Below are 138,922 nucleotides of genomic sequence, written 5' to 3' on the forward strand. Positions count from 1 at the left end.
GAGTCCCAGGGAGCCTGTCAGGGGATGGGGGTGTAGATTGGAGTTGAGGCAGTCAGAGGAGAGGGAGCAGGGGGGCTTGGATAGGGAGTGGAGACCCAGGGGAATGGTTAGGTGTGGGGGGGTCCCAGGTGTGGGCAGTAAAGGAGCAGGGGGCTTGGATGGGTCGGGAGTTCTAAGGGGGGCAGTCAGGGGGTGGATAGGGGGTTGGGGCCAGGCTGTTTGGGGTGGCACAGCCTTCCCTACCCAGGTGTAGTGTATTAAATTGCTATCCGTAGGAATGTGCTACTTAGCATGTACAGTAACTCCTCACTTAATGTAGTTATGTTCCTGAAAAATGCGACTTGAAGCAAAATGATGTTAAGTGAATCCAATTTCTCCATAAGAATTAATGTAAATGAGGGGGTTAGATTCCAGGGAATCTTTTTCACCAGACAAAAGACCATATATATACACACACACAGAGTATAAGTTTTAAACATACAATTTAATACTGGTACACAGTGATGATGATTGTGAAGCTTGGTTGAGGTGGAGGAGTCAGAGAGTGGGATTGTCATAAACAGATAGTTAAGGGTTAATGTCTCTTTCACCTGTAAAGGGTTAACAAACAGTGGACCTGGAACACCTGACCAGAGGACCAATCAGAAGACAAAATACTTTCAAATCTCAGTGGAGGGAAGCCTTTGTTTGTTTTTTGGGGGGAGGGTTGCGTTGTTCTCTCTGGGTTCTGACAGTGACTAGACGTGCAACCAGGTTTCTTTCCAATCTCTCTAATGCAGTCTCTTATATGTTCAAAATAATAAGTACTAGGTAGATAGGGCAGTTTTAGTCTTTTGATTGTTTTCTTTGTTTGCAAATGTGTATTTTGTTGGAAGGATTTTAATTTGTATTTGGGCTGGGAGGAGGCTTCTCTCTAGTGTCTATAAGCTGAAAGACCCTGTAACATTTTCCAACTTGATTTTACAGAGACAATTTTTATTTTTCCTTTCTTTTATTAAAAGCTTTTCTTTTTTAAAAGACCTGATTGATTTTTCCCCTTGTTAGGCTCAAGGGAATTGAGTCTGTATTCACCAGGGAATTGGTGGGAGAAAGGAGGGAAGGGAAGGGGGAAGGTGAAATTCCTCTGTGTTTTAGATTCACGGAGCTTGAATCTGTATTACCTCTTGGTGAGGGGAAAAGAGGAGGGGGGAAGGTGACATTCCTCTCTATTTTTAGATTCAAGGAGTTTGAATCACAGTGATCTCCTAGTGTACCCAGGGAGGGTAGGATCTGGGAGGAAGAAAGGAAGGGAGGGGGAACGGTTTATTTCCCTTTGTTGTGAGACCCAAGGAGTTTGGGAACTTGGGGTCCCCAGAGAAGGTTTTGGGGGGACCAGAGTGTACCAGGCACTGCAAGTCCTGGTTGGTGGCAGCACTACAAAATCTAAGCCAGTAATTAAGCTTAGAGGAATTCATGCTGGTACCCCATCTTTTGGACGCTAAGGTTCAGAGTGGGGGTTATACCATGACAGGGATATTTTCCAGGGAATGCCTTACTGCTAAATGATGAACTAGCAATTGGCTGAACCCTCTAGGGTTAACTCTCACAGTCTACAAGGCAGCAGGAATGGAGGGAGGGAGGGGAGAGTGCATCACAGACAGAGACAGAGACACACACTGTGTGTGTGAGAGAGATGCACATTTCTCCTTTAAGTACACTGCCTTGTTAATTAGATCAGCTTATTGAGACCGCAGCTTCTACTGCCAGCAAGCTTCCTCTGTCCTGAGCCTTGTCATGTGTCCACCCTGCTCAGGGCTGGCTCCAGGGCCCAGCACGCCAAACGCGTGCTTGGGGCAGCATGCTGCGGGGGGCACTCTACCGGTTGTCAGGAGGGCGGCGGGCAGCTCTGGTGGACCTCCCGCAGGCGTCCCTGCGGAGGGTCCACTGGTCCCACAGTTTCGGTGGAGCATCCGCAGGCACGCCTGCGGGAGGTCCACCGGAGCCAGAGGACCAGCAGACCCTCCGTAGTCACGTCTGCGGGAGGTCCACCGGAGCCGCGGGACCGGCAAGCGGCAGAGCGCCCCCTGCGGCGTGCCGCTGTGCTTGGGGTGGCGAAATGGCTGGAGTTGGCCCTGCCCCTGCTCTATGGAAATGGGGTAAGCGGGGTGCAGGAGCGGGGGGAAGAGGACACCCTGACATTAGACCCCTCTTCCTCCCCTCCCCCCCACACAGCAAGCAGGAGTCTCAGGGAGCAGCTTCAAGGCAGAGGGCAGGACCAGCATATGGCAGTAGGGGGAGGGACAGCTGCAATTGCTAGCCTGCTGGGCAGCTGCTGCACAGGGAACTTAGGGGTGCAGGGAGCTGATAGGGGGAGCTGATGGAGGGCTGCCAGTCCCCCTCGGTTCCAAGCCCCCACCAGCCAGCTGCAACGGGCTGCTCTTCCTGCAAGCAGTGGATAAAGCAGGCGGCTGCCAAACAATGTTAGAAGGGAGCATTGCACAACTTTAAACGAGCATGTTCCCTAATTGATCAGCAACATAATGAAACAACTTTAACTGGGACGACTTTAAGTGAGGAGTTACTGTACTACTTTACAGCTGCCAGTCCTGGTATTTCATACGTAAGTAACACATTCCTACGGGGAGCAATTTAATACACTACACCTGGTGGCTCTCACAGCCATGCTACACAGCAGGAGCCCACAGCCCCACCACCCAGAACGCTGACAACACAGAGAGCTGAGGCTGCAGAGGAGGGGGGACAGCAGGGGTGGGGCCGGGGGCTAGCCTTCCTGGCCGGGAGCTCAAGGGCTGGGCAGGACAGTCCCGCAGGCCATAGTTTGACCAGCTCTGATATATTTCATGGTTCATGAAAGTTTCAGCTAATAAATTAAAATGTAGACAGTTGATTGGAGCTGCATTAAATTATTCACTGAGGAAAAAAATCTGAAATTGATATGGGTTTCTGAGCATATGAGGTTTTGGACTTGAGCAAAGTTCTTCCGTTGCTACCAAAAAGTCCAGTTGCTTTTTGGCTCAACACCACTATCATTTTTACTACAAAAAAGGTGGTCACCTGCTAAGATGTATGATTTTGAGAAAAAGCATGCGGTGTTGTGGGGGTGGGTGGTAAAACAGTGAAATGTTTTTACAAAACCAGTGAATTATCATTAACTTCGTCATTGCAGCAAATGTTTCCCTGCCTGCTATCATAAACACACCAAAATGGTCTGATTGTTTTTTACAAAGCTATATAAAACCCAGTCCTGCACCCATTGAAGTCCATGAGAAGCTCCTATTGGCAAGAGCTAAGCAGGAAATGCCAATTATTTTTCTTGGGAAATATTGTTTAAATAATGTATTTCCTGTGCAATGTTTCTATTTTATCACTGAAAAAACAAAACTTAAAATTTTGGGGGGAGGGTTGAAAGCCAAATGCAAAAAACATATATAAACAGCCCAACATATATGTATATATACAAACATATATAAACAGAAAATATCAACCAAAATGAAAAATTCCCACCAAATTTTTCAATTTGGCCAAAAAGCCATTTTTAATCTGGAAAAAAAAATTCAGACTAATATCTTTCAAGCAGCTCTGCTGTGGATGTGGATGGTGCAAGATTGATTCTGTGATCCAATAAAACTCTGTATAAAGAAAACTGTTTACAAGTCTGTCAACGTGATCCCACCACCTCTCATTCTTACTGTTGGATAACATGTTTCTGGGATTTTGTCATTTTCTGCCAGAGGGCAACTGTTTTCTAACAGAGGCAGCTTGTCTAGTCAGTTAAAGAGACTGGGAGTTGGAACTCTCTGGTTCTGTGCCCACTTCTCTTCTGTTGCTGTCTCTGTATGTGATGCTGGACAAGTAACAATTTCTGTGTAGCTCAATTGAACACAGCAGGACTGGTCCTGGGCAGCAGCATGGGGAGATTAGTTTATTTGCTGAATATTGAAAATGCAGCTTCCTAAAATGGCACGTCCTCTGTGATTTTTTTTTGGCCTTGTACCTAATGCGACTGACTGTGAGGGATATTTTTCTCCTGAAAGATGAGCCTTGAAAAGGGCAAGAACTATATTGTCCCCTGACACCACAATGTCCGTTCTAACTGCCCCTCATGTTTGTCATTTGCTTTGGAAATACATTTTGACATGTGCAGAGCCCGGGATTGGAACCTTTTGAGCAGTAGCACAAGGGAGAAATGGAAACTTGTCACTGATGTCAACAGTGGGATGAGAACAAAACATAGGGAGTGTCCCTTTGCCACCAACAATCTACAATGTGACATCCCTTGCAAGAGACAACATTTCTGCAAGCTGAGCTTTGTCTTATCAAAGATAATAACATTTCACTGACAAACTACACAAGCTTGGGCCTGGGCCTGAAACTGAGCAGCGGGTCACTGACCTATGAACCTCTGTGATCGTTTTACTCCAGGACCCAAAAGGACGATTGCAGATAGGCCCATTGCCCCAGAAAGGCCTTTTCACCGCTATCTGTATCATAGCCTCTGTGGGCTTGACTTCAATGGGACTTGTGTTTTAAATTAAGCATATACTTAAGTGCTTCACTGGAAGAGGCCAGAGCATTCGGCAGCTTGCAGGATCTAATTCTGTGTGAGCAGGGAGTGCTCTGAGCAACTGTTCTATGTCTCCCACATGGAGCTGCTGAGAAGAACCCTCCCATCTACTCACTTACCTCCCTACGTGGGGGAAGCGAGAGCCACTCTGGCTTCTCCTTCTCAGTCAGTGAGCAGTACTGCCAACCCCAAGCACTTAGAATTCATGAGCCAACCAGGCCCCCCAAACTACGAGATCAGCTTTAAAAGATACGCTGTTCTTTTAAGAGCTGCTTTTTATTCCCCTTGGTTTTCTTAATGAAAACTGAGGATCTAATATAGTCACCTGAGCCCAGGAGTTGGGGCATCAAGAAAAATACCAACTATCATGAGACTCACAGTAAAATTGCAAGAGTTGTCAATACTGAATAAAAGTGGGATAGGCACACCACTGGCTTTGTCTGAGCCCAGCTAGTGGAGACTTACTTGGCTGCTGAGCCTCTTTGTAGTCAGGAGAGAGAACAAGGGTTTTGGCCCATTCCAGAAAACAGGGGAAATAACTATAACTACCCCACAGGGGGTTAATTAGACAAGTTTTCCAGGACAGTGTACAGACTTGAAGTTCTGGGTGTTATTACTGACCTGCGTGGCAGTCACAGAAAGGAACTGAGGGACACTGTCAAAAATGCCTTCCTCTACTACGCACACCTACACCAAACAAGAGGACCATTGCACTCCCATATAAAGTAGTGGCCTCTACTAAATGACCTAACCACCACTAGCCTGCAGGCAGAGGAGTTTTAAACAGGTACTATAGATATTAAAGAACATTGTTTATACGTTCATATATTTTGACCAGCCTAGCTCATCCTGCTTTGCAGCAACAATGAACGAATGCAGAGATCTTTGCATTACATTAAATTAGAAGCTCTATATGCTTTGGAGCATGTTAAACCTTTCAGAGTTTTCTTTAGAGATTATTACATATTTTACTAAGTAAACAGATTACTTAGCATCTTGTGGTATGAAAACAAAACCTTGAAAGATGCCTTATATATACATTAAAAAACTAAACATGTCAATATGTGATAAATGCAATCTCCATGATGCTAGGCTTTACAAAAATAATAGAAAGACTGCAACATTTTTGCTTATTTTTCCTATGAAGAAGGGACTTAAAAGTAACTGAATTGATTATTTTTAATTATGAAAAAAGATGTTTAACTTGGATTCTCGAGTCTTCTGAAAAAAAAATTTAAAACATTTTGATTATTTAAAGCACTATATATGAATACTAAGTGTTGTTATTTATTATTGGAAAATAAAGGGGGAAGTACATTTAGTATTATTCACCACTAGAGACAGGATGTTTGACTAGTTAAACAAATGGCCAGGTCTGGTATAACAACTCCTATGTAGTCTTTACATGCAAGCAAATTAAGTAACAGAATATGTTGCAAATTATTGCAACGGTGTTAGGAAGGAGGCAGCAAAAGGAGCAAAATCAATAAGTCCAGGTGACAGTTTAATGATCTTTAATGCCTGTACTTCTCCTGTCTCACACTGAGCAACAGCCCTTCCTCCTATTCTCACAGTTACAATCACCAGCAGTGTCACAATTTTATTTGGGTAGCTTTGTGCTTAAGACTAACAGCAGGGCTCTGAAACATTTGGCAGGCTTCAAAGTCCTCAGATACTCTTTCAGGCACTAAGTGCAGTCAAGGTATCCACTGAATGTACATGTAATTCTCTGTGCTGAACAGCAACAACGTTGGTTAGTGATTTTCCCCTTTATTCATTGTTGTGACGTCTTCCATGCTTTGCATAGCACTGAGCACTCTTTTGATACTATGAAGAATAAAAAACGATTAACTGCAGATTTCAGTTGCTGGTGAATTCATACAAGCAGCAATTTCTATTCTTCTATTAAGAAAGGTAAACGCAAAGCAAGTATGGTTGCATTTTTTTTCAGTCTCATGGCAAGTAACCAGTGCTGCCCTTGGTGTCACAAAGTATTGTGGCCCCTGCCATGAGCTAATTAAAGACCTGAGCCAAAGCCAATGGAAAGACTCCCATTGACCTCGGAGAGTTTTGAATGAGGCCTCATAACTATAAAGATCAACATTAATGCAATCATGGTAACAATGAGAGGGGAATGTGAAACTAAATGCTAGTATTATCACCTTATGAGTTATTTAATAGACAGCAGTTCAAAGATATCTATTTTATACATGCGGGCTATTTTAATTCTTCCCACTAGGTGTGCTCCTGTGAAAAGGGTGCATGGTGTACTCCCTGATGTATGCATCTTAAGCCTCTGGTACCACTCACTGACTGATAAAGAGGTCAAAGGGGAAGTCTGGGTGATGACAGTGGAAAGAAATGTTCCAGAAGAGGTCTTACAAAAGGCCATGAACTGTGGAAATTCACTCTCCACTGTCACCAGCTATTAATGGGATCATCAATAAAACATAATCTAGTTATAGCAGACTTAGTCTGTAGGTTACATTAACCATTGTCTTGCATCAGTAATGACTCTACTAGAGGCAGGAATGGTAAGCACCTTGTGCTATTGGATGGGAATATCCCTGCAGAGCATTACCTTCACTCTGTCTTGCAAGGGATAGAGAGAAGAGAGAGATGACAGATACCCTTCTACAGCTTTCACTCCTCAGGAACTTCCCCCGCCCCCCTTCCGTTCCATTAAGTGCTGTACCCAAATGTTTTGACTCTCCTGCCTCTGGAAGCAAAGTTCAAAACAAAGTAGGTGGGAGGGGAGATCATTCTGCATACAGAAAATTTGCAGATATTCTCTATATGACCTCTGCTGGGTAAAACTCAAGTCACCTGCTGTTGTTGCCATTCTCTGATTGGATAGCTTTTATAACTAGCACAGCATGGATTTTTAATTGCAAGTTCATTTGTACAATCTGCACTTCTCAATTTGTACCATGTTGCTTATAAAACTATCCAACACATTTTGAACAGTCAATTTTAGATTTTACAACTGAATTTGCCAGTTTCAAAATTTACTCTCAGTGAACATGTAAATTAAAAAATTTCAAGTTTTATCAAACTCACAGGTCAGTGAAAAAGCCAAAGACAAAAGGGCCATTAAATGACTGACTGAAATTTGCTTTCAGATTCAAATGAATATTTGAAGATATTTGTTCCTCTATTTGCCTGGGTCTAAAATTGATAATACACCAAGCCACCAAATGATAGTCATGTCTCTGAACTGCAGATATTTTAAGGTTCATTTTTCTTTGGATTATTTTTAAAAGTCTTTATGGGAGAAGTGTGGTTTCCTTAAGAAATTATTTGGGGACTGGAGGGGAAAACCCAGATCACTGAGTCCAATCGCCTGCTATCACAGGCAACCCTGTCGTATAATTTGAATGAAGACAGGATTGCCATTTGCCAAACAAGGAAAAACAAGTATATGGTGGATGGTCCAAAGACAAGATGTAGGACAAGGCTACAGAAAGGACACCATCGGAGAAGCATAGAGATTAAGAGTGAGAAACTCTCTGTGGTTGTAATAGAGATATTTGGCCACTTTTATACATTACAGAAATCCACTGAATTCAATCATGTAACGATCCCTGTATCTCACACCCACAGTTACTTTTTTAGTCCTGACTCATTGACTCCAACATTAATGAGCTGGATGAAAGTGTAAAAACTGGAAAAGGTTTGTGAGAAAATTACGTTTGGAACTTGTTTGACCAGCTACAACTGGATTCTCTTTTGGTGGGTATAAAAAGCCCTGTTAATATGTTTAAAATGACAGAACATAAGAGCTGGAAGAATAATGCAAAAATCTTCTATAACTGATGTGAAATGCACTCACCTTGGCTATGCTTCTGCATTCCCCTTAAACATTGCAAGCCTTTCCTTAAACATTCAAAGGATCAAGTTTCACTGGCATGAATATGGAGAGAAAGTGAATTTTAAAGTTGTCTGTGTGAGTATTCTCACACTGGCTGAATTATAAATGTGTACATGCAACAATTCACCCAGGAAGTGTGAATCAGGGAACTGAACTAATACCATGTGACTTAAGTGACCAGTAACAATTAGGCAACACAGCTCAAATTTTGAATAGAAACAATCAAGCCATAGAATAAAACATTCAAAAAGATATTTTGCAAATAATATTTATCACTGAGGAACCTGTGGTCATCTTGTGGTAATTCTGGAAATAGAAAAAAAAGGTTAAATACATCAAATAAATTAGTTGGTGTGAAATATTAGCTCAGTTCTACAAACAATTAGAGCTGGTCAAAAATAGCAGAGAAAACTAAGTAAAACTGTTTTCAAGACCCCTTTCCCCCCGCCCCTGTATTTTGATTGTAGTGTCAAAACTCAAACTTTAATAAAAAATGAGGGTCCACCCACTGCAGGAGGTGGGGTGTAGCACCCAGATCAATTACGTCAGGGAGCTGTGCCACAAACCAGGTATGCTCTCTGACTCCCCCTTCCCCCTCCCATATAATGCACCTCAACAGGAAGAACCACTGGGCAGCTCTTGAATAGGGGAAAACAGAGGACAATCCAAATGGCAAATGATGCATCTGACAGATAGTGGAGACTCCTGTGTATTTTACCAGAGAGGGAGAATTGGAATTGAATGGGAAGAACTGGAACTGGTTATAGCATGTGGCATTGCTCTTTGCATGTCTCGTTAGCTTATCAACACCATTCCTTCTAGACCCCCCTCTCCCACTCTCCCACCCCTTTGGCACACTAGGATAAGGACAAGGTCTCACAATAAACTTGCTCTGTGTCAATGTCACCAATCTTTGGCAAAAGAGATTAAAATAGATCAAAATAGAAAGGTGAAAGTGACTAGTTTTGGTGGTTGTCCTGGATGTTATCATGGTCGTTGAGGTCCTGACCTGAATATCATTGCATTGTCTTGTGCAATGGCAAGTGGTATGGGATAGAGAATGGAGATGAGGAAATGTGGCTGAAGGGAGGCAGCGTCCTTCAAAAGGCCCATAGCCAGCCAAACAAAAGTATGGACGTGCTTGTGAACACAGACCATAGTGCTGCATGGGGGACAACTCTGGAGTTCTCACCCACAGAGCCAGAACAGGAGACAGAACTAATATTGCCTTTCTGCCATTGAGATTCTAGTTCAGGTTTGCAAAATTAAGAGCAGGGTCCCCATTTTCCCCAGGAAAGAAGGGGAGTTGGAGGTAACAATTTTACTTCTTTCCCACCCAGAGGAGAAGCCAGCAGGGAAATAGAAAAATGAACGTAAATAGGGAACTCCGCCTTGGACAATTCTTCTCCATCTGCTGCTTCACCTGCTAGTGGAAAGGCTTTGGGCCTACTAAGGTAAACTCCCCAGGGGTGTGTTGAGCATGATAAGGCATGGAGTGGCCCTTAACATGGAAATGAAAGAGAACATACTTCCAGGAATGACTCTATGACAGCTGCTCCACACATCCAGCCACCAGCTCCCACTTCTGCTCCCAGTTCTGATTCTCCCATCTCACAATTTGTCATTTCACCAGCCATTGCAGTGACAGAAGGTAAGGGAGCTCTCCTGAGCTCACCCAAGCAGTAGAGAAGAGGAGGGGAACTCCCTTACTCGAAATCTAGAACCGGGGGAGCTGTCAGGCTGCCCTTCCATGTGCTCCCTTTTGCTTTAATCTTTGCTCAGCGCCTTTTGTTCATTGCGTATTGTAAAAGCACAGGCCTATGTGAGGTCACTGGCTCAGCTCCTCTATCTGATTGGGCTGATATCAAGGGAGAGGTCTCTGTGACACTGGGTCAACATCTCTGTTGCTGTAGCTGTAGCTGGCTGGACTGAAACTAAAGCAAGACACAGGCTTTTCTGAAGTTACGCTTGCTGGGCTAGTGTCAAGCAACAACAAGAAAAGGTTGCTGGTCCAGCATCAGTGGTTCAAATAGATCAAAATAGGATAGCCACCATTCTTGTGTTTGTGTGTCTCGTCACAGTTGTTGATGTCATGTTGGGGTTGTTGAGTGGCACCTATGTTGTGCTGTTAACTCCTGCTTGGCACTCAGAATGAGCTGTTGGGAATAGGACTGGCCAGAAGTGGACTGTGTTAGTGTTTTAGTGTGTGCTTAAACAAGACACTAAACATTACAGGAGGTGGTCTAGGAGCAGGCAGATTTATGCTGGGATGGAGAAGAAAAGGTGGGAGAAAAAATGAAGGTAGTCAGATAAAGGTAGAGGGGGACAGAGAGAAAACAACAAGATGAGAACAAAGAAAGAAGAGGAGAAAGAGGAAAGGCAAAAGGAGTGATGGTGGCAAGCATGCCAACAGTGAGGGGACATGAACATGCTTGGGAGGTCCATATGTCAGTCAGTCACCAGGGAACAATTTAACAAAAATGTTTGGTAACCATTGCCATATGGGGAGTGCAGGAAAACGGTCTGCTGTGCATTGTTTGTGATTTATTCAACTCAGGCAGGAGTAATATAACCCTGAACAAAGGTCTTGACAGGTAGGTAAAAGAGGAAAATATGTTTTACAATGTGGTTAAAATAAATCAGAGTGCACCACATGCTCTCCTCCACTTGTGCTCATACACAGTTCTTAAACCCTTTTTTTAAAAAAAATCTTTCCAATTCACCTCAGCTCACCTTTAAATGAACATTTTTTTTCTCAAAATGTCAACATGTAAAAGCTGTCACCGAACATTAGCTGTATACCCAACATTTTGCTATTCATGGCTTATGAATAATTGCTTGTCATATGCCAGTTTGCCTTAATTATGGTTTGAATACATTCCAAGTTGATGGATTGTTCTGTTGGGAGCTAATACGATAAATATCACAGCATCTCTTTTGGCTTGATCAGGCAGAGCTACAGCTATCACAGCTCTGTTACCTGCTAGCAACCACTCATTGTGGGCTAAATTCTGTAAGTGGGTTCAAGTCAATAGAGTTAACCTAATATTGAATAAGGGCCAAAGTATTTTGGCCATCGTGCAACCACTCTTGGGGCCTGAGTCTCCTCTCACACTGCTTTTGTACTAGCATAACTCCATTGATGGAACTGGAGTTTCTCCTGTCACTTACCCAGGTGTAAATCAGGAAAATTGGCACCCAATATTTCTCTCTTTTCTCTGTCAGCTTGGCTCATGGGATCCTAGGAGTTAGAAATGGAAAAGACCTTCTAGATCATCATAGTCTTTGTCCCACGAGCACATAGTGGATGGCCAGATATTTCAGGCCTTCCTTATGTAAGTAATCTTTACTCCTGTAAATAATCCCTCAGTTTCAATAGAATTATTCCTGTGAGTACAGGTTTGCAGGACTGGACCTTTAACCCCCCCTACTGACAGAAAATATATCCGATATTAAACTGCCTGAAGTCAAGACCACCTCTCTCTTTCTTTCCACAAGCTCAGTTGGATCACTTTTGCCAACAATCCTTAGTTTTGAAGATTTTAGGTGGCAGGGAGTTATCAGTGGAGAACTCTCTGCTGTGAAATTTTGCTTCCTCCCTTGATCTGATAGAATGCACATCTATTGACCTTCTGGACAGGGAGCGTGGCTCACCTATTTACTAAGGCCTTCTTTGCCTGCAGTGGGAAATGTGTCTAGTTTATTCTGGATGCGATTCTACATAGAGCTGACATAGATCAACAAGCTACTTGGTTTTCAAATTTGTACAGCCAAAAGCTGTTTGGACACATTTAATAAATACAAAAGGAAATACAAAATACTACATTTCACCTGAGCTCCACTGGCACAGCAAGAGCTCCCTAAAGCATGCACGTAAGGCCTTATGGGGGTGACTGACAGAAAACCAGTATTTGTTAAAAGAAAGCAAAAAAAAAAAAGATCAAATTTTGCTTTTCATCCTTCCTGCCTGTCTCCATTATAAACTGGCAAATTAAAAAATCTAGACATTAAATACTGTCCAAATAAGTCATGATTCTGTCCATTCATTTGTTTTGTGTGCAAAGAAGTTATGGTTCATAGTTGTCACACTCATTTTTCCATGTTGCCAACGTTCCCGCTCACCTTTGAGCACACACAAAACTATACTGGATTGTGGGAAAGAGAAGGGAAGGAAATTAAGGAGCAGGGAACAAGGTTAGCCAGGGTCATTGTAAAAAAGATGGGAAAAGAAGGGAAATGTGGGGTGATGTAGAGGCGTGCACCCTTTCCCCCAAACACACATCAACTTCTATGCCATATTACATGCTGGAGCACCATGGTCCTGTGTACCCCCTTGACCTTAGGCTGCATGGTGCTTGTACACTGGGTTTTTTTTAAAATACAGTTTAATGAAATAATATGTTAACTGATGGATGTAAAACAAGCAACCCTTGTTGATGCAAGCAGTCTCAATGAAGCTGAGGGTTGCAAAATCAAGGAGAGAAAATTTTATAAATGCCTGTCAAAAAAAGTGATCCTAGAATAGATAGAGATCTGCAATGTTAATTATTCGTGATCCTTTTGAATAGAAGATGCAGTCTAGTGTTTCTCAACCTTTTTGATACTAGGGACAGGCTTGCTGCCTTCCTAAACTGTCAGGATGATCTCAGGGATCAGTGCCGGTTCACGAACTGGTGGTTGAGAAACATTGAGTAGTCTATAAAAAAACAAATGGAAATCAATATCATTAGAATGAAGTGCTTATTTTTTCTTTCTTCTTTTCTGTACCATAACCAAAAACATATTTTAATTTTTTTATTTCCAGTTTATTTTTAAATGAGAATTGACTTCTCCCATGAAAGTGAACACAACTAATGCAATTCTTCTCAGAATTAGTCTTAATAATATGCAGATCTTTACCTTAGCTCGTAGTGCCATCTAGTGATTGTTCCTTTAAAAGAGCAATAGTTTGTATGGTCTCATTTATTTTGTTTCTTCACTATTGTGCCATGCAAACGTGCAATGCTATGAAAATTACTAACATTAGAAGACAACACTACATGCACAGCAATTTGGGAACCGTGGAGTCCATATGCAGGGCATCATACTGCAAACACTCATACAAATGTAGTAAGTGGTAGTCCCTGTTTGGGCGCCATTTGTGTTACAGATATTTGGGGTAAAATATGTACAGTTCTAGGACACTCTCTTTTCCTGCACTTCAGCTTAACTCTTTTCTGAAGCACAGGCCAGAGTTCTGCCTTTTCAAGACTTTTTGGAAAGAATTACACAGAGTTAAACCTCAGGGCTACTGTTTGAAAAACCCTGCATGTAGGTGCTTGTGACAGCTTCCAAGCTGGCACCCCACACTAAAATAATTATGCTGGATTCTTTAAAAAACAGTCATTAAGGACCAAATTTTCTAACATAGGAACCTGATATGTGCCCTTAAAAATTGTGTGTGCATGTACAAACTTGTAATTGCATATAAAACCAGGCAATAATGTGCCCAAAGATCTACTGGCATATGTACGTGCATGCTTTGTCCACTCAGTTCTCTGTTTGCATGGGCATATGATGTGCCTGTGTTTAAGGCCTTGTCTATGTAAGAAAGTTGCACTGGTCTAATTTTGTCACTTATGCAAATGATGCTCCGATTTACTTCCATCTTTCCAATGATTCATTTTCAGCCACAGAGAATGTCATCCAGTGTCAGCTGTGAAATTAAGGATGTCAAAGAAGTTCCTATAATGAAACACTGGTTAAAACAGAAATGTCTCTTATTGGGGCTAAGCAGCTGCTCCATGTCCCACCTCCTGTTATTGTCACCCAATGAGGGTCACATCAAAACGTCTCTTCCCACATGCAAACATACATGTATTCCCTCAGATCTTTTTTTAGAGAAGAAATTCTCCACAGTGTGGCCTTAAAATGTATCTGTCACCTGGGTCCTCTTGAGAGCTTAAGAAGACTGACAATGGTCTCAATTCTTTTTTCTTGAATACTGTAGTCTTGTCAGCAAACAAAAGTCTGGGGATTCTCACAGCTAGCAGTGCTTCAATCTTTGGTCTAATAGTTGACTTGGCTTCTCAGTAGCTGGTAAAAGAGGCAATCTGCAGCCTGTATCACCAGTGGGACAAGTATTGGGATCAGCATATAAAATTACAGTTTCCTGTGGATATCTGAAAGTCTGTCAATCTAGACCATTGGGCTCTGTTGTGTCCAGAGAGCAACTAAGTCAGAGATGGATCTACAGACCCTCACCACTCTGAGCTCTAATTCTTTTCTCTTTACCCGAGACACAATCTTAGTAGGAAGTAGTCAGCTAAAAGCCAAATGTTATTTCAATAGACTCTGTAGCCTCAGGATGTGACAAACGCTCGGGCTCCCCTCCAACTCTCCCTCTGGGTCCATAAAATACACTGTGGTAGACCTTTCATTACTTCAACTGAGGGTGTCCCTTTTATGTAAAGTCGGAATAACTCTGTATTGTATAGCAATTGGGTAATATCCCTTGAAGTAGGCTGTAATCCCTCTAGTAGGCCTCCCTGTCTCCTATTGCACTAACCACCAGAACTTAATATAGCAGCAGTGTATATAAGTAGCTAGACCAGGTATGTTTATATATAGTTAATAAAAGTGGTTATTTGGAGCCCAACTGTGTCCAGCTGGTTTCCTCATTTCTTAACATTGTGTGCAGAGCAGACACAACAAACACCTGTATCCAAAGTGGTATTGGGACCCAAGTCTTACAACAGACATATCTCTTGGTCCTGCATCGATCAGCCACTGAGTCCACAGGGCTGTCTTTACCTCCTGTGTTTACAACCTTCCCCTCTCTAAAGTCTGATTGGCTCTGCTCTCAGATGGGTGAATATGTGTGGGCCCTGCAAGATGGTTTGTCCTTAATGGAAACTGTCCATGCAGCTTCCGAAACAGTTACTGAACTTGTCTAATAACTGCTGTAGAACTGATGTGAATGAAATTGTTTCTAGTAATTCACTGTATCATTGTAACTCCTTTCACCATTTCATTACACTTGCCATTTTGCCTACATTGTAACTTCTGTGCACTATTGTAATTCAAAACTCATTTTAAAATGCTTACTCCATTTTGTGGAAGGCTTGTGCTGCAGCCTTCATTTTTGCGAGCCATGCTGTAATTTTATTAGTTTAGTTGAGATGTGTGAATGAGGTATGTATGGGTGATAGAATCAACCTCCAGCGCCAGCCTGTCCTGATGAGATAAAATTCAAATACCAATGGCTGAAGAGGCAGACAACAGCTCTAAACAAAGTAAGAAGCATCCACCCTAAAAAGAAAAGGACAAAAGAAACAACAGAAGGAAGATCAAAGCCAGGTTCAAGGCTGAAAGTCACGCCTGCAATTGACGGGTGATCAGTCCAAACCTGGAGGCAGCGTGACACAGCAAGACCTATAGACTTTGAATCCAAACTAACAGCCTATAAAAAAGAAGGGTGAGATGAGAGACTTTGGGTAATGTTCTGCTATCAACATCGAAGGGCATCGGTGCATGCCCGACAGAGACCCAGCTCCTCCTCGTGCTCAGCTTTCCTGGCCAGTTAGCTGCCATGAGCTATGATCCCCAGCTGCGAACTCAAGCCACTAACTCAAGCTACAATCGGGACTGGTAACTATCCAGCAGCTGCAGAACATTTGGGGTGTGTGTGTGTGCATGTGAGTGTATGGTGTATGTGTATAAGTATTAAGGTATTTGCTAGTAGTTATAGATCATAATAAATGTGGCATCTTTGCCTTGACCCCTAAAATGATCCTATGTTGTTTTGTCTGTACAACACTGCTACATCCTATATCTAGATGTTTCTGGGTCCTTCTAGCTGAGTTGCGCTGCCCTGGATTCAGACAAAAATCCATGTCTCCTCTCCACTGCTTCTCTCCCTGCCTTTGGACTTAAAACCAAATGTTCCTGTATAAAGCATGAGGATTACACAAACTTAAGTTCGTGAGTAGTGCCAATCACTTCGGTGGGACTACTCACATGCATGAAGTTAAAGAGAATGAATGTTTACAGGTTTGTGACCTTATTGTTTCTCAGTGGCCCCAAATCAAATTTGCAATGTTTTTAAGTAAAAAGATGGGGTGAAGGGTGTTAAACAGATGACAAGCTCAGCCTGTGTTCTGAATGCCAAACAGTGTTCTTTCTGGTTTGTCACATCACCTACCTAAAGATTCTGCAGGCCAAATGCTGCTCTCATTTCAACATGTACAACTCAATTGGCCAAGACTTATGCCCTGTGTCCCACCTGCGTAATTCTGCCCTTCCATAGGATTGCACAGGTGTGACTGAGCACATAATTTGAGAATGGTGGGCTTGCACAGATAGCCCTTCTAATGAAACTTAGTTACTATTTCTGTTAATGATCCATGAGCCAGAAAAGGATCCAGTTCTTGCTCTCTTCTGCGTTATTTCCCACGGACTGACAGTAGTAAAATGAGACTCTTTGTACAAAAAGGAGGGGTGACACTGCACTGTGTTGCCAACTCTTGTGATTTTATTGTGAGTCTCACAATATTTTCTTAAAGCCCCAGCTCCCTCAGTCAAGTGATTGTGTGAATTTCATCTTGCATTTTTAAAAAACAAACATATTTCTAGCCCTCATGGTTGTAGACAAAAGCTGGAAAATGTGCCCCAAGTGAGTTTAAACACTAGGAAGCCAGAAGGCAAACAAAAAGAGTCACAAACTTATTGTTTGGCTTAAAATCATGCGATTAAAAAAATCTGATGATTTCTTAAGGCCTGGCTCATGATTTTGGAAGGCTTTGGATTGATAATACTATTGCATACTTAGCGCACGTCCAGACTAACCCGCGGCATCGGCGGGTTAAAATCGATTGCTTGGGGATCGATATATCGCGTCTAGTCTGGACGCGATGTATCGATCCCCGAGCGCGCTTACATCGATTCCGGAACTCCATCAACCCGAACGGAGTTCCGGAATCGACACGGAGAGCCGCGGACATCGATGCCGCGCCGTCCAGACGGGTGAGTACCTCGATTTTAGAAATTCGACTTCAGCTACGTTATTCCCGTAGCTGAAGTTGCGTATCTAAAATCGATTTTAATACCTAGTCTGGACGTGGCCTTAGAGGGAGATCTGTTGAGCAAGAAGATTTCATTTTCACATTGGCACTTTTCTTGGCAGACGTACTCTATAAGGAAAACCCTTTATTTTCAGACTGAATACTCCATCCAAAATGGAGACAGTAGTTCCACAAAGTGGTATTTAGGGAAACAAAAGATGGTCTAGTGTTTAAAGCACAGATCTACTGGTCGGGGAGACGGCCTGTTAGTCTGGCTGTGCCACAAGCTTTCTTTGTCATGTTGGGCAGGTTATTTAACTGTTTTGTGCTTTATCTGTAAACTGGAGATAATACTACTTAACTTCACAACAGCCATGAGTGTAACTACTGATATTTAGAAAGTTCTCTGAGATCTTCAGAGAGTGCCTTTTGGAGTACAAAGCAGTATAAAACTAAATAAACATAGTCACATGAAGAATCAAATAATTCAGCAGAGTTCCCTTTGATTGTCAGACTTTGTCTCAGAGATATTCAGGATCACGTCCTAAGGACTATGTACTTGTGGCAAGGACTATTTATTTGAGCCATGGAGAGCCAAATCTCATGGGGAGTATGCGGGGAGTGAAAAACTTCTCTGATGCGCCTTTCTGTACCTAGCCATAGGACAAGCAGCAAGTTCCAGTTAGTGGGTGACAGTTGTCAGCCATCAGGAGTAACCTCTGATTTTGAAAGGAATATATTCAGTCTTATTAAAGTCCCAGTTTTGTGTACTTTGATTTTTAAAATAACGAAGGTCTGAGGGTGAGCTAAGAGGCAGAAAAAATAAAGCATTACATTTTCTATCATCTAATGTTACACAGCACAAGCTAATGGGTTGTGGTCAAGAATTTTTTCTTTCTTCCAGCTTGTAATGCACAAATGCAAAATTAGGTGCATTGTAGCTGGGATTTTCCACTCATTCATCCAAGACTGGCCGTTGTTGGCAACATGATAACTGACAAGATGGTTCTTGGATCTATTCTTGTATGGAAAATCTTGTTTTCCTGAGTTTCTTTGTTTTCCAGAAAACAATGAGACAATGCCTTCAAGAGCCACTCTGAGCAATCAGTTTGCAAATTACCAAACATGGTGACTATGTTCTACTTTCTGCTGACAGCTGATATAAAAAAAAAATCAAAGTTTTAAAAAGAAACAGTAAACACTAAACACACGCAAAGTAGTGTAGATCTCTAATTACTATGTTTGACAAAAAATGTAATGAAAAATATACCCCTTAATTTTTTCCAGTAAAGACATCGTCTGATGACTTGTTACCATGATCTCTTTGAGAAAGCCTTTCCCATAGCCATGCGATTGATTCCATTGCTGTGGAATCGCAGTTATCATCTAACTTTTGTATTTTGAATTTCTAACATTTCGTCTAGATTATTCTTTCGCTAAATAAAGACAGAAGCATTTGTTCACTTTGAGAGGTACCATCTGGTTTGAGTTTAACTGGGGGTAGAGGCTGAGGTGGGGGAGAGAAGTAGTTTTCAATCTGACAATACAAAAGGAGCCTGGAGCAATAGATTGGGGAAAGCATGCTTACGCAGCTATCCCCAGCATTCTATTTCAATATAATCCAAAACACCTGTTCCAGGGCTCACACCTTGGTAAGGCACATGGCTGGGCCAGGGCCAGACTCCTCCTTTTTCCAACTCTGCAAATTAATAGATGATGTTTGCCCTCTGTGGCTGTTTGGGGCTACAGCAGTGAACAAGGATACCTATAAGGATGATGATGAAATATGGGCCTTGAAAACATTGAACTTTGTTGTACTTCTGAGTCAAGAGGAAGGTCAAATCTGCTGATTAGTCAGAGGTTAAAGAGATATTGTCTGAAATATTTTAAAAACTATGCTGAAAATAAGTTACCTCACTCTTTCTGGCACATGGGATGGGGGACAGAGAGAAGCAGCTCTGGATACAAATAAAGCAGCTCTGGATTACTGCTTCCTTCTACTCACACGTGTGGGTTTTACACAAACTGCTAGTAGAGAGAGGGGATGTCATGATCCATCTCGTATTTGTGTCTGAGTGTGGGTTGGAGAGGAAATCATACTCTAACTCATTTGTGTGATGGTTGCAGGGACAAGGATCATACCCCATGTCCTTGCGGGGGCAAAGGCCGAGGCCTCTGCACTCCCACTCTCTTTTGCCAAGGGTGAGTTGTAGTGAAGCTCTTTGCTAGGATCTGAACAATAAAACACTCAGCCACACCTAGAGACTGAGCCCAACCTCATCAAAGGTCATGGGGGCTTTGTTATGTACTTCAGTGGCAACAGGGCAGGCCTTACCATGAGGCAAACTGAGTTGGCCACCTCAGGTGCCAGACTGTAGTGGGGCGCCACAAGGACCTAGAGTGCAGAAAATTTTGTCTGCTGCTGGTGATATGTATTCTCTCTGCTCTAGATGCACAGAGATGGTGGAGTGCTGTGCTGGAGGAAGGAGGCACAAGAGACATAACAGGCAGGCAGGAGAAAAGGTGAGCAGGAATAACAGAAGGCAGCAGGAGCTGCAGGGAGAGAGAGGAGGAGGAGCCTCTTATGTACCTCTCTAGCACTCCCAGGAGCCTGGACTGATTAACACCAGCTTCTCAGGGAGCTTCCTGTTTTCTGCTGCTTCCCTGAACCCACTTGAGGAGAACAGGCAGTCAGCTGAAGTAGTGGGAGCCAGTTAGGCCCTTAAGACGCTGATATCTTCCCTCACACAGGCCCTGCTATCAGCCTGCTTATTTGTGCCCTTCAACTGAGTGTTGAGAGCCACTATAGCTGGCACAGAACAGCAGTCACGAGCGACAGAAGAAAACGCCCCTCTGGGGCAGCATTCAGAAAAAGAAAGCAAGCAAAGGAAGCTTTTCTATCTAAGCAGGAAGGAGCTCTCTGGAGATACATAGACACAAATGTTCACGGTGAGCCTTCCGGCCCCATTGAGGATGTGAGTGGTGAGGAGATGCCTGATATTCCATTTAGTCAGAGTGCAGGTAACCTGGCACTATGCAGCATCCATATCTCCATCTCTAATGAATGTAACCATGCACATTCCTGAAGAAAAGTGTAGATCAGAGAAGAGTGTGGTGGACGTGAAAGAAACAGCTGCTGCTGAGTTTAGTTCCTTAAGTCTAGATGATCCAGGACTGTGGACCCGGTAGCCTAAGGGACTTCCTTGTACTGCGTAGGCCAAAGCAAGTGAAAAACTTTGTGTTCCCCAAAGACAATGAAAATAGAAGTTTCCATCCAACGCATTACTGGCGTGAAATCCCCAATGGTGACAAAGTGGAGAGGCCATGGCTTATGTACTCAAAAACCCAGAATACTGCATACTGTTTTTGTTGCAAACTGTACCAGTCTAAGCTTCCAGCCACATTGGGTTCTACAGGAACAAAGGACTGGAAGAATCTGGCTAGAAATCTGTCATGCCATGAGAAGGCAGCAAATCACCAGAGAGCATTCCATAGGTGGAAAGAGCTTGAGATGAGACTAAGTTTGAAGGCCATCATAGCTGATCAGCATCAAGAGAAAATTGCATCAGAGTCTCTTTACTGGCAAAATGTTCTGAAAAGGCCCATTGCAATTGTGAGAGTGCTTGCTACTCAAAACCTAGCACTGCGTGACACTTCAGATCAGCTGTATGTGCCAAACAATGAAAACTTCCTTAAAATTGTGGAGCTGATGGCTGAGTTTGATGCAGTATTACAGGAGCATCTAAGAAGAGTCACCATCCAAAGAATGTACACACATCACTACCTTGGAAAAACAATTCAAAATGATCTTTAAATAGAAGATTGTGGCAGATCTGAAGTCAGCACGATATTACTTTGTTATTCTGGACTGCACATCTGACATCAGATTCTTCCTAACTTGCATGACACCATCGGCTTCAGCATAGCACATCCCTGATTGGTTGTGAATGAGAAGAGAATCCAGCTCAATGGTTCTATGAAAGACTATTAGGATATGTCTACTATTCAGCTGGGAGTGTGTTTCCAAGCCTGGGTTGTTATATCTGTGTTGGTCCCAGGATATTAGAGAGACAGCATGACCAACAAAAGTTGGCCAATAAAAGATATTAACTCATTCACCTTGTCTCTCCCAGCTCCGATGGACAGATACAGACTAGCTCTGCTTCATCTAGCATGCTAAAAATAGCAGGGAGGATGCTGTGGCATGTGCAACAGCCTGGGGTAACTAACTTAGCTCAAACCCCGGAGGTCAGGCAGGCTTGAACTCAGTCAGCTAGCCTGAGTCATTGACCCTGCCCCAAGGTCCACACTGCTATGTTTAGCTCAATAGGTTGGTCTACCCGTTCCAGGAGGCACACTCCCAGCTGCAGTGTCATTATGACATTATGGGCCTGATTCTAAAGGCACTTTATGTGTGGAACTCCCCATTGTCCATAGCGAGTTCCAAAGAAGGAACAGCTGCAGGACTGTGCTCATAATATGCATACCATGTATTCCTCCCACCCTCAATTAATAATGGCATCTTTTTGGTCTGTAAATAAAGCTTCCCTAGGAGGTCCATTTTCAAAATGAAATGAGATTGTGGGGGAAGGGAGCTGCTGGTTTCAATATCTTTAGATTCCACAAAGAGCCCAAATAATTATGCTATGTTAAAGCAGCCAACATACATGTTGTTTTGCATGCCATTATGCCACAAATACTCTTTCATCAGTCCATTGGTCTTTCACCAGCTCCAGCACCAGAAACCTCTGCTTCTCCTCAGAGCCTTGCCAAGGCTTTGGAGCTGCGTTGCAGCTAGAAAGCTGTCTAAAGCCATCTAGTCTGCATGTAATTTTGATATGAAGAAAACAGCATCCAACAGTGACAGACTTGGGCTAAAAATAGGATTATAATAAAACCAGGTTTGTTGCTCTGGGCTCATAGAGGCACCAGTATTAAAATTTTTTGTTATATTGAGCACTGCTCTGAGAAATCAACACTATTTGGAATGAAATATATGCACATGCATACATACTGTGGCCCAAGTTTTGAAAACTAGTGGTTTTAGGTTGCCTCATTTTTTGGGTGCCCGGTTTGAAACTCCTTAAAGGGCCTGATTTTTAGAACGCGCTGAGCATCTGTCCTCTGAAAAGCAGGCTCCTTTATGGTGTCTTGGGTTGGGCACTGAAAATCACTAGCCAGTTCTGACAATCTTGGCCTGTATCTACATCTACACATAGAAATTAGGGTTGGTCTGGAATTTTCTGGCAATGTGTGTTTTGGCAGAAAATGCAGTTTCTGGAAAATTTCAGTCCTGCTGAAATTTTTTGATTTTCCTAATGGAAAATCAAAATGAAATATATTTAGTCTGGGGTCTGGTTGCCTAAGTAGAAATATCTACTTTCCAGGCAAGTTTGATGAACGATGCATCATGGGCGTGTAATCTGGCCTGGAATCCTGGTTGATAGCAGAAAATGGGAGTCTAAGCCACCTAAACTACAACTCCTACAAGGCACCACAGCAGCTCAGAAGGACACAGACTACAATGCTGAACCACGCCAAAATGAAAAGTTTCAATTTGGGAATGTCAAAACATTTTGTTTCAGTTGAAAATGCAGAAATGAAACACATCATTTCTGAATTGAAATATTTCAGAACTTGCCATTCAGTGAAAAATTTCAGTATCTTGACTTTTTGTCCTGATATTTTGAGTGAAAATAAATGTAGAAATATCAGAATTTCTCAGGAGGAAAATTCTGCTTTTCAACCAGAAATCTCTATATATTATAGCTAGACAGACACAGACAAGAAGACTGCATGATACCTGCAACTGACACTATTTTTGAGAACAAGTAACCAAAAAAATAGGAATGGGAGAACTTATTTTTCTAAATTTGGAATACACACTAACATCATGGTTTCAAAATTGGGTGAAGGGAGAGAAGAAATGTATGAGTCTGATGGGAGGGAAAAAACACCCAACCTCTTGGGCGAATACAAAGGAGTAGATTAAAAGGGGTCATTCACAAAAGCTCAGAAAGCACAATGATACCAGCAGCTATATCAGATACATGTATCTTGGTTTTCCCCAGGATGGGTCAGATGTGCCGTGAGAAAACTCCTCACTGGTCTCCACACTTTTTGCTTTATTTTGATTTTGTATCCTCAAGATATTCTCAGGGAAGTGGTGTCCTATATTTTGGCAATAGCCTGGTTATGCTAAGAGTACAATAGATAAACCAAGAGTTTCAAAGCCAACTAGGAGAATTAACCACTAATTAATTAATTTCCCATTAATTTCAGTGCAGTTGCCCTAGCTTTGAAAATCTCAGCCACAGCTTCCAGAGTAGACCAGTTAGTTTGCTGCAATGATACAAACATTTGCTACTCTGTATAGAGTTTATGACCATGAATAATTCAAGCCTCAAGGATCCTCTATCTTTTACCAGGCCTAGGGTTGCTGACCCTCCAGAATTATCCTGGAGACTTTAATTAAAGATTATATCATGTGATGAAACCTCCAGGAATATGTCCAAACAAAACTGGCAACCCTAGCCAAGCTTCCAACATGCCCCCTCTGATTGAAACAAGATGAACCAATTAATAACATTTTTAAGGCACTTATCAAATCAAAGATTTAAAAGGTCACAGACAAATAATGAATGCAAGCAGAAAAACAGAAATAGAAAAGCTGATTGGATAACAATTATCCTGGAGGGAATCAGCCTGTTCCACCAGAAGATAGCCACATTCAAGTCATTGTTAATGTTAACAGCAAAAACTAATCTATTTAGTGGAATTTCTATCGCTTTCGGACATCTGGATCATCTGGACACTCTAAGCCTAATTCTGCACTGACTTACATCAAATGCAACCCTCATGAATTTCAAGGGATTTCTCAGTGCAGAATTGGCTCACCGATTACATTGTTTTTGACAGAGTGGTTAAATAGCTGATAGTGCTTCTGGCTGATACCTCCTAAGAATAGTGTATATGATATTGAAGTCTACAGCTCCTTTCTAAGGCAATGCCATACAATGGGCATATGCATATATAAAAGATCTATTAAGCATGGTGAGGTATCAAATTTAAAGCACACATCTGACATAAATTGCTGGTATTACAGACTAAAATATAATTTATAATTGGATACACACAAGTCTGGATGATTTTTCCAGTGTGCAAAAACAAGTGAACAGATCATACTAAAGGGAACAGTTGTATTAGGTTTTGCTGTTTTGCTCTTTAGGCCTTGCAATACACGCCATATTTCATCTTTTCTCCCAGTTTAGTTTCTTCTAAACACTCCTCAAATTTTCTGTCCATTTCTTTACTCTGAGCTTCATAGAAATGGTCCTTCCAGTCACCAACAATTCCTGCAAACATTAAAAATATATATAATCATTTGTTAGAGAGACAGGATCATCACTCCTTGGTTGACGTTGTAACTAGCTTTCCATTCAAGTCTGATTTTTGCACATCACAACCTTCACTCCCCCATCTATATCCCAAAAAATTGATCCTTTCTTCTTTTGACTCTACATTTAGGGTTTTTGGCCACAGGAGAATTTTTTCAGCAATGTATGAGGTGAATTGGAGAAGCCATCTCTAAGATGTAGGATTTTTTAAAAATACAGGTAGAGTTCTTGGTATATCTTTTTTATGGACATAACATATCTCAGAAATAATTGGCCCCAGAAACATCCATTTTGTTATATTCAAGAGACATTACACTCATTTACACCCAGTCAGATTTGGCCCCAAGTCTGTGGCGTTTTTTTTGATAAGATGGTCTTCAAACTGCAAACTAAGCATGTGTGTTGTTAGGTGTGGTGCTTATTCTTAAATAAATGTAGGGGAAGACATCAGATTCTCCATGCACACTCCACCATTAGCAGCTCTGTTCTTGTGTGCCACCCTCAGCCTGTGGCAGCCAGAGATCCTAACTAAGGGCCGGATAATGCCCCCTGTGATTCATGACCCACAGAGGGGAATCACCACACACAAATCTGATGTATTCTTTGTGTAGGTGGGGTGAACCGCCTTCAGAACATCTTCCACTTTCTCTGGAGCCCCTGTGACCCACACATCAGGAGAGGTGGGCCAGTGGTGAGGCTGAGGGAGAGATAGACATGGTGCCCCCCCAATGGATGGGATGCAATGAAATCTCAATGAAAGATAGAGCCCCAGGTTAATGTGAGCTACAGGTAACTCCACTGTATCTTGGAGTACACCTCTACCCCGATATAACACTGTCCTTGGGGGCCAAAAAATCTTATTGCATTATGGGTGAAACCGCATTATATCGAACTTGCTTTGATCCACGGGAGTGCGCAACCCTGCCCCCTCGGAGTGCTGCTTTACTGTGTTATATCTGAATTCATGTTATATCATGTCACGTTATATTGGGGTAGAGGTGTACTTCCTGAGCTAACCAGTGGAAGTGCCAGAGTCACTGCAGCAATTGTATTAGGCGATTTCAACTTCTCTACTGATTGTGGTGCTTCTGTGTTAGCCCAAGATTCCACAGCCACCAATAACAGCCATAATACTAGCCTAGGGACAGTCTGGCTCAACACCTATAGTTGGATGCACTCTGGATTTTGTCTTTGGCCTGGGATTGGAGATGGATGTTACATGCTCGTTACAGTAGGGGTTATCAGTGCTACACTAGTGGCATCAGAGAGGCCTTTCCCTGGTCATCCACCCAGCAATAAAAGGTTCCTGGATACTATCCCAGCAAGACACAGGTCCTGAGCCATTAACCCTTGCAGAGGCCTGTGCCTTCACATCACACCAGCAAGCTAGAGTTGCCAAGGCTAAGATGTCACAGAGGGCCAGGCTTTCACAACAGCCCTAAAAGATAGGAATGCTGGAGCCAAGACCTCATCAGAACCTGTGCCTTCAGTTCACCCAGCCAGCTAGAGGTGCTGTGCTAGTGACTGGTGATCATTTATAGAGAATTTTCAGAAATGTACCTTTACCGAAGAGAATTTTCCCAAATGTTCCATGGGTTTTGAAGGAGTTCTCTTTCATAGCTTCGAAGCTGCTCTTCTCCGCAACAGTCTGAATCTCTTCCTCATTCAGAGAGAACCCAAAGAAGTCAGCTATTTTTTTCAGTCCTATTATCTGATTCTGAAAACAAGGAAGATAAGAGTGAATATTATTGAAACACATTCCATTTGGATCACACCTGTGGAGTGATAATAACAGTATCTCTATACTTTCCTAGAGCAGAATTACTGTGAAAAATCTGCAACTACTTCATTTTGCATTGCCAAGGAATTCTAACAGGTGTAACTTTCAAGCAGCTTCTGTCCTGAACTCCTTACTCATGCAAGTAGGATACTTTGGCTAAATGGAGAGTGGGCTCTATACTTGTTATATGTGGCTGTGCATAGGAGTGAGTAATAATAATACCACCTAGAGCTTTTCAGTACACAATTGAATCCAGAGAGCATGTACCTGTTAATATTCATACACTTCAGGTGTGCTGAAGCAAAAGGCATTGCTAAGAAGTGTGCAGATAATGACATACCTGAATAAGGAATTCTGTACTCTTCGCACACCAAGTGACGGTGCATTTTGACAGATACAATAGTGAGCAGAAAGAGCTGTTCTAAGGGGATTTGACAATTGTGGACATAAAGATAAGAGGAAAACAAGGACAATCAAATGTGGTAATCAAATAAGGCAAAAAAATTTAATTTGCAGAACTTTTCATCTATAATCAGGATGAAAGGCCAAAAATTAAAATTTTGCAATATTTTATTTCAGAAATGCTGAAATGTTCCTAAACAGCAGTGGCTCTCAACCTTTCCAGACTAGTGTACCCCTTTCAGGAGTTTGATTTGTTTTGTGTACTCCCCAATTTACACCTCACTTAAAACCTGCTTGCTTACAAAATCAGACATAAAAATTCAAAAGGGTCACAGTACACACTGATTGAAAAATTGCTTACTTTCTCATTTTACCATGTAATTATAAAATAAATCAATTGGAATTTAAATATTGTACTTACATTTCAGTGTATAGTATATAGAGCAGTATAAACAAGTTATTGTATGAAATTTTAGTTTGTACTGTACTGTTTTTTATGTAACCTGTTGTGAAACTAGGCAAATATCTAGATCAGGGATCGGCAACCTATGGCACACGTGCCAAAGATGGCACGCGAGCGATTTTTCATGGCACATGGGGTGGGCTGAGCTGCTCAGCCCGACGCCGCTCTGGAGTTCCCGCTGCTGGCCCCTTGCCAGCCGGGGTCCCCACCGCCGCTGTCCCACTCAGCACCTGCTGCTGGCCTGGGGGAAGGAATTCCAGGCTGGCAGCAGGCTGAGACCCCAGCTGGCAAGGAGCTAGTGGTAGAAACCCCTCAGTGGCGGTGGGCTGAACTGCTCAGCCTGCCGCTGCTCTGGGGTTCTGGCTGCTGGCCCCTTGCCAGCCGGGGTCCCCACAGCCCCACTCACCTTGCTTCCAGTTGGAGTTCCAGCGCAGGCCCCCTGCCAGACTGGGTCCAGGCTTCCGGCCCTGCTCAGCACTACCAGCCTCCAGCTCCACTCACCTCAGCTGCAGATCTGGAGTTCCAGCCGCTGATCCTCCTCCCAGCCGGTTAACAACTGATCACTCAGAAGCCTGTGTGCAGCTTAAAGTATCTAAATAGGTGCCACCAGACATTGGAAAACTCAGCAAGGAAAAGCAAGGGCAAGAATCACACTAAACTGATAAGATCTGCATTTTAATTTAATTTTAAATAAAGCTTCTGAAACATTTTGAAAACCTTGTTTACTTTACATATAACAGTAGTTTGGTTATATATTATAGACTTAGAGAGACCTTCTAAAAAACGTTCAAATGTATTACCGGCATACGAAGCTTTAAATTGTATACATGAAGACTTGGCATATCACTGCTGAAAGGTTGCCGACCCCTGATCTAGATGAATTAATGTACCCACTGGAAGATTTCTGTTGAGAACCACTGCTATAATGGAAATGTTGTGATGTTTCCAAAATGCAATATGATCTTTGGGATACCCAGCAGATCACTTACCAGGCAGGCGGCCTGGAAAGCTGGCCAGTCAAGGAGTCCAGTAGCTCAGGAAGCTAGGGAGTCAGGTGCTCAGGAAGCCTAAAGGCCCACTCCCCTGCCTGTCCGTTCATCAAGCAGGCATCCCTGAGAGACAGCCACCCAGACTCCTGATAGCTTAGGGAGCTGGTGAGCCTGGAAGCCCAGCTCTGCAACTGCTCATCAGATGGGCTGCCAAGGAGCCTGGCTGCTGAGGAACAAGGATCCTGAAAGCTCGGGACAACCTCAGTTCCACCACTGAGGCTGCTAAGAAGCATAGGAATAGAGAGGTGGGCAGATGGGGGAGCTAGCAGGAAAGCAGGCCGCAGGGTGGCCAATAGGTCGGCCTGCCTGGTTTCCATCAAAAGTGTTGAAGCAATTTACATGTTCCCACAGAACACGTAGAGTCCATTGAATCAGCATTTTCTGTTGGAAAGCTGACGACCCTTTAGAGAGAGAGAGAGAGAGAGAGATTGCATTAAGATTTTTCTAAATAGATTTAGTGTGGGGCCAAGGTACCATACTGCAGGCACTGAAGAAATTAGATCACCTTGTTTTTATTTTATTTTTTTAAATCATCTCCGAAATACCTTGGCAATTTTCAAAAAGCTTTCTAGGAAAAAATCTATTCTATCCTATATCACAGCTGTAAAATTTCAGGTGAATTTATTTCAGTTTAGTTGGGTGTTGGGATCATAATCACACTGCAAACGGAACACGTTTTTCCCACCTAAGCTATTATACAAGTGGTTAGTGTTTCCCCATGGTCACTCTCCATATGCTTTGTGGTAGCTGGGCATAACAGGAAGGCATGCTAAAGACAGCCTTGATTTGCAAATGGAAATTGTTATTAGATGACTTTGTGGATTCTGTCAGTGCTTGACATGCTTCATGTTGCTGTAATTTAGGTTTTAATGCAATATGTAGACTACAATTCCATCCAGCTCACTCATGTGTGAGATTTCGAGAAGTCCACATTTTAGTCCACATTGGTTACAGATCGCCATATCTTATTGTCCTCCATTTTGGCAAAATTTCCCACTAAAGACAATTAAAGTTTTGACTGAGGACTGAAAATCTTGGCCAGTTTTATTGTGAAGATGTTTGGTCTGAGTTTCAGAGATGCAGCGCACCCACACGCCCCAGCGAAACCAGTGGGAACTGTAGATGCTCAGTATTTTTTAATATTAGGCCACTGGCTCATGTTAACAGTATATGTTAAAAAAATCTTAGGGCTAAATCAAGGTCTGGTGTAAGTGGGTGCAAATCCATTGAAAGGTAACGACGTTACACCTGCTTACAGCAAGGCTGATGTTGGCTCTTGTTAATCATTTCCCCATAAAGTGGATACTATTAGAACCTTATTCGTTCCAAAGTCTGTTTGTTCCTAGATTCAAGTTTCTTGGCACATTGGTGGTCACAGAGGGTGAAATTCCACCCTACTCAGAGGTCTTGAACCAACTATATGACATTTGCATCTGACTTATTTCTTCATAGGGTTTAAGTAGAGCTGGTTAAAAAGAAATTCCACTGAAACATGAGGATTTTTTTTATAAAATGTGGCTTTTTAATTACATTTTCATGTACATTTCTGTTTTGTTAGTTTCTGTCAAAAACAAAATGAATTGTATAGACCTGGCACAGGCTTGGTAGTTGTGTTATCATTAGCCATGCACTATTTCTGTATGAAGTAAAGATTCCCTTAAACAGCATTAACCTCACCTCTTTCAGCTCTTCATAGGTTATCACCATAACATTTTCATCATCCACATGCTTGTTCCATTCAACTAAATAATCAAAATAGGAGCCCCGGCACTGGAGGAAAAAAACCCAGAAAATCAGAATGATTCAATAATAATGAGGTAAAGGTGAATTGAGACGGGGGACATGGACTTCTGGCTGACTTCATGGTGTCAGACAGGGTTTTGAGGTGAGGACTACGGTAACAGGTTCTGCCACTGCTCCTCTGAACAAAAGCAATAAGTGTTCCCTCTATCTGACGGCTAGTACTGGCCATTAATGGAAGAGCACACATTTGCTAAGTGGAAAGGACTAAACACCCTCATAACCACCTTAGGGACATAGCATACAAGCTGGAAAGCTAGCCAGCTGAACATTCCAGTGCATTCCTGTTTACCAGGGAGACATCCTGTCTGACTGCTGGCTGGGTCGGAAAGGAGTCTCTCCTTTGCACTATTCCCAACTACAGCTGAGTGAGTGATGGATTTTTTGGTTCAGACACTAAACTAAAAAATTTAAAAAACAATCTTGTTTGATTTGAACAAATAACAATTTTTATTTTTTTAATAAAAAAGTAGAAAAAAATTGGTTTAGAAGAAACCAAAATGTTTCACTTGACTCCAAACAAATTTTATTTTGACTTATTCACTTTGATTCAGACATTTTAGGTGCTTTTCACCTTTTTTTGTGGTAATTTAAAAGTGAAGTGCCATTTTGAATAGAAAAGTTGAACAAAATATTTCAAACTGAAACAGTCAAAATGAAATGATTCAGAATGATTGCAACAAAATGCAACAAAGAGTCCTGTGGCACCTTATAGACTAACAGACGTTTTGGAGCATGAGCTTTCGTGGGTGAATACCCACTTAATCAGACACATGCATCTTTGTGCTTTTTACAGATTCATATTAACACGGCTACCCTTTTGATACTTGAAACAAAATGTTTCCTCTGTTTAGAAATTTTGTTTCTAAAATTAGAAAATTTCTAAAATTACAAAATTTAAATTCTAAAATTTAGTTTCAAACAAAATTATTTATCAAATTCAACCTGAAATCAGCAAACATTTTTTGCCCTCCAAAAAACAATTAGTTGAAAACATTTTGCTCACCTCTATTCTCAATAACTTTAGCCTTCTACCCAGTATATGAATTCAGCTTATGCATTGATTAGCAGAAAGAAAAGTTATAGGGTGAAGTTGTTTTGAGTTGTTATATTGCGTTTGGATTTCTAGGCCAGCATGCTTATGTCTATTTTAATAAGTATTAGCATAGCTGGTAATATAATTCATATTTAATTTTCTAAATCTGTGTTTCAGATTATATAAGATTCAGAGTAATGGTGGCCAGGCCATAAGAGCTTATATGACTTATTCAAGATCACAGAGGGAGTCAGTGTCAGTGAACAAATTATCTCTTGATTTCAGGGGTCAGAGGCTGATTTCAATTACATCATTTATAAATCTAGATTAACTTTAAGACAAGAAGCCTTTCTTGAATTATAACAATACAACTGAGACCAGAATCTGCCCCAGGTCTTCCTGAATCCCAGTGCCCAGTTTTGCCAATGTACTAATTAATCAGAATAGCTGAAAAACAGGGTACTTTTTCCATGCATAAAAGCTGCAAAATACTCATCCCATGAGCTAAAAGAGGGAAGTGTAGGCATATTGTTGTGAAAATGGAAGTAAGATACAGCAGTGTCTTTTGGATTTCGAACCAGCAGCAGTATCTAAAAAACATATGGAAATGAATTATTTGTTTAAAGGTTGAAAGTCAATACAAAAAAGTTTGTACTTCTCCTAGCACAATGAGATCTTGGTCTATGACTAGGGCTCTTGGCACTACAGTAATATAAATAATTAAGTAAGAAAAAGTCTGTTTGTTCAACAATCACAGCATCAGTAGAATCAGTTTAATTAATTTTACCTTATTTGAAAAATAAGGAATGGCAAAGCTCATTAGCAGGATATTTTCTGCTGACATGATAGCAGAGAAACAGTCAACATTTAAATTGTCAGCATTAGATTTCAGTGTTCATGCACCATGTAGACAAATGGGGCCAGTTTACTCCCAACCTAAAGCTATTCTATTCACGATACTGTAAATGAGGACTCACCTTGGCCTTGCTTTTGAAAATAGATTTGGGCAGGACTTGAGGAGAGAGAGGTGTTACTATGATTCTTCCGAAAGGTAATTCCTTCATCCTCTTTAAATACAATTGGAAAGAAAGATAGAATTAAATAGCCTCTTTAATAGAATTTTATCATTTTAAGATTTGTTTTAAAAAAAGTAGACTTTGCAGGAAATAATATTTCTTTCCTGCCAATCCAGAGGGTGACTATTTCACTACCATTAATATACAGCAGAATTTAAGACAAATTAACATTAATTTTTCCAAGGCCTTCCTGAATCTGTCATTTCTTTCAAACTTTAACTACCATGATCCCAATTATTAATGTTCCTCTAATTCCCTCTAGTGAATGTGGCCCCATGTAAGTTGCTCCTCTAGAGGAAATACTGTGCAAGACCCTGTTCTAACAGTATTTCCAGCCTGACTAGAAATTGGAGGCCTGTTCTTTTGAGATGTTCAACTGAGTTTAGGTAGAACCAGTAGTAAACTCATTATCTAATGGCTGACAATAAGTACTTCTCCAGAACCTCTTAGACATTCAGATAAACATAACTAGCAAACCGCTCTGCAATAGCATGTCTCCCAGTAAGGGTGCATCTGCTGGCATGTCGGGGTGGCTTTGTGTCCTGGCAGACAGATAAAGCAGTACTGGTATTCAGGAGACCTGAGTGTGTGTGTGCAAGTCATTTCTCCACTCTGCCTCAGTTTTACCTTCTGTAAAATGGAGATAATGACACTTACTTCCTTAGTAGCTTTGAGAGCTACTGCTTAAAAGTGCTATATAAGAGCATGGTATTATTACACATGTCTAATCAGTATCTTTCTATAGTTCCAAAAAGACAGATCACCATGTCAAAAAAATCAGCATCATAGCTAGGGCCCTACCAAATTCATGGTCCACTTTGGTCAATTACATGGCCATACAATTTTAAAAATCATAAATTTAATGATTTCATCTATTTAAATCTGAAATTTCACTATGTTGTAATTGTAGGGAGTCGTGACCACAAAAAAAGTTGTGGGTGGGGTTGCAAGGTTATTGTAGGGTGGGCTGCAGTACTGCTACCCTTACTTCTGTGCTGCTGATGGTGGTGGCGCTGCCTTCAGATCTGGGCAGTCGAAGAGTGGCTGCAGTTGGCTGGGATTCCAGCTCTGAAAGCAGAGCCGCCGCCAGCTACAGCGCACAAGGATGGCATGATATGGTATTGCCACCCTTATTTCATCGCCACCCTTATTTCTACATTGCTGCTAGTGGGATGCTGCCATCAGAGCTGGGTGCCCGGCCAATAGCCACCACACTCTGGCCACCCAGCTCTGAAGGCAGCACAGAAGTAAGCACGACCCACCTGAAATAACCTTGGGACCCCCCTGCAACTCCCTTTTGGGTCAGGACCCACAATTTGAGAAATGCTGGTCTCCACCGTGAAATCTGTATAGTATAGGTGCATTGTTTCCCAAACTTGGGATGCCGCTTGCGTAGGGAAAGCCCCTGGTGGGCCAGGCCAGTTTGTTTACCTGCCGCGTCCACAGGTCCGTCTGATTGTGGCTCCCACTGGCCGCGGTTCGCTGCTCCAGGCTAATGGGAGCGGCGAGAAGCGGCAGCCAGCACATCCCTTGGCCTGCGCCGCTTCCTGCACCCCAAACTCATCCCAAGCTCTGCCCCACCCCAGAGCCCACACCCCCGGTCAGAGCTTTCACCCCCCCCCACTGCATCCTCAACCCTCTGCCTGAGCCCTGAGCCCTTCCCACACCCCAAACCTCCTAGCCCCAGACAGAGCCCTCACTTGTATTCTCACCCTGAGTCTCTCCCACACTCCAAACCCCTCATCTGCAGCCACAACCCTCACCCCTGCACCTCATCCTTCTGCACCCCTCCCATCCCCAAACTGCTTCCCAGAACCTGCACCCCCTCTCTCCGCACCCTCTCCCATCCCCAAACTCCTTCCCAGAGCTTGAACCCCAGTCCCCTGCCCCAGCCTAAGGCCTGCAGCCCAGACCTCCTTCCTCACCGAAACTCCCTCCCAGAGCCTTAGGCAGGTGGGAGGGCGGAGTTTGGGCTGGGTCAGGTTCTGGGCACCACCAGAATTTCTACAAACCTGCCACCCCTGATCCTGCCCTGCAAGCCTGAACTCTCAGCATTCTCAGGACACAGGCTGATCCCTAGTGGCCACTGTCCACTCTTAACCTGTGAGTCCCTCTCTGGATTGGAACTGGACTGGAACCAAAGACCATCTTGGAAGCAACATTACCAGCCCAAGTGGTCAAAAATCATGAGCTGACCCCGCAAAATCACAGGCTGTACTGCCACCACTTCATCCATTCTTCAGTGGCAGGCCCTTCCCTCCGAGAGGGACTGAGGGACCCGCTGCAGAATTGCTGCCAAACAGCGGCCCCTGGGGGAGGGTGCAATTTTATATTCTTGTCTCGGGCACAAAAATACCTAGTTACAGCTCTGCCATACAGCCCACCTTCACCCTCACAGTCTCAAGCCTCGTTGGTCCTTCGCCCCCTCCCCCCATAAATATTTCAACACCCCGCCTAATTTCAATTCCTGGGAAAACACTGTTTGCATTGCTTGTGTTATGAGAGCTTTTTGGCCAAACAGAGGGCCCTCTGAAGTCATTGATATGACCCCTTTCTCAGGCAATAAAATCAGTTACTTACAGAAATGGTAAAATAATAACACACACAAATTCTGTCTACAGGGAGTGTACATGGCATATCAACCAGCAGTTCAGCAGCTGCAGATTCCGTGAGCTTTGTACTGGTGTTAGAGGTTGTTCATCTAGAATTAATCACTTATCTCTTGAGTTTTTGCTCCTGTTGATTTTTTCTGGAACAGAGTTCTGATAGCACAGATTCGTCTCCCCATACAGCAATCAGATTCAGTACCTCCTGTTCGGTCCATGCTGGAGCTCTTTTGCGATTCTGGGACTCCATGGTCACCTGTGCTAATCAGCTCTCCACGCTGGGTAAACAGTAAATGAAATTCAAAAGTTTGCGGGGCTTTTCCTGTCTACCTGGCCAGTGCATTGGAGTTGAGAGTGTTGTCCAGCGTGGTCACAAGGCAGCGCTCTGGGATAGCTCCCAGAGGCCAATACCGTCAAATTACATCCACACTACCCCAAATTCGACCCAGCAAGGTCAATTTCAGTGCTAATCCCCTAGTCAGATAGGAGTACCAAAATCAATTTTAAGAGCCCTTTAAGTCAACAGAAATGACTGCGTCATGTGGACGGGTGCAGGGTAAAATCGATATAACGCTGCTAAATTTGATCTAAACTCGTAGTGTAGACCAAGCCTGAGTTCTCTCCCATTGCCTCCCCTAATAGCTCTGAAATAAGGGGAGGCGGGTCTTTCCAGCTGAATGAAATCCTGGGAAATCATGAAGCAGAAAATCAACCCTGGAGCTGACTGACAGTTAAAAAAGGAGCTGTTAGCAATCAGAATGGGAGACTCCTAGGCAAAAGACATCCTCTGTCATGGAAAATAAAATGGAGAGGGGTAACCGAAACTCCCCTAAACCCTTAGTCTCATTCACAATTGCCTGTTTTGTGGTGGCAGAGCTGAAATCCTTCCTCTCCACACAGTCAGCTCTTTGGGGACAGTAGTAGTGCAAAGGAGAGAGTGACAGGTCGGAATCTAAGGAAACCCTGTGGTGGGGAGGTCATTTGCATGAATTATCCACCCCTTGTCTGAACCTCAATGGTTTCCTGTCATGGACTGGCTAAGCAAATGCACTGCAACCTGAATGTACTGACCTGATCATACCTTGGGGGAGGTAAGAGTCCTCCATAGCCTGTAAAATTCAGCCATTACAGTTTATCAATTCTTAGATGTGTCAAACAGTTCATATTAACATTTCTAATATCATCCCGTGCTGACCTTAAATTTCTCTGGATCCCCAAATTCAAGACACAGAAATACAAATAATTCATTTGTAATATTCATTCTCTCATTAATTTCCTCCTTTGTATATTTTGCAGCTGTAATTTCCAAGTCATTTAAGACTTGATCAAGCCAGTTAGTACCTGAAACAAGATAGAAACTGGTTTAAAGACTACGGAAGTGAAAATTGTCACAAGTGTTGAATGTATTTAGTTGCAATACCAATGTATGATATCAATTACTGTGGAAGAAAAAACATTAACATTCAAGGATAGTAGCTAACTAAACTGAAATCTTACTTTGATACAGGAATATTTTCCTGTTGTTAATGACACAAACTATGAGTGAACAGAAGTGTCATATGATTGGGCCAAATAATGTGTCAACAAACAGGAACAGTCCTGTTTGTGAAGCACATATTTCTTTGCGGTTAACAATTTAGTTATAAATCACTACATTAAAAAACATGTTTTCTGGGTGAATTCATGTCACAGATAAGTGCAGGCACCACCATTGTCACTGACTAGGCTCCTACTTGCCAATTCAAGGCAAGCTATTAGTACTAGCTTGACCAAAAGCTAAATATACAATAATGGTTTCTAAAAAGAAGAAATCAATTTGGGGGAAATGGACAGAAACACTTGTGATCATAGTTATGTGAAATCTGGATATCCTCATATCTGTGAGTCACACTGTGTTTTTTCTCAGATTTCATCTGTGTTAATTTGGAATCATTCCATTGGCTTCAAATGAGTGTCTTAAAATTTACAGCCGTGCAACTGACAGCAGAATTTGATCCAATTTTCCATGTGAGACTTACTCAATTAATAAGTGAAGGAATTGTTTTTCAAACCACCAGCTCTTCAAACTCAGTCAAATTGACAGCCAAGCTGTTTTCTTAGCTCATGCATCATCACAATGCAAAATATTAGTAAAGGTTTGTTGGCTGTATTGAATCAGATCTAGAATGAGACACACAGGAACGTTTTACAATGTGTCTCATCTGAAGTTTGGATGCAACATTACAACCTTATATCTTTCATGCTTGTGCACACGAATTTATGTTCAATATTTAGTAGATCATGGTATCAAAGATCAAGAAATCTTTTTCTGCAAGGTACGTGTTCATAACAATGGCCATATAGTTATTTATAATGTAAATATACAAAAGGAGAAGAAAGTAACTAATGGTCATTAATGGCTAAAATTATTCTTCTCACCTCATTTATCTGAACAATCCCTAATACAATATCTTCATGATGGACAGCATTTACTATGAATTGCAGTCATGTATAATTATTGCATTACATGCTGCCTAATCATTCATAACTATAACATTTCAATTTTAATTTTTGAAACAAGCTAGCAATATTCACCATTTTTAGCGTATCCTGCTAAGATCATATCGTCACTCCTGGCTTCAAAAGAATCAAGAACTCAGAAAGTTTCCAGGTTGCAAAAAAGCAGCAGGGTACAAAATTCCTTTATAGGAAAATAGCGGGTCTTCAAGGGCTGCCTTTTCACTCAGCCAATGTCTTATCCAGATATTTAGCTACTGTCTTTCTGCTCTTACACATGTTTGAGAAACTCTCTATTCAGAGAGACTGAAGCTCAGGCTGTCTTTTAGTGAAAAAATTGTGGTAGTGATGTACAGCGCGGGGGGGGGAGTGGAGCAATTTACACCGAACTCCGCAGGGGCCCCCATAAGAACAGCCGAGGCTCCCTCGCCGGCCGGAGCCGCCCCGCCCCTCCGCTCCCCGAGCCTGAGCGCATCCAGCAGCGTCCCGGACAGCTGCAGCGTGGCTCCGGCGGGGCCACTGGGCTCTGCTCCACTCAGAGCTGCGTGATCAGGGGGAGGGGCTGCGAGCTCTACGCCGCGTGGGGGAAGCTCAGACTCCTGACCACGCGGCTCTGAGCGGGGCGGAGTTCAGGGGCCCTCCCGCAGACATGCTGCTGCTGTGGAGGGACGCTGCTGGATGCGCTGAGGCTCCGGAGGAGGGGGGAGCCGGGGGGGTTGGCTAAGGGCAAGGGATTCCCAGGGACAGGGAGGGGGCAGAGGTTGGGGGGGCGGTTGGATTGTGGGCGTTCCGGGGGGGGGGGGGGGGGTCTGTCAGGGCTCAGCGGGGGGGGTGGATAGGGGTCGGGGCAGTCAGGGGACAGGGAACAAGGGTGGGGTCTCAGGGTGGTGGTGGGGTCTCTGGGGGACGGTGAGCAGACAAGAAGCAGGATGGGTCTGGGATTCTGAGGGGGGGCAGGCAGTCGGGGGCAGGAAGTGGGTGGGGGTCACATAGGGGCAGGGCCGGGCTGTTTGAGATGCACAGCCGTCCCTACCCTAAAGCTCATTCAGCAGTTTGAGGCTTGCAGAAAAGCCAAGCTGTTAGCTTTTCCATTAGGGCTAACATCCCTTTCACTTCTCAAATGCCTAATTATAGTCTCTATTTAATTTCAGTGCCATAGGGAGATTAATGTCAGGAGAGAGTAGCTTCATTTAAAATTAACTACTAGGGGAGGGATCACATGAGAAGAGCAATATCCTTCCCAACCCTACCAAGGGAGACCCCCCCCCCTGCATTCCCTGGGGCTTCCAAGGGCTTAATTCCGTGGTTCTCAAACTTTTGTACTGGTGACCCCTTTCACATAGCAAACCTCTGAGTGCGACCCCCTCGCCTTATAAATTGAAAACACTTTTTTATATATTTCACACTATTATAAATGCTGGAGGCAAAGCAGGGTTTGAGGTAGAGACTGACAGCTCGTGACCCCCAGTTTGAGAACCCCTGGGTTAATTTAATTTTAGCACCCTGTATCCATTCACATGCATGTGCTATTTTGAGCATTTCAGTTTTCACAACATAGGCTCATCCCAGATTCTGGAACAAGCTCAGATGCTCAGTTCATGGAGTATGTACGTAAGCTATACTAAAGACAAACCCACAGTAACCATCTCCAGTTTGTGAGGGACCCCATGGAGCCAGTCTCTAGGAATCAGATAAATGCATGGAGATTAAGTCCATTAATGGCTATTAGCCAGGATGGGTAAGGAATGGTGTCCCTAGCCTCTGTTTGTCAGAGGATGGAGATGGATGGCAGGAGAGAGATCACTTGATCATTACCTGTTAGGTTCACTCCCTCTGGGGCACCTGGCATTGGCCACTGTCGGTAGCTGCTTGCTCAGCTTGCTCCACCCCCGCCTAGCCTCTGCTCCGCCCCCACTCCCCAGAGGACTACAGCAGGGATCGGGTGCCCTGCACTCACCGGCAGCAGGAAGTGGAGTGAGTTGGTCCCAGCCCACTCCGCTCCACTGGCTCCCAGCCACGCCGCGGACAAGTGCTGGGGGATGGTTCCCCCAAGTCCCAAGGCTGGGAGCCAGGGGAGCAGGGTGGACGGGGTGGGACCGAGTCTCTCCACTTCCCACCGCCCTGTGAGTGCAGGCTCAGGCCTGCCCTGCAATCACCTGGCAGCAGGAAGTGGAGCAACCTGGCCCCAACCCTTCCACTGGCTCGTTCTGGGGGGCAGTTCCCCTTAAGCATGGGGAGGAAATGGAGTGGTGGGGAAGGGACATGGGATGGGGAAGGGAAGGGGATGGGGGAAGTGGGGGCAGAGCGGAAGAGGCAGTGGGGAAGGAAGGGTGTGGGGTGCGGGGTGCGGAGGAGATGGAGTGATGGGGAAGAGAAGGGGATGGGAGAAGCAAAGGATGGGGATGAACAAGGGATGGGGATGGGGATGAGCTTGGGGAAGGGACATCATGAGATGGGGAAGAGAAGGGGATGGGGGAAGCAAGGGCAGGGGGAGAGCAGGGGATGGGGATGAGATTGAGTGGTGGGGAAGGGACATGGGATGGGGAAGAGAAGGGGATGGGGGAAGCAGGGGCAGAGGCAGTGGGGAAGGAAGGGAGTGGGATGTGGAAGAGATGGAGTGGTGGGGAAATAATATGGGATGGGGAAGAGAAGAAGATAGAGGAAGCCAGGGCCCAGCATGCAGATCCCCTTGGCAGCAGCTGGGGCTCCCCTCTTAAGCAGGCCCATCAAACCCTCACCCTGACAAGCCCCACCTCCCCTGCATCTGTACCATGCAGATGAGACACCCCACTGAGCCCCAACCACCTACATCTGGACCCCCACCCAAATGAACTTCACCTCCCCTGCACCCAGGCACCCCTCCAGCCCCGCTGAGCTCCAACCACTTTCACTTGGTCCCACCTGCAGACTTCCATTGCTCCTGCACCTGGAACCTCCCTGTGCATCCAGATCCCCCACTGTGCTGCCTGCCCCCAGACTGCCCCACACAGAACCCTCATCCCCATCTGAATCCTCCCAACACCCCATACTAATTCCCTCTGCACTTGGATCCTGCTGCCAGGCTGAGCCTCCCTTCCTACATCTGGTGTGCCTGGCGCAAAAGGGGCAGGGCCCCAGAGTGTTTCTGTGGCAGGCATGGCCCTTGTGCTGTGTAAGGATCAGGTACAGCCTCACTGCCAAGTCCTTGTCCCAGGGGCGTGGGGGAGGCTGCAGGGTATTTTCCCACCTCAGTGGCCTGTGCTCCCCATTGCCATGGTGGAGCTTCCACGTTTATTTATTGTAAAAAAAAAAAAAATTGCAGAATTTTAAAATATGCACAGAATTTGATGCAGAATTCCCTCAGGAATATGGGGTACTGTACAGCTGCGATGGTGAGGCAGTGAAGGGGGTACTGAACAGTAGAGGATCTGTGGGTTGGGGAGCTAGGCAGGGGGTATGGTGTGCAGGTTGCTGTTCAGTTGTGGGAGGTCAGTGGGAGGAGTCTTTGGGCAGGGGGTGCTGGGCATAGAGGGTCTGGAGGCATTGCGAATAGGGATCTCTCGGGAAGTTCTCTGGGCGAGGGGGTACTGGGCTAAAGGGCAGAGCACTGGACAGGGGGGCAGTGTGGAACGGGCATGCTGGCAGCACAGGGCTCGGTGGGCCAGTGTGCATCTAGCAGTTGTGTGTTTGCAAACAGTGCCCTTGTGCTGGGCTGAGTGGGGCCACTCCCGCTGTGCTGCACTTCATTGCCCCCAGCTGACCGCTTGCTCTACAGACCACCTCCCATCACATGCCTTATTTCCCCAGTGGGGGCCCACAAATATGTTTGGCACCGGGCCCACAAGAAGTTAATCTGACCCTGACTGTGGCCTTCTGTACTTAGCTTTCTAGATATCTGGAACTATAAGCATCCCAGGGAAACACGCACTGCACTTTGCATTCAGCAGTTCCCACCTGAGCCAAGGGAAGTTTTCAGATACTCAAAAATTTTGAAAATCGACCATTTATTTAAGTAGCTGTAATATGGATTCAGAAGCCTAATTGTAGGTATCTGTCTGAAAACACAAAACTTTGCTCAGTATGTTGTAGTTATGCTACTGTTTTCTTATGTTGCATATATTCTTTTACTCTGTACAGTCTAAAATGGCATTGGCTTTTTGCATGAGCCATTTTGCAGTACAAAGTGAGGTGCAATTTGCTGTCCACTCTCATGTATGTCTACACTGCAAGTGAAGGTGTGATTGTAGCACAGGTAGGCATACTCATGGTAGCTTTAATCTAGCTAGTGCTGGAAACACAGTGTAGATGTGGTGTCACAGGCTTCAGCACAGGTTAGCAACCAGCCTACATACCCACTGGGAATCCTGGATCTATACTCTGGTTGTTAGCCCATGCCAAAGCCTGTGCCGTCACATTTACACTGCTACTGTTACCTGAGCTAGCTAAATTAAAGCTAGCATGCAGGTGCCTACCTGTGCTACAACCACACCTTCACTTGCAGTGTACCCCAAAATCTCACGCCAGGATCTATATCTTGGTTTGAAACAGCAGGACACAGCAATTGTTAGTACAAGTATAGTCTGACACCTAGTGATTTGACAAAAACCACTAGGAGATAAAATTAACGATCTAAGTAAGTGATAATTGCTGAAGATCCAATTCTTACTTACCTTGGCTCATGCCCTGAAGTCGGTGGTACTACTCATCTGAATAAGGCAAGTAGGATTTGTCCCCCAAGGGGTGCTGGGTTTCTGGGGTTGTATGAAAAAACCGTGAGAATCTGTGAAATAGTGTAAATGCTGTTTCTTAACTAAAGTTTGATTGTATTATAGCTATGGCGGTTGCAATATCAATAGTTAAAGATGACACACAAATGCATACAGTGCTTGAGGCTGAGCTCACATCAGTTTTATGCTGGTGTAAGGGTAGCTGTTTGAAATGAACATAACAGGCAAATTTGAACTAATGTCGCTATTGTGTCAATATTTCAACACTGGCCCAAAACACACTTCACAGTCTGATATAGCCATATCCCAAACTGTCACCCTCAACACCAAGCATTTCTGATTAGAGTCAAGGAAAGAGCATATAGGTACTCAGCAATTTTGAATATCAGACCTAATTTCCAGTGCCTAAATTTGGATTTAAGAACCTAACTTCAGACTCCTATTTTAAAACATCTTGGAAATTTTAAACTGCAGTGCAGGGCCAGCTCCAGGGTTTTTGCTGCCCCAAGCAGCAAAAAGAAAAAAAAGCCTCTATCGCGATCTGCATCTCTGCCGCCGCCGCTCAGAATTCGACGGCTGGTCCTTTGCTCCAAGAGGGAGTGAGGGACCTATCGCTGAATTGCCACTAAAGACCCAGGCATGCTGCCCCTTCCCCTTGGCTGCCCCAAGCAGCTGCTTGCTGGGCTGGTGCCTGGAACCCGTCCTGCTGCAGTGTTTTTATACTACAGTTTGGGTGAGTTCTGTTCCACTTTGCAACCCTAACTTCAAGTTAACAAAGTTTGTTTTTGTCTGTGAATAATAAAAGAAAGCCTGTCTTTGAAAAAATGTGGTATATTAGAGGATTGAGCCAAAAGAAACCTGATGGGGTTCAACAAGGACAAGTGCAGAGTCCTGCTCTTAGGACGGAAGAATCCCATTCACTGTTACAGACTAGGGACGGCATGGCTAGGAAGCAGTTCTGCAGAAAAAGGATCTAGGGGTTACAATGGACGAACAGCTGGATATGAGTCAACAGTGTGCCCTTGTTGCCAAGAAGGCTAACGGCATTTTGGGCTGTATAAGTAGGGGCATTGCCAGCAGATAGAGGGACATGATCATTCCCCTTTATTCGACATTGGTGAGGCCTCATCTGGAGTACTGTGTCCAGTTTTGGACCCCACACTACAAGAAGGATGTGGAAAAATTGGAAAGAGTCCAGCAGAGGGCAACGAAAATGATTAGGGGGCTGGAGCACATGACTTATGAGGAGAGGCTGAGGAAACTGGGATTGTTTAGTCTGCAGAAGAGAAGAGTGAGGGGGAATTTGAAAGCTGCTTTCAACTACCTGAAAGCGGGTTCCAAAGAGGATGGATCTAGACTGTTCTCAATGGTACCTGATGTCAGAACGAGGAGTAACGGTCTCAAGTTGCAGTGGGGAAGGTTTAGGTTGGATATTAGGAAAAACTTTTTCACTAGGATTGTGGTGAAGCACTGGTATGGGTTACCTAGGGATGTGGTGGAGTCTCCTTCCTTAGAGGTTTTTAAGGTCAGGATTGACAAAGCCCTGGCTGGGATGATTTAGTTGGGAATTGGTCCTGCTTTGAGCAGGGGGTTGGACTAGATGACCTCCTGAGGTCCCTTCCAACCCTGATATTCTATGATTCTATGATTGTTTAAAAATAAAATAACTACATTTTCTAAATAGTATTAATATTTATTATTTATATTATACTAGTGCCTGTAGGCCCCAACCAAAATCAAGTCCCTGTATTACTAGGTGCAGTATAAACAAAGGAAGAGACAGTTCAGCCCCTGCCCTGAAGAGCTTACAGTGTAAATAGACAAGACAAGCAAAGGATGGATGATAAAACAGAGGCTTGGAGAAAAGAATTAACTTGCCAAAATTCACAGAGTAGACCAGTGGCTGAGCTGGCAGTAGACGCAGGTCAATTGACTCCCAGGTTAACACCCTAGCCAATAGACCTGAAGCAATAGCTAGCATTTTGTTAACAATGAGTTTCTGGCTGCAAAAATAATTGTGTTCATAGTGCAGTATTTTAAAAATTACTGCCCAGAGATAAAGGGCACATGTCAGCTTGTTAGCTTTGCTGAACTGAACAAAATACATCTGGCTTGATTATTCACTGCCTTACCCTTTGTCTAGTATATCTACAAACTGTTGTAGTTATTTTATTACCATCATTAACATTTTGGTACCAGGGCAGAGTACCGTATATTTTATTGCTTATGATGTTGACTTGCACCTTTAGCTTCTGTTCTGAAAGTCAGAGACACTTGATAGGTTGGAATTGAACCATCCAAGCAACACAGCTCAGCAACTACATTAGGTGTTTCTTCAGAAATCTCCCATTCAAATTCTTACCAGGCTTGAATCTGTTTAGCTTCTGAGAAGCTGGTGAGGTTACAACCTATAGTGAAATAGCTGCATTGATTCCCTGCTCATAGAATCATTAATGGAAAAAATCCTACTAGCTCATCCAGTCCATCTCACTACCAGTTCAGGATGCTTCCCTGCAATACATCTGGTGCTTTGTGCTTTCTAGATTTAAGTGTCCCCAGTTGATGAGGTTTCACTGTATGTTACACTTCTCTGTCAAGATTTTTTCCCATTCAGATTAAACTCCCTCTTTTTCAGAGACACACGTATAGTCTCGTACACCCAGATGTTAAAAGAAAGAATTCTTCTGCCTCTTTGATATATTCCTCTGCTTTCTGTCAAATAGGTGTCAGCTGCTATCTTGTCCCAATTTAGCTGCCATTTAGCCAATCTATACATACTGGGTGAAATTCTCCGCTAAGTTACACCATTGAAAATCCACAGAAATTCCATAGATTTTGACAAAGTTAGTCCTGACTTAAACTGGTGTAACTGAGAGCAAAATCTGGCTCACTCTATGAATCTTCTTTATAAATCAATCCCTCCACCCTGCTGATAATCTTTGTTGATCTTATCTGAACTGCACCTAATTTGTCAATATCTTTCTAGCACTGAAGTTCTCAGAACTGAACACAATATTTCAGGCATAGTCAAGTAGAGCCACACAGAGGGGAAAATCACCTCTTTGTTTCATTAGGCCCTTTGCACCCTATACTCTGGCCATTTTAAGAATTTATCTCTGACCCTCTGTATCATCTCTTCGCACTTGTTGGTATTCTTGACTCCGGTATTTGAACGACTGCCTAACCTTGCCATCAGGTCAGCATGCCTGGAATATTTTTCTTGTTAATAGATTTTCTGTTGAATTTTAGGGTTTAGGAAAGTTGCCGAATTTACAGCCATGGAATTTACAGCCACCACTCTGCCTCCATGTCAAGGCTAATTCTCCACTCTGGCACTTTGAGTGCAGAAGGTGGGGGCTCGCAAGGATTCTAAAACTTAATACTGGAATTCCTGGATTGGATTTTTGTGTCCCTACGAGGTTTGTGCACATGTTCTTTAATTAGCTGGTGGCAACAGCTGGTTTCCTTTGTTTTCTTTCTCAGCTCTTCCCTGGAAGTGAGTGGGAGGTGAAAGGTCTTGAGGCTACCTCACAGGAAAGATTTCCCAAGTACTCCTTTCTGAGTTTTCAAAGGGTTTTTTTGCACTTGGGTGATGGCAGCATCTACCCATCCAAAGTCAGAGAAAAGTTGTAACCTTGGGAGTTTAATACAAGTCTGAAGTGGCCAGTATTAAGTTTTAGAATCCTTGCGGGCCCCCACCTTCCGCACTCGAAGTGCCGGAGTGGGGAATCAGTCTGGACAACCCTAAACTTGTACTGACTATTTCAGAACAGCCCTATAGTATTATCCATAGTAGTTTGCTGACCACTTTCATCCCTAAATCCCTTTCAGCATTGCTGCTTCCTAGATACTCCCACTGAAAATGTGTATTTGAGACTATTTTTCCCTAGAGAAACAATAGGTATTTATTCAAGTTGATCGCTATTTTGCTATACTCTGGTCATTTTTATCATTTCTCTCTGACCCTCTCTATCATCTCTTTGCACTTGTTGGTGTTGTTGGCTCCAGTATTTGAACGACTGCCTTACCTTGGCATTGGGTCAGCATGCCTGGAATATTATTCTTGTTATCAAATTTTCTGTTGAATGATAGTGCTTAGGAAAGATGCCAAATTTACAGCCATGGAGATTAAAGTCTTCTCTTTATCCATACAAGTACCACATGGGCCACGGGAGCACCAGTGTCCTTACCCTCCCCTGCCAATCAGCTTTTCCCTGCCTACTGCATGGAAAGCTGAGGGTGCAGGGTATTTCAGTTTCCCTGTTCACTCAATTATTGCAAATGTTACCATATCCAGTTAGTGCCTTTTATATTCAGAACACTTCGCACCTTTTCCTGAAAGCTGCTATCCCACTAGCGACGCTAAGCATCAGGATGGGCTATCCTAAAACCTCAAGCCAAATTCTGGCTCGGAGACCAACAGAATCTGTGAAATAGCATATAAACCATTGCTAGACTATAGTTTTAATTGTATTATAGCTGCAGCAATAACAAAAGCAAGAGTTAAGAATGACACACAAGAAAATTTGTACAGGGCCTGACTCTGCTCTCCTTGACAGCAATTTTATACAGGTGTAACTTCACTGATTTCAATGGAGCTGCTGCTGATTGACACACATATAACCAAGAAGAGAATCAAGCTAATGTATTTTAGGATACTAACAGTGAAATTCTTTGTGGGTATATATGGGCACAATGCCTCTGACTCCAATAGAGTTTCCCCCATTTACACCAGTAGAGAATTTGCCCATAAATTTGCAGGCAAGTTTTCCAAATCCATTCAGACCCAGACTAAGACTCTATTTTCAGAAAGATGAAAAGCCTTAAGAAAATATTGTGCTCCCTTTATTTTAATAAATTCTCTCTCTCTCTCCCTCCATTTGAGCAATGCTTATTATGGGTCTTCTTATGGAAAGATTTGTACTGACTTGAGCTGGGGTTGAATCAGGCCCTGTGTTTGGTAGAAATCCCTTTGTGAAGAAGATTCCTCAGTTAAAACATTTTTTGAAAATGTCTCCACATACCAAATGCTGTTAAATATTTTACTGATGGAATTGGGTGAGATGGGACAACACAACTGTAACAGGGAAAGAGGGTAGTGAGTGAGAGAGGTTCTTCCAGGTGATATGTACTGGAGCAGTACTGTAGTATTGGTCTAGGTATGACTGATTACAGTAGCATTGAATAAAGGTATGCAGTCTAAGCATGCTGAGAATCTGCTGTCACTGTAAAGAGAAGCTGGAGTGTTCTGATCATTTACAAACATTCAGAGAAATTTGAATCACTTGATCTACTTTTCTAGTGCATGTAATGCAACTGATCTGATAGAATTGTGGGGAACTGTTGCTTTAACAATGTTTTCTTAGTCCTCAGGCTTTGCAGGCCACCTCATGCTTCATCTTTGCTCCCAGCTTAGTTTTTGCTAGGCTTTCTTCAAACATTCTCTCCATTTCTTGGTTCTGAACTTCATTGAAAAGATTCTTCCAGTTGCTAACACCACTTACAAAGAAGCAACATTTTTTTCTAAAGATCAGCCATTTTGATCACTTTCAGTAACTGGAGTTTGTTGCTATGTTTTTAAAACACAAGGCATGATTCAGTGTTACTTCAGTGTAATTCTACTGCTGTCAGTGGAATTACTTCAGTGTAAAACTGCTGTAATAGAGTCCATCTCGTTAAGCTTTATTGACTAATACAAGTATAGCTCATAAAAAGGAATATGCATCTCATTTAAGGAAGTAAAGTAATTACTAGGACTTTCTGCAGTACAGTTTTGTGAGGCAGCACTGAGCAAATAATGGGGAATTACTTGTCTGAATTCCCCTTAACATATGACTGTGAGACTGGTATTCACAGCAGCAGCAGCATCAGTGTAGTATGCCCTCCCAAGAGAAGGGACAGGGATCATAGAATCATGGAACAGGAAGGGGCCTTGAGAGGTCTTCTAGTCCAGACCCCTGCACTCATGGCAGGACTAAGTATTATCTAGACCATCCCTGACAGATGTTTGTCTAAGCTGGTCTTAAAACCCTCCAGTGACAAAGATTCCATAACCTCCCTAGGTTATTTATTCCAATGATTAACTACATGGGAGGAGTTTTTCCTAATGTCCAGCCTAAACCTCCATTGCTGCAATTTAAGCCCATTGCTTCTTGTCCTATCTTCGGAGGTTAATGAGAACAATTTTTCTCCCTCCTCCTTGTAACAACCTTTTATGTACTTGAAAACTGCTGTCATGTCCTCCCTCAGTCTTCTCTTCTCCAGACTAAACAAACACAGTTTTTTCAATCTTTCCTCAGAAGTCATGTTTTCTAGAGTTTTAATGATTTTTGTTTTTCTCCTCTGGACTTTCTCAAATTTGTCCACATCTTTTCTGAAATGTGGTACCCAGAACTGGACATAGAATGCCAGCTGAGGATGTATCAGCTCAGAGGAGACCAGAAGAATTACTTCTCATGTCTTGTTTACAACATTCCTGCTAATACATCCCAGAATTATGTTTGCTTTTTTTGCAACAGTGTTACACTGTTGACTCATATTTAGCTTGTGATCCACTATGACCCCCAGACTCATTTCCGCAGTACTCCTTCCTAGGCAGTCATTTCCCATTTTGTACTTCTACAACTGATTGTTCCTTCTTGAGTATTTTGAATCATAGAATATCAGGCTTGGAAGGGACTTCAGGAGGTCATCTAGTCCAACCCCCTGCTCCAAGCAGGACCAATCCCCAACTAAATCATCCCAGCCAGGAGGTCCTTATTAAATTTCATTCTATTTACTTCAGACCATTTCTCCAGTTTGTCCAGATCATTCTGAATTTTAATCCTATCCTCCCTTTACCACACACCTAGCACCTTTACGAGCAGGGTAGAGCAATCTCCCTCTCACTTCCTCCTGTGCTCTTCCTTCCTGTGCCTATTTGTGGGCTTGGGTTAATGGCTTAATTGGCTTTTCTGCCCTGCCCCATCCACAAATTAGGCACAGGTCTGCCTTGATTGCAGTGGCTCTGAACTGAGTGTTTACTCAGGGTTTCCTACCTAGCACTCTGTCACACAAGGCAATAAAAATGTATCCCACAACATTCTTTGGAGAGATCTGCCTCAAAATCCTTACTTACCAGTGAAGGGAGAGGGGAGTTCCAGTTCACTCTGTTCATAGAACTTTAGCCTTGGGCCCAAAAGCCTGGGGTTTTGGGCTTCCTTGTAAACTCTAGATTGCTCCTGTGAGACTATTTCCTCCTTCTCCTCAGTGATTTTTATTAAAATGATACATGTTCCCCAAATGAGTCACTTATTAAAGAAGATTGTCTGAAATTCTGAAGATCCTTCTATTAACCTCTGTCATTTTTGTGATAAAATAAAATGAAAAAAGCGTAATGATTCTGGGTTACAAATTCCATATTTTCAAATTTAGTCTACACATCAAAAAATTGGCATAGGTAGAAAAAGGAACAGTACTTTTTCCAGTCATGAAAGCTGTGATGAGTTCTTCACAGGTCTCATAAAAGGGAAGTGGAGACATGCCATTGGTAAAACGGTAGAAATATGTAGCTACGTCTTTGGGATTTCGATCGAACACCGGTATCTAGAAAATTAATATATATTTCTGAAGCAAAATGGCAGTATCAGAGAAATAATAATATTTAATTATAATATTGATAATTTCTTGGACCTCATATTTTAGGCACATAAATAACAATTTAATCCTAGATGCAAAGGATGCAATTATTTCATTATTCCTCCTCATTAGATTTCAAAGATTATTGGCTAAATTCACTTAAGTGTGCTTGTCCTGATCTCCTTGGAGTCTCCAGGAATTAAAGATTAATCTTCAGTTAAAGATTATATCATGTGATAAAACCTCCAGGAATATGTCCAAACAAAACTGGCAACCCTAGCCAGGCTTTCAACATGCCCCCCTCTGATTGAGACAAGATAAACCAATTAATAACATTTTTAATGCACTTATCAAATCAAAGATTTTAAAGAACACATACAAATAATGAATGGAAGCAGAAAAACAGAAACAGAAAAGTTGCTTAGCTAACAGTTATTCTGGAGGGAATCAGCCTGTTCCACCAGAAGATAGCCACATTCAAGTCACTGTTAATGTTAATGGCAAAAACTAATCTATTTGGTGGAATTTCTATCGTTTTCGGACATCTGGATCATCTGGACACTCTAAGCCTAATTCTGCACTGACTTACATCAAATCAATTTCAAGGGATTTCTGAGTGCAGAATTGGCTCACCGATTACATTGTTTTTGATAGAATGGTTAAATAACTGATGGTGCTTCTGCCTGAAACCTCCTCAGAATAGCGTAGACGATAATGAAGTCTAGGGCTCCTTTCTAAGGCAATGCCATACAATGGGCATATGCATACATAAAACATCTATTAAGCAGGGTGAGGTATCAAATTTAAAGCACACATCTGACATAAATTGCTGGCATTAAGGACTAGAACATAATTATTTACACTTGGATACACACAAGATTAGATGATTTTTCCAGTGTACAAAAACAAGTGAACAAATCATACTAAGGGAAACAGTCACATTAGGTTTTGCTTTTTAGGCTTTGCAATACACCCCATATTTCATCTTTCCTCCCACTTTAGTTCCTGCTAAATACTCTTCAAATTTTCTGTCCATTTCTTTATTCTGAGCTTCAGAGAAATGGTCCTTCCAGTCACCAACTGTTCCTGCAGACAATAAATATTATATAATCATTTGTTAGAATGAAAGGATCATCACTTCTTCACTGAAGTTGTAACTAGTTTTCCATTGCAAGTCTGATTTTTGCACATTACAACCTTCACTCCCCCATCTATATCCCTAAGAACTGGTACTTTCTTCTTGTGCCTCTACATTTGAGGTTTGTGATGACAGGAGAATTTTTCAGCAATGTATGAGTTGAAAGGAGAAGCCATTTCTAAGATGGAGGATTTTTTTAAAAACACAGGTAAAGTTCTTGGTATATTTTCTGTTTTAGTCATACCAGATCTCAGAAATAACTGGCCCCAGAAACATCCATTTTGTAATATTCAAGAGTCATTACATTCATTTATACCTGGTCTGATTTGGCCCCAAGTCTGTAGCTTTTTTTCTCTATAAGATGGTCTTCAAACTGCAAACTAAGCATGTATATTGTTAAGTGTGGTGCTTATTCTTAAATAAATGTAGGGGAAGAGATCAGATTCTCCATGCACACTCCACCATGAGCAGCTGTGTTCTTGTGTGCCACTCTCAGCCTATGGCAGCCAAAGATCCTAACTCGGCCTGATAATGCCCCCATGATTCATAACCCACAGAGGGGAACTTCCACACACAAATCTGATGTATTCTCTATAAGGTGGGGTAAATTGTCTTCAGAACATCTTCCACTTTCTCTGGAGACCATGTGATCCACACATCAGGAGAGATGGGCCAGTGGTGAGGCTGAGGGAGAGACAGATGTAGTCTCCCCCACAACGGATGGAATTCAGTGAAATCCCAATGAAAGATAATAGAGCTCCAGGTTAATGTGAGCTACAAGTAACCCCACTGTATCTCAGAGTGCTTTCCTGAGCTAACCGGTGGTAGTGCCAGAGTCACTGCAGCAATTGTATTAGGCAATTTTAACTTCTGCACTGATTGTGGTGCTTCTGTGTTAGCCCAAGATTCCACAGCCACCAATAACAGCCATAGCACTAGCCCAGGGACAATCTGGCTCAACACCTATAGTTGGATGCACTCTGGAGTTTGTCTTTGGCCTGAGACTGGAGGTGGATGTTATGTGCTCATTACAGTAGGGGTTATCAGTGCTACTCTAGTGGCATCAGAGAGCCCTTTCCCTGGCCATCCACCCAGCAATAAAAGGTTCCTGGATACAGGACCGGCGCCAGGGTTTCTCGTGCCCTAAGCGCACGGCCATTTCGCCACCCCGTGAGCCGCTCCCGCGGCTCCGGTGGAGCTGCCGCAGCCATTTCTGCGGAAGGTCCATTGGTCCACGGCTCCGGCGGAGCTGCCGCAGCCATGCATGGGACCAGCGGACCGTCCGCAGGCATGCCTGTGGCAGCTCCACCGGACTCACCTGCTGCCCCCTCCGGCAAAATGCCACCCCCTAATAATGCTGGCACCTAGGCGATTGCCTAAGTCGCCTAAATGCAAGCGCCAGCCCTGCCTGGATATTATCCCAGCAAGACAGAAGTTCCTGAGCTATGAACCCTTGCAGAAGACTGTGCCTTCACATCACACCAGCAAGCTAGAGTTGCCAAGCCTGTGATGTCACAGAACCTGTCCTTTCAGTTCACCCAGCCAGCTAGAGGTGCTGTGCTAGTGACTTCACTTCAAGGGACTGGTGATCATTTATAGAGAGTTTTCAGAAATGTACCTTTACGGAAGAGAATTTTCCCAAATGTTCCATGGGTTTTGAAGGAGTTCTCTTTCATAGCTTCGAAGCTGCTCTTCTCCGCAACAGTCTGAATCTCTTCCTCACTTACAGAGAATCCAAAGAAGTCAGCTATTTTTTTCAGTCCTAACGTCTCATTCTGAAAAAAAGGAAGATAAGAGTGAATATTATTGAAACAACATTCCATTTGGATCACACCTGTGGAGTGATTATAACTATCTCTGAAGGGTTCGTACTTTCACGTAGCAGAATTACTTCATTTTGCATCACTGAGGAACTCTAAGAGGTGTAACTTCCGGGCAGGTTCTGTACAGAGGGCCTTCTCCTGAACTCCTTACTCATGCAAATAGGATACTTTGTCTAAATGAAGAGTGAGCTCTATACTTTTTATATGTGGCTATGCATATAAGTGAGTAATAATAATACCACCTAGAGCTTTTCAGCACATAATTGAGTCCAGAAAGTTTATACCTGTTAGTATTCATACACTTCAGGTGTGTTGAAGCAAAGGGCATTGCTAAGAAATTTGCAAATAAGCACATGCCTGAATAAGGAATTCTGTACTCTTCACACACCAAGTGACGGTGCATTTTGACAGATATAGCCCTGAGCAGAAAGAGGTGTTCTAATGGGATTTGACAATAGTGGACCTAAAAATAATAAGCGGAAAACTAGGAGAATAAAATAAAATAATTCAGCCCCTCAGAGCAAGCCAGGAAATAGAATTTCCATCCTACCAAAAATATTGAATTTGCAGGACTTTTCATCAAGAATCAAGATGAAAGGCCAAAAATTGAAATTCTGCAATATTTTGTTTTGGAGATGCTGAAATGTTCCTATTGTGGAAATGTTGTGGTGTTTCCAAAATGAAATACGATTTCTAGTAGCCCAAGGAGCTAGGGAGTCAGCTGCTCAGGGAGCCTAGGAGCCGACTGGTCCATTCGTGAAGCAGGCATCCCTGGAAGCCAGCCACCCAGACTCCTGGCCAGAGGCAAATTATGGTTTTATGGGGCCCTGGGCCACAGCAAGTGGGGTCCCCTCCCCACCCATTCTGCCTGCACACCCCGCACCCCCCTACCAGCAGTCCTTCTAGGGAAATGGGGTTGGGGCATGGAGGCTTGCCCTGCCCTGCCTGGCATTCCTGCACTGGTACCCCAGCTGGGTCTGCCCACCCAGTGCTCCTGCCGGGGAGTGGGGCAAGCGCCCGCACCCCATTCCCCAGCAGCACCAAGCAGGCGGACACGTTGGGGCACCCATTTTTCCAAGGGCCCCCAATTAGCTGTGGCCTCTGGGCACAGGTCCCATTGGCCCAGTGGTTAATCTGCCACTGCTGGTAGTTAGGGAACTGGAGAGCCTGGAAGCCCAGCTCTGCAACTGCTCACCAGATGGGCTGCCATAGAGCCTGGCTGCTGGGGAACAAGGAGCCTGAAAGCTCGGGACAACCTCAGTTCCACCATTGAGGCTGCCAAGAAGCATGGGAACAGAAAGGTGGTGGGTTGGGGAGCTAGCAAGAAAGCAGGCAATAGGTCAGCCTGCCTGGTTTCCATCAAAAGCGTTGAAGCAATTTACATGTTCCCACGGATAGAGTCCATTGAATCAGCATTTTCTGGTGGAAACCTGACAACCTCTTAGAGAGAGAGACTATATTAAGATTTTTCTAAATAGATTTAGTGTGGGGCCAAGGTACCACACTGCAGGCACTGAAGAAATTAGATCACTCTGAACATGGTTTTTCCACTTAACCTATTATACAAGTGGTTAGCATTCCTCCATGGTCACTCTCTATATGCTTTGTGGTAGCTGGGCATAACAGGAAGGCATGCTAAAGACAGCCTTGATTTGCAAATGGAAATTGTTATTAGATGGCTTTGTGGATTTTGTCAGTGCTTCATACACTTCATGTTACTGTAATTTAGGTTAATTCAATATGTAGACTACAATTCCATCCAGCTCACTCATGTGTGAGATTTGGAGAAGTACACATTTTAGTCCACATTAAGATATGTCCATCTGTAACCATTGTCTTCCATTTTGGCAAAATTTCCCACTAAAGACAATTAAAGTTTTGACTGTGTGAGGACTGAAAAATTTGGCCAGTTTTCTTGTGACAATGTTTTATCTGAGTTTCAGGGCTAAATGAAGTAAATGGGTGCAAATCCATTGAAAGGTAAAGCATTACGCCTGCTTACAGCAAGGCTGATGTTGGCTCTTGTTAATCATTTCCCAATGAAGTGAATACTATTAGATGTAGGCCTTATTCGTTCTAAAGTCTCTTTGTTCCTAGATTCAAGTTTCTTGGCACATTGGTGGTCACAGAGGGTGAAATTCCACTCTACTCAGAGGTCTTGAACTAGGACTATATGACATTTGCATCTGACTTATTTCTTCATAGGGTTTAAGTAGAGAGGATTTAAAAATTTCCACTCAAACATGAGGTTTTTTTAATAGAATGTGGCTTGTTGATTAAATTTTCATGAAAATTTGCTTTGTTGGTTTCTATCAAAAACAAAATGAATTGTACGCCTTGCATGGGCTTTAGTAGCTGTGTTGTTATCATTAGCTATGTATTAATTCAGTACGAAGCAAAGATTCCTTTAAGTAGCATTAACCTCACCTCTTTCAGCTCTTCATAGGTTATCAACATAACATTTTCATCATCCATATGCTTGTTCCATTCAACTAAATAATCAAAATAGGAGCCCCAACACACTGGAGAAAAAAACCCCAGAAAATCAGAATGATTCAGTAATAATGAGGTAAAGATGAACTGAGACAAGGAACGTGGACTCCTTTTACAGGCTTAGGCTGACTTCTTGGTGTCAGACAGGGTTTTGAAGGGAGGACTACAGTAACACATTTTGCTACTCCTCCTCTGAACAGAAGCAATAAGTGTTCCCTCCGTCTAAAGGCTAATACTGGCCACTAATGGAAGGGCACACATCTACTAGGTCAGTAGTTCTTAACCTGGGGTGCACGCACCCCCTGGGGGTGCGAGGCGCCCTTTCTGGGGATGCGAGAAATGCCAGATTTTTTTAGAAGGTAAATCATTGAAAACACAAATTAAGCACAGGCACGTAAATACAACTACTTTGTTTCATCAAGCCTGTGTGTTTATTAACATTATACATTTTAAGGGGTGCGAGAAGGGTGATAAGGGGTGCGAGAACATATTTTGAGAACCAAAGGGGTGCAGACTGCAGTAAAGGTTAAGAACGATTGTACTAGGTGGAAAGGACTAAGCACTCTCTTAACCACCTTAGGGACATAGCATACAAGCTGGAAAGCTAGCCAGCTGAACATTCCAGCGCACTCCTGTTTGCTATGGAGATATCCTGTCTGACTGCTGGCTGGGTTGGAAAGGAGGTTCTCCTTTGCAGTATTCCCTATCACAGCTGAGCGAGTGACGGATTTTTTGGTTCAGACAGTGAATCAAAAAATCCAAAAAAGAATCTGGTTTGATTGAACCAAAAACAATGTTTTTTTTATTCTTGTTTTTTTTTTGCTGAATCAAAAAAGTAGAAAAAAAACTTAGTTTAAAATCAACCAAAATGTTTCACTTAACTCCAAATAAATTTTATTTTGAGTTATTCATTTTGATCCAGCCGTTTTGGATTCTTTTCACCCTTTTTGTAGTCTTTTCTTTAACTGACCAAATTTGAAAGTGAAATGCAATTTGGAATAGAAAAGTTTAACAAAACATTTCAAACTAAAACAGTCAAAATGAAATGATTCAGAATGATTGAAACAAAATGTTTCCTCTGTTTAGAAATTTTATTTCCAAACAAAACTATTTACGAAATTCAACCTGAACTCAGCAAATATTTGACCCCCAAAAAACAATTAGTTGAAAACATTTTTCTCACCTCTATTCCCTTCTTTATGCACCAATGGGAAGAATTTTAGCCTTCTACCCACTAAATTAATTCTTATGATGCATAGATTAGCAGGGGAAAAAGTATAGGGGAAAGTTGTTTTGACTGGGAATATTGGGTTTGGATTTCTAGGCCAGCATGCTTATACCTATTGTGACAAAGCTCTATCTTTATCTCCGTGGGTCCCGCGTTTCCTGGCAGATTTTGCTAGCCTCAGAGGCTCGCTGTGACCCTCGACGTAGCCCTTCTCTCTCAGGAGGAAAAGGTCACAGCCTACTGAGCCATTTTCAATATAAGCCAACGAGAGAGGTGAGGAAAAGCTATCCTCCCTTGCACAGTCTCTGTTGTCTCCCAGTCTCAGTGATTAATTAGGGGCATGAAGGGGGGAGCCCAGGCCCACCCTCTACTCCAGGCTCCAGCCCAAGGACTCTAATAGTATCAGCTATGGTAGCTGACTTTTTAGAAACAGGACAGGTACAATTCCCTGAGCTACTTCTCCACAGCAGCCCCCCACTTCCTCAAGATCCACTTCACCCTTACCTCAGGGCTTCCTTCCTTGTGCCTGATATGGTGTGTACTCCTCAGCCTCTCCAATGGCCCAACTTTCTCCTGCAGCTCCTGACATGCACACCCACTTGACTAACTGGGAGGCTTTAAACTAGTTTCAGCCAGCTTCAGGTATCCCAATCAACTTACTGTCCTCCCTGCCTTCTGGAAAGATCATAATTGGCCTCAGGTGTCTTGATTAACCTGGAGCAACTGCCATTTGGTTACCAGGGTAACAGGGATTTGTTTAGTCTGGGTCAAACATACCTGTTTCTCACTACTTTCCTATAGCCATCTGGCCTTGCCCCCCTCACATATCCGCCCCCTCTGCTCAACACCATAGAGTTGGGCAACTTGGAACATCAGGCAGTGTGCTCATGACAGACCATCAGCATTGCTGTGGTGGCATCCGGCCCTGTGCCGTATGCAGAACTGGAACAGTTGGAGGGATCAGAATCACCTGGTGACTCTTGTATTCTTTTCCTTTTTCTACTGTATCCACTGGAGGGGTGCATGGTCCGTCACAAGAGTAAATTGCCGGCCTAAGAGGTAATAGCACAATGTCTCCATAGCCCATTTGACAGCAAGGCATTCTCTCTCGACTACTGCATACGTCTGTTCTTTTGGGAGCAGCTCTCTGCTTAGGTAGAGGATCAGGTGTTCTTCTCCAAACATTTGTGATAGAACCGCCCCCAACCCCACCTCGGAAGCATGTGTTTGTAAAATAAATTCCTTGTTAAAGTCAGGTGCTATGAGTATGGGGTCATTACAGAGGGCTGTCCAAAGGTCTATGAATGCCCTCTCTGCTGCATCAGTCCATTTCACCATGTCTGGACCTCGGGCCTTCACCAGATCCATTAGGGGACTTGTCCTAGTGGCGAAGTGGGGAATAAAATGTTGGTAGTAGCCTACTACGCCTAGAAACACACGGACCTGCTTCTTTTGGGTCAGCCAGGGCCAGCTTTGAATCGCCTCTAGCTTATTCGTTTGAGGCTTCACTATGCCCCTTCCTACAATATATCCCATGTACCTAGCCTCTGCTAGCCCTATGGGGCATTTAGCAGGATTAGCGGTGTGGCCAGCTCGCCTTAAGGTGCGCAGTACTGCTTCAACTTTCTCCAAATGGGTTCCCCAGTCTAGCGTATGGAGGATGACATCATATAGGTACGCGGCTGCATAACTAGCATAGGGGTGCAGCAGCTTATCTATGAGATGCTGGAATGTGGCCAGGGTCCCATGTAACCCGAAAGGAAGGATGGTATACTGGAATAGCCTGTCTGGAGGTGGAGAATGCTGTCTTTTCTTTAGCTTCTTGTCAGGGGAATCTTCCAATTCCACTTTTGGCAGATCCAGTGTAGTCAAGAATCGGGCACTACCCAGTCTATCAACCAGTTCGTCGATGCATGGTATGAGGTATGCATCGAATTGGGATACTTCATTCAGTCGGCGAAAGTCATTACAGAATCTCGTGGTACCATCAGGTTTAGGCACTAGAACGACTGGACTGGACCACTAACTGTAAGATTCTTCAATAACCCCTAATTCTAACATTTTCTTTACTTTGGCCTGGATTTCTTCTCTTTTGGCTGCTGGGATATGGTAGGGTCTCAATGTTACCTTGGCTCCAGGGATCATGCGGATATGATGATAAGTCTCAGATGTACGCCCCAGTTTTGTAGAGAACACATCTCGGTTGTGATTAATCACGTCGGCTGCCTGAATCTTTTGGATCGGCTTCAAGGTGGGTAATATCCTCCCTTGTTCATGTAAGTTATCCACCTGGGGAAGGGTCTCCTAGGTTACTAAACATGCCTCTCGATCGTGCCAGGTGTCCTTCCTGCCTTCTGGAAAGATCTTAATTGGCCTCAGGTGTCTTGATTAACCTGGAGCAACTACCATTTAGTTACCATGGTAACAGGGATTTGTTTAGCCTGGGGCTAACATACCTGTTTCTCATTACTTTCCTATAGCCATCTGGCCTTACCGCGTCACACTATTTTAATAAGTACTGTATTAGCATAGTCGGTAATATAACTCATATTTAATTTCCTAAATCTATGTTTCAGACTGTATAAAGTTCAGGGTAATGGTGGTCAGGCCATAAGAGCTCACATGACTTACTCAAGATCACAGAGGGAGTCAGTGTCAGTGAATGAATTATCTCTTGATTTCAGGGGTCACAGGCTGATTTCAATTACATCATTTAGAATAACTCTAACTAAGACCATGAAGTTCTTCCTGAATTATAACATTACAACTAAGATCAGAATCTGCCCTACGTCTTCCTGAATCCCAGTGCCCATTTTGCCAATGCATTAATTAATCAGAATAGCTGAAAAACAGAGTGTACATTTTCCATGCATAAAAGCTGTAAAATACTCATCCCATGAGCTGAAGGAGGGAAGTGCAGGCATATTGTTGTAAAAATGGAAGTAAGATACAGCAGTGTCTTTTGGATTTCGAACCAGCAGTAGTATCTAAAAAATATAAGTAAATGAATTATTTGTTTACATCTTGAAAGTCAATGCAAAAAAGTTTGTACTTTTCCTAGCACAATGAGATCCCGGTCTATGACTAGGGCTCTTGGTGCTATGGTAATATAAATAATTAAGTAAGAAAAAGTTTATGTTTGTTTAACAATCACAGCATCAGTAGAACCAGTTTAATTAATTTTACCTTATTTGAAAAATAAGGAATGGCAAAGCTCATTAGCAGGATATTTTCTGCTGACATGATAGCAGAGAAACAGTCAACATTTAAATTGTCAGCATTAGATTTCAGTGTTCATGCACCATGTAGACGAATGAGACCAGTTTACTCCCAACCTAAAGCTATTCTTTCAGTTGTCCTCTGTCCCAGTACACAACACTGTATCAGTTCAGATGCAGAAATCTTATCTTCACAACCATAAAACCTAGATGGAATCATAGAAAACACAAGGCCCTTCATATAACAGAGGAAATCCAAACGGGTTTGAAAGAGCCATTACAGTGGGTATTTTCTACGATACTGTAAATGAGGACTCACCTTGGCCTTGCTCTTGAAAATAGATTTGGGCAGGACTTGAGGAGAGAGATGTGTTACTATGATTCTTCTGAAAGGTAATTCCTTCATCATCTTTAAATAAAATTGGAAAGAAAGACAGAATTAAATAGCCTCTTTAATAGAATGTTATCTTTTTAAGAATTATTTATTTCAAAAAATTAGACTTAGCAGGAAATAATATTTATTTCCTGCCAATTCAGAGGGTGACTATTTCACTACCATTAACATACGGCAGAATCTAAGGCAAATTAGCATTAATTTTTCCAAGTTCTTCTTGAATCTCTCATTTCTTTCAAACTTTAACTACTATGCTCCCAATTATTAATGTTCCTGTAATGCCCTCTAGTGAATGTGGTCCCATGTATACTGTGCAAGACCCTGTTCTAACAGTATTTCCTGCCTGACTAGAAATAGGGGGGCCTGTTCTTTTGAGATGTCCAGCTGAGCGTAGGCAGAACCAGTGATACACTCATTATCTAACGGCTGACAATAAGCACTTCTCCTGTTTTCCAAAACCTAACTCTTACACATTCAGATAAACAGAACTAGCAAACCCCTCTGCAATAGTGTCCTCTAGTCAGAGCCGGCTTTATGACCCACTGGGCCCGATTCCAATACCCGGCAGCAGTCCGGGGCTTCGGTGGCACTTCGGCGGCTGCGGGTCTGCTCCGGGTCTTCTGTGGCACCGAAGGATCCCCCGCCGCCAAAATGCAGCCGAAGACCCTGGAGCAGGGCCCTCTTAGGTGCAGGGCTCTCTTAAGCACGGGGCCTGGTTCCAGGAAATCGGGGGAATCGGTTTAAAGCTGGCCCTGCCTCTAGTGACTCCCAGTAAGGGTGCATTTACTGACATCTCAGGAGTGGCTTTGTGGCCAAGCAAATGGAAAGGTCTCCTGAGTACCTGTCTAGTGCTCTGAGTGTTTGCGCACAAGTCATTTATCCGTTCTGTGCCTCAGTTTCACCTTCTGTAAAATGAGGATAATGATACTTACCTCCTCTGTAAAGTGCTTTGAGATCTGCTGATTAAAAAAGCTATATAGGAGCACGGTATTATGATGTGTGACTAATGAATATCCTTCTACAGTTCCAAAAGGACATAAAAATCAGCATCATAGTTCTGTCTTATTGTCCTTAGAGATAGGAAATCCAGTTCAAACAGAATAAAAGCCAACCTAAATCTTGAGCCAAGCCTCCCTCCTCTCCCTTTTTTTTTTTTTTTTTTTTTTTTTTTTTCAGTTTGATAAAATGAAATGCAAGGGGTGGCTAAGACATGATACTGAGAGTCAGGAGTCCTGGGTTCTTCCCTTTCTGGCTCCGTCACAGATTTCCCATGCTAGCCCTTTGCAATCAAGGACAGACAATGTGGCAGTGGAAGGAGGAGCATTACTTCAAGGCTAGTGAGCTGATGTTGGGAGTGTTTTGGATGGATGAGAGAAGGAAAGGTGGAGAAGGATGAAATATGGGGAACGGGGAAAATCGAAGGGGGAAAGAAGTGGATTTTTCAAAACAATTTAGATTAATCTGAATGAGCTTCTAATGGACCAGGAGACAGGATGATATCTCTGCTACTACAGCAGAGCCTTCTAGGTCAGGCTTTGAGATCCATTGACAGGACAGCATGAAGCGGTTTGCATTGTTTGTGTTATGAGAGCTTTTTGGCTAAACAGAGGGCCATCTGAAGTCTCAGGCAATAAAATCAGTTATTTACAAAAATGATAAAATAAAAGCACACACAAGTTCTGTCTACAGGGAGTGTATATGGCATATAAATCAGCTGTTCAGCAGCTGCAGATTCCGTGAGCTTTGTACTAGTGTTAGAGTTTGTTCGTCTAGGATTGATCACACATCTCTTGAATTTTTGCTTCTGTTGGTCTCTGTATTTGACAATGAATGAAAATCCTCCTTATGATGGGAAGTAATATTTGTCCAGTAATTGTTGTTCATTCATACTCCCACTATCCTTTTTTATTTATTCATTGATCTGCACATTTGTCCCTAATGTTTGGGCATTTTTGCCCATTGACACTTCAGAAAAGCCACAGACTGAGAGGAAGCATATATCCAAATACCTCTGCTGCAGTTCTGGCTTCCGACCAGATTTATGGAGCGGTTACGCTGCCAGCAGTAGCTACGCAGAGCCAGGAAAGGATCCCAGGGGCAGGTCCAACCCGATAGTTGATATTGTCCCTCAGTTTCACCATATGTGTCTCCGAAAGTATCAGTGTTCCCTCACACTCCTCCCCGCCCTCACTCTTGGGCAGATTACTACTGCTGTCTTCTGTGGGAGAGCTGTGCATGGGCCCAGGGTCAGCACCTTGCTGTGTTTACCCCCTCAGTTTGCTCTTGTTTTTGAAGTAATTTGCTGCAATTCTATGGCCCTAACATAAGTTCCCTCTAATCTACGTGGCCCCTCAGCAGTCTACCAAGTGCTGTACTCTTCAGGTGTCCCTTCCCCCACTGCCGCACTGCTCCTGCCCTCTGTTTTGGAGCCCCTGGCCAGCTGCTCCCAGGAGTCTCCTGCTTGCTGTGCAGAGTGTGTGTGTGTGGGGGGGGAGGCACTGATGTCAGGGTATCCACCTCCCCTTCCCACCCCAGTACTCCATATCCACAGAGCAGCGAGGCCACGACAGGGCTCAGAAGTGGGATGCAGAGAACTTGCTGGTGACTGCTGGTGTCTGTCTCTGGGCTGGTCTACACTAGGGGCGGGGATCGATCTAAGATACGCAACTTCAGCTACGTGAATAGCGTAGCTGAAGTCGAAGTATCTTAGATCGAGTTACCTACCATCCTCATGGCGCGGGATTGACGTCCACGGCTCCCCATGTCGACTCCGCTACCGCCGTTTGCATTGGTGGAGTTCCGGAGTCGACAGGAGTGCATTCAGGGATCGATATATCGCGTCTAGATGAGACGCAATATATCGATCCCTGAGAAATCGATTGCTACCCGCCGATACGGCCAGTAGTGAAGACGTACCCTCTGTCTCACACACACACACTCTGTCTTTCACTCACCTCCCAACACATACTTGTATTGGTGGTGGTGTTGTTCTTGAGCACTTTAAAAGTAATGTGTTGTTTGAATTTTTGATTGGTCTATGCATTTCATAATTTTTATTTCTCTTACACTTAAATTTAATTCTTTGAGTAGTTAGTTCTAAAATGGCTTAACTGTCCTGGCTGGAATAATTATCCCTATGGTAACTCTTTAAAGATATATATATTCTATCTAGGTTTTTTGTTTCTACTGGTGGTGCACATCCACACATTGCCTTGATATCATGCATATAACAAAATTCATTCTGCACATGGATGGAAAAAATTAGAGGGAACACTGGCCCTAACACCATTCAGTGATATCTAATGTCCTTTTCCTGCAACAGATGAACGCAATACCAACTCTTGATCTTGCCTCTCTGTGGGTGTGAAGACCTTCCACGCTCTATGGCCCACCTAGATCTGCAGAACAGTGCAGAGATTGAAAGGGGAGGACCCTCAAGAGCAGCAGCCACAGAACTATTCCCTACCTTATTCCCTATTACCCTTTTCTCTGAATGCAGAGTCTCCATTCTCTCCCATTGCCTCCCTCAATAACTCTGAAATAAGGGGCGGGGGCCCCTCCAGTTGCATGAAATCCTGGGAAACCATGTGGCAGAAAATCAACCCTGGTGCTGACTGAGCGTTACAAAAGGAGCTGTTAGCAATCAGAATGGGAGACTCCCTTGAAAATGAAACAGAGAGGAATAATAGAATCTTGCCTCAACCCCCAGTCCCATTGCTAATTGCCTCTTTTCTGGTGGAGGCTCTTAAATCCCTCCTCTCCACATAGTCAGCTCTATGGAGACAGTAGTAGTGCAAAGGAGAAAGCGACAGATCAGAATCTGAGGAAACCCAGTGGTGGGGAGGTTATTTGCATGAATTATCCACCCCTTGTCGGAACCTCCATGGTTTCCAGTCATGGACTGGCTAAGCAAATTCATTGCACCCTGATTGTGCTGACCTGATCACACCTTGTGGGAGGTAAGAGTCCTCCATAGCCTGTAAAATTCAGCCATTACAGTTTATCAATTCTTACAGTTCATATTAACATTTCTAGTATCATCCCATGCTGACCTTAAATTTCTCTGGATCCCCGAATTCTAGACGTGGCAATACCAATAATTCATTTGCACTATTCATTCTCTCATTAATTTCCTCCTCTGTATATTTTGTAGCTGTAATTTCCAAGTCATTTAGGACTTGATCAAGCCAGTTAGAACCTGAAACAAGATAGAAACTTGTTTAAAGACTACAGAAGTGTAAATCGTCACAACAAGTGTTGAATGTATTTAGTTGCAAATACCAGTGTATGATATCAATTACTGTGGAAGAAAAAACATTAACATTCAAGGATAGTAGCTAACTAAACTGAAATCTTACTTTGATACAGGAATATTTTCCTGTTGTTTATGACAAGCTGTGAATGAACAGAAGTGTCATATGATTGGGCTAAATAATCTGTCAACAAACAGGAACAGTCCTGTTTTGAAGCACATACTTCTTTGCGACTAACAATTTAGTTATAAATCACTAAATTAAAAACTATGTTCTCTGGGTGAATTCATGTCACAGATAAATGTAGGCATCACCACTGTCACTGAATAGGCTCCTGCTTGCCAATCCAAGGTAAGCCATTAGTAATAGCTTGACCAAAAGCAAAATATAAAATAATGGCTTCTAAAAAGAAGAAATAAATTTGGGTAAAGTGGACAGAAATACTTGTGATCACAGTTATATGAAATCTGGATTACCCTCATATCTCTGAATCACATTGTGTTTTTTCTCACATTTCAGCTGTGTAAATTTGGCTTCAATTGAGTGTTTGCAGATGTACAGCAGTGGAACTGACAACGGAATTTGATCCAATTTTTCCATGTGAGACTTACTCAATTAATAAGTGAAGGAATTGTTTTTCAAACCACCAGCCCTTCAAACTAAGTCAAATTGACAGCCAAGCTGTCTTCTTCTCAGCTCACCACAATGCAAAATATTAGTAAAGGTTTGTCATCTGCATTGAATCAGATCTACAATGACACACACAGGAACATTTTCTCTAAACTGATAAACACTGGACATATAGTTACTTAAAATGTAAATATTCAAAGGGAGAAGAAAGTAAATGACAGCCAAAATTATTCTTCTCACTTCATTCATCTGAACAATCTGTAATACAGTGTCAGTCATGCGTGATCATTGCATTAAATCCTGCCTAATCATTCATAACTACTGTATAACATTTCACATTTAGTTTTTGTAACAAGCTAGCAATAGTCACCATTTTTAGGATACGCCACTAGGATCACGTCGTCACTCCTGGCTTCAAAAGAATCAAGAGCTTGGAAAGTTTCAGGGCTGCATACAGTAGCAGGGTACAAAATTCCCTTATAGGAAAATAAGAGGTCTTCAGAGGCTGCCTTTTCACTATCAGCCAATATTTTATCCATATATTCAACTACTCTCTTCTTACTCTTATCCATGTTTGTGAAACTCTATTCAGAGAGACAGAAACACAGCAAAATAATTGTGGTAATGGTACACAGTGTAATTTAATGGTGAATGACACTCCCTCGGGCATGAAGGTAAATGTTACTGATTAACTTGGAGTGTTTGAGATTGAAAGGGGCTGTGACCTTGTGTACTGAGCTTTCTAGATATCTGGAACTATAAGCATCCCAGGGAAACACTGTCATAAACAGATAGCTAAGGGTTAATGTCTCTTTCACCTGAAGCACCTGACCAGAGGACCAATCAGGAAACCGGATTTTTTCAACTTTGGGTGGAGGGAATTTTGTGTCTGAGGTCTTTTTTTTCTGTCTGCCTGCTTTCTCTGAGCTTTGGAGAAGTAGTTTCTACTTTCTAGTCTTCTGTTTCTAAGTGTAAGGACAAAGAGATCAGATAGTAAGTTATATGGTTTCTTTTCTTTGGTATTTGCATGAATATAAGTGCTGGAGTGCTTTAATTTGTATTCTTTTTGAATAAGGCTGTTTATTCAATATTCTTTTAAGCAATTGACCCTGTATTTTGTCACCTTAATACAGAGAGACCATTTGTATGTATTTTTTCTTTCTTTTTTATATAAAGCTTTCTTTTAAGACCTGTTGGAGTTTTCTTTTCTGGGAAATTTCAGGGAAATTGAGTCTGTACTCACCAGGGAATTGGTGGGAGGAAGAAATCAGGGGGAAATCTGTGTGTGTTGAATTTGCTAGCCTGATTTTGCATTCCCTCTGGGTGAAGAGGAAAGTGCTTTTTGTTTCCAGGACTGGGAACGGAGAGGGGGAGTCACTCTGTTTGGATTCACAGAGCTTGTGTCTGTGTATCTCTCCAGGAGCACCTGGAGGGGGGAAGGGAAAAAGGTTTATTTCCCTTTGTTGTGAGACTCAAGGGATTTGGGTCTTGGGGTCCCCAGGGAAGGTTTTTCAGGGGGACCAGAGTGCCCCAAAACACTCTAATTTTTTGGGTGGTGGCAGCAAGTACCAGGTCCAAGCTGGTAACTAAGCTTGGAGATTTTCATGCTAACCCCCATATTTTGGACGCTAAGGTCCAAATCTGGGACTAAGGTTATGATAAACACGCACTGCACTTTGCATTCAGCAGTTCCCACCTGAGTCAAGGGAAGATTTCAAATACTCAACAATTTTGAAAATCAGGCCATTTATTTAAGTAGCTATAATATGGATTTAGGAGCCTAATTTTAGGTATCCATTTGAAAACACGTACCCTTGTTCAGTATATTGTAGTTACACTACAGTTTTTTTATGCTGCGTATATTCTTTTACATATATCAGCAACATCTTTGGTGCAAGGCCAGAATGCCTTCCTTTGGAGAGGAATTTACTTCATGAGGTAAGGCTTTTCCCTGTGCAGTCTAAAATAGCATTGGCTTTTTGCATGAGCCATTTTGCAATACAAAGTGAGGTGCAATTTGCTGTCCACTCTCATGTATGTCTACACTGCAAGTGAAGGTGTGATTGTAGCACAGGTAAGCATACTCATGGTAGCTTTAATCTAGCTAGTGCTGGAAACACAGTGTAGATGTGGTGTCACAGGCTTCAGCACAGGTTAGCAACCAGCCTACATACCCACTGGGAATCCTGGATCTATACTCTGGTTGTTAGCCCATGCCAAAGCCTGTGCCGTCACATTTACACTGCTGCTGTTACCTGGGCTAGCTAAATTAAAACTAGCATGCAGGTGCCTACCTGTGCTACAACCACACCTTCACTTGCAGTGTACCCCAAAATCTCACGCCAGGATCTATATCCTGGTTTGAAACAGCAAGGCACAGCAATTGTTAGTACAAGTATAGTCTGACACCTAGTGATTTTACAAAAACCACTAGCTGATAAAATTAATGATCTAAGTAAGTGATAATTGCTGGAGATCCAGTTCTTTCTTACCTCATTAATGCCCTGAAGACGGTGGTACTACTCATCTGCATAAGGCAAGTAGAATTTGTCCCCTCAGAGGTGCTGGGTTGCTGAGGTTGTGTGAAAAAACAGTGAGAGTCTGTGAAATAGAGAAAAGACTGTTTCTTAACTAAAGTTTGATTGTATTATAGCTATAGCAGTTGCAATATCAATAGTTAAAGAGGACACATAAATTCATATAGTCCTTGAGGTTGATCTCACACCAGTTTTATGCCAGTGTAAGGGTAGCTGTTTGAAATGCAGCAAACAGGCAAGTTTGAACTAATGTCGCTATAGTGCCAGTATTTCAACACCGGCCCAAAACAGACTTCACAATCTGATATAGCCATATCCCAATCTGTCACCCTCAACACCAAGCATTTCTGATTAGAGTCAAGGGAAGAGCATCTTGGTACTCAGCAAATTTTGAATATCAGGCCTAATTTGCAGTGCCTAAATATGGACTTAAGAACCTAACTTTAGACTCCTATTTTCAAAAAATCTTGAAAATTTTAAACTGCAGTGTTGTTATACTGCAGTTTGGGTGAGTTCTGTTCCACTGTGCAACCCTAATTTCAAGGTAACAAAGTTTGTTTTTGTCTGTGAATAATAAAAGAAAGCCTATCTTTGAATGAAATCATGTATATTGTTTAAAAATAAAGGAAGAACTACATTTCCCTAATAGTATTAATATTATTTATATTATACCAGGGCCTGTAGGCCCCAACCAAAATCAAGTCCCTGAATTACTAGGTGCTGTATAAACAAAGAGACAGTTCATTTCCTGCCCCGAAGAGCTTACAGTGTAAATAGACAAGACCAGGGGTCTCAAACTCAAATGACCACGAGGGCCACATGAGGACTAGTACATTGGCCCAAGGGCCGCATTACTGACATCTCCCCTGCAATGCCCTCGGCCACGCCCCCACTCCACCCCTTCCATGAGGCCTCGCCCCACCCCACCTCTTCCCACCCCTTCCCTGCCCCCATTCCAACCCCTTCCCCAAAATCCCCACCCCAAACTCTGCCCCCTCCCTGCCCCCAGAGGGTGCAGGAGCGGTGTGGGGTGTGACAGGGGCTCAGGGCAGGGAGTCAGGATGCAGGAGGGATGCGGCAGGGGGCTCAGGGCAGGGAGTTGGGGTGTGGGGGGCAGGAGGGATGAGGGGTATGGCAGGAGGTCAGGGCAGGGGATCGGGGTGCAGGAGGGATGTGGCAGGGGCTCAGGGCAGGGAATTGGGGTGTGGGGTGCAGGAGGGGTGTCCATTCTCACCCCCTTCCGGTGGGGGGCTAACACCTGCTGCAGTGGCCAGCCTTTCCCAAAGTCTAACCCCTTCCATCAGGGGTATGGTTTAGTCCAATATGGCCACTTCCCACAGCCAGTTGCAATATAAGGGGGCAATATAGCAGCAGCCTCCCTGCCCTCCTTCTTTCCCCTTGCTTGCTGTCCACTCTTCCTGGGTCACTTCCCCTCTGACCCTTTAAGCCCTTCCCTCAAGGTCTGCAGCCTGGCACGTAGCAGGCTGGAGTTCCCTTCAGGTCCCCCAAGCCTGTCCAGCACTGCACTGTCCCAGGTGCTGGTTTCCTAACTCAGGAGACAGACCTCCCCTGTTGGAGGTCTGGGAAAGACTACTTGCTGCGCTCATGGGCAGCCTTTATATAGGGCTGAGCCCAGTCGTGATTGGCTGCCTCCTTCCCAGCCCTGATTGGCTTTCTTACAGGCTCTTCCTGATTGGCTGCCACTTTACACAGCCTCTCTAGCCTGTCTTAGCCCAGTCTAACAGGGGGGTGGGGCACTCGCCCCACCACACTGCCATTTATTCGGCCCCTGTTCCGCAAGCCCACCCCCCACGGCCTCACCGTTCCTGCACCCCAAGCCAGCTGCATACCTTGCAGCCGGTCCAGTCCCAAACCGTGCCTAGAGACCAACTGTACACACTCGTGTATTTCCTCACTCTCACGTCCTGCCCCAACACCAAATGGCAGAACTATCTTCCACCTCAAGAGGGTGAGGAGCCCCAGTGGTCCAGCCTTTATTCCATCTTGGTCCCACGGCCTGCCAGGGACATCAGTTGGCAGCTCCTTCACAGAGCTGTGAGCACGGGCATGTACCTGGCGCAGTTCACACCTGTCCCTGAGGCCTGCCCCTTTTGTGGCGGGAGGGAGAACCTGGTGCACACCTATCTCGAATGCACCAGGTTGCAGGCCCTATACCAGCTCCTCCAGAACCTCTTGTTGAGGTTCTGGCTGCACTTTTCCCCGCACTTGTTCCTTTTTGCACACTCCGTCCATGGCCCCATGAAGTCGCAAGACCTCCTTGTCAACCTTCTCCTGGCCCTGGCCAAACTCTCCATCTACACTACCAGGAGAAGGATGTTGGACAAGGGGCTGCGCTGCGACTGTGGGGCCTATTTCCATTCCTCCCTAGTTTCACGCATCCAGGCAGAGTTCCACCGGGAAGCATCCGCTGGCTCCAAACCGTGCCTAGATACCAACTGTACACACTCATGCTCCACACACTGCATTTCCTCACCCTCATGTCCCGACACCAAATGGTGGGACTAGGCTGGGGAGGGGCTTTTAGAAGTGGATGGGCTTGCGCCCGTCCACCTCCCTGGTTTTCCAATAGGACCACACTACTGTTTAGCCAATCTATATATACTGGCTGAAATTCTCCACTGGGTTACACCATTGAAAATCCAGAGAAATTCCATAGATTTTGGCAAAGTCAGTCTTGACTTAAACTGGTGTAACTAAGAGCATAATCTGACTCACTCTATGAATCTTCTTTATAAATCAATCTCTCCACCCTGTTGATAATCTTTGCTGATCTTATCTGAACTGCACCTCGTTTTTCAATATCTTTCTAGCAATGAAGTTCTCAGAACTGAACACAATATTGCAGGCACAGTCAAGTAGAACCACATAGAGAGGAAATATCACCTCTTTGTTTCATTAGGATTTTCCCTTTGCACCCTAAACTTGTACTGACCATTTCATAGCAGCCATACAGTATTACAAACTGAAATGTAGTTTGCTGTCCACTTTCATCCATTTCAGCATTACTGCTTCCTATATACTCTCACTGAATATATGTGTTTGAGATTATTTTTTCCTAGGGAAACAATAGGCATTTATTCAACTTGATTGCTATTTTGCTATTCTCTGGCCATTTTTATCATTTCTCTCCGATCCTCTGTATCATCTCTTTGCACTTGTTGGTGTTGTTTGCTCCAGTATTTGAATGACTGCCTTACCTTGGCATTGGGTCAGCATGCCTGGAATATTATTCTTGTTATCAAATTTCCGTTTGAATGCTAGTGCTTAGGAAAGATGCCGAATTTACAGCCATGGAGATTAAAGTCTTCTCTTTATCCATATAATAAATATCACATGGGCCATGGGAGCACCAGTGTTCTTATCCTTCCCTGCCAATCAGCTTTTCCCTGCCTACTGCATGGAAAGCTGAAGGTGCAGGGTATTTCAGTTTTCCTGTTCACTCAATTATTGCAATTATTCCCACATCTATTTAGTGTATTATACATTAGGCACACTTCAAACACCTTTTTCTGAAAGCCACTTTCCCACTAGTGACCCTAAGCATCACAATGGGCTACCTCAAAACCTCAAGCCAAGTTCTATGCTTCAGAGACCAACAGAATATGTGAAATAGCATATAAACCATTGCTAGACTATAGTTTTAATTGTATTATAGCTACAGCAATAACAAAAGCAAGAGTTAAGAATGACACACAAAGAAAATTTGTGCAGAGTCTGACTCTGCTCTCCCTGACACCAGTTTTGTACAGGTGTAACTTCACTGATTTCAATGGAGCTGCTGCTGATTGACACCCATACAACTAAGAGGAGAATCAAGCTAATGTATTTTCGGATACTAACAGCAAAATTCTCTGTGGGAATAAATGGGCACAATGCCTCTGACTCCAATAGAGTTTCCCCCATTTACACCAGGAGGGAATTGGGCCATAAATCTACAGACAAATTTCCCAAATCTGTTCAGACCCAGACAAGACTCTATTTTCAGAAAGATGAAAAGCCTTAAGAAAATATTGTACTTCCCTGTATTTTAATAACTACTCTCTCTCTCCTTCCATTTGAGCAATGCTTATTATGGGTCTTCTTATGGAAAGATTTGTACTGACTTGAGCTGGGGTTGAATCAGGCCCTGTGTTTGGTAAAAAATCCCTTTGTGAGAAATATGCCTCAGTTAAAATATTTTTTGAAAATATCTCCACATACCAAATGCTATCAAATATTTTACTGATGGAATTGGGTGAGATGGGACAACTGTAGGGGGGAAAGAGGGTAGTGAAGGAGAGAGGTTCTTCCAGGTGATATGTACTGAAGCAGTGGTGTAGTATTGGTCTGGGTATGACTGATTACAATAGCACTGAATAAAAGTATGCAGTCTAAGCATGCTGATAATCCGCTGTCACTGTAAAGAGAGCTGGAGAGTTGTGATCATTTACAAACATTCAGAGAAGTTTGAATCACTTGATCTATTTTTCTAGTGCATGTAATGCAACTGATCTGATAAAATTGTGGAGAACTGCTGCTTTAACAATGTTTTCTTAGTCCTCAGGCTTTGCAGTACACCTCATACTTTATCTTTGCTCCCAGCTTAGTTCTTGCTAGGCGTTCTTCAAACATTTTGTCCATTTCTTGGTTCTGATCTTCATTAAAAAGGTTCTTCCAGTCACTTACACTACCTACAAAGAAGCAACATTTATGTATGTATTAGTATATATAACACATGTACCAAAACTTTGAAAATGAGGAATTTAGCATTCCTGTTTTTTTCTAAAGATCAGTCATTTTGATCACTTTAGCTAACTGGAGTGTGTTGCTATGATTTTTAAACACAAGGCCTGATTCAGTGTTACTTCAGTGTAATACTACTGATGTCAGTAGAATTACTCCAGTGTAAAACTGCTGTAATAGAGTCCATCTCATTAAGCTTCTTTGACTAATACAATATAGCACATAAAAAGGAAAATGCACCTAATTTAAGGAAATAAAGTAATTACTAGGACTTTACACAGTACAGTTTTGTGAAGCATCATTGAGCAAATAAAAGTGAATTACTTGTCTGAATTCCCCTTAACAGATGACTATGAGACTAGTATTCACAGCAGCAGCAGTAATGTACTATGGCCTCCCAAGAGAAAGGACAGGAGTCATAGGCTATGTCCAGACTACCCGCCGTATCAGCAGGTTAAAATCGATTGCTCGGGGATCGATATATCGCGTCTCATCTAGACTCGATATATCGATCCCTGAGCGCGCTTATATCTATTCCGGAACTCCATCAACCCCAACGGAGTTGCGGAATCGACAGGGAGAGCCGCGAACATTGATCCCGCGCGGTGAGGACGGGTGAGTAATCCGATCTTAGATATTTGACTTCAGCTACGTTATTCACGTAGCTGAAGTTGCGTATCTAAGATCGATTTCCCCCTGTAGTGTGGACCAGCCCATAGAATCATAGGACTGGAAGGGACCTCAAGAGGTCATTTAGTCCAGACCCGTGCACTCATGGCAGGACTAAGTATTATCTAGACCATCCCTGACAGGTGTTTGTCTATCCTGCTCTTAAAAACCTTCTACGATAGAGATTCCACAACCTCCCTAAGCTATTTATTCTAGTGCTTAACTACCTGAAAGGAGTTTTTCAGAATGTTTAATGTCTAAACCTCCATTGCTGCAATTTAAGCCCATTTCTTTTTGTACTAGCCTCAGAGGTTAATGAGAACAATTTTTCTCCCTCCTCCTTGTAACAGCCTTTTATGTACTTGAAAACTGCTATCGTCCTCCCTTCTCCAGACTAAACAAACTCAGTTTTTTCAATCTTTCCTCAGAAGTCATGTTTTCTAGACTTTTAATCATTTTTGTTATTCTCCTCTGGACTTTCTGAAATGTGTCCACATCCTTCCTGAAATTTGATGCCCAGAGCTGGACATAAAACTCCAGTTGAGGATGTATCAGCTCAGTGTAGAGTGGAAGAATTACTTCTCGTATCTTGTTTACAACACTCCTGCTATTACATCCCAGAATGATCTTTGCTTTTTCTGCAATGGCATTACACTGTTGACTCATAGTTAGCTTGTGATCCATTATGACCCCCTGATCCCTTTCCACAGTACAGTTTCCTAGGCAGTCATTTCCCATTTTGTATGTGTGCAACTGATTGTTCCTTCCTAAGTAGAGTACTTTGCATTTGTCTATATTTAATTTCATCCTGTTTTCTTCAGACCTTTTCTCCAGTTTGTCCATATCATTCTCAATTTTAATCCTGTCCTCCAAAGCATTTGCAACCCTTCCAAGCTTGTTATCATCCACAAACGTTAAAAGTGTACTATCTAGGCCATTAGCTAAATCATTGATGAAGATATTGAACAGAACCAGGACCAATCCCTGGGGGACCCCACTTGATATGCTCTTCCATCTTGACTATGGACCACTGATAACTACTCTCTGGGAATGCTTTTCCAACCAGTTATGTACCCACCTTATAGTACATAGATGAGAGGGAGAAAATATCGGGACATACTGTGGGGGGGGTGGAGGAGGGCAGGTGCTGCCAGCGGAGCAGCAAAAATAAATAAATAAAAAAGGCCAGTGCTGCCAGCAGAACGAAATATCGGGACAAATTGCGTCCCGACCAAAGATCAGTCAGGACGTGGGATAAACACCTAAATATCGGGATGGTCCTGAATTTATAGAGGTGTCTGGTCACCCTACCTTATCGTAGCTTCATCTAGGTTGTATTTCCCTAGTTTGTTTATGAGGAGATCATGTGAGACAGTATGAAATGTCTTACTAAAGTCAGAGATATACTACATCTACTGCTTCCCGCCACCCACCAGGCTTGTTACCCTATTTGTTTTTGACAAATCCATGCTGTTTTTTACTTATCATCTTATCTTCTAGGTGCTTGCAAATTGTTTACTTAATTATTTTCTCCATTATCTTTCCAGGTACTGAAGTTAAGATGAATGGTCCATAATTCCCCGGGTTGTGCTTAGTCCCCTTTTTATAGATTGTCTCTATATTTGCCCTTTTCCAGTCCTCTGGAATCTCTCCCGTCTTCCATGATTTTTTGAAGATAATTGCTAATGGCTCAGATATCTCCGCTGTTAGCTCCTTGAGTATTCTAGGGTGTATTTCATCAGGACCTGGAGACTTGAGGACATCCACCTTATCTAAGTAATTTTTAACTTGTTCTTTCCCTATTTTAGCCTTAGATCCTACCTCATTTTCCCTGGCATTCACTATGTTAGACATACAATTGCTACTAAACTTTTGGTGAAAACTGAAACAAAAAAGTTGTTAGTACTTCTGCCATTTTCACATTTTTTGGTTATTGTTTTTCCCCCTCATTGAGTAACAGGGCCTACCCTGTTCTTGGTGTTCCTCTTGCTGCTAATGTATTTGTGAAAATACAAAGCTGCAATGCTATACATACTCTTATTGCAGGCCCATGCCCTGATCCATGCCACTGCATTTTCACTACTATTTTTACCCAAGCTAGCTAAATTAAAGTGAGCATGAGTAGGCCTACCTGAGCTGCAGTCAGACCTCTGATTGCAGTGTAGACACACCCTGATGCAAACTGGATTAGCTTTAAGACCAAAAAAAACAAGAAAATACCCACTTTGGGTCCCTAGTACAATCCAAGCTCTGCAGCTGGCCCTATATCCGTTTGACTGTAGGGGAAGAAACAACTTATTGCTAAATTCCCACACTCTGTGTCTCTCCTCACCCCAAACTCAAGAGGGTCAGCTTTGGCAGGGGCAAAAGGTGTAGATGGTAAGGAATACAAATGTCCAAAGGCAGGTATCCAAAGTTAGCTAAAGGATTTTTTCTGACATTCTCCTTTAAAAAGGAATTTCTGATGAAATGTTAATTTGTATGCAACATGGGTCTTCAAATATTTTTATCAAATGAAAATAAAATGCATTTGCTGTCAATAAATGCTCGTGTTATGTCTGCAAAAAAGAAGTAGGAGATGATTTCCCAAAGTTGCTGGGAGACTGGTTGTTGCATCTTTGGAACTTTTTAGGAATTCACCTTTGCGGAAAAGAACGTTGCCAAATGCACCATGAGTTTTGTGGGCATTCTCTTTCATAGCCTGGAAGCTGCTCCTATCTACAACCGCTTGAAGCTGTTCCTCAGTCAAGGGCAACACGAAGAATTCAGCTATCTTTTTCACTGCCAAAGCCCTGTTCTGGAGAGAGGACAGATGTTATTCAAATAAAATGCATTGTTTTATTTCTGTGGCATTTCCACTTACAGTAGCTGGCTTGATACTTTCCTGTAGTGTGTTTAGAGGGATTCAGTGTGACTGAAGTGGTGCATAGATCTTATGCTGGCCCTCTGTCTAGAGGTGAGTTGCACCCAGTGTGAGGAAAGCTGTTAGACTTAGTCTCTACATAGCCAAGATCACAATATACTGGCTGTACACACCTATACAATTGAATGCCTATTCAGATAGGGATATGCATATCAGTTATTTGGGAATTAGGCTTTTAAAAGATTTTGGCTCATACTAGAGCTTATCAGAAATCATGAAAAGGTGGTTCCATTTTTTTTTCTCATTGAAATTTCAGCCAAAAAATATCAGAACTCAAATAGGTGAATATTTTGGCTAGCTCTATTTCACATGGTAAACCGTTGGTGCTTTGGAGTTCACTCAAAAGACAATCTGTGTAATTGTTACCTGAACACTTCTTCAGTAAGCTCACCTCTTTCATTTCTTCATAGGTTATGGTCATAACATTTTCATCGTCAACATGCTTGCTCCATTCACAAATATAGTCAAAATAGGAGCCCCAAGGCACTGGAGGACACCAAAGAATCATATAAATTAATAATTAGTAACATAAACAATGGCTGAAGACTGAGCATATTTCTTTAATCCTAAACTGATAGTTAGAACTTCAGACTGACCCCTCTGCCAGGCAGCATAGTCTCATGGCACTCTTGAAGAAGACTGTTAGAACTTGATGTTTACTTAGCCCATTAAAGACATAATAGGATTTAGTCCAGGGTACCAGAATTTTAGGAGTTTTACTTAGAAACATCTAGGTTCCTTTTATTCCTCAAACACTTTGTATTGGAAATTAATTGTCATCCCTTAACTATAAAATAAGTCAAGAGTTAAAGCTAGGTTGTTTTGCCTGGTTTGAATGGTCTTGGTTATTTACTGTGATATTTTTTAAAATGTATTTGCTATTTATTCATTTGCCAACAATAGAAAGCCACCTTTTAATAAACTGATTTGTGGCAGGCCAGATTAAAACAAAAGTCACATCTGTGGACTTTGCAAACAAAGGGGAAAGGGTTCTCTAGCTGAAGGGTTCCCTATTGCCCCTTCCATGGCAATAAAAATGTATCCCCCGACATTCTCTGGAGAGATCTGCCTCAAAATCCTTACCTACCAGTGAAGGGAGAGGGGAATTCCAGTTCACTCTGTTCGTAGAACTTTAGTCTTGGGCCCAAAAGCCTGGGTCAGCAACTTGGGCTTCCTTATAAACTCTAGATTGCTCCCATGAGACTGTTTCCTCCTCATCATCAATGATTTTTATAAAAATGATACATGTTCCTACAACGAGCCCCTTTTAAAAGAAGATTGTCTGAATTTTAAAAGATCCTTCTATTAACCTAGTCATTTTTGTGATAAAATAAAATGAAAAAACATAATGAATCTGGTTAAAAATTCCATATTTTCAAATGTAGTCCATGTATTGAATAATTGGGATAGGTAGAAAAAGGAACAGTACTTTTTCCAGTCATGAAAGCTGTGAAGAACTCATCCCAGGTCTCGTAAGAGGGAAGTGGAGACATGCCATTGGTAAAATGGTAAAAAGATGTAGCTACGTCTTTGGGATTTCGAACAAGCACCAGTACCTAGAAAATTAATATATATATATTTTTGGAGCGAGACATAGCAAAATGGCAGTATCAGAAAAATAATATGTAATTATAATATTGCTAATTTCTTGGACCTCATATATTGGGCACAGAAATAATAATTTAATCCTATAGGCAGCGGATGCAATTTTTTCATTATTCCTCATTAGGTTTCAAAGATTATTGGCTACATTCATTTAAATGTGCTTGTCCTGATCTCCCCAAATTAATTATACACTATCTGCATGTGCTTTGTGTGAAACAAGACTCCTTCGCCCCTTTGGGTTAGTGAATGTTCTTAAAATAAACTGGATTAAAAGTTACAGGGGCAAATTCAGAGGTTACACTGGAAAAAATAAATGGTTTTACTCAAGCTCCACCCACACCAAAGTTCCTCCACTAGTGACACCAAAATAAGAGACCACCCACAGTAGACTGTGTAGCAATTCCTCTATCACTGGAGGATCTCTCTTCTACTGAGTGATCCTTATGGGGCTGGATACACTCTCAGACTTCATTGTAATGTGATGTGACGTAGCTATGCTATACCACAGAACTAGGCCTTAAATGTGGTCATACTGAGCACTTGGTACCTATGATGTAGACTTTAAAATGACAGTGGAAGTCTAACGGGGCATGAAAATTCTACTGACATTTAAATGAGCACTCACTTTGGCTTTATTCTTGAAGATGGACTCAGGTAGATTGTGTGGCAGGAGATGAGTAAATATAACTCTTCTAGAAGGTAATTTCTCCATCCGCTTTAATACAAATTGAAAGAAGAGGAAAAGCAGACAAATCAAGTAATGTAACATTACATTTTCTGTAACCCTATGCCAATATACCCCATTGCTGGTATATCAACGGCTTTGGACAGCTCTGCAGTTTTCATGTCTCAGGAGTTCTGTGATTTTTCTGGGGCCAGTGTCTGTAATCTATAGACACCCCTGAGTGTAGACCTGGCTAGTACCCAACAGGTAAAGTGAAATATGATTTCACACTTCCCCCTACGTGATGGAACACATCTAAAAATAAGGAACAGAATCTAACTGGAGAATGAGGGAAAAGGGAGATGAGCACTGAAAGACCTTGTTTGGGGTCAAAAGGGGGAGTTACAAAGATGCAGGGGGGGATCAATTGGGACTAAGAGAGAGGGAGTTGGGAACCAGAAGAAGGAAAGCGGTTCTGGTTGGGTTGAGAGGGGGAGAGAAAGATGGGACAAGGAGAAGAGAGGCAGCTAGGAAAAAGGGATAGCCCAGAAAGTTCAGGACAAGCATCTGAGCTCTGTTTCCTCTTGGATGTATCTTTCAAAGAGTCCCCATCAGTAACTGGCATCCTTGTTTGCAGTCTCAGCAAAAAGGCCAAGGACTGCATAGGCACTGGGGATGGAACTACTCTGTCACCTCTAGAGTTAGCTCGTCTAGGTCACGACTAAGACATGTTGGCAAGACAGCACAGGGAGCCTCTCACTAACTCTGCAGCAGCTGTATCTCTTTTCTGGAAAAATTAACTTAATCTTTCACAAGCACTAAGTTCACATCAGAAAAAATACTAAGTACATGAATGAAAATATTAACAAATACACAGACTGGAGGCAGTGAGCAGCAGAGCAGTGATGGATTGAATCAGCCTGGTACTGGTGCAGCAGGTTTTTCATCTAGGATTAAGAACCCAGGCCTGGATCCACAAAGGGACTTAGTCATTGTGATGCTCAGTATTCCATAACCTGATTTTTAGGTCCCTAGAAAACCACAGGAACCACACTGTGATCCACAAAGCCTGAATTAGACAACTGAGGCTCCCTATACAATGGATGGGGAGAGACAGGTGCCTTAGAATACGATCTGCAAAGCCAGCATGCTGGGAAGGAGCCACCTAAATTAGCCAATGGGAGACACAGATAAGAAGGTGTATGCTAAGCCCTCAGATATAGTGCTTAAGTCTGGGCTACAGGGAGGTGCCTATCTCTGCTAGTGATCCACAAACTTAGGCACTCCTCTGCCTAAGTCATATATGATGCTGGCAGACCAGGTGCAAGCTCATGCGAAGGCCCCTATGCCTCACCTGAACACTGACAAATGCATAGCTGGAAACCAGTCTGGCTTACCTGTGTGTTCATGTTATTAAAATTGATATTAGGTTTATAAAAGAGTTTAGTGTTTAGACATTATGAAATGCTTGTAAGTTGCTGCCTATATTAATCTTTCTTATAATATCTGTATCCCATGTTATACGGTAATATTTGTTTGTTAGATAACGGTAAAAGTGTTTGCTCTGAAACTGTAAACCCCCACAGTCAGAAGAGAAATATTACACATGTGAAATACTAGTTTGCCACAAGAGGCATTACGTCCTGCACAGCAAAAGATGGCCCATAGACACCAGACAAACAATTGTGGAACATCAGAGGACAAAGACTTTGTTGATTGCTCACCCCCCCGCTCCCCCATCCATGAACAGGAGACATGCATGTGAACTTGTCCCATTAACTTGAACTCTGATGGAAGGGAATAAACATCCCTGACAAAAAGACAGTATCTTTATGCTGCTTGGACTCCGAGGAGCAAGGATTACTAAACATAAGCAAAAGATCCCCAGTTTTTGGCCTGGGTTAGATCCAAAGGACATATCGAGCTTGCTTATTATAGAACTGTCTATACCTTTTGGACCCTAAGTCTGTAATTCATTTACCTGCTTTAACCTTGTAAATAACTCTCTCATCTCTTTTTCTTAGTTAATAAATCTTTAGATAGTTCATTATAGGATTAGGTACAAGAATTCTCTTTGGTGTGAGATCTAAGGTGCAACTGACCTGGGGTAAAGGACAGGTCCTTTGGGACTGGGAGTAATCTGAATATTGTTGTGATTTTTGGGGTAAGGGGATGTGTATCACAAAGGCAAGCTTGCCCAGGTGGCCAGATAGACTGGAGTACCCACGGGGACTGTGTGTGGCACTATATTAAGGCTGTTATAGTGCTTAAGAAGTTCACACTTCATACCTGGTTGGTGAAATCTAAGTATAGAGTTCACAATGAGCTTTGGGTTTGTACCCTGAATCTTAACAGTGTGCCCTGAGGGTGGGACTCATGCTCTTGAGACACTCCAGATAGCTTGACAGTATGGTGGGCTTGATCTGGTATGTGTGCTCAGAGTCACCATTTCTCAAATGTGGCCACCATGGCAGCATGCGGCCACCAGGGGCTTTTCTTGCAGCCAAAGCCTGCTGGTATGGGGGAGATTTGGGAAAGTAGCAGCCCATTCTCTTCCCTGTTGCTCCTGGATGCCTCACCTTGGTGTTGGTTGCTGGGGCCACCAACAGGGGTTGGGCCCTGCCCCCCCTCTGGAGACACATGAGGCACAACGCTGGAGGAGCAGGCACCCAGTGACTTCCCCACCTTCCCAGGGGCAGTGGGTCTCAGGCTTTGGGCTTTAGCTCTGGGGTGGCGCGGTGGCAGGCTCTGGCCCCAGGGCTTCAGGCTCCAGCTGTGCAACAACAGGCCTCAGGCTCCTGCTGCGGAGCTTCAGGCTCCATCCCCTCGTTGCCTCCCCTGAACCCTCATCCAGGGATTAATTTGTCCCCAGGGTTGGCAGGGCTGAGTAAGTCTGCTGTGAAAACTGATACTTGTATGTTTGTTAATATCACTTTTCACAATGAGCTTACTAGCTAGCAATAAATAACTAACAGTTATTAGGGCATGTATGTGTGCAATTAATTTGTTTTTCCAAAAGCTAATTAAGCATTTTAGGGAAAAGTGTGAGACTGGCCACTAGCAAGAGCTGGTGGTCACACTCTGAGGCCACCAAAAATTTTGACCTGAGAACTCACATGTACATAAAACAACTGGGGTGGGGGTGCAGGATGGAAACAAAGAGGAGAAGGAACACCTTCCTTTAAATCTTTAGTCCAGTAGTGAGGGTACTCACTGAGGATATGAGACACCCTCCCCACCCTGGTTCAACTTCCTCCTGTGCCTGATGAGGTGAATGGATTTGAACAAGAAACTCCCACCATTCATGTGAGTGCTTTAATCCATGGACTATGGGGTGACACTCTTTTTCTCACCTAATTAATATTCAATTAGTCAATTAAAGTGGAATAACATCTGTAGGAGAGATTGAAGGAGGTCCACACCAGAAGATCCCATAGTCCAGTGGTCACGGCACTCACCTGAGAGGTGGCAGATTTCTGTTCAGATCCTTTCTACTCATCCGATAGAGGGTGGACTTGAACCAGTGGTCTCTTGCCATATGCTGGGCTAAAGAGTATAAGGGAGGTGGTTCTCTTCTCCACTGCCCATTTCTGGTAGAGCTAGGTGGCCTCTTGAGCATGCCTACTGGATTGGACTCAGCACACCAGTTAGGCAGAGGAACACTTATTTTCCCCAGTTTGTGGATTGCACAGGAATTAGTGGGGAAGATAGACATCCGGATGCTTAGGGAGGTGGCTGTGCACATGCCCAGAGGCAGAAACATAGGTGCTTTGAGAACTTTTACTGCAAAAACTTAAGTGGCATGTGAGTTTGGGCACCTACAGGGTTAGGTGGCAACCAATCAGGAGTTTTGTGGATCACAGTGGAGCCTAAAATTGAGATTCCAGCACCTAAGAACCTTTGTGGGTCTGGCCCCAGCTCTTGCATTTCCATTCTATTCCATGGTTTTTGTATTTTTCTTTGTATGGAACTCCTCCTTATGCTCTATTTGGAATAATATATTATTGAGTTTTTGTAAGTGTCTCATGTAATTGTTATTAATTTGTGTTCTCCTCAACTCTGACTGCCCATTTACCAGCATTTCCCCCTGAATTTGGTGGCACATACAGGATCTATTCTAGTCACAGCAATTGCTGTAGTTGGACAGAGACCTTTCTTTGCAATGGGTATTTCACACACCATGTTGTCATCAATTATTTGTGAAACAGTACGTCTTAGCAGTTTCAGTAAGTGTTCAGGCCCAGATCCTCAAAGGAATTTTGGCATCTAACTCCTATTGATTTCCATGGGAGTTAGGTGCCTAAATATCTTTGAGGATCTGGTCCTCAGTTCCCACCTGATATTTCTCAGCATCTCCAACTTCAAGGTAGGGAAATTCTTCCAGTTCCTCGTCATTCAGGCTATTTGTTTCATCTTCATTATTCTCTGCAGATGTTGTTACTAAGTCAGTTAAGATCTGGCCAACCCAATTGGTGCCTTAAAAATACACAGAATTCATTTAAAAACCTTTGGGGAAAAATAATTTCTCAGATTTCAATGTATATACAGCAATTGGAAAGATTTGTACACAGAGTATTAACTAATGGACATGAAAAATCAATGTGCTTCAAGGAGTTAAATAAATTATGTCTGGGCCTAGAAGACAAATTGGGACCAGACTTGATAGCAAGAGCTCCAGGGCTTCCTAAAAGAGCATAATTAAGGTCTGCTCTTTTCCTGTAATGGAAGAGAAGCCTATCTAACTTAGCTTGTAGTGACATGAAAAATAACATGAGGCTAAATTTGCATATAAATTGTTGTTTTGAAATATTTTTTTCTAATGCTTATTCTACTGCAAATAAACACATTGATTTTAAGAAGGCAGTTGGTCACTATATCACAGGTCTCAGGCTCCCAAAGGGAAGAAATTCAGGTTTCCAGTTGGACCTGCATGGTAATAGGTGGTTGGCATAGATGTGGTGTTGAATCCTGATCCCAATCTAAGGGTGGGGAAGTTGTGAAATTCAACACCTGAGACAGATAAGGGCATGAAGCCTAACACCTGAACAACAGGTGCACTGAGATAGACTAGATAGGAGACAGAGATGCACACAGCCTCACCAGTGTGACACATACCATACATGAAGTTCAGATGTACAGAATTATTCAGTTAGATAATACAGGAATACTAATCAAAATCAACAAGAAATATTCTAGTTCTGCGGTGAATTGTAATCACTAACTGATCCTATTGTTACTTTGTCAAAACTCCTGTAAGGCCAAATCCATCCCTAATGTGACTCCAAGTCACTGATGTTACATCAGGATTGAATTTGCTCCATTAACTTCTGTTCTTGGTTACATTTTATACAGTAGAAGCAGTATATAGGAATTATTAAAACCACTGACATCTATTTTAATTAGGCTTGGAAACCAACAGAATGGAGAATAGAGACTCATTTTATACCTATTTTAGTAGTTCTAGATTAGTTATAAGAGACATTTTCCTCTTCTTTTTTCTGGTGAAAGTTTTCTGAAGACCTGACTGGGACTTTAAAAATCTAGCCAAGTCTGAAGACTCTGCTGTATAGTAACTTCTTACACTGGTAGGGAAAGTTGTACACAGAACTCTAGTTTGTAAAACTATCTAATAGAAAGTGATATTTTGATGCATCAAGTGTAAGAGAGCATAGAGTGAGTTCTCATCCTTAGCCTCGCATTTCCTGACATTTGGGTGCTGGATTTCTCAATCTTTATTGTTGCATTAATGACAATTACCTCCACGCCCATGGAATTTTTGGAAGACTAGGGAGAAATGCCAGCAGAGTAGATGTGGGATAATCTGCCTCCCATGCTATATCTAATTCTCATCTCTAATAGTTAGAGATTGGCTTAAGCCCTTAATCATCAAATTTAATAACTCATCCAAAAGTTTTATCATAATTATGATAACTAGATATTCTTGTCTTCCATGTAAATGTCCTGTCCCTTTTTGAATCTTCATAAACTCTTTGCTTCAGTGACTTCCTGTGGCAATAAATTCTAGCCTTTAAAGTTTCATACAGAATAACTTTCAGTTTCATCACCCAACTAGGACTGAGTGAAATCTATGGAAAGAAAAAATTACAAGAATTAATGGAGAATTAGTCACTAATTCACTTTCCATGATTTCACAATCCTAACATTTCAATTTTTCAAGAAGTTTCAGAAGACTGCAATGTTTTTAATAGAAACTAAAAGAAACTAAAGAACGTTGTGCATGAGAAACCAAATGCTAAATTTTATGCAAAAATACATATTCATAAATGTTGCAAATGTAACAACATGTACCGTACTACAAAATAATGTATATGCACCACAGAAGCGAGTAATGTTTGCTGTGAAAACCATTACTTTGATTTCCTAACCTGTGCATTTAAAATTTTAACCAAAACATTGACAATAACAATAGCAATGACATTTCTTTGGCAAGGAATATGAGATAAGTCATTTTGTTTCTCTCATTCATATGAATAATTCCCATTGCCATATCTTCCTAACCAAGGATATTTAACATAAACTGAAACAATTCATTCACAGTTTTAACTAAAGCCTGGTTATTTATAATTATATTACACCTTATATTTCCATAGCAAACAAATTATATTCACCAGATTTGGGATACCCTGCTAGGATCACATCCTCCTGCCTGGCTTCAAAGGACTCAAGAGCCTTGAATATTTCAGGACTGCACACAGTTGTGGGGTAGAGAATCCCCTTGTAAGAAAAAAGCAGATCATCACGGTCCATTGTGTCACCAACAGCAATTGCCTTATCCACCAGATCAATGAATTTCTTCCTATGATTTGCCATTCTCCTCTCTCTTGATGTAAAGCTGTAGGCAGATAGAGACAGGTGCAGACTACTTTTTAGTAGGCCTTTTATGCATCAAGTGAACAACATCTGACTCCTCCCTATTCATCCGTAGAGAGAGATACAGCCCTGGACAAAGAGCCTGATCTAGCTCACGCTGGAGTAATTTACAGTCCTGTCATTGACATCAGTGGGAGTTGAAGAAGACCAAAAGAGAAAAACAAGGGAATTAAACTGCTTCTTAAGCCAAAACTCTTATATAATTTCAAAATATCACGTGTAAAAGATTGCAGTAGAATGAGTACACAGTGCACATATACATAATACTTTAATGACATGCCAAAAATACACTGATGCCAGGCTCCTGTTGGGATGGTACATGCCCCAAAGTAGGTTTCCCATGGTAACCCTGCCCTTTTACATACACATTATACTGGGTTTTTGCTTTACTCAATCACATCATTTTTTGAGTCCTGAGACATGAAGAGTGGCCTCCATGTAGGGCTTGTAGCTGCAGAATTCGCCTGCTAGGGTGGGTCACCACAGACTCCATTTGGTGGCCTTCAGGGTACAATGGCTAGCTCCTCCTTTCAGGCTAACATTTTCTCAAGTTTGGAGTGAAACGATGGAGTTTTTACTATCTAGTGGTTGAGGGGTGGCTGTATGTATGAGTACATAATGTTTTATTAATGATTATTATGTTTATATTAATATAGATCAATTGGTGTCTGTGTCAAGGGATGAAATCTTGGCTCCATTGAACTCAAAGGCAAAGCTCCCACTGACTCCAGTGAGGCCAAAATCTCTGCCTTGAGGAGCATCTATGATCTCAGCCTTTCTCATACTGTATTCCCATGAGCAATAAATCCCATTCTCCTCATTCACTGAATCCCATTCTCACAATTCCAATCACTTATCTGAAGACTTTGGGACCCTCCTTAAATTCTTCTGTCTGCACAGGACTTTGCTAAATTCTTCAAAGAGAGAACTGAGACCATATTCGGGTTAGGGTGGAGTTTTGGTGGTAGAACCAAGGCCCATTTTTTTCAAACCCTACCCCAATGAAATAATTTGGGGTCTGTGTGGGAAATCTTAAGGAATTTCACTCCTGCAGGTATTTCTTCAGGAGGGGGTGCGTGGACCCTTTGTTGTGGATAGATTTTTATGATCAATCACAATAGTAAGATTAGGTCATGCCAGAATGGAGATTAGTGGTGGAAAGCCAGCTAGAAAAAGTGAGTTTTGAGAAGGGATTTGGAGGAGAATTAAGTATCTTAGCAAAAGGCTTGATAAAGTCTTAGTAATATGAGCTCTCAGTACAGCATTCTGCTATTAAACATTTGCTAAGAGATTGGGAGAGAGCACGATACTTTATACAGATTATATAAAATGTTCAAATTCACAAGGCAGTCTTAATGCACCAAATGTGAAAAGGGGAGATTGGCAGAGGAATATAATTTTGTTTAAGCTACTAAGAAGGTGTTTACAAAAAGTGGAGAATTAAAAAGATTAGAGCACTTGGTAGTATTCGGTGTAATGAAATCCATCATTCTGCCCAGCTCACCACCTCCCAAAGGTCTAGGACAACAATGCAGTATCTGAACTGCTCTCTACTGAACACAGAGCTTTGCAGGGTAAGTTAGTGGGCTTCAGCCATGATGCCTACGGAACACTGGCAGCTGTTAATAGCTAGGTTAGTGGAGAGCTGACTACTGCTTCTGATCTTCTATTTGGCTCCCTTAACAACAAACAACAAACAACCTCTCAACCGTACCCTCAATACCTACAAATTGTGCATGCAGCTAGTCTAAGAAAGAAAACAAGTTCATATTACTGTCATTGTGTTCTGTCTTCTCCCCACACAATCCTGCTCTGTTTTTTTCAGCCATCTGTTGCATCTGGTCTTAAACTAAAGGTATGTTTACACAGAGAAAGCTGTTCATGGGCTAGCCTATCCAAGCTAGCTTGAATGCAGCCAGCCTGAGTAACAAAAGCAATGAAGACAGTGAATAGCAGGCTTCAGTGTAGGCAGTACAAGACCAGCATCGACCCTGGATACGTGTTCAGCCCACTAGCCTTCTCTGAAGCCCGTAGTGTGCTGTCTTCACTACTATCATTACCCATATTAGCTGATTCAAGCTATCTTGTGTAGACTAACCCATCCACAATTCTTGCTGTGTAGACATATCCTAGAAGTGTAAGCTCTTTGGGACAGGGATTGTCTTTTACAGTGTGTCTGTACAGCTCCTAGCACAGTGAAGACCCCATCTAGGCACTATTGTAATAATAATAATAATAATAAATAATTAATACTGTGATAAACTCAGGACAGACAGCTGCAAGGGAGGGGTAGGAATCAGTACCAGAAGGTTAAAAGGCCCTTCTCCTTATCAACTGAGAGGCAACCACAGGTCAATCAGGTTCAGCTGTGAAAGGTTACCAAGGTAGTAAATTAGAATCAGCTGAGGGGGGAGTTACCTGAGGTTAATTGGGACCAGCTGATTCCAACTTGGGGCTGCCTGGGACCTTTTTAAACCCTTCCCTGTGGAAGGAAGGGGAGGGGGGAGAGTAGAGAGAAGAAGAAGCCCTGCTGCCAGGAGTAGAAAAACAGTGAGACCCTCCAGGAGGAGGGGCAGTACTTTCTCCCACAAGGGGGTAAGAATTCGCTAACCAGGACTAGTGGGGATACGGGGAGCAAACTTCCCTTGTGTCCCAAGGGGGACTGCATTACCTGAGCCTGTCTCACCAGGGCTAAAAGCAGCAGAGACGGGGGAGACTGAGAAGGTGCATTGCTACAATACATAATTAATAATGGGCCCAATTTGGGAAGGATTAACTTCCATAAACTAAAATCATGAAGATTGTGGGTATAATCCTAGAGTAAATGAAATCAGTGGGAGCTTTGTCATTCATTGAGGCCAAGAGTTCATCCTATATATTGCAAGTCAAGATTCTGAGGGCCCACGAGAGAACAGGACAATCAATAGCAATAGCAGCAGAAAGATTGGGTCCTGAAAAGGGGTGTGCTGAGGAGGGTGGGATACTAATTGATGTGTTAAGATCTCAAAGTGGTTTCAGAATTTGTGGCAGTCCTAAAATAGCTGAACAATATCAATCACATTCTTTTCCAGTGCAAACTGGTGCAGATCCATTGATGTCAATGGAGCTGCCTGTGAGGGAGATGATGGACACCAGCAGAGCTCTGAGATATTGTATCAGCTTTGTAAATGTGATCTGCATTTTTGTGAGCCAGATGCTGGAAGTATGAAAGCTTCAAAGTCTTTTTTTGGATACAGACTAACACAGCTGCTACTCTGAAACCTATTGTATTGAGATGAACCAGACAATATGGGCACATAGACTATTCATAGACCTTTGCATCAATACATGTTATATATGTGTGTATTCCTGGCTTGCTAGGTGGGTTTTCCATGGGACCTGGAATCACTATGGGGTGATTAATGCAAACTCCCAATCCTTCTTGTGCAGATACCCCACCTTTGAAGCTTTGTAACCTAAGGAAAGGGGCATTGACTGTTTTTTCCTGTTTCGGGAGGCCTGGGAAAGAAAGCCCTCAAAACTGTATAACATGTCAGCCTGAGATGATTGAGGGACTCATTTTAATCCAACAAATTGACACGAACTTTTAACCAAGAGAGCAAACCCTGCTGAAGGATTTGAACAACTGGAATTTGCCAGCATTTCCATCAGAAAGATGGAGGATCTCAGGTAAGCTTACTATGCAGTTAGGCCTTTTCTTGCTTTATGGTATGTTTTTTCTATAATGTTTTTGTCCTAAAATAAATATACTTTGCTTTCTGAAGTGTAGGCATGTAGGGGGTTTGGCCCTCCCTCACTGCCAATCTCCGAGGGAGGCCACACCTCTTTTCTGTCACTCCCCTGGAGTAGCAGTATATCAAAGGGGGAAAGTTAACAGTCTCGCAGTCTCAACCCTCGATCAGTGAAGCACAGTGAACGATTCCAGGGCCCAAATACATAGGTGAGGCCCCAAACACTCTAGAATTCCAGCCCTCAAGCAGGGTACAATAGTTAGGGACAGTTAGGGGCCTAGACCCTTGGACAGGGTGAGGTGTCCTGCAACTTAGTGCTCTGGCCCTCAAGCAGGGGCAATAACCACCCACTGTCTATGGGGTGCCAGCAGAGATTAGGCACACAGCAAACAGTCTAGGGCGCTGGCAGGGGTTAAACACCCAGCGAACAGTCTCAGGCACCGGCAAAGGTGAATGCCCCCCAGTCTGTCGTCCTGGCTCTGGTGGGTGACAGACAAATGCAGACCTCGTGGCATAAGGAGGGGGAGTATTGTGACCCCAAGGGGGGCATGGCAGGGAGCACATGGGCCCGCCCAGTTCCACCACATCCCAGCTCTGGGACCTAACAGTGGCAGAGAGGTCTGCCACTAGGTCAGTGGGAAATCCACACGCAACTCGCTGACCTGGCAGCCTCACAGCCATACAGTAGTCTGGTACCCCTGGGTGGCTTCCTATACTCCGCCTCAGTTGTACCTGAACCCTGGGGTCATCTTTCATCTCCCTGGGGTATACTGCCAGTGGCAATCCCAGCAGCTCCTCAGCATCAGGTATGTCTGGCAAACCTGGTCCCTGAGACAGCAGCAGGCTGGAAGTATCTGCCTCCCTCAGCAGCTCCTGCTCAGCTGAGCTACCTGTTCCTGTCCCACCTCTCTGCTTCCGGCATGGCAGGCGTGGACTTCCTGGTTCCACCCACCAGGGCGTTTGTGGCCCTCCCTCACTGCCTCACCTCTTTGCTACACACACACCCCCTCAAGCCCAGCTCCTGTTCTCCAGGGCCAGTCAGGTCCCCTTCTCTAAGTCTTGACAACGTGTCTGTGTTGGTGTGCTCCTTACCCAGCTGATGTTGTATAGTAAGACCAGATACCAGCGCATCAACCATGTGTTGGTGTCCTTTATTTGCTGGAGCCATCTGAGGGGTGTGTGGTCTATTACCACCACAAAGGAGCCGCCTAGGAGGTACTAGCGAAGGGCCACTACTGCTCATTTAATGGCCAGTGCCTCCTTTTCAATCGCCAAGTAGTTCCTCTCCTTCAGGAACAGCTTTAGGCTAATATAGTGGACTGGGTGTTCCTTCCTGTCGATGTCCTGAGAAAGGGCAGTGCCAGGTCCTACGGTCGAGGCATCAGTTTGGACAATAAAACTGCATCCCAAGTCAGGACTATATAACATGGGCTCCCGGAACAGGAGGTTCTTCAACCCTCAGAATGCCTTCTCACAATCGGGATCCCACCATACGTGCTGTGGCTGATCTTTCGTCAGCAGGCCCATCAAGGGGGCAGGAATGGTGACAAAGTTGGGGATGAAGTGCTGGTAGTACCCCACCAGCCCCACAAAGTATCGGACCTGTTTCTTAGTGATGGGGACTGGGTGGTCCTGGATAGCTTGGACCTTCCTGACTAGGAGCAACAACATACCCTTGTCCCAGGGTATAGCCCAGGTAGTTTGTCTACTGCCAACAAATTTGGCATTTCTTGGGGTTGGCGGTGAGGTCTGCCTCCCCAAGGGTTCTCAAGATGGCAGCCACTCGGTTTGGATGGTCTTCCCAGCGGCGACTGTAGATGACCACATCATTCAGGTATGCTACGGTGTACTCAACATGGGATTGCAGGAGCTGGTCCATCAGCTGCTGGAAGATTGCAGGGACACCATGGAGGCCAAAGGGCGTCCAGGTAAAATGATAGAGTCTACTGGGGGTGGCAAAGGCGGTCTTTTCCTTTGATGCTGGTTCCAGTGGGATCTGCCAATACCCTTTTGCCAGATCAAGGGTGGTAATATATCAGGCTTCCCCAAGGTAATCAAGCATTTGATCCACTCAGGGTATCGGGTATGCATCGAACTTCAAGATTACATTGATTCTTTGGAAGTCTATATAGAACCTGCGCTTCCCATCTGGCTTGGGGACGAGCACGATTGGACTGCGCCACTCACTGGCTGACTGCTCAATCACCCCGAGGTCCAACATAGCCTGGATCACCTGTTCGATGACCTCCCACATGTGGCGTGGGAAGGGCTGGGCGGTCACTTGAATCACTTCCCCAGGGTTGGTCTGGATAATGTGTTGCACAAGCGTGGTCTGTTCAGGAGTGGCCATCAAAGTCCTCGCAAAGGCTTTAAGGAGGTGCTTGGTCTATCTCAGTTGCTCCTCAGTGAGGGTGTCCCTGATCTGGGATTCTGTTCATTCAGTCGCCATGGGGATCTGGGCCCCAGTTCCAGTTCAAGGGGGTAGAGTGTGATCATTAGCCTCTCCCTCTCATGCCATGGCTTTAAAAAGGTCAATATGATAGACTTGTCACCTCTTTTGACAATCCGGATGGCAGATTTCATAAGTAACTGGGCCTGCCTGGTGGATTACCTCATACAGGCCCTGCCATCGGTCTAGGAGTTTGGACTCCTCAAAGGGCAGCAGCATGAGGACCCAGTCTCCCAGCTTGAAGGTCCTGCTGCGCGTTCCCTGGTTAAAGGCTCTTGCTTGGGTCCCTTGGGCAGCCTGGATGTTTTCTCTTGTGAGAGTCCCAGCCTGGGCCAGGCAGTCTAGTAGGTCTAAGATGTACTGGAGGAGGCCCTGAGTCTGGGAAGGGGTCTACTCCCAGGTCTCTCAAATGAGGTCCAGTATCCCTCGAAGGTGGTGGCTGTATAACAGTCTGAAGGGGGAGAATTTGGTTGAAGCCTGTGGCACCTCGCAGTTGGGGAGTAACACGAGCGGGAATCAGTTGGTCCCAGCGGCAAAGCTTCTCTGGGAGAAACTTGTGGAGCATTCCCTTCAGGGTTCAGCTGAACCACTCAACCAGTTCGTCTGTTTGGGGATGGTACCCAGACATCTGAAGCTTCTTGATTCCCAGGATGCAGCATACTTCCGGGAGCAGTCGGCACATGAAATTGGTTCCTTGGTTTGAGAGGATCTCTTGGGGTAACCCCAGCCGGGCAAAGATTTTCATAAGTTCCGCCACGATGGTACAAGTGGATGCGCTTCTCAAGGCGACAGCCTCAGGGAACCGTGTGGCATAGTCCATCGCCACCAGGATGTATCTGAACCCTGCAGTTCTCCTCACAATGGATCCCACTAAGTCCATGGTGACCCTTTCAAATGTGTTCCAACCACTGGCAGAGGCATCAGTGGGGCTTTCAGCATGCTGGGAGGCACCATCAGCTGGCAATCTGGACAGGATGCACACTAATCTTTAACCTCTTGATGCACCCCTGGCTAGAAGAAACGTGCCAAGACCCGGGCCTGGGTCTTCTCTAGTCCCAGATGGCCGGCGGCGGGAATGTCGGGCCAGCCATAGAATGGCCCATTGATGGCATTGGTGTATCACCAGTTGAGACCAAGGCTTATGGGTCCCGGGCTCGCGGTCAACATGGTACAGTCAGTCCTGTATCAACTCAAACCACAGCCCTTCGTTGGCCCACTGTGGGTCTGTCACCACCCTGTCCATGTAGGCTAATTGCTTGTATGCCCAACTCAGCGTTGGCTCTTCCCTCTGGTCTCAACAGAAGTCCATGGCTCTGTTCAAGGTGGAGTCATCTTCTGCAGGTCAGGTCAGGGTGTGGACTTCGGCAGCGACTTAGTCCTCTGGTGGGGCTGGCAGATCACCTAGGTCAGGGTCCCCCTGTTCAGTGGCCTTGCCATCAAGGCGCTCTCCCTTGAGGGCCATCTGTACCGGGGAATCTTGGTGACGCACAGCTTGCAGCACTGGGAGAATTCGGGCCAGTCCTGGCCCAAGATGATGGGGTATGACAGCTTCTGGACCAGGTCCGCAGGCAGAACCCAGGTTATCCCATAAATAGTTAGTGACATTGGTGTTTGTGGGATATGTCTTCACTTCCTCATGGATGCACCGGAGGCATATCTGCCTGAGGGGTTCGTTGGCCCCTGGGACAAGCCACCATTGCACCAGCATTTATCCACACCCAGAGTCCACCAGAGCACGTAATCATTGCTTGCCCAAGTCTACAGGCACTGTCAGTTTGGTGGATGGGTGTCATCGGGCATGGGTTTCCGCCTAACACACCTGGCCAAATGAACAGTCCATGGCTGGGCATTGCCATTGGAGCTGCCCGAATTGGCCACATGTGAAGCAGGGGCTGATGTCGGCAGGGGCAATCTGGGTCTCAAGCTCCTGTGGGGGTTCCAGAGAGTCCTGCAGCATAGGTTTCCCTCCCCTTCCCTGGCCAAGGGGTGGTCAGCAGGCCATCGGGGCCAGTCAGGCTTGAGGACCAGGGCTGCGGCCACCCTTGCTGGGCAGGTTAAACTTGGCGGTCATCCGGGAGTTGGATGGAGGGACCAGACCAGTGGGAGTATTAAAAGAATCTACAAATGTCCACCAGATAGTAATGGAATTTTCAAGCAAGTCAGGAATGTAACCCAAGTGCTTTAATGGGAAAGTCAGAAAGAACACTGGGCAAATTCTGCAACAAATTATCTATAAATATGTTTTGGAATTTTAAGTTAATTTGCTTTGCCTGAAACGTTATAATTCAAATAATACAAAAATTTGACTCAGACAAAGAGGTCTCATGTCAAGTGTAAGTGTAGCCACAGGAATCAGTGGTTAGTGATCATCCACTGTGAGACACAAGTTTAATCTTTTTTTTTTTTAACCATGACCTCTGTCTGAAGCCTTTGGCCAGGAAATAAAATTCAGCCTCAATACCTTTTTTACGGTAGAAAAATCAAATAGTTGAACTAAACAACACCTGGAATCCAGCCATGTAGCCATATTATGTAATGATTGTTTAAGACATACAATTAAGCTCTTTCTCCTATTGCAAATGGTGAAGTATTAGGCTTCTGGTTTTCTTTCAGTGCTCTCTTTTCTTAGCTGGGAATTCGAGTAAAATTAGATGTAATTCTCCACCTAGGTGTGTATATTTTAGGTGCTGTAGATATGGGTTCGCAGTGTACTGCCCTCACGCAGACTGGACTGTGGAGTTATAATCCAACTAATAATGACATTCACTACCTCAAAGATGTTATTGTCTAAAAGGGATTGTTAATGAAGCACAGTTCTAGTGCCTGGCAGACTCTACAGGGACACTAGCACATGTATGTTCATTACAATAGACTTGGCTCAGTCAGCAGTGGGACTTTCTATTGCCCCTTAGGCCAGACAAAGACACTCCTCCTATGACCCCTCTTTTATGCACTGATGCAAACAAGTTACGTATTACCCTTCAGACATGGTTAGTGACCATCTTACACCTTGTACCTGTTGGTTTGATCAAAACATCTCTATCTATCATCCTGTCATCTTGACCTTACCTTTTGGAGGGGTCACTTTGGCCCTGTACCATCTTTAGGGAGTGTGTTTATACCATAACTTTGTAGCGGGATGTTCTTGGACCACTCTTCTGGAATGTGTTTACATGAAAACCTAGTGCCGAGTACTTCTTAAGAGTGCCTGTTTTTAGCAACACCACCCATATTCTTACCAAGTTCATGTACCGACCAGTGAACTTGTAAGCAGGCATTTGCTTTGTAACAGAGCCTGACTTCTGCTCATAGCATTATTTTTGCTAATTTTGGTTCAGGCCTCAAGCCTTCTACTAGGCACCATGTTCTAGGCTCGCTCTCTTTCTACTACACCAGGAATTAGTGGCACTATTAAAACCTAAGGTGCAAGATGATAAAACTTGCTTTTTAATTACAGATAATGCACTTTAGCAGTTTTGTATTATTATATTGGATGTGGTCATTACAATTTCATTGGTTAAAGAAAGACAGTAAGCTGTATGTTAAATGTGCTTGTTGTCAGATTCAAGTCTGATAGATTTCAGAGCAATAGCCCGGTTAGTTTCTATTAGCAAAAACAATAAGGAATCCTTGTGGCACCTTAGAGACTAACAAATGTATTTGGGCATAAGCTTTCATGAGCTAAAACCCACTTCATCAGATGCATGGAGTAGAAAATACAGTAGGGAGATATAAATACACAGCATATGAAAAGATGGGAGTTGCCTTACCAAGTGGGGGGGGTCAGTGCTAATGAGCCAATTCAGTTAAAGTGGAAGTGTGCTATTCTCAACAGTTGACAAGAAGGGGTGAATACCAAGGGAGTAAAAATCACTTTTGTGTTGCTCATGAGGCCAATATAATCAAGGAGAGTGAGAACATGATTGTTTACAAATTCATATAAGAAGTCTGGATCAAGTAAATGGACTTTTCCTTCAGTGTACAAAAGCAAACAAGCAGATCATCTTGTGCTTCAGTAAGCTAGCTTTCATTTTCATGCTTTGCAGTACACCCCATACTTCATCTTTGCTCCCAGTTTAGTTCCTTCTAAGGACTCTTCAAACTTTTTGTCCATTTCTTGCTTCTGAGCTTCAGTAAAAAGGCTTTTCCAGTCACTAACACTGCCTGCAAGCAAACATATTTATTTAATTTTAGTCTATATATCACTGCCTGGTAGCAGAGACTGTAGTGTTTCAACTTTTGCTCATAACTGGTTCTTTTCAGCCATGGTTTACACTAACTAGAGTGTACATTGATGATCACTAAGGACCTGATTGAAAGCCTACTGATGACAGTATAATCTTTTCATTGACTTTAATGAGGTTTGGATCAGACCAGTGGTGAAGCCAGATTTTGCAGTAAGGTGGGGGTGATGGGTCATTCGTGGAAGGCTGGAGAGCAATTCCGCCCTGCATTCACATATCAGCAGTGGTTCCTCTCCCATGGAGCAGGGCCTAGCTCTCCACTTTGAGTGTTGACGTGTCACATGGGGTCGCAGTGCCATTCAGATTTGGTCCAGACACCCCTCCATCATGATGGAGGAGTGGCATTGAGACAAATGTCAATGAGTGGCATTGAGACAAATGTCAATGAGTGGCATTGAGACATGGTGCACAAGGTTGAAGCCCCACACCACCTCATGTGCCATGTTACAATACTTGGAGCAGAGAGCCAGGCCCAGCTCTGTGAGACTGGAGCCGCTGCTGCCAAGTAAGTGAGCAGCTGATTCGCTCTCTAGCCCCATGTGAAAAATTGTGTTGTACACCTCCTTTTGTCAATTGCATAATATGCTTGAGAAGGCACAGATGCTCCACCCCCACTCCACTCCAAAGCCCCGACCCCACCCTCACTCCACCTCTTCCTGCCCCCCTCAGCCCCTCCACCACCCATGGAGTCACACATACACCTAAAGGCCACAGGGGGCAGTTGTTCCCCTTGCTCTCCTATTAGTTCCATCACTGGAATAGTTCTTCAAGAGAACATTTACCTTATTACAGAAAGATTTTTCTTTGGCGAGTGCATTTTAAATGAAGTAAATATTTAAGCTAGTGAGCTACAAAATATTTTCTTTTCAGTGTTGCCATCATGTTTTTCATTAAATACTATGTGCAGTAAATAAAAGACCTCATTGTCACACCATTATGATGAGTAATATCTTACTCCCTGAGTAATCTCATTTAAATTAATGCCACTGCTTTCTGAGGCACTATGCAGAGTGAGTAGGAGTGGCAGACTCAGGCCCATAGAAAGTGCATGCACTTTGCTTAAAGAAATCAGATAATTAATTAAGAGTGTGTGAAACATACCTGTGGACCAGTTACATGCTTTTGATTATCTGGCATAGAAGAATAGAAGGAAAATAGTATCACTGTGGGACTGCTCCTAATCCAAAGTTATTTTGGGAGTGCGTGCATATTCTGTCCTTCCAGAAGGGCTGGAAGCTACAATAAAAGCTGCTTCTTAAAGAAAGGGCATGGAAAAGCAGAGGAGAAACAGAATTATAAATTATCTTGGAAATACCATGGGCCAAATCCTTGGGAGCTGTAGATTGCTGACATATGAAAGATTGTGGCTGACTATAGGTGACATACAAACTGATTCCAATATCTGTTGGGGAAGGTCTATCAATTGAAATGTAACAAATAACTTTCCCCCAAGTTGAAGACTGTCAGGTTTGGGGAACAGTGGGGGCGGGGAGGACCTTTGCTTTGAAGAGAGGAACAAAGTGGAGCCAACTTGAAAAATCTTTCTAATGTTCTTCTCGAAAGAAGAGTGACTGGTGAATGTACTTTAATGTGGAATGAATGTTTTAAATACTGCATCAATGGCATGTATTGACTCCCAGTAACTTTTAATACGGTGTCTGCAAAGAGAAGTTTGAGAATAATCTGCCATTAGGGGACTGCAGAGAAGTGGTGGGATACCCACAGCCCTGCAGAGGGAAAAGCCTCCTGTAGCACCAACGTGAGCAGAGGCAGTGGGTCCTGTGCCCGCCCCCCAGAGGTCATGGCACAGGACAGGAAGTAGAAAAGCCCCGCTGCAAAGCTCAGTTGAAAGCCAGCAGCTGGAGAGGCCAGATGCCTGTGGCCTAGCTCTGGTCTGGGGAACGCCAGCAGGCCGTGGCCGATCCAAGGACTGGCCAGGCCAGCCGCCCCTACCCCTCGCCAGCTACGCTGAGGAGCAGTCAAGCCTACCCCTCGCTAGTTACCCGGAGGAACTGATGGTGCTGGAAACCGCCGAGGACGCCAGCCAAACCCAGGTACCTTACGAGGGGGAGTCCGGAAGTAGCTGGGGGGCGGCCCACCCTGGCCTGGCCGCAGCAGGGCCAGAACCAATGTCAGTGTGTTGCGGTCAGGATCCCCACTGATGCAGCAGTGAGTCTTCTGCCGCAGCTAGGGCCCCGGGCTGGGACACAGTGGAGTGGGTGGGCCTGCATCCCCCCTGCCACCCTACTCATGGGTGGCAGTCTCCCCCTTGCATCAGACACTCAGAAGCCTGAACTTCTGACTGTGTGTTTGCTGCCCCGCCCTGACCTAGGGCCAGGGCTCACAATGAACTATTGGCTCAGCACCTGCCTAAGGGCCCAAGCTCCTGACTGTTTGTTTATTGGCCTGCCATGGCCCAGAGTGAACTAGTGCGAAGTGGTGGGATACCCCACAGCCCCGCGGCGGGATGAGCCTCGGCCGAGCCCTTCTACAAGGATTGTCAATTGCTTCTTTGGGAATTCACCTTTGCGGAAGAGAACATTTCCAAATGCACCATGGGTTTTGTGGGAGTTCTCTTTCATAGTCTGGAAGCTGCTCCTGTCTGCAACAGCTTGACTCTCTTCATCAGTCACGGAGAACCCAAAGAACTCAGCTATTTTTTTCACTCCCAAATTTGGGTTCTGAAAAGAGGAAGAAGGTGTCAGAGGGCAAGTTGTTCATCGAGAATGTATTGTTTCATTGTCATTGTGCCAGACTCACACTGGAGCTAGAATGCTTTGCTTTACCTACAGTAATACTTTTCTAAAGCTTCACATCTGAAGATTTCAAAGTGATTCATGAAGCTGTATAAACATCAGTGTGCCCATTTTACACATGAGTAAACTGAAGCTCACAGAGGTTAATGACCTGATTTTCAGAACTGCTGGACACCCACAGCTGCTGTTTGCTTCCATGGGAGATACAGAAGCCCAGTACCCCTGCAAATCAGACCATTTGTGACCTGCCCACAGTTACAATAGAAGCTTGTAACAGAGCAAGGTACAGCAAGGGCATTGGCAACCAAAGTGTCCTCACAACGTTCCTCAGACTACTTTTAGGAGTGGAAGCAACGTTTGGGCTCCATGCCAGTTCAATACTTACCTTCTGTGCTTTTTTTTTTTATTTTTTAAACAGATACCTGTTTTCTTTTTCTTCAATATGGCTGCAATGCAGATGTTCGTGTTAAAGCACACGAGGAAGGAGTGGAAGCAGCAAAAAAGCCATTTATGAGAGATGTTGAACTAAACCTGTGATGGGTTACGTGTGCCTTGCATGTCTAAGTACTTAGGTGATTGCCTGACAGTTCATTTATTGTGCACAAATATCAAGCCCCACATGTCTGTGATACATGGAGACACTAAGGACTGTCTTTATCCTTTACAATTTTAGGCCTTGTTTCTAACAAACATATAAAAGCTAAGGGCTCGTTTGGACTAATATGGTAGGTCAACCCAACTACATCACTCAGGTGTGTGTGTAAATAAATAAATAAAAATCTACGCCTGAGTCATGTGGATAAGCCGACCTAAGCCCCGCTGTAGACAGCGCTGGGTTGACAGAAGCATTCTTCTGTCAACATCGCTACTGCCTGGTGGAGAGGTGAATTGACTGGAGTGATGGGAAAACTCCTCCAGTTGCTGAAGCAACTATCTATGCTGACGTGCTACAGTTGCAGTAGCTATTTAAGCATAGACAGGCCTGCCAGTGGGGGATTGCCCAGGGGCCCGGAAGATTTAAAACGGCCCGGGAGCCCTTTTAAATCACCTGGGCAGGCTGCAGAGCTCCTAGGCACGCACAGGGTAGTACCCAAATGTCAGGTGGACCTTTCTAGGGGGCCCATTGACTGTTCTGCCCTGGGCAGAGCCGTCCCTAGGGGAAAGCGAATCGGGGCAACCGCTCCAGGCCCTGTGTTTTGGGGGACTCCGTGGCCTGGCGCAATTGGCCAGTGCAGTTGGTCCTGGAAGTGATGGGTAGGTCTCAGATGTGCGGGATTCATCACTTCTGCCTCGGGCTCTGCACCAACCCAGGGATGGCCCTGGCCTTAGGGCCTGGAATTGCTCTTGGGGGCCTAAGCATAGACGTAGCCACACTTCTCTGAACATCAGTTGTGTGAAAAGTGACTTCATCCCCAGACCCATAGTATGTGAGCAAATAAGCAAACAGGAGAAACTGGCCTCTCCACCAGAGCTCTGGTTGGCTAGACAATTGGTAGGAAATCCCTCCCTTAATTCCTGCTGCCAGCTCTCCTCTGATTGGAGAAGGGGCTCCTGAGTACACAGCAGGCTGAGAGTCTAAGCTCCAGGCTGGGGGACTGGCCCCAGGAGCAGTCTGGCTGTGTGGCCACCTGTGAGCCAGCATCATGCTGCATGTGAGGATCAGCCAGGGCTCAAAGCAGTGCCCGGACCAGTGACTGAAGGACTGATGCTGGCAAGCATTAGGACTCTTTGCTGACCCAGAGAAGAGCAACAAGAATGATTAAAGGTCTTGAGAACATGACCTATGAAGGAAGGCTGAAGGAATTGGGTTTGTTTAGTTTGGAAAAGAGAAGACTGAGAGGGGACATGATAGCAGTTTTCAGGTATCTAAAAGGGTGTCATCAGGAGGAGGGAGAAAACATGTTCACCTTAGCCTCCAGTGATAGAACAAGAAGCAATGGGCTTAAACTGCAGCAAGGGAGATTTAGGTTGGACATTAGGAAAAAGTTCCTAACTGTCAGGGTAGTTAAACACCGGAATAGATTGCCTAGGGAAGTTGTGGAATCTCCATCTCTGGAGATATTTAAGAGTAGGTTAGATAAATGTCTATTAGGGATGGTCTAGACAGTATTTGGTCCTGCCATGAGGGCAGGGGACTGGACTCGATGACCTCTCGAGGTCCCTTCCAGTCCTAGAGTCTATGAGTCATGAGTCTATGAGTGTTTTGTTACCTGTAATTGTGTTGGAGTGATTTCTCAGTGAATCCCTTTTTCTGCCCCCCTCCCCAAGGGCTGTAGAAGGAGACTTCACACCACTGCAATGAATGGGAGTTGGGAATTAACGCCCAATAAGGGGAGCTTCCACCACACAAGTCACTTTATACTTATGAGCAATCCGTACCAAGCTGGGGCTTCCCACATAGGTAAACTAACTCACGTGCACGTTTGCAGGACCTAGGCCTTAAATTGTAGCTAGACCATATTGTGGTTTTCACCAGTTAGTGTCAAAGTTACTGATTCAGGAGTTTTGCAGTGAAAAAAACAACTTCAGAATTGCTAAGCTGCCAGTAATAATTCCTTTCTGTACATTCACTGTTCAAAGATTTTAAGCCCAAAAGGAACCATTATGATCACCTAGTCTAACTCCCTTAATAAGCACAGGCCACAGTATTTCTCCCAGTAATTCTTGCCTAATGACTGAACTAGAGCATACATTTTAGAGAGAGATGCAATTCAGTCTGTTAAATGTGGGCTTAGACATAAATATACAAATCGATTCCAAAAAGAGTTCTTGGGGAATTACTAGATCTAGGGGGAGATTTTGAAAGGCACAAACGGCAGTTTGACACCTAACTCCCATCGATTTTCAATGGGAACGTTTGTGCCTTGGAAAATCTTCCTTCTAGTTCTTAGTTATTCTAAAGTAGTTTTGTTCACTTCTGTGTTTCTTTGACACCTTAAGGCTAATTCAAATAAGACTGATAATGTCTGAATAGTTCAGTGACCAACACTACATGAAACACAAGATAAAGCACTCTTTGCATAAAGTTAACCTCACCTCTTTCAGTTCTTCATAAGTTATAAACATAACATTTTCATCATCAAAATGCTTGTTCCATTCAATGATATGGTCAAAATAGGAGCCCCAAGACACTGGAGAAAAAAGTGTCATATAAAATATGAATACTTAGAAGGCTGAAGATGGGTAAGCAAGGGACAATGCATGAGGAAGGATGTGCGTGAGAGGGGGATGGAGTTCTATGTCCTTCCTTCATACCTCCTGCACCCTTTCTGGATGTGTCTGGACACAGCCAAGAAAAAGCTGGCCAATAACACGTTTCCCAGAGGCCTAGGTAAACAGAAAGGATTCTCCAGATGTGAAGATAAAGGCTACCCAGTCAATCCATCTCCACAGACTTCAGACAAGCACTCAGTAATTCCAAATGCACAACCACTTTCACTACCTACCCAGCAAATGGAGGTGTTCAAAACTCATCTTGAAGTGAAATAACTCTTTAGAGAATCATATACTCAAGGAATTATTTTGGGGAAGTTCTATGGCTTGTGTTATACAGGAGATCAGATGAGATGGTCATAATGGTCCCTTCTAGCCTTGAAGTCTGTTAATCTTAGTTTACTTTTCACATGATATTGTGGCTACCAACCTCAAAGTCTGATTTTTATAGTGTATTTAGCACTTCTCTGTATAGTCAGCCTGATTCTGCTCTGTTATACCAGTGTAAATTAGGAGCAAGTCCGCTGAAGACAGGTGCTACTTTATAAATTTGGATGAAAATGTGAACACAAGTGAAAGAGGAAAGTGCCTTTTAAAAATATTATACACAGGAGCAGGAAAAACCTACATAGATTCCAAACACCTGTTGATTCTAATTAGGGTTACCAGATATCAACTGTGAAAAACAGGACGAGGGTTGGGGGTAATAGGCGCCAATATAAGAAAATGTCCCCAAAAATGGGACTGTCCCTTTAAAAATGGGACATATGGTCACTCTAATTTTAGTGGACTTAGGACCAGACCATTATTCATCAAAAAACACCTTTTGAAATCCTTGTCATAAAGTTTTTGAATTCTTAGAATTCCTTCTATCAATTCAGAAAACTTTGCAGTATAAATAATTTCATAAATTCATTGATTTTAAGGCCAGAAGGGACCATTGTGACCATCTAGTCTGACCTTGTGTATAACACAGGCCATATAGCCTAATCCAGTAATTTGTGTATCAAATCCATAACTTCTGTTTGATAATAAATCTGGATTACCAGATCCAGTCCTGATTCTGCATGGCCTTGCACCTTGTGTATTCATTTATGACTGCACAAAGTGGGTATAAAACACAGCTATTCTGATCTGATAGCATTTTACACACACTTTGCACACATGTAAATGACAACACAAGGTGCAAGGCAGTGAAGAAACAGGCCATCTTTGCTTTTCAACTTTGTCTAACCAGTATAGGTGAAATTCTTCTGTGCTCCCCTTAGCTACAGAAGGCTCCAAAGGCTAAGAAATTGGTGTGGTTCTACTATACAGGAGAGCCAGGATGCTGAAGGATAATATATGTGGGCTTTACACCCCTATCCCATGTGCTAATGAGTTCCACAAATGGTAGGAGGGCCAGAAGAGTGACAGGGTTATGTCCAGAGAGCATCTATGGACTGTGTGGACTAACTGGCTACAAATCCTCAGGCGGTGTGGGTTGTGTGGGGTGGGATGTGAAGAGGGCTGCTACCACTAATTATAGTCCAGGGGCTAAAAAGTGGCTACAGCCCATCTACACAGGCACCCTGCAGCCTTTTTCTGAGTTGCGAGGAATGATTCTGTCCTCCTCTACATGTACTGGTCTTCTTCACACAGCCCAGTTACTCATGCTTTCAATGAGGAATGTGAATTTCCCACTAAATAAGTAAAAGTAGCAAGTGTACAGTACCTTTTCCATTTAGAAAAGCATTGAAGAACTCGTCCCAGGTTTGGAAGGAGGGAAGTGAAGGCATGCTGTTGCTAAAATGGAAATAAGATACAGCTATATCCTTTGGATTTCGAATCACCCTCAATATCAAAGGGAGAAAAAACACTTTCCTAAAGTATAACATATAGTTTAATTATCTGTAGGCTGAAAGACATTTACACCAAGTATTCACTAAATATTTCAAATAACAAAAAAATGGTAAAAAAAGCAAAGTCTGTTCATAACTAACTAGCAAACAAAGAGTAGCCACAGTTGTTAAATATTTTGTTCCCTGCAAATAGCTGAAATGATGATCCTCAAGTTTAAAATGGACACTCACCTTGACATTATTCTTGAAAATAGATGTGGGTAGCATATGAGGAAAAATATGTGTTGCGAAAACTCTTCTGGAAGATAATTTCTTTATCCGCTTTAATTAAAGAAAAAAGGAAAGAAAATGGGAAATAATCTATTCCATTATATTTTATCTTTAAAATGTTTTTGCAGGGAATTTTAGTTCTTCTGAATGAGGCCAAGACAACAGGCATGGAGACTGAAGGTTTCCATGCATTCAACAAGAACACCACATGTAGGAGCAGTGTGACCATCCCAATGGCCCTACCAATAGGCTACAACCCTGAACTCTTATGGACACCTCTGTTGGTGAGAGGGTAATACAGTTCCATTCTTGCCCTCCCTACAGACTTTCCACAGTGAAACTGTAGTGACGGTGGAGGTGGGTTTTGTGAAGTGAACATCTGACCCATGGAAGTCCATAGGAATTTTGCTAATGACTTTAATGAGAGTAGCAGCTGACCCTTAGTTGCTAAGCAGTCAGATGCAGCCAATTTTCTGTTGGTGTTAAAGGTTCTTTCTATGGACCTAGTCACCAACTCCCAAGGTTTCTATTCTGTTACTATATTGGAGCATCAAGTCTTATCAGAATGAAGTAACACCATGTGGTGTTTAAATCCAACAGTGCTTTAACACATCAAGAGTCCTCACATAAAAATACCTGTCTCCCTTAGAACTGGTTATAGGAAGCACTCCCCACCTAGAATACCGTTACCCCTGTTTTACCCAAGTGGCTAGTCAAAGTCTGCGGGCCCTGCCGGATGCTCCAGTTGGGATTAGAAATTGATGAATGAGTCTGTTATTTTCTTTGATGCAATCTTGTTTGTGTGCAAGGAATGAACCAAGTTCCTGCGTTGAACTGAAAAACAGGACAGAACTTGCTTGCGGCACCAGACTCTTTCAGCCAGCTTGTTCAGGCTGTGTGTGTGTATAGGGATTCCCTCCTGCTTCTCTTTGTCTCACTTCCCTTTGTCGTATGGTGCTTCAGCTTGTACTGTCTCTCTCATACACATAACACCAAAAGCTGTTCCCAATCAGGACCCTGCTCTTGAAGCCCTTTGGGTCACATAATTCAGCTTCCACTCAACTTTTCCATGTGCCTGTGTTTTGGGGTGCTACTACTGTTATTTCAATCACCTAGTAACGATGGCTCCTTTACATTTATTCTGAATGGAAGGTTGTGGCCATGCCTGACCCTTAACAAGGTGTAGTGCAACCGATAATAATACTTTTCTTTCATTTCCCATTCCCCCAACCTCTCTCCAACCTCATAAACCTGCAACCCAGCCACTGAGGGAGGGCAACCCATTACAGTACAAATAGAATGTACTGTGTATGAAACCTTTATCTATGCCATATAGAGAGTAATTTTAAGTATCCTGTGTAATTATTATTGATTTGTACTTTCCCCAGAACTTTTTATTTCCTCATTCATCAGTAATTTTTGCCACCTAATATTTGGTGACAGCAGGTTCAATTATTCTAGCCAGAGAGAATTTATTGTAATCATGCAGAGTCATTTCCTGTCAATAAAGTATTCCATACACACTATAGTTTAATTGTTATATGTATCAAATGGCAGATTTTAACAATTTCTACTAGTTATTTTATGACAACCTGAAACTTCCCTGGATCTCCAAATTCAAGATATGTATATTCAACTATTTCTTCATCCTGTTTCATTCTCTTCATTTCTTCTTCATTTTTCTTTGCACTTGTTGTAACCAAGTCTCTCGAGATGTAGATAATCCAATTAGTACCTGAAACCAATGGTTTAAAAAACAGTGAGGAGCTGAAACCATCTCAGGGCAAATGGTGAATAGCCTCCAAATGAAAAAGAAAAATACTTGGCAAATTTGATCATAAATGAATCCTAGAGAATTGGGAAGTATGAAAAGAATGCAAATATAGCAAATGCAAAACTATGACAAAAACTGAAGAAGAAGAAGAAGACTGATGATCTTGGCAATTACCATCCAGGGAGCCTAATTTCAATCCTTACCAAAAAAAAGTAAATATTAGGAGAGAAAAAAAGCATAAATAATCTTCATAATTATTCTCTCTTATATAGCACTTTTCATCAGTAGATCCCAAAGGCTTTACAACAGAGGTTAAGTATCAGAGGGTAGCCGTGGTCAGTAGGTCAGTATCATTAGCTCCCTTGTACAGATGGGGAAACTGAGGCATAGACCAGGGAAGTGCCTTGCCGAAGGTCATACAGCGGGCTACTTGGCAGAGTCAAGAATAGACTCAAGCTAAGAGACCCAAAAATAATAAGCAACATAGATTTTATAAGAAATATATCTTGCTAGTTAAATTCACCTATATTTTTGGATAGAGCTGCAGTGTTAGAATTGCAACACATACTCGTGTGATTAACTTCAAGCATGTGAGTTAGTCCATTGATTCCAATGGAACTATTAATTTAAGTGTGTAACTGTTTGCCATGCCAGAGCCTGAGTAGATGAATAGAATGCTGTAGCTTTAATATCTGATTTTAGAAATGAATTTTAAAAGTGTCTCATGGAATCTTACTTTCAAAATTAATGAAAATTGGCTTAGGTATAAACACTACCAAGAGAAAGAAAAACTGACAATAGGACCATATACAATGATAAATTTGAATGTAATAAGTTGAGGAAAAGTGTCTTATGGGACACCCCAGGAGTCGTTGTCTGGTATATCTTAATTTAACTTCTTTATTAGTAATCTGAAGACAGGGATGTAACAAGGCACTATTAGTAGCGCTCAGGTCACTGATGTTGCAGCAGCATAAAGAAGGCTGCAGGCTCAGCTATGAGCAATTAAACATTTTCTGTTAGGAGATTATGAGCACCTGGGTGGTAATCACTTAGGGCAACCAGACAGCAAGTGTGAAGAATCGGGACGGGGTGGGGGGTAATAGGAGCCTATAAACACCCAACAATCAGGACTGTCCCTATAAAATCTGGACATCTGGTCACTCTATAATCACTGGGCTAATGATGTAATTGGGAGATATAAAAGGAGGGAACAGGAAGTAAAGGGAAGCTCAGAGGGTGAGCACTGCATGGAAATATCTTCTTGCTGTAAGCCTGCAGTCCACTGTTATGCTTTTTGAGGAAAGGCTAAATACACAGGTGCTGAAAAAGTAACATCCTGGTGTGTGTTTGTGACTGGGAGGCCACATGAACTGGCTGGGCAGTGCAGTACATTGGGTGACAGAGAGGCTCTGTAACAAGGGCAAATAAAGTTAGCTAACAATATTTACTCAAGTGGTGAGGAAAGAGGAATAATGCAAAGGTTTTGGAGAGGTTAGAAACTCAGGCAGAAAAATGCCCTCTGAACAGTAGCTTATTGGAGCCTAACCTTGCAAAACTTTTCACTTGTCTGTAATGTTGCACATGTGAGTGCTCCTGTTAGGATCAGTAGAACTGCTCACATGTTAAATCAGGCTTAAGGGTTTGCAGGATTGAGCCTGTAGATGGTCTGTCCCACTTGTGCTCTCAATGGTATGCTACCAGAAGGAAGACCATCATGCCCTAAAATGGTATGCAGGTTGTCACATGCTTTCTCATGAGGAGAGAAATATATTCATTTCAAGAATGTCAGCCTGTAAATTCCCAGAAAGAGAGAAGGCAATACAAGTTCAACTTATGTTAACTCTCCCAAAAAAAGTGTTTCTATGCAATTTACAGAAGAGAAAGTAAATAAGATGTTAAATATTAAATGCCCTTGTGTGTTTGATCTTGTTGCTTACGTGTTTAAAAAGCTCTTGGCCTTCTAACAGCAAAAACTTTTTCTCCACTCAGGTTGTCAAAGCAACCTCTGTGAGTGACATCTGCTGAGATATTGTGAAATCCACCAAAAACCCATAGACCAACCTAGCCTCCAGCCTTTGATGTAAACTTATTACAGTTTACAATACAAGTTAGCATTTTGTTAATGCAATGTCTTTTTAAAGACAATAAATAAAAGTATCATTTACTCCTTCATAGCATGTGGACATGATTAGCAATCAATCATTTCCCAAATTCCTGATTATTTATATCCATTTCAAATGGAATTTGAACATGCAGAGGTTTTCCCAGAGCTCAGTGTGCAAAGTTGATCAATAATTTGTAGAAAGTTTATGGCTTCACTAAAATTGAATTCTTTTCCAGGAAATTATAAAATCCAATATATTTTTTTTTGTTCTCACTTAAAGTGTTACATCATTTCAGCTTTTTTCTCTAAAATAACCCCAAGCAAAATAATATTAAATTAAGACTTTTTGTTCAAAATTTCTTGCAGGAAAAATTTGGGGGGGGTTTAAGGCAACTCTAGGACTTTACAAATTGTTTGAAAACTTGGTGAATGGGAGACACACTAGGAGCATGTCTGAGGGAAAAGGAAGGTTTAGTGTGGACTAGATGAGCATTGATTTGGTCTTTCTGAACCCAATCTGTGTCAAGTTGTGGCTGTTCACATTATTGCTTGATTAGAGAGGGTTTTCTGCCTTAGCCAAGTTCTGTAGTGGGTCTACCTTTTGGCCTTGCTGTGAGCACTTGGCCCTCTTCTGCATATCCTATGGAAGATTTGTGTGTGTGTGTGTGTGTTGTCCTATATACACACAGCAGGACAAATTCTTCACTATTACTTGGAGCAACTCCACTAAGTTCATCTGGTTGTGTGATGTGAATGGAAAGTGCTTGACTCAGCCATTCAGAAACTGCTGTTCCAGATTTACCAGTGTACTTGCACACAGCTCCTCTCAGACATACCTCAAAGCTCCTTTCATGATTTATTTATTTTATTTAAGCTGAGACTGCAAATCTATCTGACAGCCAACTTTAAGCCTTGTATACAGTCTTCTAACTGAGACCTGCATTACTATGGTAAATGTTGAGGACTTGATTGTGGAACCCATACTCGTTTTGGTGAGCACTTACTTTTACACATAGCATCAATGGGTTAGCAGGGCAGTCTACATGAGTAAGTACTCATCAATATGAATAGGACCTAGTCTGCATTGGGGAAGTGTACCAAAAAATTCAAACTCTTTTTGGAGCCTCAAAGTAGACACTGCTCCAGTGAACAAAACAGTTCTTATAACTGATTTAGTTAAATCTCCAACAGCTGAACCAGATTTTGTAAACTTCCCCAGTGCTGTGAAGGCCTTTGCATTCTGCTTTTGGACTCTGACCAGTTAATGACCCGTCATTTATGCTGAGCCTAAACTAGAGAAATGAATCACTTTGAAATGTTTTGCTTAAACCAGTCCAATCAGTGTGTCCACACTAACCAGGCTGATTTGATTTAAGTTTTGACCATGACTACACTGGTGCTGGCTTAAGCAATTTCAGATACACAGACTTCAGAGTTCTTAACTCACTGTCCTGACTCAGCTATCAGAAGCAGTGTTTTCTGAGAGATTTTCAAAGGCTACTGCTGCACTGTGTTACAGTAGTAATGAGGGAACTAGTTCAGAGAGTTTACTAGTTTACATCTACACTGGCAACCACCCAGTTTAGACAGAACCAGTTCTTGAGAACTTGTGGAAAGCTTAGTTATCTACAGCCCATTCTTGGAATGCTTGTAAACCAGATGGAATCCTTGTGTGCCTGGACACAAATGTTTTACAATGTTCAAGGCAATCAAATCAGCTTTTAGACTGACCAATTTCTCTAGAGTAGGCAAGGCTTAAAAAGGCAGCAGCACTTACATTGCATCCTAAGAGATTTTACAACAGGTTTCAGTCCCATGGTCAATAAAATAAACATCTAAAACCTTATCAGAAGATCTGTTTTCTGGCTGGAGCACCTAGTTTTCCTATTGTGTTTTCTTGCTTGCCAGCAGTTTTCCAATCTGCCTCCATGTTAGCTGGTGTTTGCACTTGATATAGTTCAGTTTATGAATGCAAACATCATAACTCAGCATGAGAATGCATGTTTAGTTTTACATGGAACTTTTTCTGAAAAAACAAATACCTCTTTGCCAAAGTGGTTTTATAGATTACTGGCTGCTACTAAAAGTTATGGAGTTCAAAGGACTTTCAGAAGTAAGTATGTAAATATGACCATACTGGATCAGACCAATGATCCATCTAGCTCAGTATTCTGTCATCCAACAGTGGCCAGTGCCAGATGCTTTGGAGGGAATGAACAGAACAGAGCAATTATTGAGTAATCCATCTCCTGTTGTCCAGTCCCAGCTTCTGGCAGGCAGAGGTTTAGGGACACCCAGATCATGGAGTTGTATCTCTGACCAAATTGGCTAATAGCCATTGATGGACCTATCCTCCATGAATTTATCTGGTTCTTTTTTGAACCCTGTTATACTTTTGGCCTTCACGACATCCCCTAGCAATGAGTTCTCCAGATTGCCTATGAATTGTGTAAGGAAGTGCTTCCTTACAGGGCTCCCAGGCCCTAACATAATACAAATAAATAATAATGATAGGTGCATTTTTGCACCTATGAAATTTATTTTTAAAAATACTAACATACATTTTTAGCTCTATCCATCTAATGATAAATATACTGTGAAAAACTAAATCCAATTATTTGTGCACATTTCTTGCTTTAAAAGAGATTCAAAAATCATTCTCTGTTCCTCAGAATCACAGAGATAAGAGAAAGTACAGGAAAGCATAATGCATGTCAGTTTTTAAAGGAACATTAGAAAGGCAGCTCCACTGAAGGATTAGAACCTATAAAGGTGTTCCTCTCTGCACCACAAGCAGGTGCACTCATCACCAATGAGAAGCTGGACTGGTGCAGTACCACTGCCCTCTATTGGCTGGAATTAAAATTACTCACCCATGTCATAAAACCTACGCTTTTGAACAGAAGGACTGAATTGTATCCCCTTTGACTACACCATAGTGATGATGTGGATGTTCTAGGCAGGGCTGGGAAGCACCTAAGAAGCACTGAGGTGGGTCCTGTGGTTACTCCCCCTCATCACTCCCTTCCCTCCCTCCCTCAGGTTCTGTCCATGCAGCACCTCAGGGAGCCAGAGTCACTGCAGCATGCAGGAGCAAAGCATATCTTGGCCCCACCCGCTCCTCCTGCTGACTCTGACCTCCAGCACTTAATTCTCTAGCACTTCCATTTATCTGAACACCTGGTTATCCAAAAGTTTTGGATGTCCCCAGGCCATTTGAACAAACAGGAGGGTCCTGTAATACTCTTCAATGTATTGCTCAATATGGCACTGAGTAGTGACATGGAGCTTCACATAGATAATAATGAAAACATATACACTGAAGACAACAAATATGTAAATGCTTTATTTAAATAGCACATGTATAAAACATTTTCTTTCAATCACAAAAATAAGGAAATTCACAAACTTTTGTTTAACAGTAAAGGTTAAGGTTAGTTAAAGTTGCTCTCATCAGTAAACCAAACCATAAAAAAAACTAGGAAATCCAAAATCAAGGATTAAAAAGGATTACAGAGAAAAGCACTCTCAAATTAGGAACTGCCAGAATTAAACATTGCCCTTGCAACCTTAATTTGGCTCCTTTTGTGCATGTGCATTATGATGCAGCCTTTAATTGCATGCAGAAGGAATTACCTATGAACAAAGTTTGGTGTGAGTTACCCAGCATCATTCAGGAACTTGGTGGAAGAGGCTGTGATAGAATTTGAGTCTTCAAGGCAGCATTCACCTGCCCTAACCACAAAACTGTCCTTTCTCTTCCTGCAATCCCCTGCCTCATTCACTGAACAGTTTACAACTTCTGCAGCAATTTAGGCAGGGGACTTACAGACAACACACATTTTCACTACATAGCTCTTATTCAACTCCAAAGGAGGTCTGTCCTGGGCACTGAATGAAGCAGGGGTTTGTGTAAATAATAATATGGGATCATATAATTAAAGGCTGTAGCATAATGCATACATACGGGAGGAAGGGTGAATTAAGGTTGCCTGGCCAACTTTCATTTCCTAACCTGAATGTGCTTGACTCTGAAACCTTTTAAGCCTTAAGTTTATATTTTCTAATTTTGTATGGTTTAGTTTAATTATGAGAACAACCTTAACTAACAGTAAATGAAGGGGGGGTTTTATGTGTGAATTCTATTTAGATTCCTATACTGCACCTATCACCCTGCTATCTGAGCAACTGCCAATGTTACACTAGGTGACTAACATAGGTCAAAGGTTTCTCTCCTTTCTTCCCCTGAAGGAGCAGAGTTAAGGTGTGGGGTTTTAGTATCGTTACTATAGTAATGAAAATATATAAGACCGGATTCTCAGATGGTGTAGAAGGGAATCACTCCATTGGCTTCAAAAGAGTAACACACATTGACATCACCTAAGGCCAGTGCTCTATTGATATGTTGTTGTATACGTTGTGCTGTTTGGCATACCACATACATTAAAAATATATAATAAAAACACACCTTAACTTTTCCTCCTCAGGTGAGGAAAGAAGACCTAATCAGATTAGTATTAGTCACCTCGTTTATTAATAATTAGTGATGACCTGCAGCTTTGCCACTCAAATTTATGGTGAGTATGACCATTTCAGGCATCACCCCTCCCACACCTTGGCAGTTTTAACAAAGCTCAGGTTCATGAGCGTGCAACTCAACTAAGCAACTGCTGGCATAGCTTTCCATCCAGCAGCTAGTCAGGGATGTGGTAGGGCTGGAAGGTTCTAGACTCCATGCCCAGGTGGCTCTCTGAGCTGCCTGACTCTACTGGCGGACAGCTCTAAGAAGCCTTAAACAGATGACTTGGGAAAGCGTATGTGTGTTGTGCTGGAAGATATGTGTTGATTTGTGTGTGTGATGAATTAAGTGTGTGCACTGCAGTAAGGGGCTGTGTGTGTTTGGGGTTATTGTGTGTGCTGCTTGTGTTGATTGATTTGTGTCAAGGGGGTTGTGCTAGGGGGTGTCACAGTTTCAGTGCTAACTGCACAGGTGTATGAACCTCACACAGGAGAAGAAGTGGCTAAGGAGCAGCTCTGGGCCCAGGCAGCCCCACCCAGCTGCACCTACAAAGCCTGCACAAGCTGGAGGTGGAGTTTAAAAGTGGAAGCAGAGCAACTCAGTGGGAGAGTAATGGAGCAGACCTGAAGTCTGGGGAAATAACTGGCCAGGAGCTCTTGTTGCCTGAGACCTGACTACACAGTCCTGCCCAAGCCTGCAGAGGAGAGACTAGTGACTGTTTGGGAAGGTCAGAAGGCTTATTTTTGGTTCAATTCTTTAATTTAACCTGGGGGGGGGGGGTATTCAGGTAGGAAGTGATCAAGGGAGGTAGCTATTTAATATTTCTAAGTGCAGAAACTTTGACCTTGGATCAGAGCCTGGTAGAGAAGGTGGGTCCCTAAAGGTGGGACAACTATAAGAGTCTACCCCTTGGCAGGGAATTGAGATAGGGAAGACCCTGACTACACAAGGGTCCAGACCCCAAGTCCTGGAGCTAAGGTGAAAGCCCTTATGGGCACCAAACAACTTCTCAGTTATTGAACTTTTCTTCCTATATACTCTGAAAAAGATGGATGCATGGCTCGACCTGAGGGCTGAGATGAAAAAGAAGGGACTGGCTGCACAGGCTGGAGTTGCAGAAGAAAGGGGAGATGTCTGGGAGGGGACCCCCTGGCCAGACCCCTGCCTGACCACTTTCAGTGGGGGTCACATTTCACACTCCTTGCTTTTGGGTCTTTCTTGAGGGCACCCATTTAAGGTTTCAGGCTCCCAGCTGCCACGTCTTAGGTGGGGACCTGCATCTCTCTCCCTCCAGATCAGGGTTTTAGGTCTACAGTCCCTCAGTAGGTCTGACCAGGGTCCAGTATGTGAGGTTAACCTTTCTCTGGGGCTACAGCAGTGTGTACCAGTTACCAACCAGCCTTCACAAAGCAAAGTACACTTATTTTTTGGGTAAAAGCATTAAAGGGAAAAAAATCAAAACCAACAAAAGCTCCTGTGTACATGATAAAAGCTTACTAGAGCTCAGCCATCAGTCTGAGGGGGGTCCTAGAAGCCAAAGTCTTTCCAACCCTTCCACAAGGGTTGGGGACCCCCTGGGACAGAAGGTCTTGTCCTTTGCTGAATTAAAAGGTTCTGTGTCAGTTCAAGCTCAGCTTTTCATACTAAATGCCCTTTTTTTGGTTTGAGTCTCTGGAAAACCCAGTTTGAACCCGTATATGCAAACACTCTTGGGGTTATGCTATTTAGGAGTTGTTTACCATTCCCAGGGTTATTGTCCCTCACTGTTTGTAGTTCCTGGAGAAGCTGTGGTAACACTCCCCCATGGAGTAAAACACAATCATACATAAACAATTCATAAATTGACTACAATGGTCCCATGCAGTATCTGTCACAGGTGAATTTTGTTTTGATGTGAGCATGGATGGTTATGGGAGATATTTGTTGTTGATGATTTGTGCAGGTGACAAATGAAGACTATGTGCTCTGGTGAAGGGCTATGTGTGTTTAGGGCTTTGTGTGTGCTAGTTGGGATAAGGGTCATGACTGAAATATTGGCATAGAAGGGTATAACTTGTTCTGGAAGCACAGGCAGTATAAAAAGGAAAGAAGTGTTCCATTATATATCAAGAATATATACACTTGTTCTAAGGTCGATAAGGAGGTAAGGGGCAGACCAGTTGAAAGTCTCTGTAGTGGTGTGGTCACCCATTCCAGCCCAGAAAGAGTTAAAGCCAGCCCTGGGAAGGGAAGCCTGGGCTGATTGGAGGAAAGCAGACTCAGGTGGGGCTATGCCCTAATCAGGCCCAGCTGGCCCTTATAAAAGGCTGAGCTAGAGGCCCACTCAGTCTTCCTCTGCCTGGAGGGGTAGATGGGTCTGGCTGCATGGAGCTAGAGACAGAGTACCAGAGTGGAACAGGGCTGAGGAAAGGTAGAGGAGCTGGGGAAGCTCCAGCCTGGAAAGTCCCAGGCTGTGGCCTAGCATAAGGCCAACCAATACTGGGGGCTGCAGAGGGCAGCCTAGGGGTAGGCAAAGGCAGCCAGTCCAAACCCCTTAGCCTATGATGGGTGGCTGATACTGCAGTCTGCCCTCATGAACAGGGGCTAGATGGAGACTGGGCAGTAGCCAAAACTGAGGTGAAGTGGGGTTAGTGGGTTGGGGGTTCCCCAGGGAGGGGAAACCCAGATTGATGGGCTACTGCCAGGGAGCAGCACCTCAGTTAAAGGGGCACCGGGGTCCAGGGAGGGACACAGGGGCCAAGGGGACAGGTGGATCACCGGCCTGCAGAGGGTGCTCCTGTCTGGAAAAAGAGCTAATTCCCGTGGACAACCAGCAGGAGGCGCCGCAGGGGTGAGTCCACACATCTACACTAGTTAAAGATAAAAGGAGTTTAAAAAAAAAGAGGTGATGTAATGGTAGGGGTCTACTATAGGCCACCAAATCAGAAACTAGAAGTAGATGAGGTATTTCTAGAACAAATAATAGAAACAACCAAAACATAAGACTTGGTAGTAATGGAGGACTTTAACTACTCAGACATCTATTGGAAAAGAAATATGGCAAAACACAATTTCCAATAAGTTCTTGAAATATATTGGGGATAACTTTTTTAGTTTTTGTTTTGGAAAGTGGAGGAAGTAACTGGGAGACAGCCATTATAGACTTGATTCTGACCAATAGGGAAGAATTGGTAGTGAATCTGAAGGTGGAAGGCAATTTGGATGAAACTAAGCAATCATGAAATGATAGAATCAAGAAATCTAAGGATAGGAAGGAGTGAGCAGAGCACAATAAGGACAATAGATTTCAAAAAAGCAGACTTTAATAAACTCAGAACTGATAGATTTTCTTCTCATGGTACCTTACCTAAGGTGTTCAGGAAAGCTGGCAGTTTCCCAAGGAGACCATATTAAAGACACAACTGCAAACTATCATGATGTGAAAGGAAGACTAGTGAGAGGCCAATATGGCTCCATTAGGAGCCCTTTAATGACCTAAAAATTAAAGTAGAAACATGGACAAGTTGTCAGGAAGGAGGACAAAAGAATAGCACAAACATGTAGGAAAAAAAATCAGACAGGCTAAGGCACAAAATGAGTTATACCTAGCAAGGGACATAAAAGGCAATAAGAGGTTCTTCAAATACCTTAGGAGGCAAACAGAGGACCTGCACTTTCCTTTACTTAGCAGTGTAGGAGAGCTAATAACTGATGATGCCAAGAAGGCTGAGGTGTTCAATACTTCTTTTGCTCAAGTCTTCACTAAGAAGTTTAATGGTGATAAGATACTCAAGACAATTAATATTAATAGCAAGGGGAAGGAATGCAAGCTAAAATAGGAAAAACATAAGTTGAAGAACATTTAGATAAATTAGATTATTCAAGACATCAGAGCTTGATGAACTTAATCCTACGTGCTTCATGTAGTTCCTTAAGTTTTCTCAGAAGATAATTACTAATGGTTTTGAGATCTCATGGAGGACAGGTGAGGTGCTAGAGGAATGCAGAAGGGCAAACATAGTACCTATCTTCAAAAGGGGGAACAAAGAGGACCTGGGGAATTGTAAACCAGTCAGCCTAACTTTGGTACCTGGAAAGATCCTGGAACAAATTATTAAACAAGTTGATAAAGGCAAACAGTAGATGTGATGTATCTTGATTTTTAGTAAGGTTTTTGATACAGTCCCACATGACCTTATTTTCTGAGTGTGCTTATGAAGATGTCTAGATGAAATTGCTATAAGGTGGTTTGCACAACTGGTTGAAAGACTATATTCTAAGAGTAGGTATTGATGGTTCACTGTTAAACTGGGAGGGTGCATCTAGTGGGGCCTGAAGGGGTCACTCCTGGGTTTGGTACCATTCAATATTTTCATGAATGACTTTGTCAATGGAGTGGAGGATATACCTATAAAATCTCTCTCAGCTTGGTGTCATCTGCAGATTTTAAGCAATTTGCAGGACATGATTAGAAATCAAAATGACACTGACAAATTGGAGAATTGGTCTAAATTCAACATGATAAACTTTAATAGCGAAGTGCAAAATACTTTGCTTAGGAAGGAAAAATCAAAAGCACAGCTACAAAAAAAGGAATAACTGCCTAGGTGGTAATATTGCTGAAAGGGATCTGGGAGTTATAGTGGATCACAAATTGAATATGAGTCAATGTGATGCAGTTGCACAAAAGGCTAATATCATTCTGGGGTGTATTAACGAGTGTCATACGTAAGACATGAGGTAATTGTCCCACTCTGCTTGACATTGGTGAGGCCCCAGCTATGTTCAATTCTGGGCACTACACTTTAGGAAAGATGTGGACAAATTGGAGAAAGTCCAGAGGAGAGCAACAAAAATGATAAAAGGTTTAGAAAACCTGACCTATAATGAAGGGTTGAAAAACTGTGCATGTTAAGTCTTGGAAAAAGAAGACTTGATAAGTCTTTAAATATGTTGAGTTGTAATAAAGAAGACTGTGCTCAGTTGTTGTCCATGTCCACTGGAGATAGGACCAGAAGTAATAAACTTAATCTGCAGCAAGGGACTAGATTAGATATTAGGAAAAACTTTCTAATTATAAGGGTAGTTAAGCTCTGAAATAGACTTCTAAGGGAGGCTGCGGAATCCCCATCACTGGAGGATTTTAAGAACAGGTTGGACAAGCACTTGGTCCTGCCTCAGCACAGGGGGCTGGACTTAATGACCTCTCAAGATCCCTTCTATGGCTACACTTCTATGATTCTGTAACAACCAATGAAATTGGTGCATGCAAACTACCTGTACAGTAAGGAGTGGTGATTGGTTGAGTTACTCCTAGACCATTGTGATATCAGAGGTATTGGCATATATAGATACAGGTCTTATTGTTTTATTATATATAGATTCTGGAAGGTGTTTACATACCCTGTTGATTGGCACAGCACAAGCACCTAAAAATATCTAATCTTCTTGATGATTATTTAAACTGATTGAAAGTAGACTTAAGGGGAAGATTTTTTTCAAAGCACAAAGGAAAGTTAAGTGCCCATCTCCCATTGAAAATCAATGGGAATTGGGTAACTGACTTCAATTTTGGCCCTAATAACATCTCCTCTTATTTGTATGATGTAGGCTATTTCATGTTACTATGAAAACATTAAAACTACCTGTTAATTTCCCAGCCCAGGTGCATTTAAATTCATAACTGTAGCATTGCACTAATATAGATTGGTTTCTGTTGTGTGAATAGGTATTTCTGGTTGGTTTGTTTTTGTTTTGCTTTTTTTAGCATTTAATTCAGTAACTACCTATTCATTGTTTTCCATCATGTTGGAGAATCCAGATTTTTACCTTTGCTAAAATGCATAGCTGTGACTTTCTAGTTCTACAGTGCAGAAAATAATGATTAGTGTTTGTGCTGTTGTTCAATAACTTATGCAGGTAAATGTTTAGCTTGTTTTTAATGTTACATAATGAAAGTTGGGGAGGCAGTGTGGCCTACTGAATAGACTGGGACTTAAGAGACCTGAGTTCCATTCCTGGCTCTACTACTAGCCTGCTGGGTGACCTTGGGCAAGTCACTTTACTGCTTTATGCCTCAGTTTCCCCATTTGTAACATAGGGGCAATGATACTGACTTCCTTTGTAAAACACTTTGAGGTCTACTAATGAGAGCTAAGTAAAATTATTTAAGTTCAGCCATAATATTTGTGTTTTTTCTTCTAGTGTAGTTAAATGGAAGGAGATTGCATTCAGTGGAGATGATGCTGCAATTTCAGAGAGCAAAACCTTCTCCCTGCCCACCACAAAAATTGTTTTTTGCTTGTAATAACATTAGCTTCCAATAGGCGATAATGATCATTTGCTTCATCACTCTGTTACTTCTGAAAATGTCCAATTGTATGCACAGTGGCTATTGCTTTGCAAAAAAAAACCTCTATTCTCATCTGAACTACTTCAGGCCTGGTTCATGAACTAAACTGAAGTTATACCTCTTGGAAGATTAATTGATGAAATGTAAGATGGCCTGAATACAATGACATTTGGGAGGGTGTCTTGGGCCTAATTTGAAGTTATTCGTATATTGAGGCAGAGTATGCCTTCCAGCAGGAAAGCTATTGGAACCAGAGTGCTGTAACCACCAGATCTAGAATCATTCTCTGGATCAATGAACATTTAATTATTTATGCAAAGTGAAACAGCTTCAACAGCAGAGACTGAGAGACCAATATACACACACCAAAAGACTCCCTAACCTGGTGGTTAGGACACATATCTAGGATATGGAAGGCCTAACTTCAAGCTCTTATGCTAGAGGGGGGAATTTTAACCTGATTTTTCTATATTTCAGGAAAGTTCCTGAGTCTCTGGGCTAAGGGTGGGGAGAGGGGAACCACCTCCTCCCCTATTTGGTGGATGGTCCTTAAGACCCTTTGTGAACCTAGCCCTTCATTTCATAATTTGCTTTAATAAAAGCAAAATAAATTATTAAAGATGCCAGAAACTGAAATGTTTCATTTTGGGTCAAGCAGAATGATGAGTTTGACCCAAAATGAATTTTTCTGTCTTTTCGATTCACTGAAAACTGAAATTTTGGTTTCAGTTTGAGCCCAAATCTTTTTTCAGAACTGCCAGTGAAATGAAAAATCAGTTATTCACACAGCTCTAAAAGAGTCAAATTCTCCTTGCTTCACAGATTTTTTTTAAAAGACCATAAGTGACCATTTGATCACTTAGTTTGATCGCCTGTATAACACAGATAATAGACTTTCACCCAGTTACTCTTGTTTTGAGCCCAATAACTTGCTGTTGAATCACACCTCCAACATTTGCCATCTACCTTTGAACCATATTTTTCCAGACTGCAGTTTACAATATGCAGCATCTTATAAGACATGAGTTTTAATTTCCTTCTCCTGCTAGCTTTCTGTCCATTGTTTAGAAGCTTCATGCTGGTGCCTGCTAGTTCAAACTATCTGTTTGAGGATAAACTGCATTTCCAATTAATTTTTTTAATTTGTTCAGTTTTTGAAGCTGGCCATGTACAGCAAACTGACAGATAAGAACTGGATTTTCCCTATGCCCTTTCTGATGCCTAATACACTTAGTTTTTGAGGTTATCATTAAAAAACTTAGTATAAGAAAACACAAAGCCAAGATTAAAATACATTAGAAAAAATATCAATAGAAAACTTACATTTCCCTCACTTGAATCTACATCTGATAAATGGCTTCAAATACATAGGAACATTGGATTAATAATGAAATCCTGATATGCTGTAGTAGAAAATCTGAGGGTTTATCTACACTTGAAATAGTACAGTGCACAGATGCACTGCTGCAGTTGGGCTGCTGTAGCACTTCCCTGTAGATACTACCTACGCAGATGGGAGGGGTTCTCCTGTTGGTGTAGTTAATCCACCTCCCTCAGAGGTGGTAGCTAGGCTGACAGATGAATTCTTCCATCCACGTAAAGCTGTCTACGCTAGGTGTTAAGTTGTCTTAGCAATGCCTCTCAGGAGTGTGGATTTTTCACACCCCCTGAGCGTCATCGTTAAACCAGTTTAATTTACTGGTGTAGACCAAGCCTGAAAGCGAGGTACACAGTTCTCTGAAGGCTAGTGGTAACATCCAACAAGTTTAAACACCCACATCTGAAACATAATCAGCAGCTTTATTGTGAGCCCGCACCCAGCCTGCCCAGGGCCCCTGCACACAGCTCCCTTGTCCATGACAGAAGGAATCTGGTCAAAATATAAAGTGGCTGCATTAAGGACCAAATTAACTGATCCTAGCCCCCTAATCATAAGAGTCCCCCCTTAATTCTCAGTTCTCCTGCCCCTTCTTCCCTCCTCCCCCTTTTGTGGAGGAGACAGCCTGATGTGGCTCAGACTGTGCATATTGATACCAATACTACATATGTGCAAGGAGATCAAGCCTTGCAAACCATAACTGACTTTTGCTCGTTTATCTTCTCAGCCTTACAGTAATTGCTCTGCAGTGAATACAAGAAAATATATTACCCCCATCCTCATGGAGTACACTTGAACAATCTCCAGCACATGATCTTCATAGCAAAGCTAGCTTAGCATCAGCAAAAATGGATAGTCTCATTGTTTTAAATTACATGTCTATATTAATAATGTTAATGACCTAACACTGTTTTCACTTGAAGCAAAGAAAACAATATATTCACCTGTTTTAGGGTATCCCACTAATAACACATCATCACTCCTGGCTTCAAAGGACTCGAGCTTTGAAAGTTTCTGCACTGCAATGGGTAACAGGGTACAAAACCCCCTTATAGGAGCACAGCAGGTCCTCTGGGTTCATCTTTTCAGCAGTAGCCATGGCCTGATCCAACCTCTCAATGAATTTCTTCCTGGCAGTAGTCATTTGCCTCTCTGGCTGTGGAAGTCTGAGTAGATAGACACAGACTGCTTTTAAGAGGTTTCCTAGCTGACTCCTCCTGCACAGCTATGGAGAAGATTATAACCTGTAAGCATTAACAGTGTTGTAAACTCTTGCAGATTTATGGCCAGTCACATGATTTTGCCCCCTGCTGAAGCTGTTCCAAGCAGCCACCTACTTCCTTGATCCCTTTCCTCCCTCTCTGCACTGTCCCCTGCCCACCTTAGCTCCACATTCCCCTCCCCTGCCATCTCAACTCTCATTGCTCCCTGTCCCCAGCAGGTACCTGTGGTGGCCCCCACAGCTGTACCCATCTTACACACAGTGCACAAAACTGGCAGAGGCTGGGCTGCCCGGAGGGCAGAGCAAAAAGGGCAGTTTGTCACCAGTGCTCCCAAACTGACTAGTGCTGCAACCCCATGCATGAGGTCACAGCACCACTCAATGGAGCTTGGTCTGGTAGCTCTGCCACTGACACTGCCCCTCCCCCCTGAAAGTAGGGGTTCAGTTGTGTGTGCTACATGAAAAATTTCTGGGGGCACCTCAGGTGTACCTGCTGCATGGTTCCTTGCCCCCGACCAGCCTACTCTACTCTGGCTCCTGCTTTCCCTCCCTCTGTCCTAATCTCTCTTGGCTTACTGCTTCCAGGCCACGTCCACACTACAGAGTAAAATCGAAATTAATAAAATTGATTTTATAAAACAGGTTTTATAAAATCCATTTTACGCGTCCACACTAGGGCACATTACTTCGGTGGTGTGCGTCCATGGTCCCAGGCTACCATCGATTTCCGGAGCGGTGCACTCTGGGTAGCTCAGTAAAAGAATGGGACCAATAACTTCGATTTCCGTCCACACTAACCCTAAATCGATATAGTAATATCGATTTTAGGGTTACTCCTTTCATTTAGCTGGAGTACAGCAATCGATTTTAAGACCCCTTAAAATCGATTTTAAGTGCCTTGTAGTGTGGACGGGTACAGCGTTAAATCGATTTAACGCTGTAGTGTGTGGACCTGGCCCCAGTCAGTACCTACTCCCATCCCCTTCCTCCTTTGCCTCAGTCCCATTTACTTCCTCTTCCCAAAGTTTCTGTTCTCCCATCCCAGCCATTACCACTCCTCAGCCCTGGCAGGTACCTGCTCCCCAGCCTCATACTGGTCTCCTCAGCAGGTACCTGCTGCCCTGAGCCCTCCCTACTCCTCAACCCCTGCTGCCATTTGTTCCTCCAGACCCCTAGAACCTGGGTTCTGAACGCTAGCCGTCCGACAGCACTATTACACCTTGCTAAAGGGTTCCCATAAATAGTTGTGTAGGTATTTTTAACTCATTAAGAGTATTTGAAGTTTTTATACAAATCCCACCAACTCCCTATTGTCCCATCCCCCAAACTGCTCCCACTTATCTTTGGAGTCTGCATAGCAGAGCCTGATTGTCTTGATTCCCCACCCTACAAGCTTCTGGGGGTAACTGACTGGACTGCACCTTCATCCTCTTTCTTCAGGGGCAAAACAGAGCCACTATCATCCAGAGAGGGACTCTTCCTGCACCTGCTGGTCTGGTCTGGAACAGCTGGCTCCCAAACTTAGCCAGCTGAGCTCTAGGCCCCAACCTTCTAAAGGCAGAGGGGGTTTTCCCAGCTCTCTTCTCAGTGGGCTGGGGATACCTCTGGGGGTAGTTCATATCTGGATTGGAGTAACACCTTGATCCCCTCCTCCCCCAAGCAGTGGCAGGAGTCTGTGTAGGGGAGATTAATGACTTTGTCACACTGGTGAGAAATGTCATGCATGGAGCTGTGCAAACTTTAGCATCTGTGGGAACAGATGGCTGCCATGGCCTGGGAGGGTGAGAGAGAGAGCATGGGACCTGCATTATTGTGAGAGTGCCTGCAGCAGGGGCCAGAATCTTCTCTTGCAATAAGTATGAGAGCTGGGCTGGCAATACTGTGATCAACTCACACACATTGGGAGCAGGCAGAGAGAGTTTAAAAATCTGAAGACAGACTAAAACATATGATTTCATCTCTTTAAAGATCCTTGTGATTTTTTTTAGGTCAATCATGATTTTGGGGGTCTGACTTGGATTTTTGAACTCTTGGTATTGGCAGTGCTGTTGTAATCATGAGAAGAATAAGGAATACAGGGACATTGCCCCAATCCCTAGCCTACAACTGTCTGTATCCAAAACTATCCTAGTTTGAGGGGTGTACTGGAACTAGTCTGTCAGCCTGAGGAATGTCTGTGATATTGGCTGATATTCAGCAAAAAATTTAAGCATGTGCTTAAGTCCCATTGAAGTCAGTTGGATTTAAGAATATGCTTAAAGTTGTGCTCAAGTGCTGTCCTGAAGAGTGAGGTTCAAAGCTAAAGGAATAACACTTGCTTTTTTCTGTTTGCCCATGGACATTCGGTATTAGCACTGTGCCCATCCTTAGGGAGATTTCTAAAAATCAATAACTATGAAAAGCAAATGTGGATTATGAAAACTAGAGATTAAAATAACAGAGGGCAAGTAGGTACATTCACTCATTACATTTGTTCAATCAGCAGTCATGTCACCCTGAAAATCTGGAAGATCAGATAAGACGTACTCTCAAATTTGACATTTATTAAGACAATACAAGAAATCTGGATTTACTAGTTTATATGGCAACATGATTCCCTCAATGTATAATCTGAATGTTAAAAATTATCCTATCCACACTGATAATTCAGGATCTAGGGGAAAAGGGGGAATACCCCAGATTCAGCTCTCAAACACAACACCATAGGCCACAGAACTTCCCTGAATTAGTTCCTGTTTGAACTACATCTTTTTTTATTTTTTTTAGAAAAACATCCAATCTTGATTTAAAAATGTCCAGTGACAGAGAATCAGCAAAAACCCTTTAAGTTGTTGAAATGCTTAAGTACCCTCACTGTTAAAACATTGCACCTTATTTTTAATGCAGTATTTTCCCAAACACTGCACAGTTCTTCTCTGAGATGAAAAGGTCTTTGAGAGACATAAACATGTTGAAAATACAACAGCCTTTGTCTTGCTACACAGGCAGCTACAGAGTTGCCACTACATTAGCAGGCAATGTCCTGGGGCTGATGTGAAACTATATATAATTTAAAATGCATTCTGTAGACCTGAAGAAAGGACAAATGTGTTTAAAATATGGGCATCCAGCTGCTGGCTGCCAAAAACTTAACAACACAAAGCTCGTGCCTTCAGGCTAGAGATGTTTGCCATAAAGCCCCTTCTGAGGGCAATCAATACACAAAGAAGGGAAAAAACAGCAAAGACTGCAGCTTGAGGCTACCAGATGTTGATTACATTTCTAGATTTACCAATCCAGTCATCTTCCAAGACAGTGAATATCTGTCTGAAATAAGGTGGCCTGAGTGGCAATTAACTTTATTTAAAAAAATACAGCTCCAGTTTTTAAGACACTTGTAAAATTCATTCTAGACACCCTTAGAGAAAGAAGTATTAAAGGTGACCTGCAGAGCACAAATTTAAAAACTGAGAGGCAATTTTTGCTGATTTAGGATGTTTTTTAGTCTTAGTAATATGGGAATGTCATGTTTCACCTCTGTTTCTGCTAGAGGACTTTTTAGATGATTCCAAAAAGTTGAGTGGGCATTTTCTTAATCTCTATGAAAGGGTTGAGAGTGCTGAAACTTTAACAAAGAAAGCTTTTCTCCCAACTGTTTAACTTGAATAAGTGTTAACAAGAAGCATTTAAGAGTAAGAAAATTACTACCCATCTGTTACTCAGGTTTCACTTATATGGTTTCCCTGATGTCATAAGCATGCTAGTTTTTCAATCATCCATAGTCTTCTAAGAATAATGGTAGACAAGACCAGAATTTCTCATGTACAGAAGAGAACATGGCTAAAATGCACTGTGCTCCAGCAATTGTGGACCAGCAGAATGGCTGTGGTTACTGCCAGTGCATGTTAGAGAAGCCCTACGGATGACTTGTCCTGCACTGGGCACCAAACTGGCTCCCACTATCATATTGTATGTAGTGGAATGTGCAGAAAGGAGACACAAGGCCACCCCTTCTCCCAAGTGCAACATAGGCTGTTGCAGCACACCTGAGGATATGGCCCATTGTGAATACAGGTACTCACATGCCTTAAGTGTTCGTAGATTTGAGCCCATATTGCATATACCTCCAGGTCTGAACATGTCAAATCTTACCTGAAAACCTGTATTATTTTTCCCCCCATCCTATGCCTCCTATTTCTTTCCTTCCTCTGCTGTTCTGTAACTGTATCTTTGTTCCAATGTATTTTTTTAACAATGCAGAATTTCCTTCATTAGTTCAGAGACGTCAGGGCATATACGGATGTATTAAGAGATCTAGCCACCCTGTTAATTTTTAGGGATACAGATTATAGATTCTTACTATAAAGTGGAGCTGGTCAAAATATTGGTAGAATGGATTTTGTTGGAAATTGTTGTTTTGTCAATCTGTTTTGTGGAAATGTATCAATTTTGATGCAGTTTTAATCTGAAAAGTTTTGAAATGATTCAAAATGTAGTGTTTCCTTCTGATCATTTGCTTAGTTTTGACTTTTATTTTGACTTTTATATTATGCTTTATAATATATAGACACAATAGTAATATTTACATTACAATGCTTCAGCATTGATACAAAACATATCAATGTGTTTTGGAAAATTTTGTTCTCCAAAATATTTCAAGATTTTGACTTTTTTCCTTTCTATTCAGGACAAAAAAATTTAAAATGTTAGAATTTCCTGTGGGCAGCTCTGTTATAAATATGCATCACCTCTCAGGCAAGGTCCTGTGGAAAAAATAGTATATGATCATGTAACTAAAGACTGTATCATAAGGTTACCTGTTTAACCTTAATTCTAGCATTTCCTAGTCTTTGGGTGCTTGACTTTCCAATGTTCATGGGTTTTATGTGTGCAATATGGGTTTAAGATGTAGCCCCATATAGAGCACATTGTTGTCTAATATGGTCCCTTTACTTAACAATTTAGCATAAGTGTAACTAAGAGCAGAACTGGGCCCTTTTATTATGCTCTTTGCCTTTTATTGGTTTGCTGCTTGCTAGGTGTGCCTTACTTTGTCTCCTGTTGTTACTCGCCCCCTACACAGCTTTAACTTCAATGAAACGATGCCAATTTACACCAGTTGAAGATCTAGCCCAGTGTACCATTTTGCTTTAATCTGCTATTATATTAATCTGGCTCATGTCACTTGGTGAATGCTGGTAACTGTAGTCTCGGAGTGTGTCTACACAGCAAAGAAAAATGCCCACTGCCAAGTTCCAGAGTCCAGGTAAATTGACTCAGGCTCACGGGGCATGGGCTGCAGGGCTAAAAATAGCAGTGCAGACATTCCCACTCAGTCTTAAACCCAGTGAGAGCAAAGGGTCTTGGAGCCTGGGCTTCAGCCCAACCAGGAACATCTCTGGACATTTTTAGTCCTGCAGCCTAAACCTGAGTCAATTGAGGCTCTGAGGATATGTCTACACTGCAATAAAACACCCACGGCTCATCTGTATCAGCTGACCGGGGCTTGGGCTGTGGAGCAATAAAATATGTTCCATTCAGGCTTGGTTCCCAGATCCTGGGCTCTCCAGCCCTCCCCTGTCATGGGGTCTGAGAGCCCAGGCAGGCTCCAGCGCAACCCCAAACATCTTCACTGCAGTTTTATAGCCCCATGAGCCCAAGTTAGCTGACACAGGCCTGATGGAGGTGTCTTACTGGAGTATAGACATGCCCTGAGCGTCCGTACCATGAGTTTTGTTTTTTTTTTTCCTTTGCTGTGTAGACATGACTGCTTAGCTATTCCCAGTCAAGCTGCAGCATGATATTGTACCACTGGGTGTCACTCTGGACCACAAAAGATTAACATCTTTTTTTTTTTTTTTTTAAATACAGACTCAATAAATAACACTGGTCTACAATTTTTGAGAAGTCGTCTGCTTCAGAGATAAAATGTGCTATTTATTACGTATTTTGATGTGCTGAATTCAAATATGACAATTAAAACTGGCTACTGTTTCTAAGATATTTAAGTTTTTACCTTTTATGTCTATGTATATTGTGTAGATAGTAGAGTTCTAATCATAAATTGTAAACCTAGGTCTTTTCATGTGTTTATGGTTGCTTTACATGATATTTCACCTGTCCTGTTTATGTAATACTTTAAAAATCAGCAAAAGGGTTATATAAACAATTTATTATGAAACAAAAGGCAAAAAACTATGTACATAGTTTAGTCCTATTCAGTGTCTACTCAGCGCTTCTTGGCTTTTCTCTTGTATTCATTAAATGGAGCATCTCTTGTCACTGTCCAGCAATAGTCTGCAAGCATTGATAGCCTACCAGGAGATTCCACTGCTGTAGTCTGGAGCCCAACAGCTCTGCTTTACTCTTGGGTAGTTCCAAATCCCTGACAAGGTCATTCAGTTCACCTTGTGTTATGAGGTGTGGTTCAGAGGAGGAGGATGGGAGAAAATGTGGGTCCTGTGACATTGATGGTTCAGGACCAGAAGTTTCATCCTCTTCCTCTTCCTCGTCTGACTCAAGTGGGAATGATTCTGGTGCATCAGGAACCGGCAGCCCTTCTCTGTGGGGTACCGGGCGTATAGCTGATGGAATGTTTGGAGAATGCACAGTCCACTTTTTCTTCTCTGACACACCTTTCCCAACTGGAGGCACCATGCGGAAGTAACAATTGCTGGTATGATCTGTTGGCTCTCTCCAAATCATTGGCACTGCAAAAGGCCTAGATTTCCTTTTCCTGTTCAACCACTGGCGAAGACTTGTTGCACAAATTTTGCAGCATATGTGTGGGGCCCATCTCTTGTCCTGATCTCCAATTTTTTGTAGGTGATAGGCTTTCTTAACCATAGTGGTTATACTGCGCTTTTGTGATGCAAAGGTCACTTCACCGCAAACGTAGCAGAAGTTATCTGCACTGTTCACACAAGTACGAGGCATCTCTGCTCACTTTGGCTAAACAGAAATGTGTCCCTTTGCAAAATCAAACACTGACAAATAAGAGAGCACCACACTGTATGATTTCTAGAGCTGATATAGGGCAATTTGTTCAGCAGAGTGTTGTAAGCTTTGTTATGATTGCATCATCCATGACTTCTAGGAATAACCTGATGCAATTCTTATCATGTATGATGCAATATCAGCTTCAGATTGCATCATTCATTGTTTTGCCTAAAAAGCAAGTACTTTCCAAACCCAGTCATAGATTTATTCATAGATCCAGTCAAAGATATATTTTAGTCATTTCTGGTTTAAATTGAGATCCCTTCCCTTTATAACTCACTTATCCTCTGCCATTCCCAAGTCAAGGGTCGTATATACTGACCCAATAGCATATCTTGAAAACTAGAGCCAATCAACAATTTTAAGCATCATTTTTCATTCTCAGTGACCCAGAATTAGTAAAGTTGGACTACATTTATTTCAGAATTATTTTGGCTGTAGAGCAGTGTAATCAAAACATAGGGCAAAATTTTCAAAGACCAATGTTTGTTATGCTCCAAAAAAAGGTGCATATGCACCCTTTGCATGTGAACAGCCAGTGTTTGTGCCCCAGTCTCCATTTTCATGGTGCTAATGCTCCTTTTGTGTGCAGAAATACAGGTTTTGTACTCCCAGCAGGAGATCAAGCAAATGTGTTTAACCTGCATCAACAACCAGCCTTTGATGTCTTGCCCCCTGTTTCTTTTGTTCAGGAAGGAACATTTCTAAAGTCAGTGATTCAAGCATTCCAGAACTTTGCAGTTCTGGAAAGCATGAGCCACTGGAATCAGTGCTCAAACTGAGAGTATGGGGAGCATCACTAGTGCTGCGGTGCAGTTCTGAGCTTGGGTCCCACATTCAAGGGAAATACGGTAAAGGCAGAACTTAAAGGGTGTATGGGGGGGGGGCTATGGCATGGGTCACACACTCAGATCTCGCCTCTCCTCCCACCAAAAAATTAAGCAGAATCTTGCCAAATCTCAGGCTCTCCCACCCCCTCATTTTTTCAGACTACATTAAGCACTGGATAAAGATGTTTTCTGCAGAATGGACTTGGGCAGACCAACTAATTAACTGCTTTTTTGCTGCTTTCCTTTCTTTTAAACTGTTTCCTTTAATCTTCCTCTTTCTTTCTGCCAGTCTTTACACGTTTGTTCCAAGTAAAACAGTCCCACAGCTTTTTGTGATTATCTCAGGAGAAGAGGTTATTACTCTGAACTTGTTGGAGGGAGGGAAAAACTACTCGGGCTTCAGCTCTTAGAGTTTTGGGGGTTAATCCTGTGGCCCATTGACTTCTGTGGGAGCAGGAACAGGGTCTTGGCAAACCTGATTGTCATTTCCCCCTCACTATGATATGTTGCCTGTTTCTGAACTAAAATGATAGCTCTGCAAGGAGGAACGGAATTGCCTTCTCAAAACAGACCCAAGACCTCCTGCTGACTTGGACTCGTGACTGACATCAGCTACAGATTTTGATTCCCCATGGATTTTTAGTTAAATCCATCATCAGAAATAGGCTTTTTATCTCTTTGACCACTGTTATGTGACTGCCATTAATTCAAACCTTGTTTCACAAACTGCTGGAGGTGGGGCACATTTAAACGAATAACTTGTAATCTAATCAAGAGGATTTATTTTTAGGTAGACTGCCTGATGTGCCTCAGCAAGACAGAAATGGATTCGCTCCTCTTTCTGCTCAAAATGAAACTAAAGAGAGGATTATAAATATAACAGTTATTATTGGCTCCACTCTATAATAGCAAAGCTATTGTTATTTTTATTTACGGTAGAGATGGACTAGCCAAAAGAAATTAAACAGGTAACTACAAAGCTTAGTGGCCACATGTATAATATCCAACCTGCATCTCAGTGTGTTGATATCTGCATCACAATGCCATCCTGGGAGACTCCACACTGGAACTGGCAGCCCTTCTCCAGAGAGACGATTCCAAAAAGGGTGGGCTGCATAGGGAAGCAAAGAGCCTAACCCTCTGTCTTCACCCATCCACCAGAGATGGGCTTCCAGAGTACCAGCTTTGCTGGATGATTTGCCACATGAGTATTGCCTTGTGTCAAGCGCTCACAGGCTATGACTACACTAGCACTTTTGTCAGTCAGGGGTACTATCACTGCTCCTTGGGGTGGTTTCATTATGCTGGTGGGAGAGCTCTCTTGCATTGGCAAAGAGCGGCTGCACAGGAGACCTTACAGTGGCACAGCTGCAGTACAGCTGTGTTGCTGTAATGTCTTTAGTGTAGACATAGCCAACGTCTCTCCTAAAAGATGTGTGACCCCTTGGGAAATCACTTAGTCTGTGGCAAAGGTAGGAAAAGAACTCCAATTTTCCCAGTCCCAGGCCAGTAACCTATCCACAGACCATCTTCCCCAGGTTAGAGAATGCTCTTCAGATAGAGGAAGTACAGCTTTGGCATTTCAAATGGAGGTGGCCTATTTCTCATGGGGCCTCCAGTGGCCTTAAACTTCTCACAGTTACCATCAACCTTCCCACAAGGGCAAGCTTCTGCTGTTTCCTGAGGGCTGTTGGAAGGGGGCACACAAGGGTCTACTGTAGTTGTACCATGGTCCCCAGAAGGATCTGTGCCTGACTTAACCAGAAACCCTCCTGGGGCTCCCACGGTGCACACACTTGGCTGAAGTAGTCAGCCAGCCTGGGAGACAGTGAAGAGCACTCCTCACTCTGTGTCTAGGCGATGTGGAAAGTGCTGGACAGAGCAGGGTCCCAACCTCATCTTTCCTCTCCCGATCTACGGGGATACGAGTAGGGAGCAGGGCCTATGCACTCTAATTACATCCTGGCCAATTAAATATTTCTCTCTGGACAACCCCCTGATGCATGTTCAGGGGGACAAAGTCCGATACAAAATCTTTGCTGCAGGGAAGCCAAATAGCAGATGCTGCTTTGTGTCTGTCTTGTATGGTAAGAAATAAGGCAGTTACAGTTGCATCAATAATGTATAGGGAATATAAAAAACTAGAAAGAGTTTCTATTGCCACTATTTGGTGTTCTGGGAAGGGTGGCTTATACTGACTTCTAGCCAGGAAAAGTCTTGAACAGAATAAGTGTAGTATCACACATATGGATGGTACAGAACAGGCCCAGCCTGTTCAAGTTTGCTCTAGGAAGAACTCTACAGGATTTACACAAGAATTGTACTTGCAGATCAGCAGAGCCATGTGTGTGTCTCTCATTTAAAACACCCCATTGTGTGACTAGATTAACTATTTCTTCAGGCAAACAGATGCATAGCTTTTTGCAAGTGTGCTTGTGTTTGCCCTTGTACACAGCAGCTGGTACATCACTGAAGTTATACCAGCATTAAAAACATCCAGCAGGCTAGTTGCTAGCTAACTTTTCAAACTCTAGATCTAGTGTGGTAATTCTGGACTCTGCAGTGGGAGATGTCGTTCTTCTTGGTAACAATGAAGACCGCAACTGCATCTGTTTTGTGGTAGAGATGGACAAAACTCTACCCTCATGTCAGTGCTTAGATACAGGACAAGCATTAAAGGGTCTTGTGTGCCTAGTGAGATCAAAATATATAGTAGTGCCCTGTGTGGGGGAATTTGCAACTTTAGTGCCCTATAATGTCTCTTAGGTAGACATGCGGCTCACAAAGGAGTTGGTGTTAACCTTTCATCTTTTGCTTAAGTAGAATCTGTGAAGTGGCAAGAATTCTGATCTCTGCAGTGGGAGATTGCTTCTTCCTGGCTGGGGAAACACAGTCTATGAAGAAATATTCATTTGCACAGAAGAGAGTGGAAATGTTTGAAGGGGAATGAATGGTTGGGAATGGCAATTGCCTGGAGGAAGGAATGGCCTGTGTTATGTCATCCCTCCTCTCACTAAAGTGGCTGCAGACAGCACAAAGGCAAGAGGGCTCCAATGACTCTGAGGAAGACTTGAAAGATGCTCTTTGTCTGCTCATGCCAGAGCTCAAAGGATTAGGGCAGGACAATAGAAAATGAAACAGTTTCTGCCATGTGTGACAGTTGTCAGATTTGAGCTAGGAAAGGTGTGAACCAGTCCAGATAGAACAAAGACCACCCCAGTCCTTAAATCCAAAATCAACCTGGATTTTTTTTTTTGGTTCAGAAAAGTCTGATTAACCATTTAAGAAAATGTCAACTTTGCACTTCCTGGTTTTCCTTCCTCTCCCCCCCACCATTTCATTCTAAGTCACTGATGTGCCTTTCTGTAGTTCTTTGTCCCCTTCTATCTGTGGGAACACTTCAAGATGGAGACTGCGCCCTCACCCCCTTCCTTCCTCAGGCGTCAGTCTAATGAATACTTAGGGACTGGCAGTTGGTCAAACTTTTGGCCTGGGTAAGCCACAAGTGCCAGTATACCATCATCCCAAAATTCAGGGATAAATACTCACCTACAATTCCTATAGTCTCCACAAATAAGGATAAGTACTTCCCTATAATTCCATTGGCAGTGGCTTGTTTTTTACATTCTAGGGAGGGAACTATTTATGTCACGTTTTTAGCTATTCAGTCCAACCCTCATTTAAGAGGCTGTATATGTCAATGGATACCACAGAGTTCATATTTCAAGCACTGGAACCAGAGCTGCAACAATTCCAGCACAAGTGCTGCTGCTAATCCCAGTGGAAGAAGGGCAGTTGTCCATAAACCTACTTTCAGGCACAATAGATTGTTAAACACAATGAGCCAAGTTCACCACGGCCATAAACAGGCTCAACTCCATTAACTTCTGTGATGCTGTATCCATTTATACCAGGAGAGAATTTGATCTGATGCCTTTTAATAAGTAAATCATTTGTATCTGAAGGCAGGAAGATGGATTAATTGGAGTCAATCCAGTATCTTTCAGAGGATGCTTTGGGTACATCTCGTAGAGATGGGTTTGGGCTGCCAAGTTGAAAGAGGTTCAGACTCGGTGTTCTGACTCGGGTCCGTCTCTCATTCTATTCCTTTAACAACATCCCCACTTGTTTTTCTGTAATGTATTAAATTACTTATGACCCTACAGCTGGTCACCACCACAGCTGGTGCTAGATGCAACGCATTAGGCTGACCCTCCACAGGATCAGACAAGAAGCAAATGGCTCAAAGCTTGTCAAAATTAACATGTAGAGGGATTTATTATAATCTCCTGATATTGTATGTCAGATTGCAAACATAGCTTCTCATCGTGGGTGGTGTTTCCCACCAGCACCACTCATTTTGAAATGAGGGAAGTTGCTATATTCTTCTAATCATGAGGAGCTATTAGCTGTAAAGTATCTGAAAGGTTTATCTGATCCTGCAGGCAAGGGGGCTGGGGCAGTGAATAAGCAAATGGCTATAATCTTTCTCTCCCTTTCCGAGGCTCCCCCAATGGTGCTGTAAGGTATAAAGAAAGCCAAGGGCTTGTCTAGATTAGTAGTTAGACCAGTGTAAACCCCAAATGTAGATGCTCTGCACTGGTGTGACTTGACCTAGTAACTTCTGCCAAACTGCAGCTGCACATTTGGCACTGTTATAACTACAAAAAACCCAGTACAGAGAGAGAGACCAAATGTAGCCTAGGAAAAAGTAAAAAAACAATTAAAACTTCATGTTAAACCCTTCCAGTTTACAAGCAGTGGGGAAACTTTTTTTTTTTTTTTTACCAGGGCATATTTGTGCTGGAGATTCCTCAATTTTTTTTTTTTTTTTTAAAGACAGGAGTAAAGTAAAGAGCATGGAACTCTGAGTCAGGAGCACCTTGGTTTGAATACAAGGTCTCATAAGGAGTATGTAGCAGAGTGTGGTTATTCTCCCACCTTCTTCCCCACAGAAATTTCACAGGTTCCAGTGGCTGGGTCTTCACCAAACGCTTTTATTTTAAGTTCCCTTCACAATTTCCACAACAATCCTCATGCAATAGTCTGTTTACAGCATTACTGTGCCTTTTGGCCCTCTCCCCAGGACCTAGGGGAAAGAGGTCTCTTGTCCCTGAGGCTTCCATCTAACTGAGCTCAACTAGCCCTGGTCCCCTCTCTCCTCTTGGCATTTCCTTCCTCCCTTGGGCTGATGGGCTAATTGGCTCCTTATCCCATCAAGCCTGATTACCCCATCAGCTTTCTTAAGGGGAACTCATTAATATCTGAGTGATCAGAGTGTAGGCTCACTTGTTCAACCTCTGCACTCTGTCACAGCGTACATCTACACAGCAAAAAAACAAACTCATTCTCAGCAGCGAGTCTCAGAGCCCAGGTCAATTGACTCAGGCTAGTGAGGCTCACATAGCAGTGTAGACATTGGGGCTCAGGCTGAAGCCTGGGCTTTGAAACTCTGTAAGGTGGGGGAGGGTCTGGAAGCCCAGGCTGCAGCCCAAGCCTGAATATCTAGACTGCAATTTCAAGCTCCACAGGGTAAGCCCCACAAACCCAAGTCAGTTGTTCCAGGCTCTGAGACTCACTGCTGTGGTGGTGGTTTTGTTTTGGGTGGGTGTTTTTTTGCTATATAGATGTACCCGCTGACTTCCTATGTGGTCTTTGGCAAGTCACTTTGATCTCACTATCTATATTTTCCTTCTGCAAAATAGGGATAATAACACTTACCTACCTGACAGAGTTGTTATGGAGATTAATATATGTATAGTGGCTAATATTCTTATTCTTCAAAGGGATAGATCATCATCCGTATAACCTAAAATGGATATTCTGATGCAGATATCAAGATTAATAAATGTCAGAGTCACTTTACAGGCAACTTTTTTTTTTTTTTTGTCAAAGTAGATCCAGGCTCAGTGCACCGTGGAACTTGTCAAACCAAAGGAATTTCTATTCTGTGACAGGATCCAGCATTTTGACATTTTTGTTTTTGTTCCAGTTTAGAGAAGTCCAGAGTAAGAAATTTCTTGCAGAAAGGACATTTTAGAAAAATTTCAAATCGGAAACATTCAATCGTTTTTCATTTTGGTCATGTCAAAACATAATATAATTAAGATTCATTTTGTTTAGACTTTATATATTTTATTTATAATAAGATTTTATCGAAGTCTATAGAAATATTATTGAAACAAATTGTCAATCTACATATTCCCATTCAATCTTTCGATTTCAATGAAACTGTATTTTCTGATGGAATGCTATTCTGTCAAAAAACATTACCTAGTTCTAGTATACAGCATGACTTTTGTGCACTGTTATGCAGTTTGTAGCAAGTCAGCTGTTTCTTGCTTGACTCACCCAAATATTCCCATTGACTTTGATGGGTCTATTCAAGTAAGTAAGTGAATTGGACTTGGCCCAAACTCTGTGAAAGAACATGTCAGTTACTGATCTAAGGTAGTGATTCTCAACCAGGGATACATGTACTGCTGGGGGTACTTAGAGGTCTTTCAGGGGGTACATCAACTCATCTAGATATTTGTCTAGTTTGACAGGTGACATAAATACTAGCGAAGTCAGTACAAACTAAAATTTCATACAGTGACTTGTTTAGACAATTCTATATACTATACACTGAAATGTTAAGTACAATATTTATATTCCAGTCGATTTATTTCATAATTAAATGGTAAAAATGAGAGAGAAAGCATTGTTCAGTAATACTGTGCTGTGACACTTGTGTATTTTTGTCTGATTTTTGTAAGCAAGTAGTTTTTTAAGTGAGGTGAAACTTGGGGCTACGCAAGACAAATCAGACTCCTGAAAAGGGGTACAGTAGTCTAGAAAGGTTGAGAGCCACTGATCTAAGGGATGCTTGGTGAGTTTTGAACCTCATACAGATCTGTGTATTCTCTTTTTTTTTTTTTTCCTTCTTATTTTAAGGGGAAATGTCCATAAAGAAGGAGGCATCTGAGCTTCCACCAAGATGAGGCTGTAAGATCTTAATGTGCTAAATGTATGAGGCTGCTATTCAATAAAATGTGTATTACCTTAGTAACTCCAGAAACACAATCACACCTCCATTATCCATATAGATCATCTCAAAGAAACAGTGAAATACCCCCCCCAGCCCCTGCCCCAATTACCTGCAAATAGTAAACACTTAACAAGAGGAATTCCTCTTCCTGTCTGTCCTCTCCCTAGAATTTGTTAAACCAATTGACCTATTTGTAACAAATGGAATTTCATTCCTTCACTTAGTTTGATGTCACTTAGGTCTCCAATCCAAAACACACTGAAATAAATGTAAGGACACCCGCTGACTTCAGTGGGCCTGTGGACTCCAGTTCAACAGGACACTATAGCACGTACCAAATGTTAAACATATGAGCAGTCCCATTGACTTCAGTGGGACTACTCATGTACTTAAGATAAGTGTACTTTGATGAATTGGGACCTCAGAATTCTCTGTCCTAAGTCCTAAGAACTTCTGCCATGTTTAAACTTGGAAATGCACAGATGGTCTGACATTTTTCTGACTTTCAGATTCATACTCCTTGCAAAATCAGCATCAATTGTTTTTGCAAGAGCTGAGCCTTTAATGTCTCCTGTCTTGTAGGATGAGAATGTCTTTTCTTCTCACTAACTCAGTGTTAGTCAAGGGGATTCCCCATTCCAGGGCAGAAGGAGTTTGTAAGATCGAGGATTGTATACTGATATTTTTGTTTCCGTTGAGAAATGTATTTGTAATGAAAAAAGACAGGATGAAACATTGCATATGACAAGTCTTATCTATTCTTAGGGGAAGTGCAGCAGGATGGGGTGTGACTATTTCACATTAATAAAGAACCTTCGTAAGTCAGGAGCAATGCTTTTGAAGTCAGTGGAGTTACTCTAGTGTAAAACTAGTGGCATGCAAGAAGTATCAGGCCCTGGCTCTTGATCATTGTCCTCCTATTGACATAAAAAGTTGTGTTTGGCTTAAGCTTTTTTCCAGTTTTTACATAGAAAATGCAAATTTTCCAAATCTCTACTGTGAATGCCACCACATGCATGCAGCCCAGTTGCCCATATGCCTCTACTTGCAACCCCAGTTCAGCAAGTGAATGGTCAAGCCACCAAAGCGAATTTCAAAGTATAAAAACTAAGACCATGTCTACCCTAGCAAGCTTACAGTAGCACAGCTGTACCAATGCAGCTGCACCACTGCAAAATTGCTCTTGTAGCCGCTCTATGCCAATGGAGAGAGTTCTCCCACCGACATAGCACTGTGCACACTACTACTTATGCCAGCGAAACGTATGTCACTTGGGAGTATTTTTTTTCACGCCACTGAGAGACATAAGTGATACTTTAGACATGGCCAATGCCATAGGACGAAGTTGGGAGGGGGGGTGGGAAATTATCCTACTGCAAATGTGAATTAAAAGTGTGGTGTAAAATTCTTTGGCTAGAGGTAGAATGAATGAATGAAAATCAAGAGAGTCCAAGGGCCCAGTTCTCTTCACTTTTATACCAGTTTCACATTGGTATAATTCTATAGACCTTGATGCAGTTACTCCTGATTTACACTAGTTGGAGTCGGGGCGGCTCTATGTATTTTGCTGCCCTAAGAACGGCAGTCAGGTGGCTTTCGGTGGCTTGCCTGCGGGCGGTCCGCTGGTCATGCGGATTTGGCAGCATGCCTGTGGGAGGTTCATCGGTACCACCGTTGAAATTGCAGGACTGGAGGACCTCCCGCAGGCATGCCGCCAAAGGCTGCCTGACTGCCGCCCTCATGGCGACCAGCAGGCTGCCACCCGTGGCTTGCCGTCCCAGGCACGCCCTTGGTTCGCTGGTGCCTGGAGCCGCCTCTGGTTGGAATGAGAGAAGAATAAGGCCCCAGAACTGGAGGAGAGTGAGAATGAAAAATTCTTAGACCAACTGACACAGTATTTGAAACCAGTGTGCAGGAGAGCAGGGAACTTTTTACAAGTACTATCAAACATGCACAGTCAATATGATTCCAAAATAATATAGAGGACAGCTTTATTACACACACAGTAGACAATCCAATATAAAGATAAACCTTCTTGGATTTGTTTAAATCAATTGGTAAGAACTGATAGTGTATGAGAATAGCATCAGAACTTGGAATTGGTGATTATGGGCTACTTGAATTTTGGAATAGTAGAGCCATACCAGAAAGATAGTGGCTTGAATAGTAACACTGTCATTTAAACTGAAAACTTGAAGGGTAATGAAGTAAGCAAATGGCAATAATTAAGAGCAAATACTGAATTAGCATAGGTGCCTCATAAGATACTGCAGAGCTCTGTATTTGGTCTGTTTAACAATAATGATCAGAAAGAGGTTCTAAATGACACTTCAATGACATCTTCAGGTGATATGAAATTGTGATGTGTTATGAACATTGAGGACAAAGATCAGAGGGGTAGCCGTGTTAGTCTGGCTCTGTAAAAGCAGCAAAGAGTCCTGTGGCACCTTATAGACTAGCAGACATATTGGAGCATGAACTTTCGTGGGTGAATACCCACTTCGTCAGATGCATGGAGGACAAAGAGATAGTGGAGAGAGGCCTAGCGAGAATAGCAATATAGGCAGAAAATTAGATTCAGCTTGAAAAAAATGCAAACTATAACCTGAAATGCACCTGTGTAGTCAGGGTTAAGTTCTCTTACAGTATATCCTAGAGTCCTCCATTTGGGGCTCTAGACTTCAGCTGTGGGGTGAGAGGGCTCAGGACTTCAGCCCCACAGGACACGCAAGGGGTCAGGGCTTCTATCCCATGGGTTTGAAAATATTTACTGGAGCTCTCCTCCGGACAATTCTGGCTGAATTTAAGCCCCATGTGTAGTGATTGGGGTGGGGGGAAAACCTGAAAAGCAATAAGGTTGAAAGACTTGTGGGTGATTGCAAACTCATGTCCGATTTACTATGTTGTGTGGCAGCAAAGAGGCCAGTGCAATTTGGGGCTTCATACAACTAGAAGGCATCACATCATGCAGGCAGGAGGTAATCATTACTCTTCAAGGCTCTGATATGATAGCCCAGGCCACATTTATTCAGTTCTGTGCACATGATTTCAGAAAGGCATGGACCAATATTCTGTTTCTAGGTCTCTCACAGAACGTGGGACCTTAGAAAAGACACTTAATTTCTCTGTGCCTCAG

The 138,922-nt window shown here is 42.9% G+C and overlaps 2 protein-coding genes and 2 pseudogenes across 2 annotated transcripts; all 4 read right to left on the reverse strand.

The window, feature by feature from the left end:
- Positions 1-24,700: 24,700 nt before the first annotated feature.
- On the reverse strand, positions 24,701-46,323 carry LOC127050065 (sulfotransferase 6B1-like; annotated as a pseudogene).
- A 4,536-nt stretch (positions 46,324-50,859) lies between these two features.
- LOC127048983 (sulfotransferase 6B1-like) lies at positions 50,860-65,653 on the reverse strand. The gene is made up of 7 exons (XM_050949180.1): positions 65,452-65,653; positions 64,251-64,396; positions 60,124-60,213; positions 59,447-59,573; positions 55,293-55,387; positions 52,661-52,817; positions 50,860-50,990 (listed from the first exon to the last, which is right to left on the reverse strand). Exons 1-7 carry the CDS (start codon positions 65,651-65,653, stop codon positions 50,860-50,862), a joined length of 948 nt encoding a protein of 315 aa, XP_050805137.1.
- A 6,525-nt stretch (positions 65,654-72,178) lies between these two features.
- On the reverse strand, positions 72,179-85,053 carry LOC127048978 (sulfotransferase 6B1-like). The gene is made up of 7 exons (XM_050949170.1): positions 84,852-85,053; positions 82,559-82,698; positions 78,184-78,273; positions 77,383-77,509; positions 76,345-76,439; positions 75,671-75,827; positions 72,179-72,309 (listed from the first exon to the last, which is right to left on the reverse strand). Exons 1-7 carry the CDS (start codon positions 85,051-85,053, stop codon positions 72,179-72,181), a joined length of 942 nt encoding a protein of 313 aa, XP_050805127.1.
- Positions 85,054-94,524: 9,471 nt separating this feature from the next.
- Positions 94,525-120,870, reverse strand: LOC127048984 (sulfotransferase 6B1-like; annotated as a pseudogene).
- Between the last annotated feature and the right edge of the window lie 18,052 nt (positions 120,871-138,922).

This window comes from Gopherus flavomarginatus, chromosome 4, assembly GCF_025201925.1.
Source record: "Gopherus flavomarginatus isolate rGopFla2 chromosome 4, rGopFla2.mat.asm, whole genome shotgun sequence".
Lineage (NCBI taxonomy): Eukaryota > Metazoa > Chordata > Testudines > Testudinidae > Gopherus > Gopherus flavomarginatus.

Bases quoted from the DNA above. Each gene is read 5' to 3' on its own strand.
- LOC127048983 (XM_050949180.1), bottom strand. From the start codon at position 65,653: ATGGATAAGAGTAAGAAGAGAGTAGTTGAATATATGGATAAAATATTG. The intron at 60,214-64,250 runs GTCAGCATGGGA...TTTTATTTAAAG, and splicing joins GGGATCCAGAGAAATTTAAG to ATGATGAAGGAATTACCTTT. The intron at 55,388-59,446 runs GTACACTCTGTT...TTTTTTCTCCAG, and splicing joins AGCTTTTATGCATGGAAAAT to TGTGTTGGGGCTCCTATTTT.
- LOC127048978 (XM_050949170.1), bottom strand. From the start codon at position 85,053: ATGGCAAATCATAGGAAGAAATTCATTGATCTGGTGGATAAGGCAATT. The intron at 78,274-82,558 runs GTGGGAACTGAG...TTTGTATTAAAG, and splicing joins GAGATGCTGAGAAATATCAG to CGGATGGAGAAATTACCTTC. The intron at 72,310-75,670 runs GTGAATTCCTAA...GCTTCTTTGTAG, and splicing joins CAACGTTCTTTTCCGCAAAG to GTAGTGTAAGTGACTGGAAG.